Source organism: Chamaea fasciata, unplaced genomic scaffold (assembly GCF_029207755.1).
Source record: "Chamaea fasciata isolate MVZ Bird 193981 ecotype frontalis unplaced genomic scaffold, bChaFas1.0.hap1 SCAF_1, whole genome shotgun sequence".
Lineage (NCBI taxonomy): Eukaryota > Metazoa > Chordata > Aves > Passeriformes > Sylviidae > Chamaea > Chamaea fasciata.
The window spans coordinates 17,770,504-17,892,399 of record NW_027094086.1 but is presented as its reverse complement, the minus strand read 5'-3'; the positions used below and the strand labels follow the sequence as shown (position 1 = coordinate 17,892,399).

The following is a 121,896-nucleotide window of genomic DNA, read 5'->3' as shown; positions in this document are numbered from 1 at the left end:
CCCTGGCCCGTTTCCCCGGCGCTCGCACGGCCACGTATGCCCGCGAGCGGCCCAGGCGGGCGGAGGGGAGCGCAGGGCGGGGAGAGCGGAGCGCAGGGTGGGGAGAGCGGAGCGCAGGGCGGGGAGAGCGGAGCGCAGGGTGGGGAGAGCGGAGCGCAGGGCGGGGAGAGCGGAGCGCAGGGCGGGCGGCGTGCAGTGCCCGGCGGGCGGCGCGGAGCGCAGGGCGGGCGGCGCGGCCGGAAGGGGCGGGCGCGTCTCCCGGGTGACGGAGCCGAGATGGCGGCGCGGGACGCGGCGAAGGAGCGGCGCGGGCCCGGCTCTGGATGAGGGGCTGCCGGAGGCTGCGGGAGCGGCCGCCTCGGCCCTTAGAGCCCCGCGACCCCCGGCGAGGTCTCCCCCCCGGGGCAGGTGAGCGGGGAGGGTCGGTTGCTGCGCCGCCGGGTGCCGCTTCCGCCTTGCTGGGCAGGGGCCCGGCCTCGGCGCCCTCCCCCCGGGCAGAGCCGCCCGCGCGGTTCTCCCCCGCCCCGCCCGGCCCCGTGGCGCTGCGGCCGCCACCCCGCGGCTCTCGCCCGGCGGCGGGGCTGCCCGGCCGGCCCGGGAGCGCCGGGCCCGTGGCCTCTGCCCGGCCGCTCCGGGGCCAGCTGGGGGCATCTCATGGGCCGCGATGACATGAAGTTGCGGCGATTGGGGACTGAGGGGCTTGGCACCCTGTGGGAAGGGGCGAGGGCACACGTCCTGGCAGAGCTCGTGGTGGGACGGCATTGCTTGGGCTTGCCTGCTGTTTACACTGACGGGAAAATTTGATAATTAGTAGTGTGAAAATTTCTTAGCACGCTTAAGACTCTCTAACAGCTCACAGAAAAATTAAGTGCTACTGTCAGGCTTCGGTGCTGTCTCTAGTAATGTCCAAGGCTTGGCTGATCAGTAGAATGGTAGGGCACTGCTTTTTGGTCACGAGTTCACAGTGTAAGTGCCTGAGTTGCATGTCTAATGAAAAATGGCATAGCTTGCTGCTTTATAGCTCTGTGGAAATACACATGTGCACTGCAGTGGTTTTTTTTAGGCCGTCTTGTAGCGTCACTGTTTGTAAATAGCTGGTTCTTGTCGAGACAGACGTTGCAAGATGATTTTGTAGTAGTAACAATGTGTGTGTTAATTTGTAGTCTCTGGCATTCCATGTAGTTACAGAAAACTTAGGTCCGGGATGGCAAATAAGGACTGGAACAGAACTGGGGTCTCTTAAACTCCGGTTCTATGTCTGAGAACTTCAGTTTTGTGAAGTGAGTTATGTGAATTAGTACATTATGTAAAAGACTTGTTGCAAAGGTGAATGAAGTTGTAGTGTAGTCCCGCAAGATTGTATTACTTCAAGCTGTGTTCTGTTATCCTGGTTTTCACAGGACAGTGGATATCCAGGTAAGGAGTTGTCAAAGAATAACCGATCATTCAGTGGACATATTCTTTCTTTTTTAACGAATACTGCCTTGAAGAGAAGAATTCATTCTAATTCAGATCCGAAAGCTTCAGGAGTTCACGTTAGTGATACTGTAGCTATATTCAGTTTCTTGGAGAGGAAGGGGTGAGATGTGATGGTATCACTATAGAAGTTTTATAGCCCTGGGAGTAACATGTTAAAAAAAAGAGTTGAAACTCTGTATGTTGTATTTCAGAGTATTTGGTGAATAGAAGTAACTCAGGAATTGCCAGCAGTCACCAACTTTTGCTGCCTTTAGTTAGAGAGACAAGCATTCTGCCTTGACTTTGGTATCTTCTGCAGCTTTTGATCGTATCTCTTTATGGATTCGAGTGCCTTGGATGACTTTACTCAGCCTGTGATTAATGGGAGTGAGCTGTTTTCTGTCCCAGCTACTTCAACTGCCTAGTTAGGGTATTTGCGCTGGAAATTGGAACATCGGTGTTGAAACCACAGTACTTTTACAAACATCCCACAATCACCTACAATTGGACAGAGGAGATGCCTCCTCATCTTCCCTTTTGATTCTACTGCTCTCCCTAATGCCATGATAACATGGCTTTAAGGTTCAGTCATGCTGCCACTTTATATACCTATTTATCAAACTCAGTAGTCAAGACAGGATTTTTTTTCCTCCACACACAAGTGTTCCCAGTATTATGTTTCTGGGTAAAGTGATGAAAAAACCAAGAAACCAAACAAATCCCCCAGGAGGAGGGCAGTGGAACCTCTCATTAGGCTATAGAGCCATGGTTGCTATCTTTGAAGTGCAGGATGTGCTGGTTTTGTCTTTCAGTGCCTGACTGAAAGCTGTTCTTGAATCATTAAGTTGTCTTTTTTAAAATACAAAGTGTCTTTATGCATCTTGTAGCATGCATGATTTGGAGGAGGGTTTGTGTGCTTGAAAACAGGGTTTTATCTCTATCTTTTTTATCTCTATCTACTAATTTTAATGAAGTTCCATCTCCCTATAAACTGACTTCTCATCTTTGATGCTGCCATTCTACTTATGTAGAACTTCATACAAGATCAACTTTTAAGAAATTCTATCCTTACCACTGAAACTCTGCTAGGGTTTTTGCAGCTGTTCTAGTGAAAAGACACAAGCACTACTGAACCAGTTTGGAGTTTTGGTGCCGACAAATGTGAACACTCCAAGACCACGCTGGTCTTTTGTCCTAGGAAGTGAACTTCTTGTTTTGCTTTAGGGGCCTGAAGCTTTTTTTTGTGTCTCCTTAGGTAAACTGGGGGGGAGCCTTTCAGTTTGACAGGTTATTTTAGACATCATTGTCTGGTTATTTATCTAGCTGTGTTTAATATGGGCTAGAATCACTGATTCCAAGGTGTGTTCTTGTTTACATTCCAGAGTCACAAGTGAGCTGATGTGAAAGAAAGCTGATGTGGCAGTAAAAGATGAGTTCACTAGGGAAAAAACAAGTTTCTAAAATAATTTTAGTGCCCCAAAGTGACTTTATTTTAGAATTGGCTCTGTCTGTAGCAATCCTGTTGAAGTGGTATTTGTGTGTACAGTTAGAGATGAAAGAGGAAGTGTTTCTGCAGGTGTCAGTATGCCTATCATGCAAAGATAAACAGTGAGAGTCTTATTGTACCATACTTGACTGACCAGTCCACTGAGGGCAGACTATGCTGGCTACTGTCAGTGGAGTCAGAGGTGCCAGGAGTTCTAATGAGGCCACTGTTGCAAGGTGTAAGCAAAGTAAAAATGTTCATTAAAATTCTGGACTTTCCCTCCCTTCATTCTATTTCCTTTATGGGTCCCTAAAATGTTTAAGTTTCCTCATCCTTCTGACTTGGCTCTGAAGTGTTTAACATCGCGTGGCTGTTGTCTTTTAGTCCTTTCTGTGCTCATATTCCATGTGAACACTTGTGACTTTTTACCAGTGGAAGGCAGTGTGAGATACACAAGTCAAACTCCAGCTAAATTTGGTGTCTGTTACAGAATTGTTGAGTTGACCACGAGTATTAAATTCAATAGGATTCATGTCTTAATTTAATTACTTGTTTATATCTGTTGTAATGAAAGTTCATTTGACCCTAAGTCTCATAAATGTAACAAAGCAATTCCAGTAGTGGGAGAAGGAAATCTATCCTGTTTTATAAATGGGAAGCTGAGGCATGAGGTGTGATATGCAGAAGGGTGTGTCAGGCTGGCAGACAACTCTTACCAGGTTTTCTGAATTTTATTTCAGTGTTTCACGTTTGCCTGTATCTGTTAAGAAATGTTTTAGGATTCTTGATGTAACACTGCAACTTTGTATTATGTTTCTGTCATCCTGTGTTATAATTGACTGCTGATAGAATTGTAGTTCCTTTTGGGATTGTTTATCAAGGAAAGGCTTAAGAGAAGAAAGACAGAATCTTGTGGCCTGCCATTTAGCATTACACTGTTCAGTATTTTTTCCCAGGAGAAAGAGAAGATACATGGCTGTGCTTCTTTCCAGTGTCTGAGAGAGATGGACAAGAAAAGGATGAACAACTTAATATACTTAACAAGTTTATTATAATGTTATCATGTGAATTAAGTTTGCAGTGGACTGAGGAAAATTAGGGTTCTGTGTGCATCTGTATTCATACCACTACTTCCAAAGATGAAATGGTTTATCTTGAGAAATTTAATTAGCATAAAAAAACTCCCAAGCACAAAAGAACCCAGTCCCAAAAGGCACCAAACAAAACTCAAAACCTTTAGCAAGCCTTTTAATTTTCAGGTAGTGCTGTTCTTAGAGCAACAATGCACTTATTTCAAGTGCTGTTTCAGATGAAGGGGAAAATGCTTGACTTGTCCTTACCTTGAGATAATAATTAGTTCAAGATTGTGTTTTAAATTAATTTAGGAAAAATAATATTAATTAAATTAATATATATATGCTGCTTCATATCATAAATAGCAGTTTAAAAACAAGGTACATTGAAGAAAGCTCTTTTTAAAGGTAAATGATTGCTAACACTACTGTGGCTGGCTAAAAGCATATTGTTGACAAAACTCTAGTTGTGCATCTGACAGTTCGTAGTGTGTGGAGCTTAACTGGGAAGACTGCAGTCAGTGCCCAGAAAAGAGATGTGCAAAACAGTACCTACTGTCTTAAATCATGGAGCCGCTAAGGCTGGGAAAGGCCTCCAGGATCATCAAATCCAGCCTTTGAAGGGCCTAGCTCTAGCTCAGCTGAAATGAAATGCAGCTCTGTCACAAATATGTTAACTGGCCATATGTCTCGTTGTAACTCTGAAATCTCTGCCTGCCACGTGGAAAGTGGAGAGGTCAAGTTATCTGATTGTCATGGGGAATAATGATAGCTATGGAACTCTGCGAAATGGGCCCACTGGTGATCCTGGAAGTGTAGTCACTCTTATATGGGAATGACCTGGGAAATGGATTAACTTTTGGTGATTAGTTCTTGTCAGCAGTGGACTTTACAAGTTCACTGACTCTGCAAGCCAGAGTTCCTGTGGATTTTGGTTTTTTCAGTTTTTTATATTGAGAACTAGAACTCAATACAGTATACATTTTGATATATGAAAAAATGGAGATGAGTTGAAAACTGGGCTCATTTATAAGTACACATATGAATGTATGTAGTGGCAACTGACACAGTTGAATATTGTTGTGGTTTTAGTTTCACACTTAGTAATCTTCCTAGTTCCTTGACTTTAGGCATAAATAATACTGAGTCTCCAAAGGTTTTTGGCGGCTTCCTAAAACCACTTTCTCAGTAAATAGTTAGGAGCTTTTTAAATTTAGGGACTGTCTGTACTGTCCACTGTAGCAGTTAGATAGGCTAAACAAGGGAAAAGAGCTTTACTCTTGTTAATAACTCCTTCCCTCTTGCCCCTCCAGGTGATGAGAGTGAATTCTGGTAGAGTGGAGTGAGCTTCTAAACAAGCTTCCTTTCAGAAAAGATGTACCTTTATAATTATTTCAGTAGGTCACATGGTCTTAATGCCTCAAATCCCAGGCAGATAACTTCTAGCTGCCTCTCCTAAAAACATTTTCTTTCACCAATTCAGTGTTAGTTTGCAATAATTTCTACCTTTAAGATAGAGAACTTTACATCTTACTACTGTTCACTCTTCTTTCACTAACTTCCATTATTTCCTAATCATTCAAATTCTTGACCGATGCATTTTTTTGTCATCTAGATATTGTCAACATTGCTCATTCTGTAAGGTAAGGAAGTGCTTGAGCATAATGTGAAATGATGGTGCAGTCATTTAAACTAAAGGCTGAATATGTCGGACAATGTCTGTGCTTGCTTCTTTGTGGGAACTGAATGCTTTCTAATTCTGTTAGATGTAGAGCCAGTCCAACCTTGTATAAAGTTCTCTACATTTTTAAGTCTCTCATGAAATGAAATAACACAAATGTTGAGGTAGAGGTGGTATGTGTCCTGTGAAGCCTTTCTCCTGAGCTACAGGCTGGTAATGCAGTCTGTAATTTAGTGGTTACTACTGACTTAAGCCTTCCATTTTGCAGTAAAAGGGCCTGTTTGTTAAATAGCTCCTGTATGATTTTTTCAGTAGCAGAAAGTCCTGTTGTGGACAATATATAAAGCGGTATTTCCAGTACTGTATTGCTACAGTGTTTAATAGTAGTTACGTTATCTAGCAAATGAGCACCAATAAGAATACCTCTATGCTCCGTGAAGCTCACAAATCCCATTATGTACCTTTTTAATAAAATCCTCAGGACAGTATTGGAGCAGCCTACCTAATGATCCACCTTCCTGACTCTTCCTAACTTAAAGCCTGGAATATAAAAAGTGATTTAAATGCCATAGCATATTTGAAATCAAGCTGTCCTTCCATGGAATACTCATGGCCTGAGGAAAATGTCACAGGGCTGCCTTCTCTTCTCATCAGGAGGTATGTTAAACTTGCAACAGAAAATGTTGTTACAAGTGTAGATGTATATAATGAAAAGCTATTTGTGAAACCTAACCTCTTATTCTTTACTCTGAAATGTGCATCTGTAGAAGAGAAAAGGGATCCTTGAATTCCAGCAGATTTTTCTGAGTCAGTCTGTAGCTATTCGAGGTGGTGTGTTGGAATGATGTGATATGAGAAGTATAAATTCTCTAGATTATCAAATTGTCACTGAAAAAGTAGCTACAAACAGGAGTGGCTTCAGCCAAAGATGTATTTTTTTTCTTTTCTGTGTTTGCAGTTATGATCCAGTTAGGCATAGAAATAACAGTAGCTCTGTGGGTTTGCTGGTGCAGTAGTTCACACAGGATGAACACTCTTTCTTCAGTGATGATTTTTCAGTGAGACTAGTTCTAAAATAAGCAATGTTTGCTCTTATCATACATTTTCATCAAAATGGAAGGTAAATTTAAACAGCTAATTTTGGTGTTTCACTTGATGACTAAATCTATAATTTCTAAAATCTATGCATGCAAGACAAGCTCAAACAAGCAAGAGCTTCCCTCTGATGATTATTCTATTTTGCACTGCCAGTGCTCAGTGCCACTGGCAGTGTCTGAAACAGATCAGCTGCACAGGCACTGCAAATGGTTGCCTGCATTTCCCCTTTAAAAGTGTCTTTAACTGTGACTTTACCTGTGATTTTGTGCTGTTTCTTTAAAGGCCACATATATTAGATACTTGTATTATTTACATCAGTGAAATATCCTGATAGCAGGCAGGTAGCCTCTTTGCTCCAGGTACCTGCTCTCTTTCCTTGCATTAATACAGTTTCACATTCACAGTTTCAGCTCTTAGCTTAGTTGCAACTAAGGTAATTGGCTTTAAATACTGTATAAAGATGTATAATCCTCTGCATCTAACTTTTTTCTTTTGCAGGAAAGGTTTCTTACCATGGCCATAACACAGTTTCGACTCTTTAAAGTCTGTACTTGCCTGGCAGCAGTGCTTTCTTTCATGAAAAGGTTAATATGCAGGTAAACAAGTCTTATTTAATTTAGTTACATTTTCTTTTTCAATTTTACTAATTGCAAAACAATCAACACAGATGAAAATTAAATCATATTAATTCTTTAATTTATGTATTTGTTCAGAGTTCCAAAAGTCTGTGTAGTATATTTGTGAGTGTATTTTGTTGTATGGTAGCTGAATGAGGTTTTGTAAGCAGCTATTATAGGGTTTTAAAATGGCTTTTAAAACTATTCCATGTCAAACTTGAAGAAAAGCTGTCCTGCACGTTTTGGAAAAGTACTTAGCAAGTGATACTTTGTGTTTTAAGAGATTCAGTTAATGGGAGCATCCACTCTGTCATCAGTCAGCAGGCTGTCATTACAAATGTAAGCAATTCTCATTCTGTTTGTCAAAAAACAGTTGCCTGAGACTTCAGATTCTTCTGCCTATTGAAGATTCTTTCAGAAGTTTGGAGGACAGTGATTGAAATTTTTTACACTCTTTTAAGTCATGTGTGGGGTTCTTTTGAGTTGTAGACTCAGGAATGCTGCAGTGTAGTACTTAGAAGCAGTCTAAAAACCCTCAAGAATTAAAGTGGAGTAGTAGAGTTTAGTAATACAGTAGTAGAGTACCTGAGGCAATTCTTGACACTGTGCTGTCATATGAACTACTGTGCTTTGTGCCACTTTTGCAGAATGTTGTTTACATAAACAAATACCAGTCTAGATAAATGTAATCTCTTTTTTGTGTATGATGACAACTACTTTCCCAGTGAGGATTAAAGCATATGCAGAATAAGTGGTAGACACAAAATAACTGTTTATTTCCTTTTCACCTTTAATTATTCCAAGAATAAGAGGAAGCTCTTAACATGTTGGTAAATTCACTACAGATCTAGTGAAGCATCTAGTGCAGCATAAAAAGATACATTTCAGTGCTGCATACAATTATATAGATGTTAACCTTAGTTCTGTGACAGGAATTCCAAATTAAATTAAGAATATTTGCTATTCAAGTTCTGAAAAAAGTCAAAACACTGAGTTGATCATAACTTCTATATTATGTGGATCCTTCATTTCTCTAAATGTAAAGATTTTTTTTATAAGCAGATAATTGTTTCCTAACAATAGTGGCAGCATTTTCATCCTTTGTTCCAACTTCTGAATGAACTATAATCTTGAAATGAACAGATGAGAAACTGCTTCAGAGTACAAAAAGTAGAAAACCCTTTCTTTGCTGAATAACAATTAGTTGAAATAATGAAAATTTAAAGTCTTTCACATAAGCATGTCACTGGGTCACAGTAATTCGGACCACTAACTAGAGATGTTTCTTCTGTTCACTGTTAGCTGGAAAGTGTCGTTTGATAAATTTTGTTTTCCTTGTAATGCACCCCTCCATATAACTATGCCTAATAACCAGCAAATGTGATTTATTTAAGTGTGCATTTTAATTCAATGGATATGAGCTAGTACTTTGATTATGTAGTGTACATTATGTTTTCATTTGAACAAGTGCCTGTAGAGATTGTGCAACTTTCTAGGCAGCATCGAGCTTACATCTAGAACTAATCCTTTCTTTAGTTAAATCTTTTCTTGATGAACAACGGAATGCCTGAATCCAGTTTTCAGGAAATAAAATGTGTAAGTATAAAAAGAGATGAAACTTCCTTCCATCTAAAATCTCTAGTTATCTCCAACTGAAAAATCTGGATGCTGCTTATAAGTAAGGAGAAACTAATCCAATAATTCTTGAGGTACCTGGCCTTCAGAGCAGTGATGAGTATCTAATGATGGCTATGGAGCAGCTGTTCTGTAAGCATCTTGTTCCCTTCCCAGAAGTGGAGATCTGTGGCCTTCCTCGGTGCTGCTCTGTGTACCACATTCTCTCCAATGGTGTGTGACAAAAGCTCTTTCCTTCTACCTTCAACTTTCTTACTGTAACCATTTTGACTTGATTAATGTTTGTTACAGGCCACTTGCTAGTCTTCTAGATCATATAGAGAAAGTCAGTGCAGAAGTGATGGCTTATAATAGTATTAAATGTAAATAGTATTAAGGATGTGTGTGCTGTAGAGGTCTGAAGGCGGATGTTTCCAAGCTTGGGTTTCTTTTAGAGATGTCAAGTAAATCTCATCAGTCAGAAGTCTCTAATGTGTTTGAGAGAACAGTGTTTTCACCTTCCTTTACCCCTAACCTCTGTTGCTTTTTGACTTAAAGAAACAGTTTATAAAGGGAGTAGAGTTAGTTACATAAAACTTGAAAATTTTTTGATAGCACCTGACCTTTCCTAAGGAGGAATGTTTGGTCTAGAGAAGAAAAAAAAATGTATCTAGTCACTCATCGGCATACAGTAGAGGATATTACAAGCAATTCAGCTAGTCAGTTGATAGTGTGTTCTCTAGTACTAAAACTAACGGATAGAAACTAGAAACTGGAGTTTCCCAGTTTATTCTTATCAGTAGTAAGAAAAAAACATTAAATTTTCCAAGCTACATAAGGTTAATTACATGACTGCTTTGCTGTAGGAGCTTACATTCTTTGGGTAAAATATAAGCATGAGCCTGAATTGCATTCTGTTGTGTTGGAAGGTGTTAAAAGACAGTGAATGTCAGCTAAGAATATTTCAATTATTATTCTGATCTTTGAATGTTGTCATGAAGTAAATATCTAGGTGGTTTGTTATTATTATTATTAGTGTTATTTATTAGTGTTGTTTTCAATTAAAATTATATAGTTGCTGAAATGCATTGAAACAGTATTCTTCAAGTAGAAGCATGAATTGAAGCTGTTGACTTGCATAATCTTGTGCTACCTCTGTTTAGGCTTTGAAGAGCTTTAGAGGGGCTTTCAAATCAAGCAGCTCAGAAAGGTATTTGTTAGACACAGCTTAAAATTTAAGACAAATAGAAAAATTTCTCATTTTACAGTAGAAACGGTTCTTTACCAAATGTCGATCCCTAGCTCTTGCTTCACAAGCACTGACAATCTAAAACTTGTGACTGAATTATGCAGATCAGTTAGTCCATTTTCATATTTCTCAGAAGTATTTCTCCTCTATTTCACTGCAATTAGAAAAGTAAATTGCACTTTGATATTCATGTGAACACAACTTTTGATTCATGATGAAATTCCTTTGCTTAGCAGACTTTTACTGACAGTAGTTAATACAAAGGTAATTGAAGCACTAAATGTTTTAGCCATGACTATTTTCAGTAGTGCTGTTCTCAGACTTCCTTTTTTGGTTTTTTTAAACTTAGTGCTCATGTTTTCAGAGCTTGGAGGAATCCTACATTTTTTTTTCAGGTCTGGAAGAGGGCGAAAGTTAAGTGGAGACCAAATAACTTTGCCAACCACAGTGGATTATTCATCTGTTCCTAAGCAGGTAATTGTTAAAGTGGTAGGTGACTTAATCCCTTAACAGGGTGATTATACAAGTCCTACAAAATTGGATTGGTACATATCCAAGAAAGATATAATACTATTATGTATGCGATATAGTATTAACTATATATCTTAGCAAGATATAAAAAGCCAATATTAACTTGCAGATAACTGCAGATAATATTAACTTGCACCATGTCTTAAATTCAGCCTGAAGTAGAAGACTGGTCTTCATGGGATGAGGATGCACCTACAAGTGTGAAGGTTGAAGGTGGCAATGGTAATGTGGCTGCTCAGCAAAATTCTTTGGAACAAACTGAACCTGATTATTTCAAAGATATGACACCAACTATAAGAAAAACTCAAAAAGTAAGTATTACACTTTCAACTGTACTTATGGAAGGTTTTTCTTGCTTTAAAATAAAAGCAAATAATTTGGCAATTTACAGAAGGTGCTGTAAATTGATAAATGAGAATAGATGCTGGTGCATAGTTTATCATGTTCAATGTTAAGATCTTTGAGATATTAACAAATGTGATGCTATCACATGTTTACATCTTTAATCTTCTTGTTATTGGGAACTTATGAATTGTTTCATACTCTAAAAGTTATGGGAAGTATAGGAAGTATAATGTGAGAACTCTAGTTACATTATTTGAACAAGGACATTCAATGTCTTGCTCTACTGAGGTCTGAGGGAGCAGCCCTGCTGTTTCAGAAAACAGTGGTTATTTGTTTCACCAAGTTATATTGGTGAGGCTAGAATTAGGGAACTGGTATTTCAAAATAGTTAGTTCTTCAAATATCAGCTTTCACTATGGAGACAAGATGGGAAGGCATCTCTACAGGACCATCAAGGTTGTAAACAAATGCTGATTAAAATCTGGTGATTGCAGGTTTTTTTTCTGCATGCAAATCTTTCAGCTGGGTACTTACACGTCTTTGAGCAAATTGGAAAAGCCTCACAAGTACTGGAATAGGTTACCAGTGAAGCTGTGCAGCCTCCATCTCTGGAAGTTTTTAAGCCCCAAGTGGATAAGCCCTAAGTACTTTGACCAGCCTTAGAGTGACAGTGGTTTGAGGAGGAGGTTGGATTGCAAACCTTTTGAGGCCCCTTCCAGCCTGAATCTTCCTGAGGTCCTATGAACTGGAGGTGATACTGATGTCAGCTTTCTGTACGTTCAGGATCTGCAGTATCCTGTGGACTAAATTCTTCTAAGGATTTTGATCTTCCAAAATTTGAGGAGTAGAAGAGGACTAGGGAGAGGTAGATTTCTGCTTTGTATCTACTGCCAGTTTTTGCCTAATAGAATGAGCTTCAGGTTCAGAACTAAACTGGGGAAGATTCCATGCTGGTTTGAGTACTGTACACTGGGTTTAGTTTAAATGTGTCTCTAGGGATGACTGCACGCACTGTGAAGAGCATCCCTGTTAACTTGGCCAAGTTAAAACCATTCAGTATTAATTTGTGTTTATTTCTACTGAATGTCTCAATATAAACTCTGAGATCTGAGGTACTGTGTACTCATGTTGTCACTTATCTATACTCAACTATTTGGAAATAGAACCTCAGTCAAATGACAGTCTGTCATTGCTCAGTAAGATTGTCTAGTCCTGTTTCCTTTTCTGGATTTGTAGTAGCATACAGGCAGTGGAACTGTGGATCTGCCTCGTTGGGAAGCAGCAGAGGCTCTAAGTGGCTAAACAAAGTCTGTGACTTGAGGTCAAGACAAGTGAGAGGGATGGGTGATCTTGGCAAGTGTTTTGGGAAAAGCACTGTTTTTTCAGCCAAACCAGTGCAGAGCTTTACTAGTCGGTGTTGACAGAGAATTTGCACCTACTGCAAAGAATCTGCACAGACATGCTATTGGAGTAGTTGAGAGAGCTCACATAACAGTGCAGTACAGCTGTGCAGACAGCACTGTCCTCAAAAGTAGTACCTTAAAGTGACATGTCACAGAAGCAGGATTTCTCCAGGCAATATATCACATAATTGGTAACTTTTATGAGTACTGGGAGATGTGGCTATTTGATCTGTGATTCTTTGTACCCATTCGCTGTCTTGATACAGTCACAGGTGACAAAGAAAAAGCTAGCTGGGGGGAGGAGGAGGTCTTGTCTTTTGCATTTACCATCTTGCACTTAGAAGTTCATTTGGCTGTGCAGCTTTCATAACCTGACCAGGTTTAAGACACGGTGAGGTGTTGTGTAGCTGAACCTTCATGGGCACAGAATTGTATGATCACCAAGGAATCTGTGCAGTGCTTTGATCTAAAACTTCTTTGTTCCTTTTTTTGAATATTTTCAGATAGTTATTAAAAAACGAGAGCCTTTAAATTTTGGGATTCCAGAGGGAAACACAGGATTCTCTAGCAGATTAGCAGCTACACAAGATATTCCTTTTATTCACCAATCTGTAAGTATTCTCTAAGTATTGATCTTGTAATTGTCACTTAAATGATGTTCTGTAAGGGAAGGATTAGTCTGCCTAAGGTGTGCATTGTGGGGAGTAAGTGGAATAGTTGGGGAATGATGTATATTGTTCTAAAATTGCGTGAAGAATGAAGTAGTCCAATATGTTCTGCTGAGAAACTTGACAGATCAGTGATAAAAAGGTAAGAAGCTTCCATATACTTACATGCTTGCAAATCTGCTAAAGCAATGAACTATAAATTTTGGATTTTCCACAGTAAGTTACTAACAAAAGAGTAGAAGGCTTTTTTGAAAGCCTCTGAGTTACCTTTGCTTTATTATCTTGGACCCATTTTTAACCTTCTTTTCCCTTCCTTTCTGTAGGGATTGTTATGTAGCAGTCTCCTAATTTTTGCTCCTTAGCCTTTGAAAGCATTATCCAGTTGCCTAACAGCTTGTCCAGTTGGCAGGAGATGTTCTCCCTCCCCTGCCCTTTGCGCTTTTCAACAGAGCTTCTCCTTTGATTAACATTGTGCACAAAAGGCTACAGGCAGGAAGCAGTACAGAATGGTCATAACCACCTCCTTGCACTGTCCTTTATGAAAATAGTTCAGGAAAGGACTTCCAGTGAGTAAAAGTGTCACTAAACTGATACTGGACATAAAAACATGTGGATGTACATGTTGGTTTGTCCATGCAACCTGCAGAAATCTTTTACGCTATCTACTCATATAATCTGCTCAATTGATCTTCCTCTTGCTAAAAATGCACTCCACGACTTCCTTCCTGTTTTTGTCCAAAAAGCCCTTTGACAACTGCAAAAACTCAGTATTATAGCAGGGGAAAAAAACATGGACAATAAGATGAGAAACACTGCCATGCCTCAAATATTTCTGTAAGTCTGAAGTGTTCAGGTTAAAAACCAATAGGTTAAAAATAAATGTTAAGGAAATTTTGCTGTTGTCCAGGAGTCACTTTGGCAGTCACACACCGGTGTTTAATTTTTACATGTGCTTAGAACTTATCTTTTGTTTCAGCCTGAACTGGGAGACCTGGATACTTGGCAAGAAAATACAAATGCCTGGGAAGAAGAGGAAGATGCTGCTTGGCAGGCAGAAGAAGTTCTTAGGTAACTGAAATTAATATAACACCATGTAAAGGTTTTATATGTAAAAGAATCACATTTGTTTATTTGACACCTTTTTAGTAAGTTCCAAGAATTGTTAAATGCCTCTTAAGACAAATTATTTTTATGCATCTAATCTCTGTGTAACTGGTACTCACCAGAAGACATTTTGGATCTAATTAATTTAGTAGATGAGATAGTCGGGGAAATCTGAAAATCACTGGAACAACACAACATGTGCACATGCAAGCACCAAAAAAAAACTCCACCCCAACAATGCCCCACCAATCCCAGTAATTTATTATGTTCAGATCACATTACTTGATAAGTAAAATACCACTTGATGTCCTTATAAAAAGTATCATAACCATGTGCTTAAGGTAAAAGTAGTTCAGGAGAGAAGGTGAAATGATAAGTGTATGCTTAGAATCCCTGTAGGAGCTAGGCTTTTCTAACTTAAATAAACTAGCTGATAAGGCTGAATGTAAAATCAAAGTCTTGAACAAAGTTAGTGTGAATACTTCAACTGTTCAGTTTGTGTTCTTTTTTTTTTTTTTTCTTTAAGGGAAAGAAAGTTGCAGGGTAAAGAGATGCAGATTAAGTTTAAGTGAATCATTTACAATGATTTGAACTGCTTAGATACAACTTAGAGTTGTATCAAACTTTATTACTTGCTACATCATCAGGTAACCAGCCTCAGATAGCTTTAGCTTCTTGTTGTAATTCTATTGACTAAATCACAGGTACATGGCTTCCATGGTCCACTAGTGATAGTGTGAAATAAAGACATGATATATTCAAAAATCATTCTAAGGAAAATAGGTGTTGTGGGGGAAAAAAAAAAAGGATTCTGATCAGGTATTTATTTTAAAGTTTTGAGAAATTTACTTTTTCAATCTGTGGAATAAGGCAAGAGGGAAGTTAACAGCTCATTTTCAATGCACTAACTGGAATTGATTCAATTTATTATCTGTCTGTCTTGCTCTGCAGCAGCTTAACCTGTGAGAATAGGATTGTAATGCAAATATTTTTGTAAACTTTATCTGGTGTTTATGTATACATTCTGGTCAATACCTTGCTTTTCAGGTCTTGTGCTGAAATACAAGCTTTGTGATATGAATGATGTGCTTTTGGGCAGTTTTTGTTCCATGGATAGTACTTTTTTCTATAAAGGATATCAATAGAATCAGTAAGATCTTTAATAGCTAGAGTGCAGGCTGCTGAGACTTAAATGAAGGACAATGAGAATACTCTTCTTTTTTTTTTTTTTTTTTTTTCTGAGAAATGAAACAGCTACTGCTAGCTGCAGGGGCTGCATTGTATTTATTTAACCCTTGCCACATTCCGTTACAGATGGTGTTAGGACTATCAAAAGTAGGACTCAAACTTTCTGAAGCAAGGCTTTGTTGTATATGAATTAGCTACTAAAAATTATATGCCAGTTTATTGGAATGTAAAATTTATGCAGTGAATATTTCCGGGATGGTCTAAGTTATATTATTTGCCAACTGTCAGTTTCATGCTCTAGAATACTTAGGAAGAGAGATTTCTTAAATGGTAATAGCCCTGGGGTTTCCCAAAAGTTGTAATTTTTTCAAGTGTCATGTTATTTGGTTGAACCTATCCTAAAGATTTCAGCCTATCATTTTTACTGTTGAAAGGGTTCAACTCAAATGGTTACTTTTCATAGGATTTCTTTTTGGCCTCACTAAAAAGTATCAAACTGCAGTTGTTACAGAAGGGATGTGTGTCTAAATATTTCCAGTAGATAGAACATGATCAGAACTCCAGCTGTCTATGGCTTACCACTTGTCCAGCTATGGCTGGCTCCCTCAGTACAGCTGGTCATTATGTAAGCTGTATCCCAGCTGGGTGAAGTAAAACCTTTGTTTTATTCATGACACAGAAATAATGTTTATCTGTAAATGAGTAAAGTCCTGGCTGATTTTTAGCAAGATGGATAGAAAATCCCTTCTGAGTTTAGTTTCTCTTGCAGTAGACATCACTGGTGTCTTTAACATAAAACTTAAGTTTTATGTTAAATGTTAAATACTTAAGTATACTACTGGACATGCCTGGCTCTGTTTTCAACAGAGTGTAGTAAGGAAGTGCTATGGAATCTCTTCTAAATGCTAGAAGTCTGCATCTTGGTCTGCAAAATGATCTGAAGATCCTGTGGCCACTCTGGTGACTTAATGCATAAGTGTAAACACTTGAAAGAAGCTTGTATAGTATTTCAGAACGCCAAATAGAGGACAGAGTCCCCCTAATGTTCCAGTGTGTTAACACTGACTATACTCCAGTGGTACTTTTTGAGAATGAAATAAGTGCAGAAAAAGTAAGGGTCTTCCTTAGCCTGCTGTATCTGGTACCTGTTGGTGCTCAGTAAGACCAAAATAATTTTTGTGTAGTAATGGAGTGGTCATGCAGAATTAAGGCATGCAGAAAGACTGTGCTGAAGAGTAGGCTATCAACCTGAGAAGTTCCTGTAATCTCTTTTTCCCCATTTTCCAGCAGGTTGTGGGCTGGGATGCACTGGAATTTTCCAGTCAGTGATGAATTGGTGTAGTAGATGATAAACTGCATTTTCAGTTAACTTCAGTTAGCTGGAACTTAGTTTCTTTTGCAAATTTTAGATACCTATCTCCAACTTCAGACTTTATATTACCAACGAAGTGTTTTATCCCAGTGGAAGCAGTTAAGCTGACACATTTTTAGCTGATAGCAGCTACTTGTTTGTATTTTTGCTGGCCTGTTGCTGTGTCTGAGACGATGTGAAGGTCTCACTCTGGGCGGAACTGAGTGCAGGTTCCCAGCCTGTAGAGGGCGCGGAACTGCTGCTGTGCGCAGGAGCTCCGTGTCCTGTGGGGCATCCTGGGAAAGAAATGGGAGCTGCCCCATCCCTCCCTTCAGAACTGCACATGAATGGCAGCATTAACAACACCATGTAGCTTTTGGGAACTTTACTGTCTCCATACTTTGGCTGGTGTGCATAGCATTTCTTCCCTTTTGCATCAGTTCTGATATGTGGGAAATAGAAAAATCTGCCACTGTAATGTGGCAAATATTATTACTCTGTATATTGCTAGACTGACAGCTCTGTCAGCTGTACAATATGGGTACAAGAATGTACAATAACGGGTGACAATCTCAAAAAAAAAAACCCAAACCAGCAAAAACTCAAAACTTTTGAGCTGCTGCCGAAAGCATTAGATAGATTTTTAGTTTTTGCTCTAGGCCTTACAATTGTCCTATACTCTAACTGATTCACTTACTCTGAATCTTTGAGAAGCTAGTAGCTTTTAAACTGCAGAATAATCGAATAATTGCAAAATATTAGCGCCTAAAACTAGATTGGATTGAATATTATGAAAAGGATCTTCACTTAGAGGGTGATGACTGGAGCAGTTTTGCCAGGGAAGTGTTCACAGCATCAAGCTTGCCAGAACTGTTTGAACAACACCCTCAGGCATATGGAGTGATTTATGGGGATGGTCCTGTGCAGGCCAGGAATTGGATGATCCTTGTGGGTTCCAGCTCAGAACATTCTACAATTCTAGATTAATCTGAAAAAATTACTTCAGCACAGTAAAAGAAAGACTGTTCTGAGCCTAATGACAATAGACTGAAGCTCTGTTTTTATTAGCTATAATAACCTGTGTATTGAGAAAAGGTATGACCATGCTGAAAATTGAGTGTGTGTTATTTAGCAATTCATGTTTTCTTTAATTACAGACAACAGAAGATAGCAGAAAGGGAAAAAAGAGCAGCAGAACAACAGCGAAAGAAAATGGAGAAGGAGGCACAAAGGCTAATGAAAAAGGAACAAAACAAAATTGGTGTAAAACTGTCGTAACAGAAACCACACAGCAATGGCAGTGCCAGTGAAGAAAGAATTTCAGCTCCACAACATATGTATTGGTATTGATTTAACTATTTATAGGACTTCAACACACTGCTTGGTTTCAATGCATTCTTCAGGTCATCTTGGAAGCCAGGATTTTCCCAAAGTATCTTGAACTACTGGTACGTGGTTCTTAAAGGAGAAAAGCCCCACAGAAAATCATGCCTTGATGGAATGTTTCCTGCAATAGTTCTTTTCCAGCACCCTTCTTTGCAGCAGAAGTGATTGACAAGGATGTTGATTGAAAAACACTTAATGAACAGCTCAAGCCTAGAGAAAAGAATGTAAATATTGAGTGGTGGGAAATCTACCTGTATTGTCTGTGCTTACCTGAAACATGTAATTAAACAGTTTTAAAGAACTCTTTGCTTCCTGCCTGATAAGAAAGTCTGGTTTTGCTCTTTTATCAAAGTATTTGTAAATACTTGAAAGTTTTCTATGGGAGATCATACTGACATGTGTAGATGAAAATAACTTACTATGGATGACCTGCAGCTCAAAATGTGCTCCTGGTGGGTTATGCAGCTGAACACTGAAAGTAAGTTTCTTGTTACTTTGTCACTTGCAGCTTCCTGTGCTCCCATTTACATGTGACACTGCAATGACTACCAGCAGTGGCATCACCACACAGGAGTAGTGCACCTTTCCTACAAAGGCTTACATGAATGTAAGGGAGCATTTTAATCACTTACTTGTATTGGTAAATTTGTATTTCCAGCAGAAATTCTTATACTTCCTACAGATAGGAATCCTCACACCTTATAATTATTGCATAGTTAGTGTACTTGAGAAAAAAAATTGTGTCTTCCTGCTAATAAAGCTAGTGTAAAAATTCTCAGTTCAGTTACAAGCACTTTTCAAACTCCATTTTTTGCACACTTACTGTATGTGTTTACTCTGTAATTCCCCTGGTGAAGTGTGAATGGTAAATGTGCCATAGAAGGCAACAGTGCTTTAATGAAGAAGTTCAGTGTCTGCTGGAAAGAGGTGGATGGGGGGAGGGGCGAGTGTGTGCTTCCTATGTCCAGCCCAGTGCTTCAGTGAATGCTTTTTCCAGGTTCTCTTGTGTGGGTGCTGTTATCCCTGGTTCATGGGTTGTATGGATTTCTTACCTTATGAGAGATGAGTGATGTCAGCACATTTTGCACATGAGACTTGTTTCCTGTTCATCCAGGGGACAGCACAGGAAGTGTCAGCTATAAGAGGATGGGAAAGGGAGGAGGGAGCATGTGACTAGATCTTTCCTGCCTACAAAAATAGAATTTGTAATTAAGTTCTAGTAGGTTCTGGCACAAGTTTTGCGTAGAGTATAAGTAATTGAGAAAAGAGACAGTAAGAATTCATTTTAATGGCTTTAGTCACAGAGGAAAGTTTTTAAAAATGTTAACTATGCTTGTCATATAGGTTCAAATCTTGCACAAGTCAACTGATTTGACAGCAACTTTCAGATGTTAAATTTTAAAATATATTTTGAAGCCAACACTGCCATGCATGTTTTCTGCACAAATGTTCTGGCTGGAGTAGAACAGATTACTTCAAGTGCAGATTTCAGTGCAGCAGTATGACAAACAAATCTGCTCCATCTCCAAAGTTCCTGACAAGGAATGGGAGATCAGAAAGCTTATTCATAAGCTTTAATAACAATCTCTGTCTGTCCTTTTCACAGCACTCAAGAAGCAAGGAGGTACCAGTCACAATTCTTTTGCTATTGCTGACACAGGGCAAGGAAACTGGCTACTGCCTGTTTAAAGGGAAATCTGTTGGAAGCCATGTCTTATTTTAGAAAATTAGCAATTACTGTTGCTATTTTTGAGAAATATGAAATAGATGTAAATCAATACTATTTATTAAAAATAACAACAGGTGGGCCAGTTATTAAGTTGCAAACAAAGCTTCTGAATACATCATGAAAGCACATTCGATCCTTGAGCCTTCAGCCATTTTAAAAACCCTTGAGTTGTGCCACTTTCTGCCTGGGAGTCCTTCTGCATTGCTTTTCCCTTCTACTGTGTACTGCTCTGCTGTTTTTCCTTCCATCTACCTGCCAAGCTTGAGCACAGCTGCTCTAGAGATTCCTCCCATCTCTGCCCTGTGTTGACATGGTTCCAGTAGGGAGGACACTGCTCTTGGAGGAAGTCTCTTGAATGCTGGTTCATGCATTATTACTGGTTTTGTCTTTTTCCTGTGCGCCCTCTCTTTTCTCCTTCCTATATCGTGAGTTTTATCCTTGATAAATATGAAAACGGTTTTGCTAAACTTACTGGAGCTGCTGCTCTGATACTATCTTTTCCATTAGTTTGAGTTTCTTGAAGATTCTGTATGCCCCTGTGTACGCTTCTTGTCTCTCCTTCCTGCTGCCATATGCTCCTCCTTTTCTCTTTCATACTTTGGTTGTTGGCCATGTGCTTTTTCTTTTTTTCTTTCTTGTCTGAGAGCTGGACTTGATTGCTTTCACTGATATTCTTGACTGTGGAGGATTGACCTGCCAGGATTACTGAAAAATCATCCTTTCCTTGACTGCTGTAGTTCATGCTTGCCAGGTCCTCCTGTCTGAAGGGATTTGGAAAAAAACACTTCTTATATAAGGCATACGTAAAACAGTGCTAAATATGTTTCTGGAGTTTGGGAGTAAGAGAGAGTTGATTTGCAGGGAAAGGAAGAGGAAATGTATAATTTTAAGTTAAGAACAGCCTTGTGAAAAGGACATAAGCAAGGGTAGAAAGAGGCAACAGGCAGAAATTGATGCACAGAAGTTCCACCTCAGCATAAGGAAAAACTTTGCTGTGCAGTTGAATGTGCACTGGAACAGATTGCCCAGAGAGGTTGTAGTCTCCCTCCCTAAAGATATTCAAGAACTGCCTGCATGCAATCCTGTGCCATGCGCTCTGGCATGACCCTGCTTGAGCAGGGAGATTGGACCAGATGTCCCACTGTGGTCCCTTTCCAACCTGATGCATTCTGTGATTCTGTGAATAGGATAGAGATGAAGTGGGAAGGGGGTCAAATGCCTGAGCCTGAACATTTTCAGCAGCAGGGCATGTGAATACCTCTTAAGATGAATATAAAAGAAAGGCCTTTTTTGTTCCTGGATTAGAAAGAAAACGTATAATGGGATTAGGAACATGCATCCCTTCAGGCCAGGAAGGAGCTGACTTGGTTCCTATGCTGTGAGTCTGAATTCAAGCATCCACAATTTTACCCATAGCATATGAGCTGCATGTCGTCCTTACCTGCACGTTTTGAGATAAGACTTTTCCAGTGGGGCACGGGTGTCGGTATGAGCATTTTCTAAACTCAGAAAAAAAGGATGGGAGTTTTTATTGAACTGTTCGGAGACTGGTGTACAGCACCAGCGAGATTCAGGTGAGACATGACTAAGGTGTTATATTAGAGGGAAAAAGCTAAGTTGGTATGTTTGGAGCAGTAAATGGCATATCCTCTATGGATCATGGAACAAAGACCCAAGTCTGGGACAGATGCATTATAGTAATTCAGGTGTGTTCTAACAAAGGGCACCTTGAGCTTTCCATATCCTTGCAGTATGGAGGAGGAAAGGTGGAGGCTTAGAAGCAAACTGAATTTTGGATAGAGATCAGAGCAAAGGCTTTTATCAGGAATGTGATTGGAATGCTGTCACCTCTTGCTGAGCACAGTAGTTAAATGCCTTCTGAGAGTTGAACTGACTGAAGAATCTTACAGGCAGAAAAAAACTTTGACATTGCTTTGGTTATGAGATCAGCCTATTGGCATCTTAAACATAAGTGTAGGTTTTTGCCACTTTGTTGCCTCTTGCTGCAAAAAGCTCCCACTTAGTCACCCTTGAGTGCATCTAGAACTGAAGATCACTTTTCCCTCTAAATTATGGTGCATTTCACTGTCACTCAAAGCAAAGATCACTTAAACAATAATGGCTGTGAAAGAAAATCTAACATGGTAATGAAGTTGGTAACATCAGGTACAAAATACTGCTCTCTTGGCCCTGCGCAGACATATTTTGATGTAGGAATACAATTTCCTGTAATGTGTTTCAGTCCCAAGAAGAGATACGCAGGAATTATGAAATTCCATGGTTGTGTAAAATTTACATTAATAATGCCTCGAGTTGGTAATTTTGGCCCTAGTGTCCCTAGAATTTAAAACCTTTTGAAAATGACATTTGAGCAACACATGTTGAAGCAGTGTCACAAGGAAAGCCAGATGGCTGCAGGCACCCAAGAAGGCAGGAGAGCATGGAAGACAAAGTTATGGCAATGCAAGCAAGATGCTCTCATGTCCATCTCTGTTAGATGAGGATTATATTACTTCAAGTTATCTGTTAGTTTTCTTCCTTAATGTAATGCTTAACGAGGCCTCTAGAATCTTTACTGCAAACGCAAGGTAATTCCCAGATATCACAGGGACATGAAAAGGTGTGTGAGTCACCTCTGTAAGAGCTATCATCCTCTTGAGTGTTGCAAATGCTCCCCACACATGCCCAATTATACTCCTTTGTGGATTACTCATAACTTCCTTCCCAAAAGCTGCAGAGCAATACATGGCACTGTCAGGCTTCCCTGGATCTCTTCTTCTCTGAGTCACACAAGGAAATAGTACACTTGTTTTGCTGAAGGGGGAAACAGGAGGCCAGTGAGGTTTAAATGGTCAGAGATGGTGTTAAAAGCTTGGGTGGAGCCAGACAACCCCACTGTTTCACCTGTTAAGGTAGCATTGCTGTCCTCTGATCTATCCACAGAGCTTAGGTTTTGGACATGGAGAATTCATGTTCTGCTGGTCACAGTGTGCATGCACATCAAGACCACGACTGTCAGATGGGTTAAATGCCAGAAAGACTGATACTGTTCTGGGATTGCAGTGCTGAGGAGTTACAGGTTTCCAGATGATTGCATTGGGTTAAAGATTAGGTCACTTGCATTTGTGAATGTAGTGTGAGGCAGCAAAGCAGGTTGTGTATGCAGCTGCAGCCCAGCTGGAGCCTTTAATCAGCCTGGTGAGTGCTTATACTTGGAACTGTACTCAGGTTTTCTCAGTCTAACACAGTACCTCCCCTAGCTTGGCAGCTCAGCTGGAACGGGCTATTTTTTTATACTTTTTTACAATAAAAACACTCACACGTTTGACATGTCTATCATGCTTTACTGAACTTGTGATTATAAAGGTAATTTACAATAAAGCAATTAAATAAACAATAAGTTAAAACACAATACATTTATACATAGTATTTCAAAGGGCTCAAAAGACTATTGGATCCAATACATAAAGACTTTAAAACAACATTAAGAGTCAAAGTGTATCCACGCCTATACTTACCATTGTAACAAGTGTTAAAGACTCCCAACAATTTTTGGTTACAGTCCCTGTATATGCACAAGACCAGTGAAATGCTCAAGCAATTGCACAATTGAGAAGAGCACTACATGAGACAGGCACGAACAATGTGCTGGAAGCTGCCTGGGGAATACAGGTTTTACCTCTAAATTGAATTGACACTTGGGACAACAAATGGAAAGCGCTAGCATGCTTTCTGGAGCACAGGTGTGATACCCTAAGGGAAGGTTAGTGCTGTCTAGAGAAATACTCCACCATTCTCCGGCCATTTGTTCCCTCATGCATCTCACACTACCTTTGAGCCAGTGCAAAGTGCTTGTACATTTGCTCAGTGAACCATCTAGGGAGAGTGACTGAACTTAATCCTAGCTCAGCAGTGGAACAGGAAAGAGCATTGGGCTCGAATTCCTGATTCCCCTGGTTATGTTCACTGTGCAGATGTGCTGGCACCAGAATGTCACCAGCAAAGGGGAGGGACGTGGTGCCTGTGAGCAGGAGGACTATTTCTGTAAGCAGCAGTACTGTTAAAACATCTTGTGGAAGTATGAGGTTTAGCTTATATATTTTTTTATTTTGAAACAAAGAACACGTTTTTGAATGGATTTATAGTGCAAATCAAATAGTCAAAAGCAAATTATGGACTCTGCCAGAATATACAGTAACCTTTTATGATCTATCTCATTCCTCTTTCTCTCTGCCTCAGCCAGCTGGTGCCCAGGGGCAGAGTAGACTTTAGGTTTTGATACTGAAGGGTGTTCGGCGTAAAGAGTGCAGGGCCACCAGGCAGCAACCACGAAGCAATGCTCCAATATTGTAAATAGGATCTGTTCCTCCTCTCTGAGTACTCAAAGCCCACACAATAGTTGGTACAACAGGGGCTGCTACAGCCAGAAGATCCCCGAGGAGACTGCTGCTCCAGTATCTCCTCTTTATTCCTGTATTAACATACTCAAAGGCTTCATCATCATGAGTTTCTGTAAAATCAAGTTCTTTCATGAAACGGTTTTCATTAACTCTGTGCTCCACCTTCCTGCATGGAGACTCCATAGGAGACAAAAGGATGGCAGAATTGGGATCACTTGGAGTTAAGTCCACTATGATACCAGAATCACTGAAACTTCCAAGAGAAAATTCACCCAATTCCTTCAGTGAAGAAGGTGGGCTTAGAGGACAGGTGTCTTGAGCTCTGAAGATGTTTTGAATGAGCTGCTCCACATCTAAGCTATATGGCACCACATCAGTCTGGATGGCCTGTTCCACCGTCATGTTGCTTTTTTCTTCCTCCTGGAAGTAAGTTAGTTTTCCATCCAGAATGATTTCAAGCATCTCTTTATTTACAGCAGCACTGAAGGGAGCTGGATCACTCAACTCAGGGGTTGTGATGGTCAAACTCCCTCCAGATGCGTCAGTCACGTTAGCTGTGTCCTCACAAAGAAGCAGATCACTGTCTGCCACCTCCTCCAGACCTTGGTCCTCTGTGATGGGGCTGTCTGGTGGGGTGGCACACAATGCTAAGAGCTTCCCCTCTGAGTCGCTCGTGTATTCCAGGCACTGCTCATCCCTCCCAGAGTGGTTCTGAGCCATCTCCATGCTCTGCAGCAAAGATTCCAGTTTCTTGTTTTGAATGTTTATGTCTATGAAGTATTTCTGAATTTTTTTGTCCTTCTCAGCCAAGCTGTTTTTCATGCTTTCAATAACCTGCTTAAGTTGTTTAATTTCGCTTCTTGCTTCCTTTAAGGCCAACTCTGCCTCCACACGATTGCACTCTTCTTCAATCCAGTCTTCCCTCATCCGTCCCAGCTGAGCTTTAAGCTCTTCTATTTCTGTTTCCCTGTAGTAAAATAAAAATGATATAACACTTCTGCTGACTGCTCAGTTAAAGTCAACATGAGGCCCCACCACACAGCTATGGCTCTGCTGCTGAGATGCTCCAAGAAGGAAGCAGATTTCTCCAGGTGCCATTTGTGGCCATCTCTGAGCGAGCCAAGATATGCCAGCTGATTGCTAATGGGAGTCACTGACCTCCTCGCAAAACCAGCAGCCTTGTGGGCTGTGCCATGATCCTGGACAATTTGAGGCACAAGTGGTGACCTCTAGGTCAGGTCTAACCAGTTTAGTGCTTAAAATCTCCCCTACTGCCTCACCCTGGAGGAAATGGGAAGCAGCTGCCTGCTAGCAGCTCGTCGTGTACTGCCAGAGCCAATGCTGGCCTCAGGCAGCCAGGGAGCTTCGGTCTGCAGGTACAGGGCTGGCTTTCCCCGGCAGGGAGCCAGAGGCTGCTGCAAGCACATGGGGAGCAAGTGGGGGAGAGGGGACTCCTATGCCAGTTCCAGGCCTTGCAGATGCAGAGGAAGAGGACAGGGTCCCCTGAACTCTGTCTGGGCTCCATTCAGACAACCCTTTGTGCCCCCTTGGGTTGTCTGTGCTGGAGATCCTGCTCTCAGAAGTGCAGTAATGAGACCAAAATGTCTCATTTTGGTAAATGAGACATTGTTGCTGCATAATGCGTGTTGTCCCTTCTTTTCTCAGCATCCATACAAAGGGCTATTGTGAAAAATTCAGTATATAAGTGACAAAACTACAAATGGGCAGAGTGGTTTGGGTATGAACTTTTCTTTCACTGAGAAGATGGGGGACATTTGCAGTCCTACTTCACTGAGAGAGGTAGAACAGGACACTAAGGTAATACATGCTGGCACGTAGAAACTGTTCTATGTATAAAAGGTCTCAATCTAAATCAGACTTGTAAAATGTTGTCCCTTTAAAGTATTCTATTGTGAAAGTTCCAAAAAGGAAAAAAAGACAGCTATATTTATAAATAAACTCAGTGTTTTGCATCCCCTTAGTACACTCTGAAACCTGAAAGACTGAAAATAATCTAATCAGACTAATTAAGTATTTCAAATTTCTTAATGGAAACTTTATTGATCAAGAAATGAGTAAAACCACTCAGGATTCCCACCCCTAAATGTTCCCAAATAAATATTTCTTACTGATTTCTGAAGTGAGGTTTACCTTTCTTTAAGTTTGCTTTCAGATTCCTTCAGCTTGGTTTTCAAATGCCGTACTGCCACTTCTTTCTGCTGCAGAGGAGTCAAATACTGCTCTGGATTTTGTGGCTTAACGCTGTGATTGTCACCACAAGAATTGTATCTCCCTGATCGCCTGAAAAAACCCGAAACAAACCATCACAGAACAACAGAACAGAAGGTCTTAAATCCTGACAGAATGAAAAACATCCCACTGACTGATAAATGCAAAGCTTGACTCATCTGGGGCTCCTCAGCATCCACACAAGTTACTTCATCTTGCAAATCAAAGTACTTGAAACAGCTGATTTGTAGTTACAGTGAAAAATTTACTATTTATTGTACTTGGCTTCAGTGTCATTATATCAAATGAGACTTTAACTTTAAAATACCTGGCCATCCCCTCACCCCAAATGGGTGGTGTGCCCAAGAGCAGGCAGGGCAAGGGCACTCATCCACAGCCCAAGGACTGAGTTCAGCTCCACACAGGAGTTATAAAGCTGAGCACACTGAAATCTACACCCATCTTGTCTAGCTTTGGGTGTGTATCTTACATGCTTGGCTGCCAAGTTGTCTGGGAGAGGGCAACCGCAGCAGCACGGTGGCTATTTCTTCTCTGCAACATGTGTCACAGGCTCTGGCAGGTATCTGTGTTCTTTCCTGCACAGGAAACTGCACTCCTCAGGGAGGTGCCCAAGGCTAGGCAGGGTGAATTTTCACCCAAGTGTATCATGTTTCCTACACTACCCCACCCAACTCTCTTCAAAGTTTAAACCCTACAACAAACAAACCAGTGCATCCTCATGACAACTGATGGCATGAAAATGCACAAAAATAGTCTGCCTTGGAGTGAAAACCAACTGCAAAGGACTTTGACTGAAACTTGAATTTTACTGTGCTGAAACAAAGCTTTTACATGGTATGGAGAACCATGCTGACTGTTAAGTCACCTATACAAGGCATCACAACTGTGGTGAGGAGCAAGATGACCTGCAGGGCAACTCCTACAGCTGATCCCACACTACAATGCAGAGAGGGTCAATGTACCCAGCACCAGGAGGCTGAAACACAGACTTGCCTCATCACTGGACTGCTATCACTTCCTTTGTATGAGCCCGAATTGCTGCTGCTGGCTGAAGAAGCCCTGTAACTCTGATGGATATTAGCAGGACTCAGATGGTTTTTGCACAGTGTTGATGAAGCATCCTTTCCATGTGAAGCAGGTGGACTGCCTCCAGACTTGTAGGATAAGGACCCATTATTCCGACCATAAGGACCACGACTGGAGAAGAACCAAAATGGTGAAAGCATTATTCTCATCACACAACCCATTATGTGTCTTATTTTACACACAAAGTTCTCTAAACACTAAACCAGAGAGATAACTGTGAGTGACTGGAAAAAAAATAAAGTTCTGACATGATCAGCCACTGCATGTTCTTTCACAGGGGGCTCTCAGTCTGAATTACGTGTTCTAAGGCAATCTCAGCCATTTTACATCTCTCTGTGGACAGCACAGTTCCCAGTGACTCCATCAGATCATCCACGTTCCCTGAATCTTTGACTCTGTTAAGTAATGAGAGGCCTGTGGTCTGGACTAATGCCAAAAGAACCACACTTCAGCTTTCCCTGGCCAGGCCTGCAGAATGGTGCCTGTGCATGGAGAGCTGCTCTAAGACTGCTTTCATGCTCCTCGGCAAGCAGCCTGAGGGATCACAGTGTGCAGTGAAAACAGATTTTGTTTGGGCCACTGTTCTTTTCTGCCTTTGGCATACTGGGCGCTTCATCTGTCATGGTCAGCTATTCATTCACTTCGATACAGTTTGAACCCCATGGAGAGCAGGCTGAAATAGTATTAAAAGAGAAAAAGGAAAGCACAGTCTTTTCCTTTTTTCTCCCACTTTTTCTCATACATATTTACCTTTCTTTTCCCATTCTTTATTAAAGAATCTGTCAACTGTGTGTGCTTGAAAGCAATTGGTACACTCCCTGCCTGACAGCTGCCCAAGGGCTGGAGTGCTCTGAGGCCAGCTTCCTGGGTTGTGTCCCTCTCCTGCTCACTTGGTTTGTCATCCTACACTACTACACTTCATTCACCCATCCAAGTTGTTCTTCTAAATGGTAATGAAAGGGCAGGTTAAAAAACAATAAAATAAAAAACCCAAACAAAAAATACCACAAAAAGGCAAATCCCGCCAGCAGAAGAGAAGGCTTGAATATAAAAAAATCAAATACCACAGAACTATGAAGCAACATCTCTTCTTTAAATTGTTTCACTTGGTTTTTTCCCTTCTCTGCAAATGGAACAGTTTATAAGGAACAGATGGTTGAGTGGCTGCTGTGAACCTTCATCACACTGCTGCGGTTTGGGTGATTTTGTAATTATTTTACAATGAAGTACAGGACTGTGGTTTGTGACAACACTGAAGTGTTCCACAGCAAGTAAAGTCAAACAGTTAAAAAAGAACATATTGCAAAGGAGGTATCTCTTTCCACTTCATACAGTGTATCATCAACTCTGGTGTGTGGCAGAATTTGCAGACACTGTGCTTAACATAGCAGCGCATCTGAAGGAGCCTTATTACAGAGGACTTCTGTCCAACGCAGGATATCAATATGCTCTAGCCTAAAGTTATATTAAAAGCCACAGTAGTATAAGAAATGATACAGAATCTTACTGAAATTAAGGTGATTTTAGGGCTTCATATTATACTTAGTACCATTTTTTTTCCCACAGACAGTAAATTTGCTTGTTAGATGTAATCGAGAGGGAACTGGTGTTTATTTTTCTAACAGTCTCATGATACAGATAGGACAGAGCTTTCAAAGCCTCATTCTGGCGACCTCTGTACGCCGGGGCACATACGGACTTCAGGACGCCTGTGTGACTCAGGCACACGGGCATCCTGCTGCCGGCCCCAGCCCGCCCGCCAGCTCCTCCACAACGGGCAGGAAACCAGGAAATCAGTCCTGTCAATTTGAACTCCTTCCTCCTGCTCCACAAAATGTAACCAGCAGGGATTGCGTAGGCAGAACACAACGTGCACTGCTCCATCCCAATGCCCCTGTGTTCTCAAGCTGTCTGAATCTGCAATTCGCTTATGACAGGGAGAAATCTTACAGACATCTTTCATGAAAGGTTCATTTAGACAGATGACTATGATACAATTTTTTAAAAGAATTGCCTATTGGCTGGGCAAGGGTATTTCAGAAAAAAAAATCCAACACCATCAAAGGCAAAACTGTCTACTTCTTACATCAAAAAATAAGATCATGATCTGGAAAGGTGTAAGCTGAGCTGACAATTTATGACAGAGACAAAATAAAGTGTTAAGACCAAAAGGTTTAGGTTAACTGGTTAGAAATACTGCTGTTAACTAACATACCCAGCTCTCCCTCCACTCCAGCCAATGCCTGGATTGTATTTCCCATACTTGCCATGAATAAACAAAAAAACCCCGCAACAGCTGGCTGATCTGGCATACTGACAATTTTTGTGCACTGAAAACAGCATTTTTTTTCTTTCTTATATTGCTACCCAAGAGCCTCATGTTAACCCAATTGTTTTAAAATGCAAGACTTTACACAGTAGTCTGTCTTTGCACTAGCAATATTCAGGAAAAACTGCTTTGCTTACTTGCGAGAAAAAGAAGATCTCTTGCTTCCAGCAGCCGACATATGGACTTCAGGTGCTGAAATGCTGCCTGTGCTGCTTGAAGAGCTAAAATCGGCTTCACTGCCTGGAAAGGAAAAGGAAAGAGTGAAAACATGATGGAAATTGTAACTCAAAGATTGTTTTCAAAATAACAGTGAATCACAAGCATCCTTCCTTTGTCTGTTCTGGGTGCATTTCAGAAGTTGCATGGATTTTCAAACATCCCTGAGGACAAGAGCTGGATTTGTTCCAGATTTGCAACATTTCTTCAGAACTGGCACTTCAACAAGAGCAGAAAAAACATTTGGACACAAAACCTTCACACTACAGAAGCCATTTTAGGTCTCAGACAGGAACACTTGTTGTGACAACCTGTTTGCTCTCTCACAGCCATAGATAGATGAATGAGGCTGCTCACATGGCTCCTTCAGGAGCACAGTGATTAGGAACACATCACTGTAACTGGATAGTTCTATGCCTTAAACCATGCAGAAACACTGCTTGCTGCTTCTGGTTTGTTCTCTGAGACAACATAAATGTACATATATATCAGTATAACCCTGTACATGCTAACGGTATATCTATATATTTATCTACATGCATATGCAGGTTTTCATGTGGTACAGAAGCACAGTGAGGTAGTTCTAACAACCTTAAAATAATCCAGTAATCACGTGTAGGTCTCAAGTGCTTCTCGGGTACCAAGTCATCTGTCTGATTACTGATTTTCTATTGATCACAGCTTTTATTTCACAAGCTCCGGCATACACAAGGAAAACTGCTCTCATTTTGCTAAGGTCAGTAGTAGATAGATGTACTAAGAAAGTCTTATCCTCTGGAAAAAAAGACCACACCAAAGCTGTTGGTTTTTTTCCAATTTGTCAGTCCAACAGCAAATGTTCTATGCAATACTCAGGTTGCATACTGTGGAGCTACAATAATGAATGATGACTTTAGCTGAGGGGATGGAAATAACTCTCCAACATCCTTTAAGCAGCTGACCAAGGGGAGCATTTCTCACCCGAGAATTTCTGGGTGTCATCCCATGGATAGACGTCCCCAAGCCAGCTGCTGCAAACTTGCCATTTTTGCTATCTTTTCCACACACAGGAGATGCAGCTGCAGCCACCATCATCCTCCTGTTGCAGCTATATCTTCTAGTCCTCAATATCTCTAAAATTCTTCACAGAGCTGATGGTGAAGGGCACATCTTTCACCCTGAATACCTGAGACTGGGAAAAGGCTTTGTCAGAGCCTGGCTTCACAGCCTTAAAGAGGCTGAGACAGCCAGCAACCATTCTTACCAGCTGGCAACACTCAGCAACTGGCTTTAGGCTAAGGTGTGATTGGATTTAACCCAATACTTTCCCTACCTCATGACATCTGAGACCAGCCTCCATTTCTCTGTATCTCTGCATCAGTCCATCCCAGGATATTCCTCAGCCCAATTTCAAAGTGCTCAGATACAAAGCTTAGCTCTTCAAAAGGGGATCCCAGGGACCCAGCTCTAGCACCTCTAACCAGCTCCATACCCAGTACAACATCCCTGAGAATCAGACCCAAGCCACCACAGCCATAACAAGATCAGAGCTGCATGCAAATTTGCAAGGGAAGGGAAGGAAAGCAGAAAGCCACTTGGTTTCAGAGTATTTATATCATGTTTACAGATGTAAATGTGAGTGACCCTCTCCTTGGGGAAGCAAAATGATCATGAGATATGACGTTCAAAGATGCAACAGAGTTTTCCTGACAAACAAAATATCCGCATCTACAAGAATAACGTACACTCCAAATAATCTCTGGGTATCACACTACACCCAAAACAACTTTTCTGAACAAGACCTAAACAGGAAAACACATCACACAGATGTCATACCTTTGGTGTTCGGGTTCCCAAAACATTCCTGTGTTTGCAAGACACCAGCAGCTTTCCCAAGGCGAGTCTTGGCTGTGGCACAGAGAGCAGGAGCCCTAGCCAAGGCTCATCTCTGGGTAAGCAGATCATACCATAATCAGATCTCGCTATCGAAAGCATTGCCAACTAGCAAGGCTTAACAATTGCCTCTCCCTGACCTGCCTGGCTTGGAGCACCAAGAGCTGCAGGGCTGGGCACTGCTGGTAAGAGCCAGCGGAGCCTGAAAACACAACCCCACCATCAGCAGAGCTTTCTGAAAGACTGAACTGCATCTGAGACCAGGAACCGTGTCTGCAAAGCATGAACTAACCTTTCTGGCCCCAGTTCTAATAACAGCTACACACAAGCTTAACACTTAGCACAGGAGACTACTTATGTTTAAAATTAGGCATGTGGCTATTTATAGGATCTTTGAGAACATTTTATAAGTTAAAGGGGTCACTGCTAGTAATGGTTCCAAGTGCATAAACGCTGTTTAAACCAGTTTTGTGTGTAGCAGAGCTTGACAGCAATATTATTAGGAGACTTTAAAAAACATCTTCTATTTGGTAGACATCTCTGAGCAAAAAACCATGGCATCTATCCATAAAATATCCATTGCAACATATTCTCCTGGGTAGGCGTGACTTCTGTCTTACAAATATCTTAACAAAACATGAAACTCCTTGTCTAGCAGCAGTGCAAGCAGGAGCTGAACACGGCTTCTCATTCTCCTAATGCCATTCTCCAGGCTGACAGCTTCCTAAGGATGCCTGTTGACTATTTTTGTCACTGTGACTATGTAATGACAAAAGCTCACACATGTAAGCCCTAGAACAGCCCATTAATTTAGTGCTAACTGTGAAAGAGATTGACATTTCTCAACTCCGCATTACTTTGTCCTAACTGGCTGTAACATTTGTTTAGCTTCAATCAGACTCTTTCCTCTTAAAAGGACTGTCTTACTAACCCCTTCCTGCAAAAGATGCTACACGTTGAGTCACCAGCTTCAGCAGCATGTCATTTGGAATTCACTCATGCATATTCCTCCACGCCGCAGCAATCAGTGTCGCAGCCCCTGGAGCCAGTCTGGTGTCCGTGCTGGGGAGCCCGTCCTGCGGCCTTCCCCCGCCCTGCAGCGGGCTCCGAGCAGCACGCCCACGCCATGGCAGCAGAGCTCTGCACCGCGCTGTGCAATGGGAGGAACAGCACAGGGATGGCCAACGAAGTACCGTCACATTTTCCAGGGTTGCTCTTTGCCGGGAATGGGTATCTGAGAAGCAAGAGTGAAATTCTGCAGAGCCCAGTGCTGTCCCCGCACTTTAGCGGGCTGCGGCACCGAGCTGAGAGCGCTCTGCAGGCAGCATCACGCTCTGTGCTGCCTTTTCGCCTCCTTGACGCCCTGACAGCATCGCGACAGTCACTGGCTCGGCAGATACCGAGGGACGACATGGGAGCCCGTGCCAGCTGCTGCGCGCCTGTGACGAGCCGTGCGGGCAGCGCAGCCCGGGCAGAGGCACACAGGGTGACCGTGGGGCATCTGCCACCACAGCTCGGGGTGCTCACACTCATCTGTCGCAGCACGGGGATCAACTGGGACACTCCTACGAATGTCTCAAGGGCAGGTTTCCCATCCTGCATATGATGCAACTGCAGATTTGGGGGCGGGATTGAGGAGCGGGAGAAGAAGCCGCCTGTGCCAGGGCCGGTACGCCTCCAGCAGGCAGCAGCGCGTGTTTATCCCAGCGGCGCAAGGCATATCCCAGGCACCGCGCCCACGTTCTGCTGTGGACAAGGCTCACCTTTAACCCTGCCTGCCTCAGCCATGGTGCCCGGCCAACAGCAGCACACACACTGCACTCACTCCTCTTACAGGGAGAACAGGTACTGGGGCCACCAGGTATATAAACCACAGAGCTCAGCTATCCTTTGACTCCATAAACATGACCTCTTTATAGATGTACCAGCCTTGAAGTAGGTTTTGCATATAGCCAGTGAAACAGAGCTGTAAATAAAACAGTGCTGACAGAAACAGCTTGTCCTCAAAATGTAAAGCACTTAAATTTGCTGAGCTTTCTTGCTTTCAAAAGCACTCTGTTATACAGCAAAGTGATGAAAATACGCATACATATTAACCACTTTGGTGAAGCTACTTGAGGAGTAAGTAGTGTGCTGTCTCTCTAGACAGCTTGATTTAGAGACCCCAGGGGTAGAGTTTGGGCCTGACTGTGTAAAAAAAATATCCAGCAAAGTCATTAGAAGCAGCTGGAAAAGTAGAGAGAATTCAGTTGTAATGCCCATGAATGAAAGGACCTGTATTTTCAAGAGATTTGGTTCAATTTGTCTTGAGAGCTTTAACTCACATCTACATCTCTAGTCCCAATATTGCTCAGCATAAGCAGTGTATTTCCAGGAAGCACTAGTGCTGCTTTTATTTTTCTATTTAATATGGGGTAGTTCCTGCAAGATAGATTTTGTACACCACCACAAACAACCTAGGAAAGAAAGCCACACTGCTCACATGCATTGACAAATGAAAAAAAAAAAAAAGCTGCAAAGAAGCAATGAAATCTTGCTTTAACATTCCAGGCTTTTCTTCGGATAACACCCTTAAAAATGATGTTTTGAAGGCAAAGTCTCTTAGTGGGAAATGTGCTGAATTCAAAGTGTCGAGACCATAGATGACAGTGGGTTTTGGTTTTAGTTCCTGGTCTTTGGCTTATTACTTATTTGATTTAGGAGTATTGTGTGAGAGACTCTTATTTTGGACTTAAGTATTACATTTCACACTGAGCAGTAACTAGGTAAAAGCAGGTATAACCTTGAGAGCAAGGAACAGGTCACAGCTCTCCTCCATGTGGACTGCTGTAATCTTTGGGTGACAGAAGCTGCTCCTACATGCTCTGTCTCTGCCTGTGTCACTCTTTCCACTACAATGAAGTATAAGATCAGGGGAGGAAGCTGAGGATGCCCACTAGGTTGCACTGGTTCAGGAACTCTTAGGAGAAATGTAGATTTGGGCTCCTTTGATCTAAAGAGGGCACTGGACTTAGACCTGTTCCTCAAGCTCTAACTACTCAGGTGTGACACAGCACAGGTGCGACTGGTAGCACTAGCACTGCCCATTTTTCAGAGGAATGAAACCTGCTGGAAGCCTGCACTCGCAGAGGTGGTCTGGCCCTGGTATGGAGGTTCACAGTGAACCCAAGGCATGCATGTGGGCACACCCAGGACTACAGGCATGAAACAGGGGAGAGAGGCAGGTGACTAAGTCTGGGAGATGGGGACTTCTCTCTGGCATCTCCCATGGGCATATTTGGCAAGGTCTCTGCTGTGAATCTTGGATTTTAGTACCTAATCACCCCTCTGGTTTTATATGAGGTTTAGTCATCGAACTCACATTTGTGAACTGTGCTCCACAAAAGCAAGAAACTGGGTACAGCAGTGTCTGGCATCCTCAATCCTAAGCCTACCAACAGGCATCTCTTCCCTATCTCACTGCACTGGACAATGAATGAAGCCATCACTCCCCACTCTTGGGTGAACATCCGTCCAACTGCTCGACAGTACTCTCTCAGCAGACAGATCCGTGGTCACATTTCAGCTCAGTGCTTGGCCCAGTAACAGCTGGGAACTCGGGCAGCTGGCAGAGACACAGTCAGAGGGGATGTGGAGCAAAATTTTGGGTGTGGGTCTCCATAAATTGTTCAAACATGTTGGGCAAGAAGACTTCCAGTCAAAACCAGACAGACTTTTGGGAAGGACTGCAACACAGATCCTGCTTCCCTGTGTTTGGATCTAAATGCAATTTTACAAATTATTATTTATCCTGATTTTTGCTCATTTTTCTTGCTTATTCTTTTTGCTTTGAAAGAGGGATTGTTATCAAATAATTAATCTCATTAAACAGTTTTCTGATCTAAGTACTATAGTTTTAGTAGTAATCTGAACCACACTAATGCAAATTATAAGCATTGCAGATCTCAACATGAATACATAATGTGACTTATGTATTCTGTGAAACCACAATCAATCAAGCTCTTCTCTCAAAACACAGTCACTACAAAATAATTACTGACATTGGCTGAGAGCCATCATGCATATTCTGCATATCACTATGATCTGGGCTTGTGTTTTACTTAATTGTTTCTAATTCACTGATTTGTAGAGAAGCCAAAAGCGGATGTTTGAATAGACAAAGAGCATTACAAGTTGGAGTTTTTTGCTGCTTTATGTATTTTTAAGGATATTTGTCATACAGAAGTCAGCCTGATCTCATTTTTTTTTTTTTTTGTGCGTCTATATGGAGCTTGAGTCATTCTAACACCACCTTAAAAATGACTCCCATAATTTCACTCTTCTCAGCCTGAAGTGACCTTTGTCAGGGGGAACATATGCTCATGGAGCAGAAGGGAACAGTCTGGGGAACTTATCTTCATGTTCAAACAAAAAGGCTCTTTGTTATCAGAGACAGAAGGATGCTGCTTTCCTACATCAACCTCAATACAAACATTGAGACTAAAAAATACACTGAGATTTTTTGATACACTGTATCAAAAAACACAGAGCTGTAGAACATAATGCTAACTTGCACCTGAGAGTGTTAAAAATTATATCTTTAATCCACCTATGGACAAGTATTTTTTATAAGCAACCATGCAGTATCACCTCAGGGGATTTTTTTTTTAATGTACCAGGCAGTACAATTTGGTCTGTTTGAAGGGAAATGGATAGGCTGGTCAGAAGTATTTTTAGGAACTGGAAAATGTCATCTTTGGCATGGATAACTTAGCAGTACACAGAGAGGCAGCAAACTTCATCACAGACTGGGAAAAGATCCCAGCCCTCCCGTCACATTGGTGGCAGAAGTTTAATAAAGGGCTTTCAGAGGCCCCTTCAACAAATCTCCTAAATCTGGTTCCAGTGTGCAAGGAGGACAGAAGCTGTCTGGGGCACAGCAAGGAGCTGCACAGGCCCATGGGCATAGTGTATCTGCAAGTGCATGAAATTGCATGCAAAACCTAATTCAGGTTTTGCAGTCATCCTTAATGTAAGACATATGGTTTCATTATAATGTGCATAAAACATTTTAAATCAGTTTGACATGTTTTCAACGGGCAAGGGAAAAATACTGGAAGGAGAAACATATCTGGGAGGTAACGGATGAAACTACTATGCAATCCCAGAATGAAAAGCAAAAGTTGTTGTAAGCTAAAAAAATATTTACTGTAACACACGTTGAAATTAATACAAAAAAAACCTAATGAAGTTCAAGTGCCATCTGTTGAAAAAAACAACAAAACCTTACCCAGTTGGTGGCATAAACTATATTTTTTACAGTAACAAATCCAAGGTAGGTCTGAGCCAATGCATTTCAGGTTGTGATTGCCATAATTTTCTGCTTTTTTCACTCATATTGTTAAGAAGCAAAAATGACAGGCAAGAAGCCTGTGTTTATTCAGCTTATTAATCCTTGCAGGTTTGTGGTCAAGTTGTATTCCACCAGCTCTAGCAAACAGACACATCTTGCCCAGCTTTCAAAAGTGAACAGCTTCCTATTATTTACAGAATCTAAGAAGGGTGGAACACTGACCTGTAATGAAGTCCTTCAGCATGGAAGCAAAACAATGTAATACCAATAAAATATGAAACAAACCTGGTACCATTTTCATTTCTTTGAAATATATTTAATGTAATGGTGTATATAAAGTACACTATTATAAAGCAGGTTTGCTATTTTTTTATGCCACATTAAAGGCAGTAAGTTTCAGACTCCTTGGGAAAGCGATGTCCACCTTGCAGTGGCTGGAGGCTGAATGTACAAAATGAGGCCAGGTCTCCAGCTCCTGGGGGAGTTGTGGCAATTTTGGAACTGGTGCTCTTCTCTCCCTAATTGCCATCTCAACTTGGAACCACCTCCCACCAGTCTCATTCAGCAAAGCTTCTTAGCTCTGCCAAACCCTTGTTTCTGTGCATGCCTAGAGGCAGGTCACCTTAAAAAGTGATGAACAGTTCGTGCCTCTTTCGAAAGACCTGGGTGAGTGTTTCATAGTATACCACATAAATCAGGATCCACACAAAAAAAGCCCAATGTCAGCTCTTTCATGCTGTCTGCTTTACTGGAGAAAGAAAGGCTCCACCTGGGATTCTTAGGGCCAGGCTTAGCTTTGAACTGGGAGAAGGCTGCACATGATCTCCCCATCACGCCCCCAGGAACACGGCATCCGGCAATAAGAACTTGATAAAGAGATGAGGTCCCATCCTTGCAGCTTGTCATGCTCTTCTCCAGCTCCTCCATAAAACCACCCAGTTTGGAATGCCTATCTTCATTAACCCCTGCTACACGGGTGAAATCCATACAGGCCTGAATTTCCCAAAGCTCCCACTTCCATCAGGTGACTTCATCTGGCACACAACACAGCTGAGAAAACTATTCTCTACAATCTAAAATTTTAGCAAAGTTGGGCAACTTTTATCTAGTTGTTCTGGTTGCTGGGTTTTATTCTATGCGTGTTGTGGTTTTGTTACTGGAACAGGGACTGGACACGCATTTTTCCTTTATCCTAGGCTCTTCCCAAGCTCAGAATTCTTAACTTCAAGGGAGAACCAAAACAGAGTGAAGACATCTAAAGAAGAGCTTCATCAGGATTTAGATATCTAGGTACATAAAAGCAAGTAAAATACCACTGCTTAAATAGACCAAATATTTAAAATGACACCATCTGCAAAGATCTGCTAAGTTGTTAATGCTTGACCTTCCACTTCTGAGCCCAGACACCACCCACTCACCAATGTCTGCACTCGATAGTGCGATCAAGTAAGTGAGATTTGCATGACTAAAATAAAGACACTGCCTTAGCTTTCCATTCCTATGAATAAATACAGATACATAAACACAAGGAATATATAGGTTTATCCATGCAATACTGCTTAAAAGTATTTGAAGTAATGACTCTGAGGGGAACAAATCTTCTGGGTAGTAATTTGGTCACCAAAAAAAACCAGATCAGAAAACACTGAAAATATTTATGATTTGAAGTCTAACATGGCCAGAAAAATGGAAAATCAGATTTTTCTATTTTTTGTTTGAAATAATGCTTTATGAAAACTAAAAAATGCCTTTCTTCTTTTAAAAATAGGGTAAAAAATAAAAACAAATCCCCCAAAATTCAAAATATATTAGACTGAATACAGCCTTTGTTCAGTTGGAAACAAAGATTTCCTTTAATGTTTTGATTTGGCAGCAACCCCCAAATCAATTGTTTGCATAGCTCTGATTTGAACATAGTAAGATGTCAGACAAAAAAGCAATAGGGGTGAAAAGAAAAATAGAAAAGGAAATAATCTATCAATTCCTGAGTAAACACTTCTCAGAAAGCACTTTAAATCCCATGATTCTCATTAAAAAGGCATTAATAACCTGGAGAAATTCCAAAAAAAGGTCAACAATAATGATAACAGCATTACAGGACACTGTTTATGAAGGGAGATTAGGGGAATGCAATTTGTTTATTCTAAGATAAAAATGCATACTGACAACACAGTTTATCACGGGAGGGGGAACACAGCTGGAAAACTGTTAAGAAAACTATGTAACAGCAACTCAGGGTTCTGGCTATGATGCATGTTATTTCATGAAGAATTACTTAAAATAAAAAATCACAGTGAGTGGGAGTTGTACACAGTAAAATGTATCTGGAATAGGTTCAGAATACTTTAACCAGGGAAAGCCAGGAAGCTGTTTTAAACATTGACGTAAATAATACAGATTGTAATTTAAAAGCAGAGGACAAAAAAAATTCCTAAGGGAAGATTCATAATGGACTTTTTCAAATGCACAGTATTCCATTCTGTGAAGTGGGCTGAAACCCACAGAAACAACCACAAGGCACAGAAAACTCACTGCAGAAAAAACACAAATTTCAAGGCATGTTTTATGTTGACCTCACGCACATTTTAAAACAAATACTTAAGAGTGTGCAGTGTGTTTAGCAATGGTTTCTCCTTTTTGGCTCAAATTCCACTCTGGATTAACAGAGGAGAAAAAAATCCAAACAAACCTGCTTGAATATACACAAAAAGAATTTTATTGTTTTTGCTAAAGATCACAGCTATTGCCATCTTCAATACCTACCTCTAAATCCCAGGGCCTTTCTTATGCCAGGCCCTCAGCTGTCTTTTCCCGATGCAAGAGCATGTCCCCACCAGGAGACCTTCACCTCTATCACAAGGCATTTGGATCTAAAAGATGTATTGTGTGGCAGGGATCCCATCCTGTGCAGCATCCCAGGCTGTCCCTGCAGAAGCCCCATATCCATGTCCCCTCCTCACTCTGATCTGCAGTCAGAGCAGTGGCTCTCTCGTGGACCAAGTGCAAGGGTAGGCTCGAGGCCACGGGCCATGATCTCCCTGGAACAGAGGCTGTCCCACTTTCTGTGTGTCTGGAGCAGCAGCGGCACAATTAATGGGCCAGCGAGAGGGAGACAGAGGAGTTAACATGTGCCTGCTGGGATCCCAGCACTGAACTCCCAGTAAAAGAGGAACTGAGTTAAAGTGGAACAGCATCCCTGGGAGCAGACACCCTGCATCCCCTCAGCCTGCCCAGGAGCTCCGTATTAGGGCACTCCTCTCCTCTGTGTTTAAGTCCATCCCTCAACACACACAAAGAGATCTAAATCTAAGTTTTTTTTTCCATTTACTGAACTAAGCAACAAGGACATCCTTTTATTTTTTTTTTTTTTTTTTAGTAAGGAAGGAGGTATGTAACTGCAGATTTTTGCCCAAGGTCCTGAACTGCAGGTGCCACCAGCCCAGAGCTGGACAGGTCACTGTGTAGAACAGGTGGGACTCAGGCTTCAGCTTTTACTTGCTAATTTCTCCTTTACAACTTGCTGGCTTCTTTTTTGAATCCTGTTTTTGCTGTGACATCTGGGCACTTCTTGCAACCTAAGAGCCTTCTGAACAAAGCAATATGTCCTGAGAGGCCATGGCCTACCCACTAATTGCCTATGTCTCTACTAAGCAACATCTAAAATAATTTTTAGAAGGGGTTGGATTATAAAATTTGTGACACAGAATTAAAAGATGTTTTTTCTATGCCACTTTAACAGGAATTTGTATATTTGTTTTAAATACTATGAAATGCTTCGAAGTTGAAGCACTACTTGTAGCTTTTATTTTGCTTATTCAAGTTTATAATATTTGGGTATTTGAACATATTCTTCCACATCACTCCAAGCAAATTTGTTTAAAAGTTTAAATCTAAAATACATTTAAATCTAAACTTAAAACCTACTTCTTTGCTAATAATTTTTATCTACCTATCTAAGCATTTTTGCTTAAAATATTTATATTCTGGTTATATTCCAGTATTTTTTTCAGAAGTTAAAGAGCACTTATTTCACTTCAGTTAAGTTAGCTTTAGAACTTCAGTTAGTCCTAAAAATATTTTATTTCTGTGAATGCATAGTGCAAAATGGGATTCAGAATCTCCCTTTGCAATGTTAGGCAGCCTGGGCAGCAGTCAGTCCTCACAAAGTGAACAAATGCAGAGTGCCTAAGCTTATCAGGGATAAACAGAAGAGGAAAAAGCATCTAATTAGAGCTCCTTGAAGGTCCATGTGTGCTTTTCAAGCACAAACTTTCTTCCACAACTGAATGTCTAAGAACTTCCCTTTCCATTAAAAAAGTGAAAGAAGTAAAAAAACGAAAGAAAATCCACAGAGACTGTGGTTGACTTCAGTAAGAGCCAACAGCAGAGGTGTCAGAGGCCTGATGAGGACAGGAGATGGAGGTAGGATTCATCTGACTAAACATGGAAGTCTCCCATGTCTGAGCCAACCTTGGTTCCACTCTCAGTCAGCATAACCAGTGAATGCTAAAGTAAATGCTTTAATATTTGGTCAGAAAGATCACACACCAGATACAGTGGGTTCATTTGTTTTACTTCCTTTAAAACAAAATAGGAGCTTAGTGCACTCATGGAGGCAAAGATAATTAATCCCTGGACTCTAAACTGGGAATTGAGGTCAGATAAATTGGGGACCATCTCTGCTCTATTAATGTTGGATGAAGACCATGAATTCACATATCCCTCACCTCCAAAATAGCTTATGTATCCCCTAGAAGGGAGATGGCAGGTTCACCTGTTAAAGCTGTTTCGTGTCCCTTAAGCAATGGAACCAGTCACTTGGACCAGAGAAAGAGAGTCAGACCCCATCTGCTACTGAAGGTTGTCTAAGGAGACAATTAGATTCAAATTTCACTTCTCAATCACAAAAGGCGAGGAATTCATGCCAGACAGAGGAGCTCCAAACAATGGGATCTACTGGCTGTGCTGGGTGTAGAATTAGAAGGAAATATTCAAAGGGGCCATAAGAATCTGGATATCCTGGAGTATGTGGGGCAGGCTGGGCTTTGTAAATGCCAGACCCTCAGCAGTACCACCCCCACCACCATCCCCCAAACCTCACAGGCTGGCCACCTTCCAGACCTTACTGACTGCTACAACCACGAAACCTCTGAAGGGTGATGTCCCTCTGGGCTCAACTCTGGAATACAAGCTCTGAGGATGGCATGGGTTGGAACCCAAACTGTCCTCCCTCCTGGAGGGTGAGATGTGCATGTGCATCTCCCCCAGAGCACACCCTGCTCCTCTGGGACCAGCAGAACCAAGGCCTTAATAACTCCCTGTGCTGGCAGGTGAGGCAAGCAAATCTGCACAGCTCCATAGCAACAGACATGAAATTAAAGCAGAAAAATACACAGGAGGACTCAGCACATACAGAATTATAATGCAGAAACATTTCTTTATTTAGAAAATCAGCAGTGGCTATTTTATGTGGGTGCAAGATGAAAGGTGAAGAGAAATAAAAAAGCAAAAGTAACTGAGGAAAATGAATTGGGTCAAAAATTGCCACAACTGTATTTGTTAGATTCTGTATTAGAAAAGGTCTTAGAAACTTTAGTGTCACAAATGAAATTATGAAATATACCTATTAGAAAGGGAGAAGAGTGCGACTGAAACTGTACAGAAAACAAATGTTGCACATGGTTGGATCTGAATGTCAGGATGGTTATAATGGCTGCTATCAAGTGTGGGATAGAAGTGAAGCATTCAAACCATGTGCTCATATCTGAGAAAGATGCCTCCTCCCTTTTTATTGCCAAGGTAATGTTTTAAAAAACAGACCAAAAGCCTTCCAGAAGCACAAGTAATTGACCACTGTGTCTCTGCTCTTTGCCAGACATCAAGTGGCTTAAAGATATAATGCTCAAGTTAAAGCCCTCCCCTCATCTGGTTTAAGTTACTCAGGGAACCTTGGCTTTTGCTCTTCCCCTTTTCACTTGCAGCTTCCTCTGTACCTGTCAGAGAATCTATGCTCTACACTTACCAATAAACACTGTCAGATCAAGAGATTCCTTGTTATTAATTCAAGTAATTTAAGGAAAGAACTAATGGTGAGTCATAGGTGAGATGTTCCAACATTTAGTATCAACTCAATTCACTTGGTCAATCTTCAGAACCTTTTTTTTGTTCTATGACCAATTATTTAAAGTACACTGAACCTGATGTAGCTCATTTCCTAATTTCAGCATTCTCACGCATGTGACACCAGCCACATACCTAAGTAATTGAATATTCCTAGGAATAGAAGCATGAATTTTCCAATTTCGCCACTCAAGTATAGTTATCACTGGTTGCAGGATGGTGTTCACTGATTAAATACTGCATTTTTAACCTGGTTAAATGTTCTTTGACATACCCTTGTTCTAAATTATCCCTCCCCCAAGAAAAGAGGCAGTCTTGGAATGTGGGTTATGAGATGCAGTTAAGTTAGAGCAAAAAGACAGACACCAGTCTTCTCATTGTTATTACCTTTGTGGGATGGAATGAAGAATGCCAATTTGTTTTAAGGATCAGTCAAGGCATTTTGCTATCTCCAAATACAGGTTTTCTATTGGTTTTGGTTTGGGGTTTTTTTCAAACAACCAAACAGTGTGACTTTGTGTCAGAATACACAGTACACCATCAGCATTTTAAGAAATGTCTCAACAATAAGTAGTTAAAAAGATTCATGAATTTCTTTGTGTGCCATAGGAATTGTTCAAGTTAGCACATTCTGTAACTTAGTTTTTGTATTCTGTACTGCTGCTCCTGAACAACAGGGACAACAGATCTATTATTTTCCAGCTGCTTGCAGAAGTTTTGTACAGAGAATAAAGGAAAGTCATGCAAATACCGGATACAATGTTCTTGGATAAATGTGCTGGTTAAACATGTCTTTCTAATGTTTTATCAAACTTTCCAAGATAAAATGAACTCCTATCACTGCAAAATGATGCAATCAGAAGGAAGTTCTTGACATAAAATGAAATAAATTTCCAGAATTACCTGTTAAGACAATCCTCTCACAGATCTTACACACCAACTCATGTTTTTCAAGTGAAGCACATACACACACATACATCAGAGTCAGACACTGCTATTCGCGCACTGTCAGACGGAAATGAGGGAGTGAGTTGACAAAAGACCTGTAAAATAACACAGCCAGATGCCAGGAATATAACCGAAATCAGAATCTTTATGTTTTGTTTTTAAAATAACCAAAGCGACTGCCTTTAGAATACAGACAGATACATCTGTAAAACAGCAATATAGATTAATTTATCTGCTAATTTTACACTAATGGATTGATTGATAAGTCACTACTCCTTGATTCTACAAGGGACTCCCAGAAATAAGTTCCCAGACATTTAGTGTCCCGGGAATCTAATCCTCACACACCAGACAATTAAAAAAAAGAATAACCCCGCCCTTCCCCCAAACTTCAGGAAAAGCATTATGTTTTAACAGCTAGACATTGTTAACACCTAAAACATATTTCACAGCTAACACTTGCATTCTTCTCTGATCTGTTTGGCTTATTTAAGTTCCAGTCTTAATATTTCCAGTTGTCTAGGGTATTTTTCCTTGCCTCCTTTCTGATCACTGTCAGCTCCAACACTGACTAAAAAAGCACCTGCTGTTATTGAATACTCACAACCAAGTAAGGACAATATATTCTGCTCCACCTGTCTCTTCTAAAACTCCTAATAGTCCTAAAGCCCTCAAAGATTAATCTGCTCAGACTGGGACACCCTATCACAAGGCTCATTTATGGAGACTTAATAAATTCACCAGGAAAAAGTAGGAAACACATGCTGAGTACAAGATTACTTTGCCTTGTACTTACTATTTGTTAAATAACATATTGAGCTGAATAGTGATTGTTAAAAGATACTTTTTATTTTTTTTTTTTCAATATACCTTCATTTTTATGAACTTAAGTGGCCAAGAAATGGCTGGAAAAACACAAATTGTATCTTGCAACTATAACTACAGACCCGGCTGATGCACTGTTTAAAGCACAGGAAAAGTCCAGCAAAACAGGATTACAGAATTGTTGGAAGTAAAAGCGACCTTTTTAAGCCACTCAGCCCAATTCCCCACTCAAGCAAGTCTAGCTGGAACAGGCTGTCCAGGACCATATCCAGTTGAGTTTTGACTGTATCCATGGATGGAGATTCCATAGCCTCTCCAGGCAATGTGTGCCAGTGTCTGTCCACAGACAAAAAAAAAAGTGTTTTCTTGTGTCCAGATGGAATTTCATGTGCTCATTGCCTATTGTCTGATAAATGTAGATGCTCTGTGTGGTGTAAGCCTCTGAGATTTTCTCATTAATCTGAACATAAAAAAGTTTTAATGTCCAAACTCCAAGTGATGATCCTTCTTGAAACATAATCCATAGCAGTTCAAGGCCACTGAAATCCAAAATGTTACTATTTTATCCAGATGCAGTAATAAATGGCCAGATATTTTATTAGCACTGAAAAAACTCAAATGTCTTTGCACAGTCCTCTGCTACCTGGAATGTTTATTACTGTACCAAGATGTGAATGACAGACACCCAATCCTTACAAGATTGGGGAGCTGACCCCAACTGGGGCTCACCTAGGGCTCCTTTTGTGCAATGGTGTTTACACCTCTATTCTGCAGGATTCTGAAGGGGCTAAAAGGTCTGGGACAGCCTTCATATTTTTTCCTTAGGTCTTAATAATTTAATGTGAAACTTCAGCAATTCCGTGGGCTCTAAGAAACAGCTCGAACAGCAAACATTCAGTAAACTGTCCCAAGTGTGCCTGTAACACCAAAAGCAAGAAGACCAGAACTTTACAGAAATGCTGAACTCAGCTGATCAGATGCCTTTCTCAAGTTCTGATGCTCACAGAGATTTAAATACATGTCTGTGTTAGTTTAAACATGCAAGACTTCTAAAAGTTATTGACACAACTTCTGCTAAAGATTCTGTTCTTTATCCAGGTCTTTCAAAGAGGCAGATTTTGAGTCCTTTCACTAAGCGTTCTAATGGAAGTCAAAAAAGAAGATATGGGAAAGACTTCTCAAAGGAAGCAAAACAATTCCCACGGTTCTCAACAGGATGTGGACATGAACTACAGGAATTCAGCAGGGATCTTTCTAGGAGGACTACACAAGAATGTGAGCATGTAGAAGTGCTTATAGTCCTGTTCAATTATAAAAACTGCAGGATTCAGCACAGCATTTTGATACAAAACTAAGACCCATGTTAATTAAGTCTCTTTGTGCCTTTTTGTGAGGGCATCTTCTGCAACGCATTTTGTATTGCTTTTAATATTATATAAATCAATCACATCTAAGAGAAGGACCAACTTCTAAAATCCAGAAATTAAAAGGCTTATAGCTATCTCTGAGACTGGATGTTCTATTATCTTCCTTAATGTTCCTGTTCTCTCTATCCTTCCCTGGGGAAGCAGGAACAGGTTTTAAGACAAATTCACTTCTCCACTGCTGTGATTCGGATTTAATGCACAGTAAAAACCATTTTCATCTCTCTCAAATGAATAATTTCTCCATGATTATAAATATTTGATAGGTTTAGCAAAAGCATTCCAGGATTATGTATGGTTCTCTGTGCCAACTACATAAAATATGAATGATAGCCAAATCTATTTTGTTAATACTTCAAGAGGTGAAGATGGCTTAGACTCACATAGGCCTTAGGCTGTTCGAAAGAAAAAAGGCTATGTGTATATTGTATTTTGAAGTACAGAAAAGAAAGATGAAGTGATATTACTAGAGAAGCAGAAATGTATCAGAGCTTGGGAACAGCCCAAAAACATCCCAGGGTTCATTCTCAGCGCTATTCCTTTCTGACATTTCCTGAATTGTCTAAATATTTGTGTGTTTCTTCTGAGATTCAGCACGTTCCCAGAAAACAATACTGGAAACAGACAGATTTCGGCAAAATGACAGGAATTTTGAAGGTGCACAGTGATTGATGTACTTGTGTAAAAAATGTAGTGCAGGACATTGTAAAAAATAGCGGTAGGCTGGATTTTTGTCTCTCATATATCTGACCCCTGCTATGTGGTCATTGTCACAAGCCATTTCAGATTAATATGAAATAGATATAATCTCTATAAATCAAGAAGGGCTTTTGGTAAAGAGAAATTATACACAATATCTTTTAAATATGACAAGGACGTGTTGCTGTTATTTTCCTCCATATCCCATGTCCCATCTACTGATCCCTTGTTACTCTCTGTGTGTTTTGGTACACGGTGATGCCTCCTCTTTGCACAATGGCTACATCTTCTCAACTGAGACATCAGAAATTCACATGCAAGTAGGTCATGGGGAAGAGACTGGGTCCACCTGAAGTCATGGAATGAGACAGCAATGGAAGAAAATCACATTAACCCCTGTGGCCAACACTGAGGAAAATGAACCCCAGCTGTCCCCTGGTGTCCATGTCTGATATGTCCCTCATTTGTGTCAGTTCTCATAATGACATGATTTTGAACAGCTTTTCATTTAAAAAGTGTGAGATATTTGGCAGAAGGAACTTAGAAGTACTTCATAAAACAGATCTGGTTGCTAAATATTGCAAAAGGCTAATAACTTCATATTATAAAGCAATTTAAATATAAAACTGAAAACAGTGAATTCATTTATTGAAAAAGGTGCATAACTCTTCTCCATGAATACAGGACTCTTCGTTAGAAAAAAACTTTTGCATTCATTATTCACATTTTGCTAAGCGACTTTCATATTCACAAACAAAATGGCTGTGGCAGCCACAGCTGCAGATTTGACTGTCATATACCACATTCACTGCAAAAACCTTGTAAAAAATATTACCTATCACCCATTATGCACAGCAATGGGAGACTGGGAACACTCCAGTAACACAGTGCTATGAAATGAGCCAAAGAACTTGCAGAGATAGTGGTAAATCAGATTTAATCAACCCTTCCAAGGACCAAGCCAGTGAAGAGATTTTGCAAGATTTTCCACTGTTTCTGGATTAAACATGGTGCTGGCAAATCCGAGCTGGTTTTTCATGGAAGTATCTAAATTGCTTCAAGGTAAAATGACTCTGGAAACAATATAACCAGGAGGTACCTGAGCTCGTAAACTATGTCAGTTCTGCAGCTGCCTATGCACAGGCCCAACTGTGGCTCCATGATTAATTAATAGCAGCACAAATATCCTGACCATTTGTAATCAAGAGCTGCCTGTACATGAATCAAATGATATAAAGCATTTTATATCTACTCACTAAAATCACAGGAACCAATGGCACATCTGGGTATTTAGTCTTGGATGCGTGACAGCAGGTGCCAATTTAGCTGGTGGTCTGAGGTGGCCCATTAGCCCAAGGCACTGGGGGATGCACTCTTGATTCAGCCATTGCAGTACAGGTCCAAATCTGCCCAACTCCCACACACAGGCTGCCTGTCCTCTTGCCTTGGTCTGACATCTTGTCTAGTTTGGCAACCAGAGCTATCAGAGCCTGACAGCACAAAATTTAGGCAGGATCCAACAATAAATTGAAAGACATCACAAGTTTGTTTTTTCCTATATTAAAAGTCATTTATCTTTGGGCACTGATATATGTGTGCAATTACTATGAAACAGAATTAAATCCATTTCTGCTATTTGACATTACCATGGAGCTTCATAAAAGAAAGTGAAGATGTCAGTTGATTATATTTCCATGAAAAGGACAATAACAACAGGGGTGTTTTATCTTTCAGGTGGCTCCACAGAAAGAAGACAACTATTTTATTTATTATCAGCATTAGTGCTATCACAGGTGGTACAACGCAGCATGTGTGTAGACACCTGTAAATATACCAGTCAATTAGAAAGTGTAATTAAGGAAATGAAAGGAATTATACTCACCGGGCTTTACAAGGCTTGTCTTTGTCTCCTTCTTATATCGAGCCAGCTGTGTATTCCCTTCACTCACTGAGCCTGGACTGAATTTCTTCCTGGAGAAGTCTCCATCGCTACCAGCGCAAAAACTGATTGGACTGTTTCCAGCATCAGAAGGAGTCTTAACTGGAGATACTGACTGGCTACTAGGACAGCCAGTGTCATCTGAAGAGAAAAGGGAAAACATCAATATTTCTAACTAATAAGTATATGAAAGTTGGCAGAATAAAAGAAAGAGTGTTTGAACTACAACTCATTATAGGAAGTTATATATACAACCTTGGCTGTGAAACCTGATGAGAAGCTATTTGTTTCACCCATTTTGTGAAGAAATCTTGAATATCTTCTGGCAAGCTAAAAGGGCAAGTACTTGTTTTACTCAGTCTGACAAAATACAAAATCCAGGGCTACATAATGAAAATTCCTATCTAAGAAGAATTCCTTTAACGAGGTTAGGGGAATATTGCAGCATGAAGATACACACAAGACACAAATGCACCACTGGCTGCAGAGCAAGCATGGGCCACACGCTCTCCTTCAAGAAAGGTTCCCGTATCTGAACAACAAGACAACAACCGACAGCCAAAATGCACGAAGTCAGGAATTTCATGTAACTGGAATTAACACAGGTTCCTCAAAATTGTCTTTCCTTTAAAAGCAACTATGATCATAGACCTCTTCCATTCTTGACAAGTCGCTGTGAGGTGCCTGGTTTTGAAAAGAGCGGGTTATACACAGATTGCTTTTGTTTAAAGTTGAATTTCTCTGTGGGCACACCAGTGCTCCAGGGCATCAATAGCCACCCTGGGAACGGACCCAGGTTCCTGACCTCCAGGGATACAAACAATCCAGCTCTTAACAACTGAATGCAAAGTAAGCAGGTTGATTTTACATGAAATCCACATATCAACCCCAACTTCATCTCATCATGTTCCATGTAACCTGGAGTAATTGCAGTTCCCCTGAAAGTCATGGTGGTTTAACTGATACACAACAAAACCAAACACGCTACTCTGACTCTTCTGGAGAAATCTAATTGTTCTTTCCCAGGACAAAATGAAAGCTGCCACCTAAATTATGCAACTTCACTCTTCTCCTGAAGTATTATCTTTAGCTAACATGAAACCCAAAGAAGTACCTGCAACTGAGCCAAATAATTTGCATGACTGTTTTGCACTTTCCTCTTCCACCCTGTTCATAATGTAGGTCAAGGCTCATTTTGCACTGAGCTTTGCATGGGCATATTGATTTAAAAGTCAGTGCATGACTGTGCATTTATGAGGCAGAAGGGACACCCCATGTCTACCTAACACCTATCTGCCCACCTCCCCCTCTGCAGGAAAGAACATCTTTTGCTTTTGTTAGCTATGGCTCCCTCAATACAGTAGAAAAACTTCATCTTTTCACATGATCCAGTTTTCCTTCATGCCTGGGCAGTTGTTCTACCCTCACTCATCTGTTCCAATCTTCTGCTTCTCAGTTCTCTATGTCCTGCCTTCAGTTCCGAGCAAGGTACCCACAGGTGCTGACTGTCCAGAGCCAGCTGCAGCATTAGGCTGTAGGAGCAGCCAGCAGCCTGAGGTGTTGCATCCCAGGCCTCTGCCAAGTGCCAGGCATGATGCCAGGCCAAGGGGCAACCCAGCCTACTGCCAGAAACACCTCCTAGGGCACCAAGGGCAGTAACAGTGCAAAGCACCTAATCCAGCTTAATCATATTTAATTCTTTCAAATCATCCCAATCAAGCCAAAATGTATCTCTTTTTTTGCCACCTTGCTGCTGCCATCTGCAACTCAGAATTAGTTCCTAGCAAAATACCAGAAAAGAGAAAACTGCTAATAAGCTTTTCAGCCTGTCCCTACATTCATCCTGACTAGTGCAGGATTGCTGCCCACATGACTTTAGTTTACTTTTTATCCTTTCCATTCCCATCAACATCACAATTTAACTCAACACAAAGAAGAGAGAAGGAGGCAATTTCCTCCCAGATCAGCATCTGTTTCCCTTTCTCCAACATTCGGAGTCTCTGCTGCAGGCTGAGTGAATGTTACCTGCAGGACAGTGGATTAGCATCACTGAATGAGCTCCCGGATTGCATTTAAGCAGCTGCTTTAGCTATGCCCAAAGCATCCTCTCTTTAGAAGCACACAAACATTTATAATCAAATAGATTCAGAAACAAGTGACAGCTTGAGCAGTTTGTTTTTGATTATGACTTTTCTACTTATATGTTTCTAAGATGTATGTGGCATTAGTTTCCAAACTTTATGTTAGAACAAAAACAACAAAAAATCCCCACACAAACAAAAACCTTCTCAAAACAAAAAAAGACAGAACCCAAGCTAACTCCCCTCCCAAAATCTCCCACCCAACCCACAAGAAACTACCTCATCTCTCCACCAATACAGTTACTGAAATACCTGCACAGGTTCTGCAGACCTCACAGATCTGTTTTATATGGGAGAATTTATGTAGAAGTAACTTCCAAAGCTATAGAGATGCAGCCTGGAAGAGCCACAGGAGCTGATAAAACTTTACACAATGAAAGAACTAAACTACAGTGTTAAAAATGGGGGCATTAAAAACCCCAAATGTGCAAAACTAACTACAATTAGGAAAAAAAGGTATCTAAAGAATACATACTAAAATAGCATAAAAAATGTTTTATTTATCACCCCCCAACACTGCCAGTGGTATCACACTGGTGACACTGTACCATCAGGTTATATCATATCTACATATCCTTGCTTTACTGATAAGAACTTCAGCTTTCAGTGCAACAGGGCATTTTTAAAAAGAACAAATGAGCCTGGCACAAAGAAGAATAGCTCTTCTCTACTCATACCACTTGTAACCTTTAGATATACCAGTAACCAGGTGAGCACTCCCACTCCAGCTGCAGTAAAAGAATGATTTTATTGTATTCCCTCTTCTTTGATAGTTTATTTTTATGTAATGTATGACTTCTAATCCTCCTACTACTATGATCCAGCACATGAAAAAATTATAAATTTTCCAGAACTAGGGCAAGCTGTAGAGAAAGATTTTTCTGTGTCAGCCTTTTGAATAATCAAAATGTTTGCTACCACAGAGTGGAAGAGCTGCCTGTGAAACCCTGGTAAAGCTCTGCTGTACATTGTGGGGATCCACCTGACACACAACTCACCCTCCTGGCACAAGGAAAAGTACTGGTGAAGCGTGAGATGCTCTCTAGTTGCTTACTGCCAGCCAAATTGCCTGCACCTACCTTCATCTTTCCATAACAGGCTATTTATTTGTATTTAAAAGGTGAATTTCCCACAGGAGAGCAGCAGACTTCCCTGTGGAACCAGACATGCAGCTCATTTCCCCTCCATCTCCAGGCAGCCTAGCCACGCTCCCTGCTCACTGCTGCAGTGACCCTCTGCTCCTCACCTGCAAGCTGAATGTGACTGCAGCACAGTGCATTCACTATGTCCCCAGACCTTCAGGATCCTCTAAAACCTGCTGGAAACTCTGATGGAAGGAAGTGAAGACCTCCACCTGTCCAGAAATGGGCCAAGATAAGAAATCTTTCTCAAAAAAGCAGGTAACAGGAGCAGATGAGCCCACAATGGGATTCTCTTTCTGATATGATGTGCATACAGTTTCCAGCAAGGTCAGTTAAGGATTCAATCCTGTAACTCAACAGCAGTTTTGCCCCAGTAAGGACTTCAAACCTAGACTCCTCAGGAACAGAGGCAGACCTGATTTACCTTCTCAGGCACATCAGCATCAGGAAGACAAAAAAGAGACAGCTGGTAAATAGTGCTCAGAAAGCCCGTACTTCTGATCTTGCCTGAATTTACTTGCACAAGAGGTAAAATCACATGAATTTGTAACACACGGCTTCCATTGCTTTCTTTCATAGTGTCTTTTTTATTTTTCACGGGGGCCTCCTAGGAGCATTCTGGGAGTAAACCTTTTCTTTGAACATCAGCTGGATTTCATCACTTGAAATTCTATGTCCAAGCCCTCTCCCAGATCAGACATGCCTGCCAAGTTTAAAAGCCAAGCATGGGATAGTTGCCTCCTCAAACAAGCCACCAGGAAAATTGCTCAGAGCATGCTGACATTTGCATGCCCCGACTAACCTTTGAATAGTAAAATAAAAAAATGAACAACAGTATTAAAGATAATAATACTCTGAACAATTGACAAAAACACTGTTTTAGGCTATATATTGAGATGTGATGATTTTTTCAGCACAGGTGTCTTAGAAGACTCACTAGAATATGCCTTAGAACCTTCTTTTAAAAAATACTGCCTTTTCCTAAAGGCTTCAAGAAACATTGAATACACAACCTCCTTATATAACACATCTAAATAATTAATGATGTTCTTGCTGAGGAAGAACTGACTGCTTTTTACTTTCACTCCTAGCTGCCAGATCGAGTTAGGCACTCCTGTGACACTGAATGGTCCAGTTCCTGCCTGATTCCTACTTCACTGTCCAACATCTGTCTCCTCCTAAGGGTTCCCTGACCAGTGTTCAAGGCTGTACATAGTCTGAATTTCCACCAAGAAATGCAGATTCCGCAATTAAACATGCGGCTGTAATGAAATTTTAAATGTTCAGCGTACCAAGACAAAAACAATTTCCTGGCTTTTACCCCATGGTTACTTTTCCTTTCATCCCAGAGTCTGTTAGTCTGGATAGCTCCACCAGGAATATGCATTGCAAGCTGGCTGTTGGCAGTGAGGGTACCACAAAGAGTAATGTTGCAGGGTAATCTCCCAGTCTGCTTGTCTGCCTCACCTTTTCTGACCCTCAGTTTTTGAACTGTTTCGGTCTTCTCGTCATGGCTAGCCTTGCAGCAGAGAGGTGTTTATGCAATTATGAAAGTTGCTGACAGACACCAAAGGGAATATAGCACCTGCCTTCCACCTGTAAGTCTCTTTCTGTATTAAAAGGAGAGAAAGAGGCTCTCTGGAGGAGCCAGAATGACAGCCCCATTCAGGCTAAGTCATCCCACGAGTCTGAGTCACTGCCTGAAGGGTCTCAGCTCTCTCCAAGGACTAAACCACTGCTCTGACCTGGGCAGCTGAACCAGTGAGTGTAAGGGCTCAGTGCCCAGGCAGAGAAAACTGCTAATGGGAGATTCACAGAGTCATTCTGGAACAAATGGGAAACACAGTAAGTGCAGCAGATGAAACACAACAGTATAAAATTAGTAGTACACATAGAAAGGCAGAGGTAGGAGCATATTTACATCCACACTATGAGGGTCTCAATAGGCATAAATCCTACCTCATACCTCTGGAGGCACCCTCACCTTTCAAGCAACCACTGAGGGAGCACAGCCTAAGGTAAGAAGTGGGAATATTCTCATCAACTTCTGATTGAACTATAACTTTTCATTTTTACTGAGACCATTTCAGTATGTGATTGGATGTACTCTGTAAGTTTAACAATTTGCTAGTGACAATATGTTGCTTTTAAATCACATGGACTGTAGAAAGCAATATTTATTAACGCAGAGTCCTAAAAATGCTCCTAGTTTTGGTTGTTCTGATCAATTTAAAAGTAATTTCTTAACTATTTTGTTTGACTTGGTATTTGATTTCTCAGAATATGACGTACCTGTGAGGCAAGTCTCTTACCAAAAGTCAAACCTAGTAAAGCAGAGCCGAGGCACAAGGACAACTACAGCAGTGCCAGGAAAAAAAAAAAAAAAAAAAAAAAAAAAAGGAGGCCTACTTATGCAAAATCCTACCATGCAAATAATTTCCACATTTAATCTCGGTGTCTCTGCAGGCAAAACTTGAATTAACTATGCTCCATTTTGCTTGTGAACAAAGGCTGGCTAGCAGCTCCACCACTCCCTGAGGTCACTTACAGAGGCTGTGCAAACTCTTGTACTTGAAGGGTTTCTAGACTCCAACAGACAAACACATGGCTGCTGGGATGTGCTGGGAGCAGTCTAGCTTCAAAAAAGAGGCTGGATGAAGGATCTCCACAGGTCCCTACAACCTACATGCTTTCCTTTTTGTCAGATATTCCTCATCTGGAAACCACTGTGCTGTTCAGAGTCCATCTTTTAAGCTAGAACTTTTGACTGTAATGTTCTAGTCACAAAATCTTAACCCAGTAAAATCAAGACTACACATCTTCAAATGGTTGCTGAGGAACATCAATGTACAGGCAACTTTTACACCTGTTGTTCAACAGCCCCTTTGAGATGGCTTCTGTCACACCCATAGGCTGAACACTGCAGAGAATTTAGTATGAGAGCTGCCCACTGATTTTGTTAAGAGGCCCTCTCTGCTCAGTCACAGCATGTCAGGAATGCTGACAGGCTGAAATTATACGGAAGAGGAGAGAGGAAGGTGAAAAAAGATTGACTGACCTGCTCCAAAGCTCGGGCATCTTCTGCAGCCCAGGATTTCAGATAAACATGTTTTTAAAGGTATCTGCTCTTGATGTCTGACTGTACAATTGCTAAGTCATACTTAAGTAGCTAATTTTAATTGATTTTGGCAGCAAATCTACTAATGTTCCTTCTACTTGAACATTTCACTAACGAACAGGACTGAAATGAGCTCTGTCAAAACATATGAAAAAAAAAGAGGACTATATAATTGTGGCTTATTGGCTTTGTCATTACATTTATAGCCCCAGTAATGGTGTATTACAGAAGAGAATCATAAGGGCTTACTAGTAAAAATATCAATAAAAATAGTGCTGTCACTAGGAGAGTTGTTGTCAGGAATAGCACAGCTCCTTGAGTTACATTACCACATCACAGAAAACATCTGGACAAGGGGTTTAAACTGATAAAGGACTGAGAAATCTATTTGAAAATTTTACAGAAAATTTTTAACTAAATGTAAGGACAGGAAAGAATCTAAAAAAAAAAAAAAGACAAAGAAGAGTCTTCTCTGTTTGGTATGGGTTTAAGCAATTTAGTAGACCTCATTAATCTTTTCTGAGGACAACAGCTGGAAGTGGAACCTGCCGCTACCTCTGGTGAGAAAGTACTGACTACATCCAGTATAAGAAATACTGTGCATATAATATTAACGTTAAGTGAAATTTATGTGTATATATAGATGGGTTTCTGTGGCGTTTTATGTGGTTTATTCCATTATGCAGCAAAGAAAGAAATCAGCAATATTCTTTTCAGTTCTGAAGGTACCATTTTTGAAAATAAAAATCTTCAACAGACCACAAAGAAATTTGTACCTATTCCTCAAATGGTGCAACATGTTATACTCATTTGGTCTCATATAGCTCTGCCTCCATGGCTAACAGCATATAACTGTGACTCACAGCTTCAGCATCACCTCATAAGGTTGCCCGACTTATCTTCTCATGGAAAAAAATAACATATTTTCTATCCATTGTTGTTTTATGCATATTTTTCTTTTAACTATCCTCAAGCCCAGAGTCGCCCTCAGCAGGACCATAGAATCTAGTCACATACACTTCAAAACACTGTTTGAAAATTTCATGGATTTTCAAATACAGTACATTTATATGTACAAATATAGTACATTTATACTACTCCTATAAATGTGGAGCTAAAATGAGTAATATTTAAATTTCTCTTGAAACATCAAGATTCTCCTTTAACACAGTAAACTCAAGGCTTCTGATTACAGTTTCATTCCTGCTACAAGTTGTGATTTTTCTTCAGAGTGCACGACAATATTCAACTCAATAGAAAGTTGCATGAAAAACACTGTAAAAAAAAAGTATTGGATTATGCATTTGTGGTGAAGAAAATACCAGATATTGTTTAGAATTCAGCCCATAGTGCACAACAAGCTAGAACTAAAAGGGCAGTAGAAAGGCTGAGGTGTAGTAGGAAGGGTGACTGTTCTCAGGACACCATGCAAAATGTTCCAGAGAGAATGGGAACTATCCTACTGACCCCAGGAGGCTCTGGGTCCAGTTTTAAAGGTTCACAGTACTGACAGACACATGAAAAGGTGATAAAAAACATCCAAAAGGTCAAATATTTTGGCTTCAGATGTTGTTGTGTGGCAAGAGAAACAAAAGGATTGTTACTTAGTCAGGGGGAATAAATACTGAAGTTGAAAGGGAAGCAGGGAAAGGCCAAAAACTGAAGAACGAGCAGACTTTGCTCTTTAGTACCTAAGCACTTTTCTTATTTCCAGGTTTGGAACAGATCTCTGTGCCACAGAAACAGAACTGGTGGCTCATAATATGAAGCAATAATAAATTATTGCATGTAAGCTGGTCCAGCAGGAAATTCTCTAGGGAAGCAGCAGTGAGAAAAGGAAGCATGTCACCAGTGTCACCCTCATGAAAAAAGGCCATATGTGTATTTTTGAAAGCAGATTTTGTTTCAATGTTTTTGTAAATTATTATCATAGTCATCACTGAACTGCCTTAAAAGTGCTGCAAACAAAAGTGCTAGAGAAGACCTCTAGAAGTCTGAAGAAAAGGCAAATGACTGTGGAAAAGCATAGCATAAAGGACTGCAGGAAAGACAATCTAACTTTCAGTATCACATACTTGAGATACTTGAGTATCACATACTTGAGAACTTTTAAGCATGTTTCTTTGAATCAGTAACTCAGAGTAAAAATCAAACACATAAACCAGTAAGGAACTATTTAAACGAAGTATTTTTTCTTATAACAAGAAACAAGAAGAATGAGAGAGCTCACTGTTTCCATAGTAATACATACATATATACAAACAAATAATAGGAGCAATTACTTTCAGTAATTTAAACTAACTGCCTGGCCTCAATCTGTTGACTTGTTAAAATACTAAAAACTTAGTTTTCTGTATCTATTTCTATTCAGGAATATATATCTCAGAAGACATACTTATTTAGTGTAGTCTCCAAGGCTAGCTGCTTTATAATGCAATCTCTTTCCATACTCTAATAGAGAAATTATCTACTGGAATGCAAGAAGATACAGCTTTTTTCTTCAGAAATGGTTGTACAACCTCCTCTTCTTGTCTGTGGCAAGCAAAATGGGTCGTGCACCCACATGGACTTAATAAGCCTGCCTAAAGCCTACATGCTTTTTTGGACCTACACTGTGAACTCAGCCCCAGCATCCACCAATAGCTGGGCCAATTGGCAAATAATCTCTGAGATCAAGAGGAGTGGTGCACAGGAGCAAGTGAGCAAGGAATGGCAACACTGAGATTCCTGCTGCAGCACCCACACGCCAGGCTTTCAGCAGCCACCGTACACGTGCACATCTATTGTGCCACACATGCAAAGGACAAGATTTAAATAAAATCTTTACCCCAGAAAAGAACAAGTTATGAAACAAGGACTGAACTTGAATAGGCGTTGAACCAGATCTTGAAATTTTAAAGAAAATGCAAAAACGAAGCTTCAACTCTATTTTTGAAGACTGCGTTGGAGTGAGTCACAGTCACTGATGTACAGAGATGCTACTGGTTTTCAATAGCTCGTAGGACTATTCAGTCTAATTAAAAAGGTGATTTACAGGTAAGCCCAAGAAAGTAGGAACTGTTTGCTACAGGTATAAACCAAGTCCTCTGGCTTGAAAATTCCTTTGTTGAACTAATTATTACATGTACAAGTGCTTCCCACAAAGCTGCATCTTGGTTACCAAAGCTTCACTGCATTCCCTGCTGAAACTCTGGCAGCTGGCATCCTAGAAAAGGCTGAAAAGGAGCTTGGGCATTGTTGGAAAGGTACCATGTGAGAAGTCATCTTCAGACATACAGAGAAATTTAAAAGCGGAGCTAGTCAAAAACCAAAAGTAGAAAAGGAATTTTATCCCAGACTAAATTCCTTTTCAAAAGCAAAGCTGAATACACTTACTGAGCTTAGCACAGGCTGACTTCAAACCAAGCACATGCACACCAAAATCAAGGATAGGGCTCCGCCCAATGTACATTTCTCACAAAGCAAACACTAACTGGAACAACCCAGCAGCTGCTCCTCCATGGATTTGTGGTCAGCATAAGGCTTGTTTGAGACACTCTTGATCACATTCTCTGCCCAACTGACAAGCTAAGTGCACACGGCCACTTGGAAGCCAAGTGCAACTTAGGAGAGAAACATGCATGACACAGGAAAATGCTCAGTAGCAGTTGAGCCACACAAAGCTGCTGGGAGAGTGTTTTTCCATCTTTTGACATCATATGAATTCTATGGCCAACATCCAAGCCGAAGAAGAGAAGCGCTCCCACATCAAACGACAACCAGGATCCCAGATGCTCTAAGGTTTTAGGAAAGAGTTTGTGCCTGGTGAATGCAGATACAAAAGGCTCAGTTTCCCTACACAACATCCAGACATTCGCAGCATCCACATTCGCAGAAACAAAGAATATTGAATACACATTTTATCAGGAATATCACAGATACAACTAACACTCTCACTGTGTTTCATATGGAGTTACAAAGCAAAACTGACATAAAGTCAACTGCAAGTAATTGACCAACATGATCAAGTGAGGCTCTGATTCACTCACAGGAGACAAAGAGGGAGCTGATCATGCAGATTTAAACCTATCACAGCCAGAACTAACAACATCTTCAAAAGAAACTAAGCATTACAAAATCTGTCTTTTCTGTTGCCAAGAGATAATTTTTGCTGTTACCACCATGCTTGCAGAACTGCTATGGTTCCAAAAACCAACATTAGTAATACCTACAAGACCTACTCTCATTTAGAGAGAAGGGACTCCAAGCCTTCACTTAGGCACTGGAGACTAGTGTAAGCACGCAGGAAAAATGGACAACATCAGAAGCTCTATGGGAATCAAGCAAAAAATACATATATAATAGATGAGGGGGAAAAAAAATTTCTATTGGTGTAAAAAGAAATCTGTGGATCATAATTACTTGATGTCAATAATAATGGAAGAAAGATACAGAAAAACCTGACAAGAGAAGGGTAAAGAGGAAAGGAATTATTCCAGGGATCAATTCACACTATCTGCTGCTTATCAAGAACACTTTGGGGTTTAATGCTCAAAAGAAATTACAAAAGAAACATCTATCCAAATGCTCATGAGCCTTCTCATACTGCTCCATTGGCATTCCCATCTGCTTCTTCTTCTAAATGTACTACTTGCTAACTTTAAATACCTTTTTTGCACATGTTACTTCTCAATTAAGAAGAAGCACCAGAGAGGCAGGTTAGGGGCTGTGGCCCCTCCTCTCACCTCTCCACACATCTGTTCACCATCCCCTCCCCAGAAACAGGAATTAGCAGCCACCTGCTGCCCCTGGGGGATTTCACTCTAAATTAGACAAACTATGATGGAGAAGGATCATAAGTGGAAGACAGGAAAGAGATGTGAGAGAATGAGGAAATCAAGCCAGTGACTGTTGTTATATCTGCATCCCAGCAAAAATCCATCAAACCTAGCAACAACTGAACCAGGATCTGGGATGGAGGACAGTGCCTTTGCTGATCCATGGCTGTGTAAGGTCTGAAGACTCAGAGCAGCAAACCACGTAGTGTGTACCTGTATGGGGGCTGCAGGCAGCTTTAGAAACACAAACCTCCCACATGGAGAAAAAAAGTCATCAAACTAAATCAATGCAGCATTCATGAAACAATATAGAAGATGAATAAAAATAAATAGAAGAGATGAGCAGTTGTGCTTAAGATGCCGGTTAAGAGACCAGCATTGCACGCTGCAATATCTCTGTGAAAGGTGCCTTAAAACTGTCAAGCCATGAGATCAGACACACCCAGAATAAAAACAATGTGCTGCTGGGACTCAAGACAGCCTGTGCAGTGCTGTGGGACAGCAAGGGTATATGACAGTGGCAACTACTTGTTGAGTAGATCTGAAGAACAGGGTACAAACCCAAAAGATGAAAAAAAATGTCAGTGATCAAGAAGAAAGGCTTGTCAACACAGAAGGAAAAAAAATCAGGATGAAAAGCAACCATTTGGGAGAGATCATAAAAATAATCTATTTCTAGGAAGCTTCAAATGATTTTATTTCTTTGGAACATGCAAACTCAAGCAGCTAAGGTGGAGGGATTAAAAAGGCATGGGAGAAAGACTCCAGCATTCTTACAATCCTATGATGTTTGTTTAACACTCTGCATTGTTCATTAAACAATAACCAAATAGATCATTCCACTGAGCCTGAATTGCAAAATCTTGCAAAGCTAGACTCAAAACATGGATATTGTGTTTCTCATCTAAGAAGACTTGTACACTGTATTCAATACACTGGTTTTCATGAAAGGAGTTAAAAAAGCAATAACAATAATCTAATGCACTGTAGTAAAGACCAAGATAAATAAGAGTGTTCCTGTCTATTCCCAGGAACACCTCTGGTAATTGAAAATATGCTCTAAAAAAGGCAGCTTGGGAAGTTGCTCTCATACAAACTACTGCAAAAAACCTTCTTATAATTCAGATTTTTAAATAGAGAATCACAGAATCATAGAAAAGACCTCTAAAGTTGAGTCCAACCACTAATGTAGCACTTCCAATTCCACCACTGAAAATGTTATGCTTTCCAAAAAAACTGACTATTGAAAACAAATTTCTCCAAACCAAAAATACCTTTTAAATTACCACAGGCATATAGAGTCCAAGGTATTCATAATGTGACCCTCAATTTTGTGACTCTCAATTAATGTCATTTACAGGGAAGAGTTTCACTGAATTAAAAAATTACTCACCACTAGTAGGCATCTGAGTCTTTCACTGCTAGTTGAGGCATTTAAATTGTGCTAAACTCTACACAGGGCAAATATTTAGCATTAAAAAAAAATCTGTTTTCAAGTTGTCCCTCATGTAATATTTTGAAGCGCAAATGACATTTTTCTGTCTACAGTTGGAGAGTAATAATTTACTTCTGATCAATCACCCATCCATTGCCCTCTCTGTAGAGAAGCCATCATGCCCAACTCATGTCTGGCGACACACTCATCAGTAGAAGCCTGAATTCTGAAATAAACAAAACTTATTTCAATATGACAGTGAAGACTTCACCTACATATTCAGTTCCAATTCATGGAGATCGCTGTCAAAAAACCAAAAGGAATTGAAATCTGATACCCTTAATAGCAACTCCCCTGTTTTACCGACTTTTGATTTAAGGGCTTTTCAAAATGCCTTAATACCACGCTGCAGTTGTTAAGGCAAATCTTTCTCTTTAAAGCAACGCTTCTGCCGCAATAAAACCGCCAACTTTTTTAGCAGTGGATAGCAGAACTCGAAATGGAAACATCTGGTGTCGCTTACGGACACATATTAAAAGAACAGATACTAGATTTCCCTGGAAAAATCAATGGTTGCCCTTCTTCATCGGTAAAACGGATTGCTCATGCGGGCTCGATACGAGCCCGACGCACAGATGCTGCGGCTGGGATGACAGCGAAGCCTCGGGGCTGGCCGTGTGTGGCACACCGTGTTCGCCGGGGACCCCGAGGCTGGGGGGATCTCTCTGCGGTACCTGAGCAGAAGCTGTTGCTGCTGATAGTCCTGCCGGAGCCCGCGGAGGAACTGGGCGGGTTGAATTCCCGGCTTTCCTCTTCCGAAAAGGGCGATTCGGAAGCGGGAGATACCTTCTGCTGCGGCCGAAGGACCAGGCGGGGGATGCGGCTGCGGGACACCTCCTTTTCCAGCTGCGTCCTGTGCTCCTGCTCGGCAAGGGACACCCCGTCAGGAACCTCTCGGATGTACCCTCCTCCTTCCATCATCGAGGCAGGGGCAGGCAAATCCCGGCCCCTCCGCCCCCCCACCCAGGGCGGGGGCAGGACGCGATTTGCCTGCCCCTGCTTCTCCCGGCTCGCCGCCGCGCCGTCCATCCCCAGCTCCTCACCTTGCCGCTCTCCCGCAGAGGCCCCATCGCTCCTCAGTGACGGCGCAACCGGGAGCAGGCACCTGGCATGGACGAGAGGGATGCGCTGAGCGGGGCTGCGCTGCCGCTGTCGCTGCCGCTGCGGCGCTGGGGGTGGCGTTGCCCGGCCCGGCCCCGCCGCTCCCCGCCCCGACACGTGGTGCCGCCGCAGCGCCCGCGCCGCGCCCGCCCCCGGGGCCCGGGCAGGTGCGGGGCTGGGCCGTGTCCTCGGCCCGGGCGGCCGCGGCCCCTCGTCACCGCTGCCGGCCGCGGCCCCCGCCGCCCGAGCGGGCCGGCCGGGCCCTGGCCGCGGGAGGCGGAAAGGAACGTGGGCGTAGGGAAACGGGGGCAGAGGGCAGATGATGCCAGTACAAATACGACGGACGTGTGGCCTTACGCTTAGCAAAATGCACCGTCAGATTTCTCTGCTGCTTAGTCATAGAATCAAAGACTGTTAAGCGTTTGGGAGGGACCTTAAAAATTATCTAGTCCTAACCTCCCCGGCCATGGGCAGGGACACTTCCCGCTAGACCAGGTTGCTCAAGCCCTTATCGAAGCTGGTCTTGAACACTGTCACGGCTGGGGCATCCACAACCTCCCTGAGCAAGCTGTGCCAGTGTCTCACCGCCCTCACAGTAAAGAATTTCTTCCCAAAGTAAAAAATTTTCTCCTGTTATTTTTCAGTAACGTGTTTATAGAACATGTAGAGAGACAAAACCTTCCTTGATTCTCATATACAAGCATACTTGATTCTCAGATGATACATTGCATAGTATATTTAATTGTGGTATTTTCTCTCTTCCCATTCATTGTGGTAATTGTCGTTGACCCTCCTATTGATTAATGCACATGTGGTAACCTTGTTCATCTGCTCCCCAGAGAGGGTCTACTTTATAAACAAGCATTAGCAGGACTACAATCTGGGCTATAAGCATACACGCACAATGGGTGGAAAGGACTGCTTTTCCACAAAAAAGGATGATGAAATTCTCAACATGACACACATTTGAGGTTCCACATATATGTCTCCTTATAGGACTTAATGAACTTGCAGAAGCTGTACTTTCAGCTATCATATTTTTGGGCAAGATTCCCTTTACATTTATGCTTCCTGCTTCCTGGTTTCAGCTGGGATATAGTTAATTTTCCCATGACACCTATAAAGGGCCCCAGTTTCTGTTGGGAACTTCTGTTTGCTATTAGACCATAAATATTAAATACTGTTTTAAAAATAATTAAGAGCAAATGTGCCTTTAATGTGTAGTGCAGAGAGCATAGCATCAGTAACAGGAAAGGTGATGCATTTATCTAGACCTCAAAGAGGAAACAGGACACTGGTGAGTACTGATGCACTGATTGTTGTACATCCAAAGAGTCATAATTACTAATTTATTAACCTGGCACCAGAATTACATCCATTACTTATGTAGAGCTCCAAGCTATGCTCTGCCAAAAAGATGATACCATCCTTCCCTGGCAGTGACAAGACATCTATAATTCAGAGACGTGAGATGGTTACAGCTGAAAAAAAAAAAAAAAGCCTAGAATTCCTGTATAATAAAAATTCTGTGCTTATGAAATATCTTCTAAGCACTGGCATCTAAGCCACAAAAGATCAGAAAGAATTCTGGACCTTTCCCTACTGCTCCAAGACTGTTTCCATGGAAAATGGCAAATCGCATATTTTAATCACACAGATTTTCTCTTCCGTTAAGTAGAGATCAGGGCACCTGGGACCGTGGGCTTCCCCTGCAAGCCACCCATGGAACATGTGGGGTGGATATTGCCCACGTACATTTGCAAAGCTGTTGTACCAATAGTGAGAGTTAGAAGAAGCTGTGCAGCAGCGCTGCTATTGCCATAGTAACTCAGCTCCAGAGCTGCTGCTGCTGCCGATTCAATTGTCGGAGCCTGTTTTATCTTTTCCCATTTCAAGCTCAAATTTTTGCCTTACCAAGAAACAAGATATGAGAAGTGAAGTCTTCAGGCTGCCTCAGGATTCATAATGGGATGTGATTCCCTTTGATCTTCTCTCCTCTTGGCATAGAGATTTATAGCCTTATCATAAGTCATAAAACAATCATTAACTTTCAAGCAAACATTTTTTCCCCTTACAGTCATGTATATTGAAGAATTAAGTCACTTTTCAGTAATTGATTAATTAATTCACTTTTAAGTCACTTATTAAAATATTTTTACTTTGCACTAGGTAATCATCAGTAATGGGAGCAACACATATTTGATATGATCATGTGATATCACTCTTATTCGTCTCTTGTGTCTTTTACAAACCTGCAAGATCTCTGCACTACCCATGAAACTAATTTTATAGCCAGTGTGTAACTGAAGAAATCTGTGTTTGCTGGAAAGAAAAAATGTTATGCATTCATAAGGGCCTCAGAAAACCTACAGAACACAGTCTCTTCTTAGTCTTTCCTTGCTTTACTCCCTCCTGAAAAATAACAGCTCTCCAGGAAGCTGCAGAGGGCTGCAGATTCAGCAGAAGCTCCTGGACTCCAGAAGCTGCCAGGAGAAGCTGGGCACTGTGCCAGGCTCTGGGGTTAGACTTTATGCTTTCCTGAGTGGGGAACAAGGTATATGAAGCAGTTTTTATTCCAGGCTTTGCTACCAAGTTCTTCATTCTGGTAGAGTGTTCTTCCAAAAGGAAGTTGTGGGGGAGAGAAGATGCGGTGAAACACAGAGGATCATAGAGTACATTTTGCTGCTGCCTCTGAATTTTCTCAGTGGGAGAGGGAATGGGATTTTAAATCAGCAGAGTTTTGCTGGCCAGCAGTTAGCTGCCACAAGGAACCATTAGCACAGTCACAAGTAACTCATTGCATTGACACATTTGAACTGCTGAGAGAAAAGCTTCACCTGATGTTTTTGCAAAGCTTTCTGTAAATTTTTTCTAAGTTTATTTGTTCCATCTGATGGGACATTGTTTCGAGACATCCACAAATACTATTTTCCAGTTTGCTTTCTTGCAGTTTAGTAGTTTTGCTCATGAGCTGCCAGAATAACAGCAGGAAAGCAGTACAGTAAAAATCTCAATATCCTAATTAAGTACCCAAATACCTCAGTTCAGAATTAGGCATTTCAGAAGAATAAGCAAAAACCATGACATACTCAGGAGAAAATCACCTAGAGCTCAGCAGTATGTGCAAGAGTATCCTTGCACCATTCCACACAAGTGGTTTATTCATGCTGTCAGCAGAGACCGAGTTTCAACTGCGACCTTCTCTGTGGTATAGCCTTTAATGTTACTTTCTGTTTCCATGAATTTTCCTTTTCTGTGTAGTAGTTCAGCTTCAGCAAGAAGGCTTCAACTCCTCACTTTTGCTTTGACCAGTCCTTCAAAATGGAAGAAAGCAGGACTATTTTGGTTTGGGTTGGGTTTTTTTTACGGTTTGTGTGTGTGTGTGTGTAAAAATAATTAAAAGTTTGAACAAGGATTCCTGCCTTACGTGAATTCTTACTCAACAGTCACTGCAGGCACCTTTGCTGTTTTTATGCTGTCATCATTTGGTAGTTGCATATACTTGCAAAATTTGACCAGGACTGTTTCAAATTTTTATAATACTGAAAGTACCTGTGGACTTCAATTTGGGTTCGAAACCAAAGACACATTTTGTGATCTTATGTTCATTAGGGTTAGATGGCTTTCTCACAAAGTTATTTTGAATTGGAGAGTTTTGACGCCCTAAATCTCTCTAGATTCAATTTCATGGGTCTGAGTTTTTCTTTTATGTTTTGCACTGGGCTTTCACTGGTTGACAAAGTGCAGGCAATACCTGTACTGGCCATAGGCCATGTTTTGGTTTTGAATTACATCACCCTCTGAGGTCAGTGATGAATGAGGCAGAGGGCAGAGCTGGGCCCTGTAATCCCAAGACTATATGATTTCATTAATGCAGGCACATAGCTGATAATGCTTCTGCTGGTGACTTAGAAAGCATCTGTGCTTTGCCAGCTGAGACAAGTTTGCTTATCAAATGTGTCGATCCTGTTTTTCTATTAAGGTGGGTTGTATAATATCAGCAGATCTCACTTAAATGCCTCACAAATGCTAAAAAGAAGACCAGCTGGAGCTGACCATTTTCATAGCAATACTTTACATTAGAGGTCAGCAGAGAATTACCTTGAAAAATTCTCTCATCCTCTTTCAGAAATACTAGAAAATGAGAGAAAGATGAGAAGACTATGAATATCATTATAATTCAGAGAAAACAGAATAAGGGAAGGATTGCTTCACATTGGTCTTGGGCAAAATAATAGAATAATTAATTTGGGATTCTGACAACACAAATAATAGGTTAAAAATGTAAGTAGTTGGTATTAGAACATCTTTATAGGAAGCACATCTTGTAAAAAAGGCTCAATGGAGTGAATAGTGACATTTTAAAACTTACAGCCAAATTCAAAGAAAAAACATCTGGGACAAATAATAAAGCTCTGCCAAGAGGAGGGGAAACTGTTTTGGAAAGCAAATCTGGGAAAAATACTTTTAGCCCTTAGTAGCCAATATCTCAATATGAGTTCTTAGAATTAGACTGTGGTAAAGTGAACTAATGCAGAAGAAGTAGAATATTTAGCTGAAATAGGGGAGGGATCTTGCCTGTGTACACAGTGTGAGATGCCTACTGGAACAGTGTGTTCATTGCTATTGGGAAAGAGTTCAAGGGATATACTACTTTCTGCAAGACATTTATTTAATCTGACTTCTGATAAGAGTCGTGTGATCTGTTTGTACTACACAGATCTCTGTCAGTACTACTCAGTGAAATGCAAGCCAGAAAGCAACCTAAAACACTGTGCACTCTCAGATGTTTGTGAAGCAGCCTATATATGTAGAAAGGACTTGGACTGATTTGTCTGACATCAGGCATGTGAGTTACTGTGTGAAATTATGAGATATAGAGAGGCAGAGTCATGGCAAGCAGGCATATCTGTGCCTGTGCCCACACTGGAGATGGAGGTGCAAGGAAGGATCTGTGGCCAGCAATTGCCTGGATTTAAGCTTCTCTCCCCATGGGTCCCAGAGCTCTGCCAAAAATCATGACTCAGCTCTGCATCTGAGCAGTTTGGTAAATATGTGAAATTTGGGTTAAAGTGCAGATTTGATCTCCTTTTGATATACTGTAAACCCATTAAAAAAATCTGTCTAGAAATGATTACCACTACTTATTGTAACAGGCACCCCCATCAAAGTCTGTTAGTTTGTAGTGCAGTCTAAGTGGCACAGAAATATTCTGTGTTTTAGACTTCAGCTGTGCCTGAGGTGTAACAGAACAAAATCTGGTATTGCTGTATAGGTACAATTTTTCAAATTCATGAAATGGTTATACATAGAAGGACATGTATTTTGATAATCTCTGAGAAGATTACAGCTTAGTCCAGTGTAAAAGATTAGGAGTGGCTTTGTTATGATTCCTAAAATCCAACCATCTAAGCTCGATACTGGTATCGTACTGCAACATATGGCCTTTTTATGTAATATAAATTCTATACAGATTTGTAGTAGAGCTTGGGATGCAGCTCTGATGAGGTCCTGAAAGATGATGGTGTGCTGCTATTTCTGGTAGATGAGTCCTGGTGTAATCTTCAACCTTAATTGGTTTAGGTTTTGGTATGATATTGCTGAAACCTGAATACTCGGGGGAAACAGATTGGTCAGAGACAGACACACACAATGGCTCTTACCTTATTTTGAAAGCTTTTCTGCTTTGGGGCAAGTGTTCACTTTTATCTTGGCTCAGTGGTATCAGCCAAGCATTATTTAAGCTGGAGGATACAGACATGGTAGATCTGAGAGACATTTTTTATATTAAGTCAGAATAAGTGAGAAAGTGAGTAGTGGTGGTCTTCAACAGTTAATTATTTATCAATGCTGCATCTCCTAGGATTGTCAAGGAAATAATTTTAGTATCTTGCTTTATTTTCCTCAGTACCTTATGTGTGAAATTGTGAGATCTAGAGAGGCTTATAGTATATGTCTTTTGCATCACAGAGTGGACAGAAAAAGCACTGCATTGGGAATCTGAAGTGTAACTTGGATATTTTTAGTTCTCTCTGGAAACACGTGTCATTTTTCAAAGGATTTTTATGATCCCAAAACAGGTGTCTGAGAAGTGTCTGATCATTTAACTTGCAGACCTAACTGGATTTCTATGTTCTGTTGAGTAAAAACTTTATTTCTGTTCTTCTTTTGTTCTGTTCTTAGCATGGAGGTAGAGAAGAGTCTGATTTTGAATCCTCTTCACTGTGGGAAGGGCAAAGGGTGCAGTGAAATATGTATATCAGAAAGTTTCCCAGGAACTGAAGCACACTCTTGCAGAGCTCTTAAGGTGAGCTTAAAATTAGTTGAAGAAATCTAATATGTTTAAAAGTATGAACTCTCACTGACCTGGTGTCTGATATGATTCTTAAGAGCTCTCTCCTTTGAATCATAGTAATGCCTTGCCAATAACCGCATTTGGCTTCTGCCAAAATGTAATGATTTGGACCAGAACAATACTCATCAGTTTATAAAAACACCCACCCAGGAGCGAAAGGCAAAGTGAGATAGCATGATGGTGTAGAAGGAGGTGGCATCTAGAATGTCCCCACAGGCTCCTTGCATGAGCTAGAAAGCACTGCACGTGCTGTAGCCAGGTGAGATGTGATACAGGAGGTGACAATCAGTTCCACGTCCCTGGGAGGCACACACAAGGCAATGGGGAAAGGATGTCAAGGCTGCTCATGATCTGAGGCACTGCTGGTCAAATAATGATATAATTTACCATGCACCATAAATGAAGCAGGAATCTATTTCAACTGCAACTGATGTAAGAAAACCAGCATAAATTGTACAAAATTGCCAATGTCAGTAGCTGTCCAGCTTCAGGGAGGAGCAGAAACTGTATTAGCAGAGCGCTGTAGTTTGAGCTCAGTATAATTAAATTGAATTTAACCATATTTTAAAGGTAACAGCAGAAGAATTGTCAAAGCAGAAGCTTTTTACCTTGGTTCTTTTAAATGGCAAAAATATAAACACCCACCACCTCCAAGAAGATTTTAAAAACTAAGAATCTTGCAAAGTCTTTTAGCCTAATCTTTTTAGTCCTATTAGAACTCTGTTAGTCCTTCTGGGGTTGCTTGAATAATAAGATTTGGGATATGTGTGAATTTTTCAGTACGGAGGTTCAGTATTGAACAAGTAGAAATTTATTTATGTGTATTCATCTGTAAACTAGTTAATGAAAACTTGAATAGCTCAGAAGAGGATCCAGAAATATGTTTTTTTATTTATTCAACTGATGTTGTTTATATATTGATCTTATTCTTAGAGCCTGGTCTTGCTTCTATCAACTTCATAGTATTGATGTATATAAGCCAAGGAGCTTATATTGTTAAGCTGCTCTCCTCACAGTTACTCTCCTCCTCCTGCCCTTGCTCCTTTTTGTCTTTACTGACATTCTTGACTGGACACTTACCCAAGCAGTGTTGACCACATTTACACTCTGTGAGAAGGTTTGGAGATTGAATTGCGAACAAGGACAAGGCCTTTCTATTTTTTCAGTATCTGTTTCTATGCAATCTTGAACAGGGCCCTGAAATGCTACTTCATATAAACAATAGATGGTAATATTAATAGGAGTAAATGGTTAAGCCTAATGACTTCAACATCAGAAAGATTATTGGGATGCCAGTTGGGCTACAAATTCTTAAATAATCAAATGGAATGATTCAATTATAAATGGATTCAAAATCACTGGTGTAAGGGTTTTGGAGCACAAACCCTTTTAGTTTTAGTGTGTTTGTAGTTCACGAATTACACTAAACTGTGTGTGGTTCCTGACAGGTAATTTCTGCTTGATAACATCCACCCACATAAGATGTGAATAAGGTATGTTGTTGCCATCCTCTCATTCCCTTTCAATGAGATAAGTGTGCCATCTGGGGCAATTAAAAAGCAAATGCCACACTTTTTTTTTTTTTTTTTTTTTTTTTTTTAAATCTAGGCATCTACTTTAGACAATGGCAATATCACATTTTACACAATTGTCAATAAATAACAGTGAGACTGCTTTGATTCAAAGCCTTGTGAAGTTTCTGAGAACATTGAATACGTGAGGGGCATAAATAAGAGTGCCTCACTTTAAAGAAAAGATGTATGTTTGTAGGGCTGCTGAAGATTTTTAATGTTTATAAATGTCAGGAGGAAGAAATGAGAATTTAAATTTTGCATCTGTTTTGATAATCTTATTTCATTTTTCTCTAAAAGAAGACAAGATAAACATGAAAATATTTCCTACTGGTAATAAATTGTTGACCGTGTCAAATATACTGTTGATTTATAGTGTGGTTATTAAGCTGAAAGAACCGAATGCAGTTTGATCTACACATTTATGGGTAAGAATGCAAGACTACATCAGCCCCCCTTAGCTATTTACTGAGACTCAGCTGTGTTTTGCAGGCAGTGCCCTTCTCTCTGGGTGAGGCCTTTGGCTGTGGTCGGTGTGATGGAAGAACTCCTGCTGAGATGTGTGTTGGCTCTCTGTGCTGCTCCAAACTGGCTGGAGGCGCCCAGCCAGTAATCCCCAGCTGCACGTCTGACACCCAGTCCCTTGGCTCAATTTAATTGCTAATTGCAACAAATGCCTCCTAGAATTCGAGTGCAGGGGCATCTGTGTTAGTGTAGGGACAGGAAGGAATCCCGTCAGAGCTGATTTCATATCCCATTCCCCTGGGAGCTGCCCTGGGTACGGTGCCACCTGGTACCAATGGATTTCAGCATTCCCTGCTGCAGCACGAAATGGTGTTGGGCAAGCTTTCATTCAGGAAAGACTAAGGGATAGGAATCAAATATTTCTGAAATATGATTCAAACCCACAGTCCCTGTATACTCATAATTACCAGCACAGCTGAAAGGTTATGTTCTGCCCTGTAGTTCATACCGAAAATAAAGCCTAAGCTTTGAAATCACCTACTAAGGAATTGCTGTAGATACTAAGGGGGACTTGAATTAATACAGTTATTGCACATTCACTGGTGATAGGAATTTCAGAAGATTCAAAATCCTTGTTAGTAAAAGTGTATGTTATAAAAAATTACCTTTTCTACACATTAGTTTTCCTGTTTTCCTTGTACTTTGCTCTCAGTCTAGATGTCAGGTGGTCAGTGGGCCTTTTAAATTATTTGGGGTGTAACCAATGCAGACTCAGACTTTCAAAAGTGTTAATTTTTCCTTTGAAAAGTGTATAGAATGTGTTTAAGTATGGTAAATGGCAGATTTCTTTTATTATGCCATATACATCTTACTTTTTCTTGTCATTTTCATATATATATATATATATATATATATATATATATATATATATATATAAAATAAGTAATTATGAGAGACAGCCATGACTGTTTACTGTGGGTTTGAATTGATTTTAAACAGTCAAGAGCACCCTCTCAAAACATTAGTCTTGAGTTTTCATGGAAGGCAGATTTAACCCACATCATTGCACAATGCCACAAATGCAGGACTTGGATGCAAGGACTGCCGTTCTGCTCATGGCAAGTCTGCAGGATCTGCCCTCAGATCAGTATTAAAATTGCACCACTGTTGTAAGATAACTTAAAATCTTCACAAAAAATATTTAAATAACACCCAGTGTTACTTTTTATGGTATCAGTAGAGTTAAAAGAAACATACTTTGAGCCTGGACTCAAGAGAGAACTTGTGACAAAATGAAATACAGCCTGCTGAAACCTACTGTAAGCAAATACCACAAGCTGAGCCAAACAATTATGTTAGTTTCACATTAAAAATAATATGAAATAGAAAGAGAGGGCTTGCATATTCATGTCACCACTGTTTTTAAGTGGTACACCCATTAATAAGGCTAGCAATCATCTGGCAAAAAAGGCCATTAAACCACTAACTGTTTATACAAATATCCAATGCAGAAATGAGTTTCAAAGACTTGTTTTTTAATAAGGAAGAAATGGATTTGAGTATCAGAACTGCTTTCTAGTATTATTTAGGAATATTAGAAATGCTGTTGTAATTTAAGAATCTAGTTGTCATTACAGTTTAAATACGGGTTGCCTTCTCTGATCCTACATACATACAGACCAATTTCTTTACTTTTGATTGTGACAAGTTACGGTGTAATATCTGCTCTTTGCAATAAAGCAGCAAATAGGGGATTAGTGTTCAGTTCATGCCTGGTACATGGCAACACTTCTGAGTTTGTAAATGGATTTCAGTGGACACCACTGAGGTTGTGAGGTTGTATCTACTTAAGACATCAGGTGAGGGACTTGTGCCAAAACCAACAACTTGTGCTGTACTCTTGTCCAAAGATACCAAGTTTTGCATGTTGTTGATTGGTGTGGGATCTCATGCTTCTGCCTCAGGAATCTGATGCAATTTCTCATCAGATACTCCAGTGCTTTTGCAAACAGTCTGTATCTGTGACCTGACCTCGACCTCCAGAGAAACGCCCTTCTCCACTGCAGCAGATAAAGCTGGATGTGGCTGGAGAATGCTGGGCTTCGTAATGAGGGGGCATTTTATCTTTAGGGGTTGCCAGAACACACTGACAACAATTTTGATTTCAGAGCTGAGATAAACTCTTTTTTTAAAGAATCCCTTGTTTTTGCCTATTGGGAATCTTCATAAATAGGCTTAGCAATGCTTCAACAGGAATACAGGTACCTCTAGGTTTAATATCTATATTTTTCAAAAATTTGTATATTGCTTTATTTGTTGCTCCAAATATGTATTGGAAAGCACCTTTCTCTTGGACCTCACGAACCTTCCTTTTCACAGTCTATCACAAATGAAATTTATCTACATATCACTAATCCTACACAGTCTAATATCACCAAAATACTGTATCTGGCTGTATTTTATCTATCATTCAGCAAATCATTCAGTACATTTTCAGGGTCTCCTAATTCATCTTCTCTCAAGTACTGTACAGTTTGTCCTTCTACCTTCTGTCTACTTCAATATGTAAGAAATGTTAGTTCAGAAGTCTGAAGTTTGTTTTAATCCAAGATAAGAACATTTAGGGATTTCTGAAGTTAGTAGATTTTTTGTGCTTTGTAAGGTGGACACCTTCACTGACAGGCCCTCATTCAATGACAGGCAACTAATAACATCAGCAGAGGTGGTGTTACTTCTTTTCAATTAGAATCTCATGTTCTGTAGGCATAGGGAGAGTAATTACTTCTCTTACTGGTTTTGTATAGTAATGTGTCACAAATGCTCTTCATACTCCTGGCTTTTTCACAGTTCTTAGAGTTGTCAGGGATGTCTTTTCTAATTTTTCTTAAGGATCACTTACGTCTGCTTTTATTGAAGACATTGTGGGTTTTCTCCAGATTCTTGTTAGAAGCCACTATTCAGTTTCAAATAGGACTAGAAAAAATATGAACAGTATGAAGTCATACTTGGAATTGTTCCCACTCAGAAAATGCTTTTAGATTAAGAGTGCAACTTCATTCAGTATTTGAAATAATGGAAATACTAAATAAAACTGAATTCTGTCCTATGGAGTGAAGAAGTTAAATGGTACCTTACTCCTCAGGGTAATTAGGAAGTTTGCATGGAAGCTGGTTTAGTGTTTCAAATAACAGAATTTTTTTATCATTGTCCTGCAGGTTCTGGATCTTGGCAAATATAATTGTCTTTGTAATAATTATAAATGCATTTGAAATGTTCTAAGTGGTAAAATGGCATCTTATTCTCTTGCTTCTTATGAGAGTGTTGGAGCAACATGAGAGAAGCCTTGATTCTGCAGAGGGAATTGTGTGCATGTGCATCCCCCCAGGCTGTGTAGAGACTCAGGCATGTGCTTATCTGGTGACACATTTTTTATTGCTGAATGTAATGAATCAGGTACCTTCCTATCATCAGTCTGTATGTGGTTTAGTTTTCTCCTCTGTTGAATATATCAAATAATAAATATGTTCTCACAGAAATTATTCTAGGAGTAAGAATTTCAACTATACCTATATTGATTCTGATAGATACATGTCTAACTTGCTCTTAGACGTCTCCGGCAATTGTTTCCATAATCTCCCCAACTACATTATTCTTCCACTCTTAGTTATCTTTACTTGGTGTTTGAACTTTCTGTGAAGTGTTAAAGTCATTACTTCTTGTCCTGTCCTCCACAACCATGAAGAACAGAGTGCACTGTTTTCAGCAGCTTTTTATGCACATGAATATTGCCCCCTGCTTATCTCAGTTCTTCCTTATTCTGTTCAGCACGATTCCTTCATTTATTTTCATTTATTCTGTTTAAAACAATCATTTTATTATACGCAGATGATATAATTTGTTGGGATTCTTATAAATTCTAACCATTCTTCAAAGCTGTGACAGTCCCATTCAGCTTGGAGTTGTCAGCACATTAACAATATAGTCCTTATTTCATTATGCAGGCCAGTAATGGAACTGTTTGCAAGACCCAGGGTGGATCCGTGAGGACCCTACTGAAATACATGTTGCTATTTTTACAATAAAACATTGACAACTGTCCTCCTGGTATTATTTTGTAACTGATTTCACATCTAGTAAAAGATAGTTCCACCTCTATCACGTGTCCCTAGTTTGCTTTGAGTATGCACTATCAGTACAGTGTCACAAGTACTAAAATCAAAATATATGACTTCAGCTGTTTCTCTCTTACCCACAAGCCTGTGACCCTGGCACAAAGGAATTTATATTTGCTTGACATAATTTATTCTTAACTAATCCACACTGACTCTTAGTCATCTCCTTCTCAGCCGGATGCCTACAGATAGTTTGTAGAAAAAAGATCATTTTGGTTCAGACTGGGAGGGGGGAGGAATTGAGGTGAGACTGTCACCATGGGTGGCTGTCAGCTGAATGTCAGAGGATAATACCAGAATAAAACCTACCTCTTTAGACTCTTCACCTCAGCTGCCCTCCAGACTGCAGCAAGGATCCTTGCTGCCTGGGAGTTAGTAACAGGCTGTGTCTGTGCCAGTGAGCTCTTTTGCCAGGGACTGGCTTCTGGCACATTCATTTGACTCCTTGGGATGCAGCTTCATTCTTCTTAACCTCTTGCATCCATTTTCAAAACTGGAATCTATCACTGTTCTCACCAGTGGTAAGCACTTGATTGGCAGTGATCTTTTTAGTAAAATGAAACTTGGCAGCATGGTGTGTTCATACTCACTGAATGGTAGACTAACAATTCAAGTTTTTCTCCAATGACTGAAGTCCTCCAAACGTCCATGGCATCACTTTTCTTTGTCCCTTGTATGAGAGCAATAATTTTGTCTTGAAGTTAAAATCTGTTATCTCATAGCCCATTAGAGTGAATTTTATTGAAGTGTTGGCTCAAGAGCTTATTTTCACTAAAATGTGACAGCTTAATAGCTGTATTCATCTCACCACATTTTAAAATGACGTCTGGGGGTTTGTTGTTTTCCAGAAAGTGAGCGTGTCGAAGATGAGAACAAATAATGTAAACCTATACATATTTGCATGCATTATGTGTAATACAATAAATGTGTTTATCTAGGAATAAACTTTATAAGTGTGCTTTTTAAAAATAAAATTATGACCAAAATCAATTAAATTAAGTTATTTAATTATCCCATACATCTAGCACATAAAAAATGAGACAGTCCCTGGATGTTGCTGGCATGTTCCCAAGCAAGTTGCAGCACTGCCAGGCAGGGCATTCTGGGGGTAGGATGTTTGCATGTCCTGTAGACTCAGGCATGATGGGTAGAAGATTGTAGTTGTTTTTCTGTCCCCAGAGCTGTACACTAAAAAGGTGGCCGTGCTGTATTTTTTCTTCCCTTTTGTGACTGGACCAATGATTTATACTTATTGCCTCCAGTTAGGAGTTTGTTCTGCCAACTTAAGGCAGAGCAGGTGACTGAAGTTCCTCCATTTGAAAACTCACACACATTTGAAAATAAGCAAGGATAATTTCCAAAGAAAAACCAAACCAAAACACACAAAAAAAGTCAGGTGAACTTTGGAAAACAGTTATCCATAAATGATAGGGTAAATTATTAATTCCAGAAAAAAATCATTATGCCATTAGCATTAACAATATGGCAGAAAATTCTCTTATTTGCTTTCATGGGTGTCACACAAAGATGTTTCTGCTATTAAGGCTGGAGGACACCCATGTCTGTAAATGTGGAAGCTCCTGCAAATAATTAAAGCATGGGAGAATGGAGCTCATATACTCTCTATGCTTGTCATAAATAGTTATCAGCCTGGATCTTTTGTCTGCCTGAATGTAATGCCATCTTTCTTGTTTTTATTCTTTAATTATTACTGCTGCTTTTCAGTTTATGAGGTTAGGGGACCATAGTAACATTTATAAAAGTAGGAACACCATATACTAGTGTACATGCATCTAAAAATATCAGAAACATTCTAATTTAAAAGGTGAGATGGCGCATTATTTTATCTAGATCTTCCCATTACAGGAGACTTCTGTTTTCTAATTCTGGGCTGCAGTCTAAGAAAATTAATAAATTCGTTTTTTGCAACTTGGACAAACTATTTGATGGATAAGGAGCTTGCTGGATGACCACAGTTTTAAACTAAAAGAGAGTAGGTTTAGACTGGACAAAAAGAAGAAGTTCTTTACTGTGAGGGTGGTGAGGCCCTGGAACAGGTTGCCCAGGGAAGTTGTGGATGCCCCATCCCTGGATGTGTTCAAGGCCAGGCTGGCATCTACAACCCACAGAGCGGCCTGGTCTAGTGGACAGTGTCCCTGCTCATGTCCCTGCTTTTTAAAGATCATCTGTCCAAATGATGAGAGATTTTCCAAACCAAATGATTTGATCATTCTGTGGTTCTATGATTTTATACATAAAATTTAAACTGGTACATAGGCGAGACATAAATTCAGATTCAACATTAGAGGATGTTAAATCTTTTTCAAATAACAGGCTAACCCATCTAACCAAAATTCCAGACCTGAAAAGATCTGAGTATAATTTGTCTGCACTTGTAATATGCCATTTGAAAGGGATAGAGTGGATACCAAGGAGCTTCAGTTAGCAAGGGAATGAATTAAAGAGATGAGATAACAGAAAACATAACAACTTTAATGGACTTTGGTTTGCATTTTGAGTAATGAAACTACCCAGGGAGTTTTTTGCAGACTGTGTTCTCCGGCACCCTCTCCTGGCTGGCTCAAGAGTGGCAATACGGCTTTGGAAAGTGCCCGGTCTTTTGGGGAAGCAGATGATGACTGGTTACGCTTACATTTTCAATAGAAAGTTAAAGTGGAAATGAAGTGGATGAGAGAAACAAAATAATTTTTCTATTTCCTGTAGGTACCGTGAGCCTATCTGCAGGATTGCAGAGGGGCTGTGTTTGTCATAAAGTATTATTCATTTGGGAAATGGAGTCATGCATTTGCATTCTCACATGCTCGGACACAGACCCAGGGCAGCCACTGCAATCTGGAGTGAAGCCACGGTGCTGGCACTGTAGAAAAGTCACTCCAGTGGGTACAGGCATGTCCACCTCCTCTGCGGGGGAGCCTTTTTGCCTTCCCAAACAGTGCATCCATGGCTTCCAGTCACTAAGCACAATGTATCCCAGAGAACGCAGTACAGGGCTTTTAGCTGTAGTTCTGGAAGGAGGGAATCAGAAAAACAAAGTCTGTGTACTGTCAAAACTGGTTTCATGCCTAACATGAATAATTTCCTCCAAGTGTCCAAAATGGAGAGAGAAAGAACACATTCTAACCAGGTAACCACTTACCTGAGTTGCAGATGTTGTTCTAAAATGCAGTGATTGCATTAGTCTTAAATTTCACTTGATGCATATGAATGTAAGTTGTGATGCATATGAATGTAAGTTGTTATGAAATTAAAGCCAGGGCTCTTAGTATCAGGCTGTTTTATGAAAATGTTTACTTTCTATATTGTAAGAATGTCTCAGATAAATGAAAGTTAAATGTTTTTCATGCCCTTAAGGGATTTTGGTAAGGATGTTTATACTTAGAGATGTATGCAATACATAAGATATGTATTTTATAGTATATATATGAATAAAAGCATATTGAAAAGATTGCATGTAAAAGAAAATATATTTCTAAATTACTATGAAGATGTAAGTGATTTTCAAGGCTTTTTATAGCCATTTTCTCAAAACAGAATAAGCCAAATGCAAGGTGGTAGTTTATTAGAGATTTGCTACCTTTGATCAGCAGGTGTGTCATGAAGGTACACAAAACCAACTTCACGTTGATAACAAACTCAGGCACACTTCATTACACAGCCAGAGTCAAAGGCCAAAATTCACACACAAACCAGCACACAACGGTTTAAGCACAGTGACACCCCAGGGACAATTTATGAGTTACAGGGTTGGTGCCAATTACCAGTCAGGGATATTAGAACCAAAGTATCATGGAATCACCAAGGTTGGTAAAAGGCATCTTAGATCACTAAGTCCAATCACCAACCCAGCACTGATACCATTTTCACCATTAAACCATATCCTCAAGTGCCATATCCACATGCTTTTTGAACATTTTCAGGGATGGTGACTCCACTGTTTCGTAGGCAGTCTGTTGCAGTGCTTGGCAACCCTTTTCATAAAGAAAGTTTTCCTGATATTTGATCTAGACCTCCCCTGGTGCAACTTGAGGTCATTTCCTCTCATCCTGACACTTGTTACTGGGAAGAAGAGACTGACACCCAACTCATTTCAACAACTTTCTTCAGAATCATTAAATCAGTCTTCCACTCAGAGTAACAATAGTCATGCACCAATGTCTCCATAGAGATGAATTTGACATAAAATCACACTCCTTGTGCTGTGTGAACAGTGGGAAAGAAGAATTTTTTTTCCCTAATGCATCTATTTCTACTGTTAGGGAAATTATTTCTACATGAATAAGAACAAAAACTGGCTGGAACTCATTTATCAATATTCTTTTCATTTGCCAGCTATTTTTAGGGCTTTAGAGAAATGACATTTTTGGCAATTGTGCAGGGGAAGGGAAAGTCCCTAAGAGATTTACTTGGTCCAATGTTAGGCAGACAAATTCAACTGTCCAACCTGTGAAGCACAGAGGGGTCTCAAGGAACAAAGCCAGAAGCAGCAAAGCTCCGCATAAGCGCCTTGGCACCAAACATATCTGCCTTCGTGGCTTAATCAGAGATCCAGCCTGATTGGACTGATGGTTTTTAGTGGATAAAAGCACTTTTCATTCTTTTAATAGACTCTGAAATATCCTATGAATTGTGCTAGAAAGTTTTGCTGACAAAAATGAATGTAATAATTACTTTTCCGTGAAGAACAAAGTATAGATGATGGCAATCATCTTGATAATCTTAGACTGCTACAAAAATTCCTGCAATATTAAACACTAATTTTCCAAAGCATTCAGTGTTGAGATAATCTACTTCCAACCCAAATGAAATTTAAGTAAAAATTGTAGTTATATAATTGAATTAATATAAACATAACTATCAAATTCTAAGTTTTTTAAAACATAAGAATCAGATCTTTTATGCTTCCCTTCTAAATTCCACATCTGCATTCAAACCAAATCCACTAACATCTTCCCAAAATACTGCAGCAAAGTAGGTCAGGAAAAAATGCAGTGCTACATTCAATTTTACAGAATTTAATGGTATTACAGAAATTTCCAGACCCAATTTTTATACCAATTCACTGAAGTGACACTATTTGAGTGACTCAGTCAGAATAGCACCACTGTAGCTGATATAACTTGAATTAACTATTATTATTTAGGCTCAGAAACTATCTAGTAATAATAATATTAATATTAATAATAATAGAATAATAAGAAAAATATTTTAAATCCTGTTTTTATTGAGATTTAGTTAGATAAGTTAACTATTAACTTTAGATAAGTTATGTCCCAAATCTTAGTATTCTACATATCTGTAGTAAAATCTCAATTTATAGTTATTGTATCAGAATGCTAAATTCTTTTATCATAGAAATGATCTTAAAGAATTTAAAATTAACTTACTGTTCTGCTGCTCTTCTTTTAGGCAATGTGAGCCATACAACCTTTGAAATGCACATAAAAGAATTTATTTCTTTTTGAGGAAAGCACAGAATCAAGGTTTTGCTGAACATGTACTGGGAGTGGTGCTCTGCTAACAATTAGTGGTTATATATGAACGTCATTTGCAATTGCTAATCAATTATTAGTAGTATTTATATAAAAATCCAAGTGAGATTGGGTTCCAAAATGTTTTAAATTATTTAGTTTAGAAAGAGAGAATCTGATAAGAGTGTTTCATATCCATGTGTCTGATTGAATGCTTCTTCAGTATCTAATGCAAGAGACTGGTTGGCCTTTAGATTTGCCTGTAAGAATGGGTGAAGGGGCAGTGGAAGTATGGAAGATGAACTCATGAATATAAAATTATGATGTCTCCTGCTTCTTTGTCTATGTTTCAAATTTAGATTCTCTCACACAAGTGTGTTACTGACACCAGTATAGAGAGCCTCTTGGGTAATTGCCTCTTTGGAGATTGAGAACATTATCTTGGATGTGGTAGCACCTCCTCTACCTCAGCTGAGGAGTTGAGCCACAACCAAGGAAAGGACAACATTTGAGGGCTTTGATAATTCTCAGGTGGAGGTCTCCCAGCCTATTTGCTATAGCCATTCAGTCAGTTCCAAGATATTATTTAGAGCCAGAAAAAGAGTTGCCTGTGTGCACCACTGAGCATTAATTTCCAAAATTATTTTTCCAAGATATTTATTGTCTTGAGGAAGATTGAAAACTGAGGGTGCAATTCTTTCCATGAGTAAAGAACATAAAAAATTTTGTCCCATTATCTGACAACATTTCACAGAGGTACTCAGGGTCTCCTAATAGGTTGTTAGTGGAATTTAGGTCAATTTACCTCTTCTGTGCTGATATTTATTGATGCAAATTTTCTGCATTTTTTCTGAATAGTCAGATTCCTCTTACACGCAGATGAGAGGAAAAAATTTCTTTTGCCATTTTCTGAATCCATGGCATGCACAAATGAGACATGATATTTATTAATTGCTCAGCTTTACATGTATTCAGCACATCTTAGAGAAAAGTAATTATAATTAATTTTCTCACAAAAGTGATAACTTTATTATGCTAATTCCATGAGAAATGGTAAGCTCTGAAGCAAATAACTAACATTTGTAATCTCAAAGCCCATTATCATGAGGTGAATTATCTCTTTAACCACCTTTCGTCCAAGAGGATATATTATGTTCCCAGTGATCTTTGTCATTATACAAAGCAATATAATTAAGTTCATAATAAAGTCCACCTCTGTTCCCTTTCACAGTTTATGTGAAAAATGCAATTTATTTATTTTTGCAATATAGAACCTTTAATAAAGACAAATGTGTAAAATAAAATATGTCTCTCACAGTTGTTTTGCAACCCGTATAATTAGTTTTTATTACAGACTCAAGTATTTGCTATGGAGAGATCAAAAATTAGTGAATTTTTCAAAAATTCCATAAGCCTCAAACCTAATGCTGTATTTACTTGCAAAAGCAAAAGACTGACTCCAATGACGTCACCATGGTTCAGTTCTAAACATGTTTTCTAGAGTGCAATGGAAATACGCTTGCTCCAGGTGCAATGGAAAGTTATATTTTCACTGTTTGGCATGCTGTTCTATTCTACAGTCAGCACAGGCTGAAAATCAGAGAATAGAATCTTCTATTAGAAGACTAGAAAAGTTCAGCCTGTAATTCAGTTGATAAATTTCAACACTTGTTTCAGTTGCCTTCTTGTATGGAATATTTTGTTGGCATTTTCCTTGAATAAATTAAGATACTTTAGAATCTCTATTAAATTTAACCTTTCTGAAGAGTGATGATAATTTATACTTACAGCTTATGCACACTGCTTTATTTACTTCATGTCTGTAAAGATTTAAAATCTAATAATGATCTTGAGTGTAAAAAAAATGTTCTGATATTTATAAAATTTGATAAATATAACCAGTGATTCAATGTATCCCAGATAATACAATTTACCATAAGCCTTTCCATGCAGAAGATGTTGTAAGGTGCACTAACACATCAATCAGCTACTGTACATCTGTAGCTTTCCAGCAACTGGCTTTGGAATTGGTTGCTTCTCTCAAATGAATGGAGAAGAGCCTTTCAATCTACAAAGAGTAAACTTTCTTAAATTACTTCACACTTTTTAGGAGATAAGAGGGCACGTGAAAAATTACTGTGGAAAAAATGCTGTATAGTTTCTTATTCTGCACACTCAAACTCCCAAGTGTGGAACTGATGGTAGAGCTAAACGGCATCACAGCCTTCCCTGTGGACTATTGTCTGTGAAAGAGAAAATCACTGTGAATTATTAGGGGAATTTAAAGAAAATAAGCATGGCAGATCAGATAGAGCACTTTTCCCTTCTTAATCCCTAGCCTAGTTATTGCTAGAAAAATTTTTTTCTTAACTGATTCTGAGAATCGCAAGTTTTATCAAACAAGGATGGAATAAACTCATTTTATATAATTTCAGTGTGAGTAAAAAGAATCTACAGAAAACTTTTCCTTAGGTCTTCTGAACAGCAAAGTTTATGTGTGGCTTTGTGACAAAAGTGAAAACAATAAAGAATTGAGAGAATACTTTATTTCACAAATATTAGCTATATTGAGGTATCCATTCTTTATAGAATCCAGAACCAAAAACTTGTTTGTACAGAAACTCCATATGAACTCTTTATATGAGTTAGATAATTCCAGTAAATTTCGAATGAGACAGTGTGTATCTATATTGGAGTAAAAGATGGCATTCAATGTCATGTGCTCTATTTATGCTGGCTTCAGCAGGGCTAACTGGAGTGCAGCAGAATGTGAGTGTGGCTCTCTGAAACACGTGGCTGTGGGCATCCTTGGCATAGGGAACTTAAAATATAAATGGGAATTTCAGCTTTCGCTTTCCTATGAAGATAGCACAGGAAAGGAAACCTGGCTATTCCTGTGTGCAAGCTTATGACAGCAAAAACTAGGGCACGTGTCTGTGGTGGAGTTGCCAACATTTTATTCAAGATCATAGGCTCTTCCAATAAAAATTGGTTGCTATTCCTTTCCACCCTGTAGCGTATTTACTACTTAACATCAAGGAATAAAGTAACAGTAATGAGCTTCAGTGCATACTCTCAACAGATCAACTCAGAGAGAACAGCACGTACCTCACGTTGCTCTTCTGGCGTGCATGCTAAGCACCATGAAGAGCTCAGAGTCAGACACAGAATTATGTGCTTCTGCTTGTGAGTCCATACCTCCAAAGGAAAACCTGCTATCTTGACACTTAGGCAAAGCTGGGCTTCATGAGTTGAGCAGAGTTAATGCTCCCACTTAGATATTTTGATCTCCTGAGGTACTTTGAATTTAACGCTTTGATGTTAAATATCAAGATTTTATAAAAAGAATAGGATAAAAAAAAATTTACATCAAGTAAAATAATTATATAGACTAGACCAGACTAGACCAGACTAAACTTTTTTAGTTGAAGGGGATCTACAACAATCATTTATCCAATAACCTGACTATTTCATAGCTGATCAAATGCTAAAGGATATTAAAGGCATTGTCTAAAAACCTATTAAACCTTGGCAGGTATCACAACCTCTGTAGGAGGCCTGTTCCAGTGTCTGAGTACCCTCTTGGTAAAAAATACTTTCTTTATAAACTTCAAAACTCAGCAAAATTTACACCCATTTTTTTAATGGCTCATCTTTTCAATAAAATTTTAAGGCTAAATAATTGTAATCCTAAATATATATATATAAAAGGGATGTGCAATCAAATTAATAACTACTGTTTGTTTGTCAGACGCTGTATAGTTATGCTGGATTGTACAACATATCTGGGCTGTTTTTCACTCATCTCAGAATGCTGCCTACATTGATAAAGACCGTTAAAATCAACTACTATCGAATGATCTCTAAAGGGTAAAAAGTGTAAAAAGTATTTTAAGGATTATTGTAACAGTCAGAGATTAAGATTTAAGTGTTACTTTTTGAGGTGAAACATGCTGATTCCTTGATTGCTGTATTATTTTGAGCTATGAACATAAAGAATTTCCAAAATTAGTTCCCTCCCATAAGCATTATTTTCTTAATCATTTTAGTGCTGCTTCCTGGAACAAGTCCTGTTGATTCAATTCGGGAAAGCAAGCAGACCAGCAGTGTCAGCACAATAGGAGTGATAAATCTCCTTCACAATTTAAACAAGAAAAGACTTGCCTTTTGAGAAGAGATGAGATAGCACAGCAACAGCTGTGTTCTTCTTAGAGAACCCTGTCTTGGACACACTGGTAAAAGATATTTTCCTTTTTGATCTGGATCCAAAAAAATAAAGCTGTTTAAATACACTTAGCATGTGGCTGTTATGCCCTTTCCAAACAGAAAACAAAGAGACATGCACTAAGTCCTTATTTGCTGAACTGCACCTTTGTTCTAGGCAGAATGCTAATGGAAAACCTGCTACTTACACTGCTCCTGCTACTTTGCAGAGCAATCATTTGATCTGACAAAGAGCTTCTAGCAAAAAATACTGTTCATAAAATCAGACCCACTGTGCTGCAAAGTTTCAGAGTGAATATGAGCAGAAACCAGCAGCAGTTCAGGGCATGAATAAATGAAGCTGAAGGGTATAAAATCCTTGGTCATGGTAGTGCATGGTAGTGTTTGTTGCCCTTCCAAGAAATTCTTGTGCAAGGATATTCATGCAATGAAAATAACAGTTGATTGTTGACTAATTCTTTCCATTTCTTGACATGCTTCTATCAACTCCATTGAGGCTGCCTCAAAGACAGTCTGAATCAGACATGTCAGTCCTTTTCTGGAGTACTATAGCCCTTTTGTGAAGAACAGAGATTGTTTAAAATGAAAAAGATGTAAAAACAGCTGTAAGAAAATGACCTGAATCAGGACAATACAATGTAAAATTAGAAACATCCTTTTTCCCCCCATTTTTCTTTTTTCATTAAGTCCATGCTAGTATTTGAGTTATTTAATTCTATGAGGCATAAATCAGTGGATTCTGGTTTGGACAGTGCCATCTGTCCCACGGCAAGTGTCACAGCTGGGAATGGGGAAAAAATATCCATACTTTTAATGAATCTACTCCCATGCTTTGAATATTGTAAGTAGAAAGAAGGTTGACTACATTGACATTCAGCTTTTTTCACTCTTTAGTAAATATTCACAAATCCTTAGTGATGGGGGGTAAAAAGGTATGAAAAGTAACAGTTAAATCATAGGATAGCAGTGGAGTTAATTGCTATCCTACTCTCTAGAGACACACTTGTCTACCCCAGTTCCCTAGAGATTTTCCATGTCTACAGTCTAGGTAGCCTTTTATGGTTTGGGGGATTTCCAACTTCTTTTCTTTGTCTCAGGAGTGCTTTTCTGCACTGCTTATGTGCGTGACTGCTTTATTACCCTTTTTCTATGTGAATCTCATTCATGTCCTTCTTTTCTGGCCACTTGCCAGCCAGGAAACAGCTTCTTGTATCCCATTTATCTTCCTAATAGGTCTCTTCTTGAAACTCCTAGGGTTCCCATATAAATGAGTCACAGTCCCCCTGTGGAAGTAGCTGCTGTTTAAGTGCTTCCTTGACTCAGGTGTTTGATCTTGTCTTTCTCTGATCTCTTTGAAGTACTTTAATAATTCCAGAGGGAAAAGAATATCACCTGAAATTCAGGTTTCTTCTTCAGTACAGCCTCGATGTTGTCCTGTTTTCAAGAAAGAGCACGGAATCTCTTAGAGTGCACTGTTAAAACCAGCTATTTGCTGACACTTGATCACAAGAAGCCTTCCACAATGGAAATATGATTATTTAGTTTGAACCTACAGCAGATTTTGAAAAATCACTGTGAAAAATCATGGCAGTAGGTGCCTGCACTTATGTTGGAGAAAGCTGGTTTATTCTAGTGTTATCAAAAGGGGTCTGTTCTGGAAAGGGATTAGCACTGTTCTAATCTGCTTTAATATTCATTGAATCATAGAATGGTTTGGTTTGGAAAGGACCTTGGAAGATCATCTAGTCCACCCCATGTGAGGCGATATCAAATAAAGATGTTTATATAAGAATTATTGTTTGTACAGAGTTGTTTGGTTTTGGGTTTTGTTTGTTCGTTTGTTTTTGGTTTTGGTTTTGGGGTTTTTTTAATCACTGCGGGAGAGACTGCTGAAAGCGTTTCCATTTTGCCGCGGTGCCTGGTGCGTGTCCAGCACCGCGGACAGCGCCGGGAGGAGCGCTGCCCCCCGGGGCCGGCACCGCGCCCGCCCCGCCGCCTGCGCCCCTTGGGCGGGCCGGGCGGGCGGCGCCGGGCAGCTCGCCCTGCAGCCGGGCAGTGCCGTGGCCGAGCCGCTCGGAAGTGCTCACGATGTAGGCATGCGACGGCCATTAGTCTTAATGGGATGCAAACCAGACTCTAGTCTTACGGGAACCGCGCTTATGCAAGGAGCATGATTGATGATAATGGGAACTGGACTCACCCTTGGATATCCTGAATAGAAGAGCTGAGTGATTTGCACCTCTCTGAATGTAACGTCGAGAGGGTTTTGAAACAGCAGAAGACACATAGCATAGCAAAGTGTGTTATACAAACACTGAGGTCCACTCAGTGTTATATTAGATACATTTTATCTGTGGCATAACCTGAGTATTTCACTTAGATGAGTCAGAGAGTGTGCTTCATAAAACTTACGCTCCAGGGTAGATGGTGTGAATTGCAGAAATGAGAAGGTATAAGCAAAATATTATTTACATCTTATGTTGTTTAAAGGGTTGAGTCAATATAGCAAATGGCAGCAGTTGTGATGGCAAACAACACAACTCACAGAGACAACAAAATAAGATGCAAGCTAAAGATAACTTTCTGAAGCTTCTTGGATGATTCTAGTGCTGCTCTCTTGCTTAGCAGACGGGTAGAAGGACTGATGTTTTCTCAAAAAGTTCTGCCTTTATTGCACGTGTACCTCTGGCTGTGGAGCACATCTATGAGAAAATCTCCCGATTTTCCTGCTTGCTAGATTTTGGCTCTTGATGAAAGATCAGAGCTCATTGCTAACATATAGCGTGTGCAGAGTAGTTTGAGCCCTTTCATCTGAACTCAGGTATTATTCAGGCAAAACTTAAAGCAATAAGGCAATTCTTCAAAATCCATACAGGGAAGATAGGTCAGTGGAAAGAAAAACTGATTTTTTCAGTGTAAAAAAAAGAATGTATAGTAGTTCTGGTTAAGAACAAGTGGTCTTGATTATATATGTTTAAAGCAATACTTGATATTATTATTGAGTTTTCACATGCACGTTAAGTTGGCTTTTTATACATAGCATTGTAACTTCTTCTCCCGTCTTGAAATACGAAATGCCTTTCAAAAAAGCAGACATACTTCTGAGCAAGTGAAGCCTGTCAAGTTGTGTGCATGAAAAGAAATCATCCTATGACCTGCTTTTCTGTTCAATGTGTTAGCTAAAATGTTTTTGGCATAACAATGAAAGAGATGGCTCTTTGGCTCCTTGCCATATGTGTCTTTTTCATACCTGAAGCCATCAGCTGCCTGACTCCCTTCCCTTTCTTCCTCACTGTAGCCATGGAATACAAAATACTCGATAAATTTACATATGCTTGTACATTAATTATAATGGTTTTCACACCCCAATGTTAAATTGAATGCATATATCAAGTTCTCAAAGATGGGTGGATAAGATATACTGTCGGTAGGCCTTTGGGCAGAAATGAGGTAATTCACAGTATTATTTTTAGAGGTTCATGTGTTTAAAGAATGTGGTTTTTTCCCTTGAGCTTCACACAGTCCTAGGATGCCCTGACACAGATATTCTTAAACACAGCAGTAATGCGGTACTTTAACAAGCCGTGATCTAAGCACAAACTGAACAATAATCAGTTTACCCTGTAGTGTTTGTGTAGGACAGAGAAGGTTTGAGGAGCAGTGCCCATACACCCCACCAAAACTCCTGTTGCAGCTGTGGAGACGGCAGAGTAAGCTGTGGAGCAGCCATGCCATCTCCATAGTAACAGAGCGGCAGGGATGACGGTTCGGTATTGAGCATGCACTATTCCTAATGCTATGCAACCTCTTGCCTCAGGAATTTTTTTGTACTCTCTCCAAACAGACCCTTGCTTTCCCCCTAAACCATCTGGAAATACAGAGATTGCAGAGCGGTCCTGTACTGCTAGACAAGACTGAATAAACAAAGGTAAATTTTGTGTCAGAATGCTAAGCCACCACAAATGTAAAAGCCATAAATGTACTTGTTGAAGAGACGGTGGAATAAATACTGCACTTATTGAATAAGGAGTTAGGTGACATTACATGCTTTTAAATTTCTTCTGTTCCCTCCCCACTCAGGAAGTTCAACTGTAAATTTCTGCTCAGTGAAAGGAGGTGGATTAGACAGTATGTTACCCACAACCACCTCTGTGAATCACTTGGAAAAATCTGTTGTTTTTTCATAAAAGAAGAAAGCAAAAATGGGTCCAAATTAAATTACCTGAAAATATCAATGGGGAAAAGGTGTTTTTCTAAACAATATTTTAAAAGCCTCCAGTGGTTTGGAACCTGGTTATTGATGGGTACATCTGTGTGGCTCCTTGTCAGCAGACTGAGTGTGCTCTATGCACACACCAGATTTCTCCACTTTTCTCCAAGCCGAGTATTATCCAGATAACTAGTAGTGTGAATAGTGCACCTCTCATCCATGTTTTACAGCACAGATTTACTGTCATGCTCACCACAGCTTCTGGAGTACAGACAACGTGAGCTCAGTGTTACCATGGACAGTTGAGCTGATATACCAGAAAGAATTTCATACATTCTCTTCCATGGTTAGTGCAGTAAATTTGTATGCAGGCACCACATTTCACATAACACATGCCTGAGATTCAAGTTTGCACACACCAAAGGCTGAATATGATGCAAAACCTCACAGCTGAAAACCATGACCTTTCTCTTTGCTTATAATTCTGAATATAATGCTTATATTTGGAATAGATGGAAGTGTGACTAGTTCATCTCCGTATTTTTTCCAGATTTTGTCTTTCTATTGGCACCTTTCTCATTTATTTCCCCAGCAAAATAGTCTCTTTTCTCTCTGTGTGTACTGACAGGTTTTCATTATTTTATTATTTTTATTGTTTCTTTTTCTAGGATTTCCTACTATGTCTGTTTAGAGAATGTTGGCATGGCCAAGGGGCAGAAGGATTGAAATCCCTAAGGCAGGAAAATGTAATCTGATTTGCATAGTATTTTTCTGTAATGGTGAATCTTCCACTGAAGCATCAAAAAGAGGATTTATACATGGTCAAAGGTTTAACCCATAGTTCCTAGATATGATGGTAATAAATATGTCAGAAATTCACCCCAAAAAAACGTTATTGCTAATATGCACAGGAAATTGTGTAGAGCTGCCTATACTTGTTCCTTCTGATGACTAGATTCTGAATCTCTTCCTGGCTTTAAAGGAAATATTTTAATTACATTTCTTTTTTAATCTGTGTGTATTTTTTTTTCTGAAAATACCAAGTGGTGACACATGAAACTGCATGTCTTAAGAAGTGAGAAGAATAAAGAAAAGGTTTCTGAGATGCTGTTCTTGATACTAACATTTACTGACAAGTTTGTTACACTACCCAGCAGTGCTGACCTTATTATGCCAGTCTCATCTTCAGGCAGCCTCCATGCAGCAATGAGAAAAGACGGTAGCCTATTTTTATAAAATACAAAATGTGCACAGATCACAGTGCTCACTGAAGCAAGCACATCTTATGATGAATTTAAAGGAATAATAATTAATAATAATAATAATAATAAGGTAGTTTTTCTTGTAAGAGAAAATCTGCTATTATTCAAAGCACTGTGCTAGATTATAACCAGGACAGATAGGCAGCAATTTTGCCTGAGAATTCAATGAATAAGGCATTTGAGAATAAATCTCTAAGCCAGATGTTATTAGCAGTGGTATGTGTGTTTATGTGCCAAGGTTTTGTGAGCAGGGGAGCTGAAGGGATGGCTTCTGTGAGAAGATACTGGAAGCTTCCCCCATGTCAGACAGAGCTAGTTCCAGTCTACCAAACAGCCACTGTCCAGAGCTGAGCTCTTTAAGCTTTGTTGGTAGTGCCTCTGTGATAATGTGTTTAAGAAAGGTTAAAATGTGCTGCGCAGCTGTTGTGGGAGATGAGTGAGAAAATGTGAGAAAAGCAGTCCTGCAGACACCAAGGTCAGTGAAGAAGGAGGGGGGAGAATGTGCCCCAGGCACTGGAGCACAGATTCCCTTGCAGTCCATGGAAGAAACTGTGGTACTGCACACTGTCCCCCTGCAGCCCGTGAAGGACCCCACACGAGAGGAGGGGGATGTGCCTTGAGGGCAGCTGAGGCCCATGGAAACCCTACAGCGGAGCAGATTCCTGGCAGGAACTGTGGCCTGTGGGAGGGGATCCATGCAGGAGAAGGTTCTTCTGGCGGGACATTTGGAGCAATTTGTTCCCAAAGGACTGTTCTCTGTGGGAAGGAGCAACACTCGAGAAGTTTCTGAAGGACTGTATCCTGTAGGATGTACCCCATACTGGAAGAATGGAAAAGCATGAAGAGGAAGGAGCAGCAGAGACAAAAGTTTTGAGTTGTGAACTGATTCAAACATGCACACCCTATCTCCCTGATCTTGGGGCAGAGAAAGTAAAAGAGTCAGGAGTGAAGTTAAGCCTGGGAAGAAGGGATGGTGGAGGGGAAGGTAGTTTTAATTTTGTTTTTATTTCTCACTTCCCTGTTGTTACTAACTGACAGTAAGTAAAACTAATTTTGCTGAAGTCATGTCTCTTTTGCCCATGACGGTAATTGGTGAATGGTCTCCCTGTGACTGCCTAGTTCAGTCCCCTAGTGAAGATCACTGCTGGATTCTTTACCGACATTGTCTCAACCATTTCCAGGTGACTTCTATTTTTTACATTTTTTTCTTCAGCTCTGACGTAGTTCCATGATCCATTCAATGGGCCTGAAGCCCCCAGAGCTTGGGAAGCTCCAGCTGGTACATACCACCATGGAATTAGTGGAAATGGGTGTTACAAATACATCAAAAAAGTTTCAACTTTTCAAGTGTTGACTTCCCATGGAAAATCACACCAAGTTTAAAACATTTGTCTCTTGTTTTCAAACTACTACAAAACTTAGGTTCAAAAAGTATAAGAAGTAATTTAACTTTCTAGGTTGAACACAAAACGACTGAAGATGAAGGAACCAGCAAGTGAAACAAGGTAATCACGTATACTTATTACAGTACCAGAAGAACTTGTATTATGACAGAGCGAAAAAGGATGAAGCATGGACATGCTGATAATCTCAGTGGCGGTGACATAAACAATTGCCTTTTGTCACCAAAGCAGATCACTTGTTTGGATAAGTGCACCATGCTTGTGAAAAGTTTCCCCAGTAATGGCTTACCTTATATTTCAGTGGAAGAGCAAGGATTTCATTTTCCACAGCTGTCAGTCTGATATGTGTTCCGATGTCTCATATCCATTGAGCTACATCTGATGCCTTGTTGATGGTAGTAGCCCTGCAAAGCTTTCATGTTTCAGTTTGACTCAGATCCCAACTGATGTTACTGACATGGAATGAGATCATTGGAATATCATCTTCTGCTCTTTGAGCTCATTTCATTTGAAAGGGAACCATAGAACTGTGGAGTTTGCAAAAGACCTGTGAGATTATCAAGTCCAGCTAGTAACTCAGCATACCCAAGTCCATCACTAAACCACGTCCCTATGTCTTTTAATTATCTCCAGGGATGGTGACTCAACCACTTCCTTGGGCGGCCTGTTCCAATGCTTTACAACACTTCCAGGGAAGAACTGTTTCCTAATATCAAACCTAAACTTCCCTGGACACAATTTGAGGTGATTTCCTCTTGTCCTATCATTTGTTACTTCACAGAAGGGACCAAAACCCACTGCAACCTTCTTTCAGGGAGTTGTAGAGAGTGATAAGGTTCCCCTGAGGCTCCTTTTCTCCAGACTAACCACCCCCAGCTCCCTTAGCTGCTCCTATCGGCTTCCAGCTGTCAGTCTCAGCATTAGAGTGGAATTATACTGTTTACACAATAAAGAAAAAATGAAAACCTCATTTTCTAGAGATTTCAATCACTGGCTGTTAAGAAGGCTGGGAATCTTCTTGTTATAAAATTTAGAAGTTGTGCACTTCTGTGAATCAGTCAAGTGAACTTTGGTGCTACTGTAACCAAACATTTAAAATAAGATAAATGAGAGATAAAATGTTCTAAATTCCCACAAAGCACAAACTGTAAAACAACATGTGAAAATATTATGAGTTTTATGAAGGTGCATGCATCATACAAAGAAGGCAAATATTTGGTATAAAGTTAAGTACCAAAGTAATGTGAAAAAAAGTCCTCGTTTCTTCAATGATATATTAAGTTTACTTAACCTTCTATTTTCCCAGTCCCTTTAGAATTAAAGGAAATGTGGTATATGTTTTCCTCTGATGCCAAACACTGCCGTGAAGTCCCAGTGAGACTTTGTGAGTGTTGTCAGGAAATAAATTTCCTCTCCTATTTTATGAGTAGGTTAGAAAAATACAAAGCTGAATTAATGTACTTTTTTTGACAGGTAGGTGGATGGATACACCTTACCCCAAGTTGCAGCCTGTTTGAAAGATAATATTGCTTAGTTTATCTATAATTTATCATGACTAGTCTGGATTCCTGTGCTTTTTATATGAAGTGATGGTGATGGCATGCTAGGAGTATTTTACTGAACTTCAAAGAAAACAGGCAAAGAGAGAAAAGAGAGTGAGAAAAGTTGAACACTGATCAGACTTTCTACCTGTCAGCAGTTGCATTTTAGATCAAAGATGTTACTTATGTGCAAAAACTGTAGTCCATCTCCGTAATTAAAAACATTTCTAACACCACAGTGAAAATAAAGCCATAGAACTGCCTGCTGGTTATTCCATTGTTTCCATAAGATTTCATCATCCCTTCTCCACTGACAGGAAACAGGAACCCTTCAAGTGTTTTCTTTTTATCTTCTCATCATGCTACAAAATGTCGGATCTCTGATGAAAGTGTCTAGATCCACCCTCATGCAACTTCCATTGTATTCATTACTGAAAAATCAAAAAATAATAGGCGTGTGGATGGTATCTCTCTTTCTTCTAATTAAACCCCTTTGTTCAGGTGCTGTGTAACACAGAGACCTCTGAACCTGGTAACTCTTGATGTGGGTTCTGCTGTGTGAGCTGATCTGAAGATACCTTCACCCAGAGAATCTTCTTACTGATCCTTCTGAGATGGTTTTGTCTACAGTCAGTTTGTTTCAGCAGCACTTCTATTTCTACTCTTCAGCATATCAATTCTGTATATTATCTGCAATTTTATTAATTGCAGAATGATATGTCCAGTTTTTTTGCATTTAGACTAAAGTATATTTTAAAATATGTGACATCATTTCTTTTCAATTATAATGTGGTGGCCATCCTTGATATAGGGTTGTTCTGAATTCAATGCTCAGCACTTCTGCTCTTACATTCACAGTTAATATGAGAAAGGTAGGGTAGCAGTTATCAGACCATAAATATATCTATAAAGTCCCATCCCTCACCCTGTAATCTAAAAAGTCTTAATGGATGACAGAAGTAGCTGACAGTAAGCAAAAAGTCACAATCACTTATTCATGTTCCATTTTTTCAGGCTCTCTGGCTTTCCTCAGGCTTGTCATGGGGGCTGGTTTTCAGTAGAGACTATTTTCATGCACTGTGATGCATTGAGGAGCATCAGAACTCAGTAACTCACTTTAATTTTCTCACTGAAAGTTAGCATTTATGCTCCTTTTCTACTGAAGAAAATGATAATAAGTTCATGACTACAGGCAGATCCTAAGAGCTGTTCAAAGCAACCTTGACTTTCCAGTCTATCTCTTTGGTTTGGCTGTGAGGTTATTATGGACTACTTATTCCTTGCTAAAGCCACTTAAACAGGTTTTCAGCTATTCTATGACCCATTCATCTCGTAATACAGAGCCATCAGGCTTGTCAGGTGTGAGGCACCCTTGATGTATCTGTGCTGGCTGTTCCCACTCAAATTTTTGTGCTTGGAAATGTCCTCCAGGAAAGTTTGCCACCTAATTTTCCTGTGAACAGATATTAAGTGAACAGGCTTCTTCTTTTCTTGCCCGTTGAAAATGGTTCTTCCATTTGACTTTATTACAGTCAGTGGGGATTTCACCTAACTTCTGTGACCTTACAACGATGACTTGGAGTGGCCTTACAACAGCAAATGGCAGCTCTAGTACCCACAAACACATCTCATCTAGGTCTGTAGGCTTGTTTACACCCACTTTTCTTAAGTGATCTCTAATTTTGTTCAAAAAGTCAGAGACAGCTGCATAGTGGGAAAGTATCTTCGCAGTTGATCTTAATATGGGAACATTTACACCATTTTCATTACACTTGGGAGTTATAAAAGCATCTGTAAATCTAAACCAGCTTAATGAAGGATTGAAAGGGGACAAATTGGGCTATAATAATACTGCTCCACAATCTTTAATTTAAATCTGACTACATTTAGAGTGATATGGATTTCCTCTTATATACATTTCAGGGGTTTTGTGTTTTAGGAGGGGGGTGGTAGGGTGGTGGTGTTTGTCTGTTTTCTTGTTTTCTTGTTTGTTTTGTTTTGTTTTTTTCTTTTAATTTGAATCTTTCTTTTGGTAGATTTATGTAGACAAAACAACTATGACTGACTGAGTTATTCAGTAAATGTCATGCATTAAATCTGATTTGAAAACAAGTGTCTTTCAATACACAAGATAACAGGGACTTTTGAATGTTCACACTTTTTAAGGAATTTATTGCTTTAGCACACATCTGAATGCAATTAATAAAAATTGAAGAAAATGTCATTAATTCCAGCATAAAACTGTATGTCGTGCTTCAAGGGGCAGCATTCTAAGAATATACTGTGTTTATCAGATTGAACTTGTTAATATTTGGTGGTATGAATATAAATCCACATGGGACAGGACCATTCTGGCTTGCATGCATGAATTATCACTTATTTCTATTTTGCCAGGAAATTCAATCATACCTAAATAACTTCCTTGCAGAGATTTTTTTGGCAAGGTCTTTTTGTTTGTTTGTTTATTTACATTGGAAATTATTGGATTATCCATTGTACTTGTGGATTCCAGTACAGCATTGACATCTGGTCAAGGAAGAGGATTATGTCTCTGGTGTGTTGCCACTTTAAGTTCTGTGTGCTCTCTGTGTGTTCTGGAGCTTGGGGCCCCATGGTACAAAGTTTTAGAGAGTGTCCAGAGAAGGGCCACCAAGGTGGTGGATGTCCCCAAGGGTAAGACTTACAAGCAGTGGCGTAGGCCACTTAGTTGGCACAGCTTGAAGAAGGGAAGGCTGAGGGGTGACCTTATCACTGTCTGCAATTTCCTCAGGGAGGGCAATGGAGGGCAATGGAGGGAGAGGTGCTGATCTCTCTCTGGTGACCAGCAGTAGGACACAAGGAAATGGAATGAATCTGTGTCCCAGTAGGTTCAGACTGGACAATGGGAAAAGTTTCTCCACTAAGGAAGTGGCCAATCACTGGAACAGCCTACCCAGGGAACTTCTTTGCACCAAACCGGCCAGAGTTCAAGGACTGTCTGAAGTCCTTGTCTTATTAAGGACATATTAAAAATATGCTCTTATTCATATTTTTAAATTTTACCTAGTTGTCTTGGTTTAGATAGACAGGTATCTGCCAGGGAGGGTTGGAGTCTCCCTTGAAATGTATGCCTCTCCCCCCTTTTCCAAATTATCATCAATCTGCAATTAAAAGGCTGTCAGGCAAAGATTTTGGGAATAGGTATAGCAGTTCTTTACTAGGGATATAAAAAATACAGATGTTGTAGTACAGAAGAATAAGTAAACAAATAAACAAACAAGAAATCCTAGAAAACCCTGACAGAGTCAGAAATACAACCTGACACCCTGTTGGTCAGGGTGATGGAAGCAGTCCAAAGTAAGCTCTCCTGGAGTGGCAGATGTGGTTCTTTTGGAGTAGAGATGGTCCTGTTGAAAAAAAAAGGGGTCCAGTAATGGTGAGATGGGTTCGGTCTTCTTCTAGGGATCTGGTGGAAAAAACTGGATACCTAGTGGGACTGTTTTTTTTTTGTTTTTTTTTTTTTTTTTTTTTTTTTTTGGTTTTTTTTTGGTTTTTTTTGTTTTTTATCTAGGTTAAGATGGTTTGGCTCCTCCTCCCTGTGTGGAGCAGCTTACAATAGTGCAGTGTAATGTGTAATGTCATTGATGAGCTCTTAATGGTCCATTAGCAGAAGGCATTTCCATGGAAGTAGTGAAACAATGAAGAGAGATAAGTAGCATTCCACCATCTGATAAGTGACACTGACCCATTTGGGCAAAGATAAGCAATTTTGCTCCATCCAAATGAAATAGAATAATATGCTCTTTACAAAACTCGTGACACCAGTCTTGCAAGGAGCAGGAAATTGGACTTGATGATCCTTATGGGTGCCTTCCAACCTGAAGTATTTTATTATTCTATGTGTCTAAATGTGTCAAAATAATAAGCAAAATCGCCTGGGCAGACAGATTTCCACAGGATATGCTTACACCCAGTTCCTAGGATCTGGAGAAATTTTGACAATGTCTCTGAGCTCACATACCAGGAACTACAGGAAAGCAGAGAACTGGTCCCATAAGGTGTTGAGCTCCTGCAAACCTTTGTCTTTGAGAGTCGGGTGGTATGAAGAACCCTCTATGACTGAGCCTACGGAAGCCACGCTGAGAGCTTTCTGTGTTCACCAGAAGAGAGACTGAAGGTTTGCTGCATTAGGCGGGCGTTGTGGTTCTTCCATTTAAATAGTCACTGTTGTCTTCCTTCTTTACTCTGCTGCTCTTCCTCCCCATGATGGCCTTGACTCTGACTACATTGGTGAAGGGCAAAATGGTCTTTCTATAGCTTTTGTCTCCACCACCTGGCCATAATGACAGCTGAAATAATGCAGCCTTATACAGATCTTGTCTCCAGAGGTAAGCTTTATCTTAAAATGAAAAGTTGTGTATAACTTTTGCTTATCTGATAGTGTATCATCTGTAAGTGGGTAGCATAGCAGCTGCTCAAACCTCTTCTATTTCTTCTTATTTCTTTTTTATTGATCTAGGCTTGCAGTCTGAATATTAGGAAAAAAAAAGGTGAATTCAGAATTGAATCTCCCTTTCCCTTAAATCTTAGAAGTGAAATCCTGAAAAAAATTCCCTTTTCAATCACACAGAGAATGTAATTTTCTGATTTAGCTTGATTATTCCAGCTTTTCTTGAAAATTCTCATAAACCAGATCAAACTGTTCAGACATATTCAAAATGAGAATTGGAATCTGTCTGGCTTCGTGGTTCCTTAGAGACAAATGATTTTAAGGACAATTTATAAATGTCTCCAAATGAGGGCAAATGCTGACACCCAGAGGCAGGATAATGTAACCCCTTACAGTGGCTCATGCAAACGTGAACACCGCATGTCAAAAGGAGCTTCAAGAATGGCTTCTGAGAAACCTTTTCACATATTTACAGCCGTAATTCAGGTTAATGTTTGTGTAAACCAGCTTTGAGCAGGAGATCAGACTACAGATTTTATGAGGTACCTTCCAGCCTGAATTGCTCTGCAATTCTGTGACTGAATTCACACAACAGTATTACATGTTAAGAAGAGCGTGGGACTAAGGCCTGCTTGCAGAAAACTACATTAATTCATTATCTTAGCACAATTTTGGGACAGAGGTAAAGGAAGACCCAGCTACTTGCATCATGACATCATTTTATCTCATTCTGTAGTATGAGGTAAGAATAATCTACAAAACTACCTTTTAGCATGCAATTCAGTCAGTCTGGAAGGCTGTCAAATATGAGAAAATATTAGACCATAATCCATGCAGATATTTTATTAAAAAATACATCTGTCCCCAGAAACAAGGTTAAAAATGAAATACCTAATAACCGGTTATTGCTTTTATGAATTAAAGCTGCCGTGGGTTTGTTGGACTGCAGAAATATTTCTAAATATTGAACCGTCCTTGCCTTACAGAAAAAGTGAGGAAAGACTGATATAAGGAACAGCTTCCTATTGTCACAAGGGGCCTGAATGATGATTGCCTTGGATATAGTTCAGAAGTAAATATGCCATCATATAACTCATATCTCTGTAATTATGCTTCAGTGCTGGCCTGTCCTAATTTCCAGTGCCTTTTAAAATAATGTTAACAATATTTTCATCTGATAGACATGCTATCACATAGGATGAGTGTAAATGTTGGCGTTATTGAATTCACTGTGTCGTGGGTTTTGTAAAGAACATGTTATTCTATTCCATCTGGGTGGAGCAGAATTGCTTATCTTTGCCCAAATGGGTCAGTGTCACTTATCAGAGTGTTACTTATCTCTCTTCATTGTTTCACTGCACCCATGAGGATATCTTCTGCTAATGGACCATTAAGAGCTCACCAATGACATGACATTACATTGTACTATTGTAAGATGCTCCACACAGGGAGGAGGAGCCAAACCATCTTAACCTAGTTAAAAAGGAGCCACAGTCCCACTAGGTATCCGGTTTTCCACCGGATACCTGGAGGAAGACAGGACCCATCTCACCATTACTGGACCCCTTTTTCTTCAATGGGACCATCTCTACTCCAAAAGAACCACATCTGCCACTCCAGGAGGGCTTACTTTGGACTGCTTCCATCACCCTGACCAACAGGGTGTCAGGTTGTATTTCTGACTCTGTCAGGGTTTTCTAGGATTTCTTGTTTGTTTATTTGTTTGCTTATTCTTCTGTACTACAACATCTGTATTTTTTATATCCCTAGTAAAGAACTGCTATACCTATTCCCAAAATCTTTGCCTGACAGCCTTTTAATTGCAGATTGATGATAATTTGGAAAAGCGGGGAGAGGCATACATTTCAAGGGAGACTCCAACCCTCCCTGGCAGATACCTGTCTATCTAAACCAAGACACACTGCAAAGACTTTAGAGATTTTCTCTTTCCCGCCTTTTTCTCACCAGAATGTTAATCTTAAAAACATTCAAGTTATATATTTCTGCTTTCAGTGCACTGTGTGCATGAATCCAGTCCCTAAAGACATAAGTTGTGCTCAGTCTTTGCCTACCCTGTAAAGGAAAAGGATTTCTTCAATAACTTTTGCTGACACTGGCCTGTGTGGATGATAGAAGCTCCCACTGCTAACAAGTAAGCAAGATGTGTGGATTTGATCCCAAAAGCTCTCCAGGGATCTCAAATTTTCTAGCTGGGATAAAGCAGACTGGTGTGTGGGATTGCACACTGCTGGATGTAATAAACTGTTTGTAGAGACATATCTTCTGCTGATGTTCAATACTTCTTGTGGCTGAGCTGGAGCCAGAACATGGTGTTGTTAGATATGGTGTGTTTGAGGAGAGGCAGCATGCTCTGCATGGCTGAGCACATTATTGTACAGTGCCAGCCATTAGTGTGATGTCTGGTGTACTTCAAAGACTCTCCGATGGAAGTAGGACAGAGCTCTTTGTTGCTGCTCCAGCCCTCTCTGTCTGCCTTTTTGTTCTCCTGTCCTCATATTGGAAAGAGGAAATTCATTTTTTTCCTACTTGCTGTGAAGCCTTGGGTGGACTCTGCTCCTGTCCTGCACCATAGCTCTTTTCTATCACTGCTGATCCTTATTCAGTGTTTCCAAGTACACCTGTGGCTCCTCCTGGTTTCTCCTCACCAGACATTATCCCTTCCACCTCTATATGACTTTACCATTCCCTTTACAAAAAAAAAAATAGAGAAGGAAAAAAAAACAGTTATTCCCGACAAGACTAAATTTCTGGTTTGGTGCATTGCCCATAAAACATATTTCTAATCCAGTCTAGTGTCCTGTTGTCAGTCTGAACATCTTCCAACCTGTTGACAGGAACATTTTATTTCAGACTTGTCACCAAATTCTGGAAATGGATGGAGCACCTGTTACCGTGTGTGTTCCTAACACATAATCACATAATCCTTTGGGTTAGAAAAAACCTTTCAAGATCCTCCAGTTCAACCATTAACTTAACACTACCAAGTTCACTAAGTCACGTCTTTAAGTACCACATTTACATGTCTTTTAAATACCTTCACATATGGTGATTCCACACTTCCTGGGGCAGTGACACAAGGTGACTCTGAACATTCAGAGGGAATAAGCTCATAGATGTGGGATGGGGAATGACATTGCTTCGCTGCATGTCAGACTGGAACAATAGCTTTAACTAGACTAGAATTAAACTTTTATGGCCACAAGATGGCAGACGGGAACAAGACAAGACTGCAGGGAGGGTATTTACACAGCTCTAGGTTTTCCTCACCTTTGAGCCAAATAATAGTTATGAACAGTGATTAACTTACCTTCTGGGCCACAATGGGATCTCCATAGCAAACAAGGGAAATTCCTTCATTGGTACAGAAGGAAAGCAGGTGACAGGACCCAGATGACACTGAAAAACCAGCATAATAATAACTCAGAGACTAAAGATACCCAGAGTCAAGTATCATTCTGGCTTTTATAATGATGGTCTTTAAAAGAAGTATATTTCATAGGTATGAATTTTAGACTGTCAAATAAGAGTATGATCATTGTAAACAACCTTTTTTTTTTTTTTTTTTTTTTTTTTTCATTATTATCTCAACTAAATGTATCCATCGGGATGCAATCCTTGTCCTGATGCAGTATATGATTATCACAGGCCATTCCCTTTTCCCTAATTTAATGCAAATATCTGTGTCTCCTTAGGTGGCCAAAACCCTGAGCAATCTTCTCCTACTCCTGGGTTCTGCGCTGTTTGGGGAAGATTACATTCCCACCAAAGCTGAGACTTTGCTGCCCTGAGCAGCTCTGGGCACCCTGAGAGTGCCCGGTGGGATTGGGGCTGCTTCAGCTGCTCCAACTCTGAGCTAGCCCTGAGTCTTGAAGACAGCCCTCCTGCCCTTGCCACTGTAACAAAACCTGATATTCCTATTGCTATTTTAGTCCTGTTGTTTGCTGACTGGGATTGTTTCCTCCTGGCTTTCACATAGCACTTAAAGCTCTTGATTTTACTTAGTCAGTCCTAAATAGACAATTGATGACAGTTTGAGGGATGACCTGTGTTGGCACATGTAGTCTGGCTGGGAAAATGGATCCCACCTTCACATGTGGAGGCTTTACCCTTGTTTCCAACCAGGCAGAGTGGAAGTGAGAGCAGTCTTTTATGTCCCAGCAGAGTGATCAAAAGTCCAGGCTGGAGAGGTCACTGTTGGCTTGTCTAATTGGGCTGATCTGCTGTCTGTAAATAATTACGTATTCGTTATAACCTTGGCTCTGTAGCACTTTCCTGTTCCCCATTCTGTATCTTCACTGGGTGAAAGATTAGACTGTCACTGGTTAATTGCTCAAACAAACGACCACTTAACTGCCTGTCACCAGAGGCTACAGTTGGATGTTGAGCAAGATAAGGGAACAGGCTGATAAGAGGCAAATCCTATGAGGTTGGATACTGCTTTTTATCATGCCAAGGTCCTTATACAAGTGGCTCAGCTGTGAAAACCTACCTCTGGAAAAGTATTGGAACATTCACATGTAGCCTGACGGTATTCATCTCTGCTGATGGGCCACGAACTGACTCCACCTTGCTGGTGTAAGCGGCGCCTTAGAAGGTGTCAACCATCAAAGGCTCCCAAAGTGTGCCATGATTCAAAGTATTACATCATCCAGTATAAAACTTCCTGCCCTAGGAGAAGTACCTGGGCATTCCCACCTGAAACAGAGCAAATATAAATCCAATGGACTCTGTGTTTCATGAGTTCCGCCTGTCCCAACGGATCAAGATCAAGACTCCCACCACCAAGAAGACCAGAAGAAGAGGACCAATGGGATGCTGTCAGGATACGTATGGTGGTGATATTTTTTTTTATTTAATCATCTCTCTGTCACTCTCATTCTCTCCTCCCACTCTCTTTTCCTATTTTTTCTGTCTCTCCTGCTCTATGTCACATTTGTGGTTAAATAAAAATCCGCACTATGGACTTCAGCATATGGTCTCATTTGAACCTTAATTTGGACAGAGGCATCTCTTTGATACTTTTAATAACCACTGCACACTGCACTGGTTCTCTTGCTTTGGTCTCTCATCTGAAATCTGAACATGTCTAAGGAGCCCATGCAGAGATGTTCCTCAGGAGGCTGGATGGATTCAGAAAGAACATTAAAGTTTTGATGGAAATAATGAAAAACTGTCCACCTTTCTGTAAACGAGTTAAAAATATTTTAAGGATGTTTTGACAGAACGCCCTTCAGATTAAGAGTTTGAGAATGATGGCAGAATTATCCTTATTGTCTATTAGGCTGCCTTAGAATCATTTTAATGTTTAGCTTGAAACAGATGTAATTTCTTGGTTCTCAATACAGGCTTTACTGCCTTACCTTCCTGTGCTGTAGTGAAAGGGCAAGAATATGGAAGGATAGATGGTTTTGTGGAAACAGAATAAAACTTGTTAGTGTTTTATTTGGAAATAAAACAGTTTGTTAAAGATAGATATAGCCTCACTGAATACTGAGGAGTAGAAAAAAGTGTTGCTTTCTTCCATCTATAGATGTCCATAAAGAGCATGATTTTATGACTGTTCTCTTTCATGTTTCCTATTTCCCTGAATATTTCATGTGGGATTTCTCCACAAGAACGGTGACTCAGTCCATGCAAACCACCAGCTCTCCCACTTACCCTCTTGCGAAGGAAAACTTATTTTATCTAAATTGGGTGATTACAGTCAGGGAGGAAAAATGTTTGCCTTTTCAAGTGGAGGAAAAATCAGAGAACCCTCAGAGTTCTTAAATGAGATGGATGGCATCTTCTAGTTGATCCCTTGTATCCCCAAAGAACAAACTGTAGGCCATACTGGAAGTGCTCTGACTTCAAGCCAGGATATGATCACCTACCAGTGCCAGGATGGCTGCCTTTTCTCCTATTTACAACGGTGCTCTTATACAGCAAGGAAAATATGACTCAAAACACTTTCTGGTAGTTTAGAGGTCATGTGATATGGACATTGCAATAAACTGAAACAGATTAGACATCAGTTTGCAATAGCTTCCCCAAAAAAACCAGGACAATATGATATTTTTCTTTGAGGTCTGAATCTATGTAGTCCAAGCATGGTGCACTTAAAAGTCATCTGAAAGTATATTTGCATGCAAATATAGGTATATAGGTGTGTGTGTGTATGTGTGTGTGTGTATATATATATATATTAATACAGACATGCACAGAAGTCTCTCTATATGCACACATATGATTGGAGCCATATGAAATATCTGTTCTGGTATATGCATGTTATGGATATAATATACATATTGCACCTATATGTATTATAGATGCATTTTTATATGAGAATCACACTAACATATGTACCTTTATGTACATATCTGTCCGTATATATACACACATTTTACACATGCTTGCATACTCATATATATATATGTATTGTGAGTATAGATGGTCTACCTGTATGCATACATACAGTATTTATGTGATTCTTAACATTTAAGCCATTTATGATAATATGTTATTCAGTAGCCAAAATTCAGCTCTTTGTTGCCTAGAGACTGATGTCAAGAATGAAAGCACAGTGCTCTTAGTCTCTTTCTTTCAGGCCCTCTATGAGAGAGAGACACAGTACTGAGGCAGAAATCCTGATTTTTGAGGCCCCACATAATTTTCATATCAGATACTGAATATTGAAATGTCAATACTAGTAATCATCCTAAGCACTCTACTGTAAACAGGATTTTTGAAGCCATTTGTAAAGACTCTTGCTGGTAGTAGTTACATTCTACTGAAATTTAAACAAATATAATGTGCAATGAGGCATTTCTTCTGTGAAAAGTTGTGCAATTGCATCAATCCTGAAAAAGCCAGGCAATGCCATTTCATGTCGTCATGTCCACCTGACTTAGTGCCAAAACATATCCTCCTGATGACTTTTTAAATACCAGGACTATAGCTAAAATGTTCCAGCAGAAGAGCTGATTGAGAATCAATTTCATGGCTTTTCAACAGCAATGTGTTCCAGCACTTCGGATTTCCTGCCAAGAAAAGAAAATGGAATTTATTCCTCCCGGGCATGCAGGAAAAAGAATATTCTAGGTTGTTTTCCAAAAGAAAGATTATGGGACTTCTCTCTGTCTGTTACTTCCCTTCATTGCAGTAGATTTTAAATCTACAGTTTAATTTCCATCATATTTAATGAGCTATTCTAGTCTCAAAACTTTGATGAAAAATGGTGACAGGGAAGTGAGAGAGATAAAATTAGTATCTCTGATGAGAAAAAGGCTTACGTCTGAACTCAACAGATATTTCTTTTGTGGTTTGCAGGTTAGTCATTCAGTGTTTTCATGTAGAAATCAGTCACCATGGGCATAGTTGGAATCAGTGGGGAGTTAGGAGGAAAAGGAGAATTATGAGAGTTCACATGTGAGTAAAATGTACACAAATTTCTGTTTTTTAATTAAAACAAATCATCTGTAGGAAGACAGGCTTCAGTAATTGCAAATATTCAGGAACATTTTTTCCATATGTGATTAACTCAAAGATTTGTTTCATCACTGAGCAGCCCCATGAGTGCCCTTTGCAGGATAAGCTGGACAGAGATGCTGCTTTACTGTTAGAGAGCACTCAGGGAGGCTGCTTAGCCAAACATGAGACATGCCGTCATGCCACTTACTATAGTTAGCCACTGTAAGTGACAGTATCCTTTGTGCTATTCTCACATTCTTTTGCAGGTTCAGTTTGTTAGCTGCTTCTGGCAAGTCATATAGCAGTGGCTTTAAACTCGTAACTTTTGTTACCTTTTCACAGCATTTAGCATAATCTAAATTCCCTTGACTGATGTTCCTTAATCAATTATGCTGGGATACTGAAGTTAATAATCTACAGTGGAAGTGTCCTTGCAATTATTATTTTACTCACACTATCTCTCAGATGCTAGTTTTTGCTGATATAAAAAGGCAAGGGTCAGATATAGGTTAAATTTAGGGAGTTGAAAAGCTTAAAACTGACTAACACCAGTCTAACTGGGAAGGATTGTTAGCAGAAACTCCATATAGTATTACTAAAAGGCTATGATACGGGAAACTGTTCACAGTCAGTGGGAGTGTAGCTAGTTGGCTGCAAAGAGGTTCTTGTAGTGGTGCCACAACTGTCCCAGCTCTTATTTAGAGTAAGATTAAGATTTATAAGTATTTATCAGGTCAATTGCTTCTATTAAAAGCTATAGTATCCACTTAAGAACATAAGAAAGACAATTCTTTATAATTAATCTCATTTATGTGATACCAGCTCATTCCCATTTGGGTGTTTTTTTTATCACAGGCTTCTTGTATACAAGCAGATCATGCAGGCCAAACTTTATCCTTTGCTTGTGAGGGCAATCAGCATTGTATAGCCCATATCTCTTCATCTAAAGGATATCCCCTCATAAGAGGATGACCGGGTTTATAGAGCTTACTAGGGAGGGTTTGTGTTTCAAGCTATCCCCTGAAACATGCTCAGACATTCCTTTCTGGTAGTGTTGATGGGTGGGATAAACTAAAATCATGTTGGGCATATGTTAATGGTTAAAGAATAGTGTCATATCTGACTGTTTTAGTGAGACTTTGACATTAGTAAGTCTAATTAATTAATTAGTAAACACTTAGTAATTAGTAAAACACTTAATAATTAGTAAACACTTAGAAGCTGTTTGTCAGCTAGGCACACAACATATATCAACCACCTTCAGCCTGAAACTTAGAGCAATATAATCTATAGTCCAATACCCACCATCTTTCCAGAGGACATTTAAAGATGGCATCTTTAAATGTCTTTGCATGACTGGTGTATAACTGGTCACATGATGAGCACATCTGTGCAGCTGCAGGGTCACAGGATGAAGAGGGCATTTCTGACATGTAAAGTGCATGAACTTCTGTTCTCTGCTCCTGAGAAAGACCTAGACCAGCTATCTGCAAGGGAAGTACAAAGTAGAGTTATGGCCTAAATGACACAAAGCTGAAATGCATTCAGTCATCTCACAGACTGGCATTAGGTTTAATATGGTAAATATGTGACAAGCACCATGCCATTAAATATAGCCTTCAAGTGTGTCCGTAAATGCCTGCAAAGTTTGCTGAAGAGAAGGATTTCTAGGATTTGTCTTGGCAATTTGGACTTTGTACAGAAAAGAAAGTGCCTATGGCTGCAAGATGCTGACACAAAAAATAGGGGCTAATCTAAGAAAAAGGTTTTATAAATTTCAGTTATTACAAATAAGCAGGTAGACAGGAAAGCAGGACAGACAGACTGTCATATTTTGATGCTTAGGAGCAAAATCACCATTATCTAGGTTTCACACAAAGAACAAAAGAGAAGTTTATTTAAAGACTGCAAACTGTTTGATGTGATCCTGGAGTCAGGAAAAATCCCCCCCTGCAAGAGATGAGGCAGCTGGGCTCTGAGGGGAAACAATTGTTATGGGAAAGGTAGTTTGAGGGGCCTGCTTAATTCATAGTATTAATTAAAGGAGTTATGATCACAGGGAGATAAAAATAAAACATTTTCTCAGCTGCTGTCACAGATGTGAATCTTCATGCAACAAGAATGCTTTAACTGGTAACAAGCAAATACAGAGGTGACAGCAAAGGCTTGGAGCCTTATTTAAGTGAGCAAGAAGAAGAACACACCTCTGGGACATTTGCAGGGTACTGCAAGGTCAAATCTAGTTTCTCTAAGTGGAGTGTATTTACTGCCAACAGATATTTTTCAACCATGAAGGATTCAGGAGGGTAAAGTTCCAAATATTAATGTCATTCTTAGTACATATTTCAGTTTAGTCCAATAAGAGACTCATTAATAAGATGTACAGTATTTTTTTAGTAACCAGCCTTGCAGGAACTCAAAGCCACATCCTGGGTGTAAGTACCACTAAAAGGCTATCTCTAATTACATGTGTCAGAACTCCAGAACATTCTATTGTAAATGTGCGATTAATTTGCTTACTAAAAATATTTCAGGTCCTAAAAATATCTAAAAGATTAATTATTGAAAGACCATTTCAAAAATGTAGGATTCAGGGAACAGACAAAGCTGGATCAGAAAGGTATTATCATGAAAAATTTTATTAAGATTTATGTTGAATAAGTAAACACAAAACCTCCTTAGTGAGTAGGGAAGAGGCAAATTACAGACATCACAATGCAAGGGTTTATCAGGACTTTTCTACTGAAAACTGGTAAGAATATCTGAGTATTACTAGCTCTAAATATTTGAAAGATGGCTGGGAACTGTGGTTCTTTGCAGGACATCCTTTCCACACCTAACATCACACCAATGGCAAATCCATATTAAACCAGAGACAGATTATTCTGTCTGATGAATAAAATTATTTCCCCCTTTGAATTATCTCTTATTTGTGGTTTTCTGCAGCTAAGACACAGAGATGGAATGTTGTTTCTCTTATTTCCAGGAGAAACATTCTGTTGGCTTGGATGATATCTGCAGGGATATATACAAGAGAAGGAACAAGCAGGAAGCTAAACTCAGGGGACGTCTGAACCTAGAACCTAAGGAAGAGAAAAATTAACTTCCTTTCTTGTAATGTTCTGTGTTTCTATACATTAACAGTGCTTCTGGTGGCACTTACAAAATATTTCCCCTCTCTACTGGGTAGTGCAAACTGAAGGCCTGCTAGAATATGAAAGTAGTGAAAGTCACTAAAGAGACTTGTGGGGCAAAACTCATGTACTTCTGGCCCCATTTTACCTGTGGTCTTTTCACTCCTTCTCAGGAATGGTGCAATGAAGATTTTTGAAGTCTTAGGCTGGGCATTTCAAGTATATTTCTTCACATGATTCACATTATTATCTAATGACATTGTTGCTAGTGTTGCTTTTATGTTGAGACTTTAATGGATATTATGAATAAAGCAGTTTCTCCTGAGGTCAAGATCAAGAAATATCTTTACATTAGAATTTAAGACTAAACTTATGGCTGCTTAAACTGAACTTCTGAAGAGAGCAAATTGGGTTTAGCATGCACTTAGGAGATAATTAACCTTAATGTTCTGTGGAGAGTGCCATGATGTTATGCCTCAGTGCAGCCTCATCAGCACTTTCTGGGACTCTTTCCATAAACCTTAGCTTGAAGCTCAGTGGTTAATTTTCATCCAGATCTGCTGGGTAATGTTGCTGAGGTCTGTTCCATAGGAAGCAGAATGCCAGCTCATCTTCTTCTGGGACAGCCAGATGCTGAACATCCCCTCTGATTTAAAAACTGCAGCATGCAGCAGCTGCTCCCTGAAAGAGCAGATGCAGAGTATCCTGCCAGAACTGATAAGCTGAAATTGAGGAGAATCTTAAAGTTTAGCAAAATTCATCCTATACTCCTTTTTCACATCTGGACTGTATCTGATCACATAAGCTAACTTGTTGCAGACCAACCTTAAAATACATAAGTTTATCATTAAAAACAGAAGAAGCATAGGCATATAATACCACAGACCAGATAGCAAAGATTACTGCTTGTTACTTGACTGACTTCAGAAACAGGCTGCTGAGAACTGTCTGTTTCTGAGGAACTAAAAGCCGGTTTCCAAAGAGCATGCAAAAATCTCTGTGAAAGTAGGTGAACTACCCTTCTAGTAGCCCTTCAGTGTTGCTAAGCTTCAATGGGCCACATAGCATCTCCTCATATCTCCAAATAAAATCAAGTGCCATTTAATTCAGCTATGCAGTGGATCAGAAAGGCAAAAAACAAACAAACAAACAAACAAACAAACAAACAAACAAACAAACAAAAAACAGAAAAAAATCAAGGTATTGCACTGAGAAGTCTTTTGTTATCTTCTCAGTGAACAAACTCTAGTTTCATGTCTTTCCCTTAACATATTCAGCTGCAACTGACTGAACACTGCCATTTAAAATCTGCAAGTCTGGTAAGAGCAAATGTCCCATTAAGCATATTCCCCAGGTCTTCTAGGCACAAAGAAGTGCATAATTCTACAGGTACATGTGTGCATTCATAAATATTTTCACATTAGCTATTTGGAGTTTAATTTCCCCTCGATAAAAAGAAACCAAATTCAGAAAGCTCTGAATTGAACATATATTGCTTAACAAAAACGTCCTTTTTTCTTATTTACATGAGAAGCTTGGCTTTGTTTTAATTAAATATTAAGAGAAAAACCTGATACAGTTTTATTATAATTTTCTTCCAATTTTGTACTAGGAAAAAATAAACTATGATAAATTCAAAAAGAGCTTAGAGGTAGCCTGAACTTTTTTATTCTTGAAAAGGCTTTAGTACTCCTGCCAAAGACATAATCAGCCAATTACAGTAGGAAGTACACTAATGGTCAAAGCTCTTTAAATGACTTATTGTCACAGTTCTGAAATTTCTAGCTTTTAATTTCCTTTAAAAGGAAAAGGTAACATCAAAAGAAAATCATGCAGCATGAAACTATTTCTCTGGTTAAAATGGTAAGGATGTTAAAATCACAAATGTTCATTTTGTTTCTGATGCTTTGTCAAATGATGTCCTTTTCAACATCACTAGGAGTGGAGTATTTCTCCTATGCTTTTATTTCATCATTGTCAACTTGAGGAATTTTATTCATGTAACTGATGCATCTGCTGCCTGTATAAATCTGGGATATTCCCCATTGATAGAGAACATTTAATTGGAAGCTGAAATCAACAGTCTCATTTCGTATTTTGATTTGCTGAAACCAATGTGAGGGGAGCAGTTCTTGTTCTTTCTTTAAGATCAAAGGCTCAACCAGGTAACTGTAAATTACACTGAAAGTTTTGAACCACAGAAAAACTTTGTCAGGGGAAACTGTCACAGCCATCTCAAATAGTGACATGCACTCAACAGCTTCTAATACATCAGACACAGTTTGACCAGCGGGGTAAAAGAGGGGATTATCCCAATGTATTCAGCATTGGTGGGACCTCATCTGAAGCATTGTGCACAGTTCTGGGCCCTTTCATTTAAGCAGGATGTGAGGGTCCTGGAATGTGTCCAGAGGAGGGCAACACAGCTGGTCAAAGGGCTTGAAGGCATATCCTCTGTGGAGTGGCTGAGGACTCGCTCTCTGAGGAATGGAAATGGAGAGGGAGGTGACAAAACATGTGAGAATTGTTCAAGTCCATGTCGGAGGGGTGGAGGGTGTTCAGATGAGATGTTAAGGAAGCATTTCTTTACTGAAAGGGTGGTCAAATGTTGGAACAGGCTTCCCAGAGAAGTGGCTGATGGTCCAAGCCTGCAAGCGTTTATGAGGCACGTGGACATGCTTCAAACTTTGATCAGCTGTGAAGAAGCAGTCAGGCAGTTGAACTAGATGATTGTACATTTCTTCCAACTGAACAGTTTCCTCTCCTCTCCTCTCCTCTCCTCTCCTCTCCTCTCCTCTCCTCTCCTCTCCTCTCCTCTCCTCTCCTCTCCTCTCCTCTCCTCTCCTCTCCTCTCCTCTCCTCTCCTCTCCTCTCCTCTCCTCTCCTCTCCTCTCCTCTCCTCTCCTCTCCTCTCCTCTCCTCTCCTCTCCTCTCCTCTCCTCTCCTCTCCTCTCCTCTCCTCTCCTCTCCTCTCCTCTCCTCTCCTCTCCTCTCCTCTCCTCTCCTCTCCTCTCCTCTCCTCTCCTCTCCTCTCCTCTCCTCTCCTCTCCTCTCCTCTCCTCTCCTCTCCTCTCCTCTCCTCTCCTCTCCTCTCCTCTCCTCTCCCTCTTTTATCCCTGGAGGTGGATAAAAGATGTTTGGATGAGGCACTTAGGGACACTGTTTAGTGTGGAGTTGGCAGTGCTGGGTTTACAGTTGGAGTTGATGGTCTTAGAGGTGTTGTCTAACCTAAACAATTCCATGATTCTCTTGTATGGTTCTATCCTGTGGTTCTAAGTCCTGTTTGCCTCTGGTGCATGTGTACCTCATTGAGTAGACGAGATGTAATGCTTTCTTCAGTTTGAACTGGACATCTCTGCTGAAGGTAGATAAGGGAGATTTTTGCAACCCCTTTTTCCCTTCTCCAGAGGAAACCAGAACAGAAGCAAAAATATCAGATCCATTGTGCCCAGATGAATTATGTGGAAGGGATGACAATTATGAAGAACAGTTTTATGCCCTTTATAAGCATTATGCAGATTTAGACCCATATATTTGATTAGTAATGCAAATAGTGTTGAGAACCCCCCATCAAAAATGTGTCGTCCAATGAGGGAATAACAGCCAGTCTTTTGCAATCCTTGTGACCCAGTGACTCATCCACATTTCTGTACAGTGGCATACATTTGGCAAAATATGGTATCTAGGATTTTAACAGTTGTGTTTAAAATTAGACTTTTGGTTACACAAGACCAACCTTCCCTGCTTCACCACATACCTGTACCTCTACCTGGGCTACACAGAGCTTGGAATATAAATTAAAAATTCCACACTGCCTTTATTGTGAACATCTTTATACAATGTCTTGGAACTTCTAACTCCAAAACTCTGTTGCAGATGATCTAAAACAAGAAAAAAAAAAGCTTACATTTAGTCTAATGTGTAAAAAAATAATAAAAACTGTGTATACATGGCAGTGCAAAGTACCTTCACTGGAATTAAAATGAGAGTGAAAAGTGATGTTTTTCTGATTACAAGTCCTTTATTGTGAGAAACTCTTAAAAGGAAATAAATATAAATCACTATGAAGAGTCATTGAAAACACCAGATTTTAGAAATTCACACTTGTTACATTTTGTTAATACAATTTTATTATCTTTCATTAAGAGGGAAAATAAATACTGTGATGTAAGGCAGGAGGTCCTGCAGGTTATTGTCCTATTCTGCTTTTCTATAGCAAGGGCACTTTGATATGGATCTTTGATTTTCTTGTTTCCAAATCTGATTTCTGAATAGTTACACAAAACAGGAGTGTTTATTTTGTGTGTCTGAACTGTTCTGGTATCTTTTTTTCAGAGGCTTTTAGGGTGTTTTTTAATGTAGTCTCTGAAGTCTTCAGTAACTATAAAAAGAATTGGATTTCTTTCCCATTGACTTCATAGTGAAAAAAGAGCTCTAACCAGGTAAAATCTTCTTACCAATGCAAATGGAAAATAAATTTAGCTATTGAGGAGTGGTTTAAGATGCTGTTTTGTAGGCAGGGTATAAACTGAATTATTTTGTCTTATTTTCTAATAAAGAATTCAGAGATGTTGTTATTATTTGAAGTGTAGGCAAGAGTTTCACTGCTGTCAAGCCATCATTTGCAGCCAAAGCATTCATCCCCTATTCTAGAGGGCATGTGGGCCATGAGTCACAGTCTGCTATAGACATGCTCGAACTTTGAAGAGGTGTTGGGAGTAGGATTATCCTCAGCTATCCTACTGACTTACTTTGTTGACTAATTGTACTCATTGCTCCAAACACAGTGTGAGATCATAGCTAAATTGAGACCTTACCTAATTAAAGATGCTGACTGACCATGTGCTGGGACTTCTCACAGATTTTCCCTAAAATTTTTAAGCTTATGTTCTCATCTTCTTAAAAGTAAATTAAGAAGCTGACTATATGACAGAAGAAATAATAAGAAACAAGAAAATGAGCAAAAATTTTTTTTGTTCACAGTACAAACATGGATACTTATGAGTCCAGGTCCCCATAAAAAGCCTCCACTTATATAACTGTGCTAGGTTTGAGACTTAAAGAGGTTGTACAGTTCACTTCCAGGAGAATGTGAAAGAAGAAAAGTTTTTATGCAGAAAAAGAAAAGACTCAGATTTCAGAAAGAGTACTTCAGTTGCTGTTTTGTACTTGGTAGGGTACAAAAATAAACAAGCAAATGAGAGCTTACTTTAAAAAGCAGATGAAAGATGGTCAGAACTGAATATGTGAGGATGATAAACTAGAAAAGCAAAGAAAGCCTGATAGAGCAGTACGCTTTCACTTACACTTCTAAACACACATGTAGATGGTGAACTGGATATTTAAATTACCATGACACAATGTACAGCATTAATAGCCATTTTCTACCTCACTCTACCTCAACAAAAGACTGCCTTATAACTCTTTAGAGTGTTTTTGATGCATTATGTTTATCTGTTGGCTTTACAGAACTGCTCAGATTAATCAAGAAAAAGACTATAACCAAGATATCGGATTAGGATTCTGCTTGTAGGAACTGTATCAGAATTTATGATTTAGCAATTTGTAATAACAGTGGCAAACCCATTACATAGTGATATATTGCAGGCATTGTTATCAGTAGTATTGTCCTTTCACCAACTCAGATAAAATGAAATACCAATCTTCATCCTACTGGTATTATCAATTGTTTAAAATTTCCCATCAAAGAAACTAATACCAGGATTGAATTCAGCCAGTGCAATTAAAGAAAACCCCTCATTAATTTTAAAAGAAAATGTGAAGGCTAAACAAGAGTGAAAAGTGTACTTCTTATAAAAAAATCCTGATAATAAAGATAAAATATTATTTGAATTAATTGCATTTAACATGATATTGAAACAGTTTACAGTGGTAGTTGAAAACTACTTGCCCAAATGAATGCTGGGGATAATAGATAGTTGGAGAAATTAAGCTGAGCTTAACTAATCTGAAAGTAGACCAAAATTGGAGCATTACTCTTATTCATTAAAAGTAACATTGCAAGCATGCTGAGATTCACCTACAGATGTTTAGAGCGAAGATAAATTGTCTTTTTCATAGCAACTAATGGAATTTATCTTTTCTTATAGGGCTTCATTTGTTAATTCAATGATGAGTGACTTGGATGACAGTGTTTATACTGTTTAATGTGCTGTAGGGCCTGGATGTTCATGTACACATCTGATTGGCAATTTTAACAAAAGCTCTTCTGACACAAAAGGCAATAGTAAAATGAAAAAGAAGTGTGCATTAACTAATAAGCAAGAGTTAGCTAGAAGGCTTCAGAGATAAAAGTCAAGTGTAGAGGAGCTGTACAAACTCCAGTTCAGTCAGGCAATGAGGAAGGATGTTGACCCTTAGGCAATGTGTATACTAATGAAACCAGAGGGGTCAGTCTTGCTTCTGATGGCAAGTAGGACCACACAGTTTATGTCCATACAGCCAAATTCTTTCTTCTTCTAGAACAGACTGGTTGGTCCTTTGTGCCTCCTTTGAATGGTTTCTTTGACAAACTCGAATCGACCCTAGGTATTGCCTGTGAGAGTGCTGAGGGGGCAGACCAAAAATATGGCAAGGGATGGTGCTGTTAGTGTGAGAGAAGTTTGTGTTTATTTGAGAACTTAGGCCTTGGTTCTTTTGGCAGACCAGTAAAAATATGAAATAAATGTCCAGAAAATCCAAATATCCATACAGACCATATGCAAAGAAAGGAGAAAACTGCTGAGAAAAGCACAACCAACCAAGCAGGCAGAGAGTTATATAATCCAGCAACAGCAATATTTGGGGGATTTCTTCTGTATACAGGTAAAAAAGAGGTCTTATTAGACCTAAGCTGTAGAAGAAATAAGGCTAAAAGTATAAACTAGCTTTTAAAATAATGAATCCGAAAAAATAACAGTGACACAAAAAAAAAAAAAAAAAAAAAAAAAAAAAAAAAAAAAAAGAAAAAGAAAAAGAAAGAAAAATAAAGAACCCCCCAATGTGTGGGTATGTATTCACAGTGTAAAGTTCATCCAGATTTTCAATTTGGACGCCATTCTAGTTCCTGAGAAAATATTCCCTTAATTTATGTTTTCTCCTAAGATGTGGTTTGATAACCAAATAAAAGGTCTGCAGTGAATGTTTCAGGTTAAGGGATATTATCCAAAGTCTGTACTGAATGATTCATGTAAGGATGGACCATATTGCACTGAGTCTTTCTCCTTGCAAGACAGGAGGTTTTTTCTTTGTCTCAGCCTAAAGCACAAGCCTTACTGGAATAAGATATCCCAGTGTTCTTTCACAGAAAGTGTGGGCTTCAAGAAAACAGAATATTATTAAATGGACATTATTCCTTTTTTGAGAAGTACAAATGCACAATACTATGCAGGAGCAAAATATTACTCTATTTTTCATGTACTAAATCTAATTTACATTTGCTAAGGTTAGATGAGCAATGTTTTCAACCTAATTAACCAATTAGCCCAAATAGTAAGTTACCTTCCTCTGAGACTAACAGGAAAAATAGTAGGCTGTTGCCTATTGCAATTATGGGAGAGAACAAAGAATGTGATTTGTAGACATCAATGAGTTATTACAGTCACTGAAAATTATGCATAAAAAACCCTGCGTAAAACAGTGAAAAACCAGTTCTAAACTGAAGTATTTCTAAAACCTAATTTTTCATCCATCATGGAAAAAAGGCTACCTATTTTAGGCTCTTTTACTCAACTTTGCATGTGTTCAGAGTAATATTATTATTATTATAATTATTATTATACTTGGATTATTATTTATGAAGTTTGTATTCTCTGGTGTTGATTGCAATACATCCTTTTTTTTCTTTTCTTTTTCCTGGCAAAATTTCTGCCGAGTGATTGTTGTGATAGAACCAAGGCAAAAAGAGCAATAGAGAAAGTTCGTCTGAAGGTCAGCTGGCAACAAATATTGCTCTCTTTCTGTGATGCTTTATTACAAAGCTCCTAGTCTGACATCATTTGACCACCATTAGCCCCAGGTTTTTGCCTTGCCAAATCACTTGACAAAACAAATATGAGCCATGCATGGTTACACATTCCCTGGTTCAGTGTGCACCACAAGTTATCTCCAGCTTCAATCACACTGTCACGCAGAGCAGACTGCATGTGTCCACCCATCCTTTTCTGGTCTGGGGACTGCGGAACACCAGCTGGTTTGTTCAGTATGTTTTGGGCAGCTTTCTCAAGGCAGAAGTGACATGTAAGGTTCGATAATCTGTTCCCCAAACCAGCCATCACTCATTAACTAAACACATTAAATATTTGACATTAGACAAAGGTGGTCTGCCTTCTGCAGTTCATCTCAGGGGGTGATGTGTCCTTTGAATATCATACCTGAGTGAGTACAATATCAACAGCCTGGATCCACATCTGCTGTGGTTACACTGCTATGGAACATCTGCACCTTAAGATGTACTAATCAGTACAAAAGCTGTTGTTTATTTCAGAGCTTTTTACTTCAATCTTAGTCTTGTGATCCAGGATGAAGAGCAAACACACACTTGTACAGAAAATCCTAAATCCATTTGTTTATAGTTCCTTTAGACAGGTAACTATAATTAAGGTTTGAGGCTTTAAGTATTTATTCTGAACTCAGGAGTTTAAACTAAGACAAGAGTTGTGCATGACTCATTTTAAACAAGTGAATATTTAAAAAATGCCTACCGAAGTTAATGGAGTCGTCCATCAATTTTCTTCACCTTGTTCTGCAGAAGACTGTTTATCCTGACCTAAGATTTTCTCTTTTTTCTTTGGTTATTCAAAGAATGTAGGCAGTTAACTCAGGCTCTTTTTAACCCTCTGATAGCTGAAAGCAGATTAATTCCATCCATTACACCTGAAGGTTCTGACAGCTCAGACACATATTTTGGGTTTGAAAAGAGCAAATTGTGTTTGTTTTCTCAGGCAGGATCCTTAATATTTACAGGACTGGTAGATGTGTATTTACTGACACGCAAGTAGCATCACACTCTGCACTGTTTTCTGTAACACTACTTTTTTGTATTTTAAACATATCAGAGGTAATGAAAAAACTGAATAGAGATAAATCAATAGCAATTACATTATAAATAACACTCCATAGAAAAGATCATCAACACTGTTCAGAAAGCAAATCTCATGGGGACAACTTGGAACATCTGGTCAACTGGCTTTTTCTGTGTTTTTCATGCTGAGAGTTTTTCTAAGTCCACATGCAAGCAGGTTAGGCTGCTAGCTGTGCTGTTCAAAAATTTCATCATTAGCATTCCTGAAAAGTTCATTTGGACTCACTGGAATGGATATGATGATTTATCAGCAATACAGGATGGAGTCTCTGAAAATTTGAACCTCCTTCCATTTACTTTTGGCATAGATAAATCACTATCCATTTACACAGCTGAATTTCCCATGTGAGCACTGTGACTTGAGCCTGGTGGAGATGTGCCCTGCATTGCCCTCACATGCTTTCCTAGGGCAGTGTAGAGCAATTGCTTCTGACTAGCAAAACCTACTATGGATAAATAGTGCCTGACCTCAATGATGTTTACTAAAAGGGCAGAAATGTAAGTTCAGAGGAACTAGTGGGCACAGTCTCTTTTTTTCTGTAAGGGTGGAGAGAAAAAAAAATAGGATTTAAGAAAATCTTCCCTGAGGAAGATTCTACCATTTCTCAACCACATACCCTCCTCTGCTCTTTCTCTCCTTATATTCCTCCTCATCCTTTGCCCACTCACTTTGTCTTCACCCCTCCATGGCTGCCTCTCTGTGACACTTACTGGTGTCTGGATAGAATACAAAGCTGTGATTTCTTCATTTGGTATAAAGTTCTAAAAGCACATTTTGTATTTTTCAAGCCTTTTAGGTCACTGAATGTATATTTTATGACTGCTGTTGAGAGTCTGCATCTCCAAGGGTACCATTCGAAGGTGTCTAATCAAACATTCATGACACCAAATGTTCTCTTTGATATAGCAATTTGAGTCAGCAATTTTATGTTCTGAAAATAAAATTGATAAGACCCTTTAAGAAATTTAAGGTTTTTAACTTTATCAGGAGAAAATCTCATAAATGTTGAAAATTAACAAATGTGAGTTTCTTGCAATTCAGTGGATGGCAGCACTGTACCAACAGTTTAGATGTGATTCTTGGACTATTTGTACTCTTTTAAGTACATGTTCAGGGAAACCTTTCGATTTTTTCTTGAAACTGTATTAACTAACCTCTATCAGGCTTGATTTGAAAATAAGAATTAAATTTTTACAACCTGAATATTTTTCACATTTTTCCCCAGATTTCTCACAATGCCAAATAAAATGCAGCACTTTTTCAGCAAAAAGCAGAATACCTTGTTCCTTAACTCTCACTGCAATATATTTTCATCTGAAAACAGATTAAATTATTTTAGGTTCACAGTTTGTGTCCTACTTGTTTTATTGATTTAAATCCCTTCATTGTATTCCTGGGAAACAGGGAAGGCAAGATTTAATGTCTAGAAATAAAAAGAGGTTGGTAAATTATTCTTAGCAATTAGAATTGTTTCAAATTTGTAGTGTTACACCAATAACTGTGGACATAGAATATTAAGACTCAAGACTTCAGATTGTTCCAGCCATAGGGGATGCAAAGATTTATTGCCAGACTAAATTAAAGCATAGTAACAAAACAGCTCATGTGATACATGGAATGAGTATGAGCTTTACCTGAGGGATCCATTATTGTATCTAAATTTGTTTTTATGCATCTACCTTGGGGATCTAGGATACTACAACAGCAGCCTCTGGAATAATGCTAAAGCTATGCATTTTACCATTACATATCTCTAACTATATTACACCTTTTCTAGACCTCAAGGTTAGTATTTCCATTGACTTTGTCAAAAATTCAATATGATTTTCTTTTTCCCTTTTGCTCACCTGCTTCGGAAGAGAGGAGCGCACTTGAAAGCTCTACTTGCATTAAATCTAACTGCAGCTATTTCAGGAAAAAAGCCTAAAAATATGAATGGATAGATTGTAAAGATCTTATTGGGCCATAAGAGCTGCTAAATTTACATTTTTAAACCCATTCTGTTTCTGTGTTATGCAATGATTGTTCTGCGTGTGATCATTTGGTGGTGTCCACAGTATTTCTCCCATAACCCAGGTACCTAAACCTGTGATTGCTCTCTCTTGCACACCCTTCTGTCTGGCAGAACACTTTCACACATGCTGTGGAGAGTTTGGTGCTTAGTTAAATTGGAAGTCTCTGGGCCCAGCTTATGGCATTTCACTTTAATTTTTTTTATTAATTCTTTTGGCTATTTTAAACTTCTCCAGGTTAAATTTAGTCATTTTCATATGCATTTTGATGAGTTAGCCTTCATGATGAAATCTAAGGAAGTATGTCTGTGCCCAAAGCTAGACATGTGCCAAAGAATCTAGGTGACTCAGTTTTGTAATTGAGCATATTCCTTCTTAATATATAGATTAGCATGAATTCAAAAATGAATTAAAAAGTAAACTTTAAAAGTCTCTGGAAATCTGGGACTTTAAAAATCAAGTCTGCAAGTCAATTTTGCAAGGCATAGAGTAGCTACTGAAGAGCAGGATTTGTTCATTATGTATATACAATTAATCATCTACACGGTCATCAATAGAAAGAGATTAGGCACTTCTAACCCTAAATTTGTCAGTTCCTTGTGTGATTATGTAGGAAAGATGGGGTGACTTAGCTTTTACAGATTCCTATCTTGTGTTCTTTAGTTACAGTGGGGCCCTAAGTAAGAAGTTCAGTGTTAGTCAAGCACTAATATTAGCTGGAATTTCAGTCAAGCACAAGGATGTATTAGAATTGATACACTGGAAGTACCAGGGATGGTCTGGTAATGAGTTCAGCTGCTGTAATGTGGCTGGTATTTTTACTATTGAATATATTTTTATTATAAAATGCTGCAAAGTGATAAAAACCTGATGATTAACCCCTAGACGCATGAAAGAACTTTATAGGGAGCTCTGGATGTCACTTACCTGATAAATGCTACTCCTGGGGGTAATTAAATTATAGATTCCCTTCTGTAAGAGAATTATTGAAAAAGGTAAGAGAACTACTGGTGATGTGAACACCGTTCAATAACAGATAACTAGCAAAGGAAAAGGGTAAAAATGGAAAAAAAAAAGTTGAAATAAGAACAGAAGACAAGAGAAGGGGAGGCATTGGTACTGTAAAATGAGGGCTGGTGCCAAGGACATCTATTGCACTCCCACGTGCAAGTCTGTTGTGCTCTGCTGCTCAAATTCACTTTCTTTTTTCTTCCTAGAGTAACTTTCAAGACAGTCTTTATACAATCATATTTTATTGAGTCAGCTGCATCAAATGTATTTGAGAAAGCTGCATGAATTCCTGCACTTTTTCAATTATTTAAGCCACAATATATTATTTAGTGGTCTATGTATTCATTTGTTTTATTACAATCAATATATGCATATCAAAGAAATGCCATTCTGATTTGAGTGCTTTTGAATAAGTAGTATTACACATTACTCTCAAAAAGAATGTTTAGAGCTTTTAACACTAGGTGTATTTCAAGAATCTATAAATGGCTCTTTCCTGTTTTATATGATAGCCTAATTGCACAGCTCTCAGGCAAATATATCCTGTGTATTATAGCTGTATGAACTAACCTCTGGGCAGCGTAAATTTAACCTAAGTGTTGTTTAGTTTATCTGTCTTTTTAAAGCGGTGACATGTATCCTCCTGAATAAAAACCAGAGTTTCTGTCTTTTTGCTGGGTTTTAGATGCTCTCTGAGCAGCTACCTGAGCCTAGATACTGAAATCAGAAGAGGCAGTGCCATGGAGAAGGTCTTTGCATGCTCAGGAGGGAACTTTCTCATTCTTTCAGTCTGATGGGGATTCTTTTCCTATCTTTTGATGCCTGTTTTT

The 121,896-nt window shown here is 39.7% G+C and overlaps 2 protein-coding genes across 3 annotated transcripts; one reads left to right on the top strand and one right to left on the bottom strand.

Moving 5' to 3' along the window:
- Positions 1-253: 253 nt before the first annotated feature.
- EBAG9 (estrogen receptor binding site associated antigen 9) lies at positions 254-18,553 on the top strand. Of its 2 annotated transcripts, XM_066177294.1 has the most exons (8): positions 254-408; positions 6,180-6,355; positions 7,295-7,392; positions 10,672-10,750; positions 10,960-11,118; positions 13,059-13,166; positions 14,200-14,291; positions 18,024-18,553. In XM_066177294.1, exons 3-8 carry the CDS (start codon positions 7,310-7,312, stop codon positions 18,142-18,144), a joined length of 642 nt encoding a protein of 213 aa, XP_066033391.1. In that variant the 5' UTR covers positions 254-408; positions 6,180-6,355; positions 7,295-7,309; the 3' UTR covers positions 18,145-18,553. The 2 variants fall into 2 exon arrangements, with proteins under 2 accessions (XP_066033391.1, XP_066033395.1); XM_066177298.1 differs by lacking the exon at positions 6,180-6,355.
- Positions 18,554-23,317: 4,764 nt separating this feature from the next.
- On the bottom strand, positions 23,318-63,290 carry SYBU (syntabulin). The gene is made up of 7 exons (XM_066177285.1): positions 63,178-63,290; positions 62,809-62,995; positions 49,365-49,562; positions 30,184-30,286; positions 27,625-27,828; positions 26,533-26,682; positions 23,318-25,348 (listed from the first exon to the last, which is right to left on the bottom strand). Exons 1-7 carry the CDS (start codon positions 63,202-63,204, stop codon positions 24,250-24,252), a joined length of 1,968 nt encoding a protein of 655 aa, XP_066033382.1. The 5' UTR covers positions 63,205-63,290; the 3' UTR covers positions 23,318-24,249.
- Positions 63,291-121,896: the final 58,606 nt, after the last annotated feature.

Coding starts and splice junctions, on each gene's coding strand:
- EBAG9 (XM_066177298.1), top strand. CDS start 7,310: ATGGCCATAACACAGTTTCGACTCTTTAAAGTCTGTACTTGCCTGGCA. Junction 10,751..10,959: donor ATTCATCTGTTCCTAAGCAG/GTAATTGTTAAA, acceptor TCTTAAATTCAG/CCTGAAGTAGAAGACTGGTC. Junction 11,119..13,058: donor CTATAAGAAAAACTCAAAAA/GTAAGTATTACA, acceptor GAATATTTTCAG/ATAGTTATTAAAAAACGAGA.
- SYBU (XM_066177285.1), bottom strand. CDS start 63,204: ATGGGGCCTCTGCGGGAGAGCGGCAAG. Junction 62,996..63,177: donor CTCTGCGGGAGAGCGGCAAG/GTGAGGAGCTGG, acceptor CTTGCCGAGCAG/GAGCACAGGACGCAGCTGGA. Junction 27,829..30,183: donor AGATCTTCTTTTTCTCGCAA/GTAAGCAAAGCA, acceptor GTTCTTCTCCAG/TCGTGGTCCTTATGGTCGGA.